The sequence below is a fragment of the Gavia stellata genome, chromosome Z (genome assembly GCF_030936135.1).
Source record: "Gavia stellata isolate bGavSte3 chromosome Z, bGavSte3.hap2, whole genome shotgun sequence".
Lineage (NCBI taxonomy): Eukaryota > Metazoa > Chordata > Aves > Gaviiformes > Gaviidae > Gavia > Gavia stellata.
Window position 1 is genome coordinate 72,739,066 of NC_082637.1, and position 141,379 is coordinate 72,880,444.

At 45.7% G+C, this 141,379-nt stretch overlaps 4 protein-coding genes across 10 annotated transcripts; 2 read left to right on the top strand and 2 right to left on the bottom strand.

The window, feature by feature from the left end:
• Positions 1–2,760: 2,760 nt before the first annotated feature.
• Positions 2,761–31,290, top strand: TMOD1 (tropomodulin 1). 4 transcript variants are annotated; one of them, XM_059834157.1, is made up of 11 exons: positions 4,198–4,319; positions 4,425–4,452; positions 13,998–14,161; positions 16,136–16,292; positions 19,756–19,875; positions 23,187–23,276; positions 23,769–23,899; positions 26,202–26,309; positions 28,185–28,328; positions 29,075–29,219; positions 30,846–31,290. In XM_059834157.1, the coding sequence occupies exons 3-11, from the start codon at positions 14,042–14,044 to the stop codon at positions 30,908–30,910; spliced, it is 1,080 nt and encodes a 359-aa protein (XP_059690140.1). In that variant the 5' UTR covers positions 4,198–4,319; positions 4,425–4,452; positions 13,998–14,041; the 3' UTR covers positions 30,911–31,290. The 4 variants fall into 4 exon arrangements, with proteins under 4 accessions (XP_059690142.1, XP_059690139.1, XP_059690140.1 ...); XM_059834159.1 differs by lacking the exons at positions 4,198–4,319; positions 4,425–4,452 and adding an exon at positions 2,761–2,791; XM_059834156.1 differs by lacking the exons at positions 4,198–4,319; positions 4,425–4,452 and adding an exon at positions 2,960–3,003.
• Positions 31,291–32,414: 1,124 nt separating this feature from the next.
• Positions 32,415–46,743, bottom strand: TSTD2 (thiosulfate sulfurtransferase like domain containing 2). Its single transcript, XM_059834155.1, has 9 exons — positions 46,639–46,743; positions 46,103–46,425; positions 44,917–45,025; positions 43,001–43,126; positions 40,974–41,079; positions 39,100–39,218; positions 38,287–38,445; positions 37,197–37,335; positions 32,415–35,855 (listed from the first exon to the last, which is right to left on the bottom strand). Exons 1-9 carry the CDS (start codon positions 46,741–46,743, stop codon positions 35,596–35,598), a joined length of 1,446 nt encoding a protein of 481 aa, XP_059690138.1. The 3' UTR covers positions 32,415–35,595.
• Positions 46,744–46,997: 254 nt separating this feature from the next.
• On the top strand, positions 46,998–76,600 carry NCBP1 (nuclear cap binding protein subunit 1). Of its 4 annotated transcripts, none has more exons than XM_059833475.1 (23): positions 46,998–47,078; positions 47,263–47,351; positions 48,138–48,238; positions 49,476–49,632; positions 51,606–51,713; positions 52,233–52,354; positions 52,844–52,913; positions 54,498–54,713; positions 55,742–55,839; positions 57,219–57,282; positions 60,223–60,333; positions 61,620–61,684; positions 62,416–62,478; positions 63,768–63,842; positions 64,938–65,041; positions 65,886–66,008; positions 67,227–67,329; positions 68,672–68,765; positions 71,296–71,399; positions 72,070–72,184; positions 74,683–74,826; positions 75,238–75,351; positions 76,250–76,600. In XM_059833475.1, the coding sequence occupies exons 1-23, from the start codon at positions 47,039–47,041 to the stop codon at positions 76,361–76,363; spliced, it is 2,394 nt and encodes a 797-aa protein (XP_059689458.1). In that variant the 5' UTR covers positions 46,998–47,038; the 3' UTR covers positions 76,364–76,600. The 4 variants fall into 4 exon arrangements, with proteins under 4 accessions (XP_059689458.1, XP_059689460.1, XP_059689461.1 ...); XM_059833477.1 differs by having other exon boundaries at positions 46,998–47,072; XM_059833478.1 differs by having other exon boundaries at positions 46,998–47,072; positions 47,266–47,351.
• Positions 76,601–79,930: 3,330 nt separating this feature from the next.
• On the bottom strand, positions 79,931–87,153 carry XPA (XPA, DNA damage recognition and repair factor). Its single transcript, XM_059833609.1, has 7 exons — positions 86,982–87,153; positions 86,856–86,858; positions 86,501–86,614; positions 84,327–84,432; positions 82,567–82,732; positions 81,764–81,881; positions 79,931–80,301 (listed from the first exon to the last, which is right to left on the bottom strand). The coding sequence occupies exons 1-7, from the start codon at positions 87,151–87,153 to the stop codon at positions 80,153–80,155; spliced, it is 828 nt and encodes a 275-aa protein (XP_059689592.1). The 3' UTR covers positions 79,931–80,152.
• Positions 87,154–141,379: the final 54,226 nt, after the last annotated feature.

Genomic DNA, 141,379 nt, shown 5'->3' on the forward strand with positions numbered 1-141,379 from the left:
TGCTTCCATGGCATGCGTCTGAATCGAGCAGGTGGTGGAGTTACTGTTTCATGTGGTCTTTCCATTCTGACAGCTACTAGAAAGGCCTTCACGGGACTCCTACATGCAGTTCCAGGCATTGTCCTACAAGAAAGATGTGGATGAATTACAGAGAATCCAGACGAAAGCAAGGACAATGAAAGTCTAGAAAACCTGGCTTAAATAGAAGGATTTGTAGTTAGTGTGGATAGGAGAAGTCTGAGGAGGGGAACACTTTAAAAAGTTTTCACTGATAAAGAATCTGGTTTTATGTGTAGGGAAAATAGGACACGTAAGGTCTTGAATTGCAGAAAGGAAGGTTTCGGTTAGGTGTTAGGCAATCTCTCTAAGGACAGGGGAAAGCTTGGAAATTCAGTGGAACTCCAGTTTCATTATAAATGCCAAAACCAGGTGGGATGTCTCTGCAGAAGCCCAGCTGATCCTCCCTTGGAATGTGGAGATGGAGTGTGTAATTCTTGGGGCTCCATGCAAGATAACTTTCCAGCCAGAGAAAGGGAATGCAGCATTGTTAGACATGTTTTGTGAATCATTGTGAATTTTGTAAACTGGAAAATGAGCATTCATTACATTGGGGAAAACAGATGACACTGTAATAATTAAAAAAACAAAGCAGATCTCTTGTTTTCCCAAGGCTGTGAACAGTAAGCACTTTCAAACCACCTCTTTTCTGTTTATTCCATCTCAGCTGTATTTTGTTAAGTTTACAAAGTTTAAGTTTACCTGTTTTCATCTCCCAGTGTGTTCACCCCAGGTCATTTTGAGCAACTGTTTCGTCAGCGAAATGGGAGAACCATCTTTGCCATCCCAAAATGAGTTCCTATCTGCAAGGTTTCCACTCCTGAACTACTCTTTCCCCATTCGGGGAGACTTTTGTTGCAAAGCTCTTTTGTCTCTGTGTTCCCACCACACTCATCTTTTGTTCTCACAGTTGCTGCGCATCAGGCAAACCTTTGACAGCCTAGATTCTCATGTGCTGATTGAGTTGAACAAGAAAAGTGAAGAAGAATCATGCAATGAAAAAGCCCTTCACTTTAAACATTCATAATGCCTGAAAGCTTCCTTTTGTGTTCTTTTGTTCATTGCTGGTATTTTCCGACTGGAAGCCTTGAACAGAATCATCCTGCTCTGTGAGGTTAGAACTTGTCTAGGGCAAGAGGAGCTTGTGACCTGAGCGGACATGCTTCAAGTGTGCCGAGCCATTACCTTGAGAGCTGTTTTGAAGAGGGGCTTAGGTGTAGTTGGACTTAGCAATAATTAGTGTCTTGTGAACAGTGCTGCAAGGTGCGTTACTTGCGGCATTCATTACTGCAGCGTGTCACGGTAGACAGCTAAAAAAGCAGCATGACTGATACTTACACTGAAGACAAATGTGCTGAGAACGTCTTGCCTGATGGAGACAGGCTGAGTGCATTTTAAGGGGACTATAGCACTCACCTTGGATGAGCTTCTGGTGCCCACAAACCTAGATCTGACAGCAGCCAGATGGGATAAAAATTAAGCAGCTCGTGCATATCTCAGAGTGCAAAGCCATCGTGGGCTTGTAGGGAACCTTGGTGGTGCCGGTGGATCCCTTCCTGAGCTGCTCACAGCCTGCTCACCCTGGAGAAAGTTGGTTAGCAGGTAACATAGACACTGGCGTCTAGGTTTGTCTGATCTGGTACCCATAAGGCTTCATCAGCCTGAAGAAATTCAGGCATTTGGGCCAGTCAGTGGGTGAACTGGGTGATTCTAAGTGCCCTTTTCACTCCTGCCAGCAGCTGGGATGATGCCAGTGACTTGGGCTATAATCCTGCTTACATCTACGAGGCATGCACTGAATCCAGTGCTTGGCAGGATCCCCATTTGTATCCTTTGTTTGGCCTAGCCATGAGCAGTATTTCCAGGGCTAACTGCAGATCTTTCTCCAGATGCCATAGGACACAGAACCTCAGTGCCAGCCAGGCCAGCTGTATGACAAGTTGTGAAAAAAAAGCCAGGTACCATCTTATGGAGACTGGGGGCATTTTCAGACAAAGGGCATTGCTAGGCCTGGTAAGTGTGGGGCCGGAGAAGTGTTCAGATGGACCGCCTTCCTCTGAAACACCTGGGGCCCTCTCCAGTCTTGGCTTGTGGCTGCTGGTGGAGACCTGACAGCAGAGATAAGGAGAAGCTTGGGCTGATACTTTGTGGGAGATTTGTTAAAAAAGATTATAGGACACATCCATGGGGCTTTACAGTGACTCGAAAGTGAGACAGGGGAAAGGAGGTTTGGCAGCAACGTTACTAAAACTGTTGACACCACGACGTTGGAAGGCAGCTCGCTGGGCTGATGGCAGACTTGGAGCTGCTCTAGGGGTGGCTGTCACTGATGTACAGGGCGGCCCAGACTTGGTCCGGCTGAGCCTTCCGACCCTTCCGCACCCCCCCATCCCAGGGCTGCACACTCCTCCCGAGGAAGGCGTTGTTCCATCCGCAGCCTCAGGGTGCTTTGCAGTGGCCTGGGTCCCCGCGGTCCGAGGCGTGCACGTCTCGCAGAGCTCTCCAGAAGGCGGTTTGCCGAGGCGCCTGGCTCGGCGCTCTGAAGGACGTTGCCACGGGACAAAGGCAGTCTCCAGCGTGCCTAAATCGTTAAAAGCAGGAAAGACCCTTTGGAAGGAGATGCTGCCCTTGCCGCTCCGCGGCTGCCGCCCGTGCAGCCCTGCTCTCCCGCGCAGCGCCCACCGTCACCTGCGGACGGGCGGTGCAAGTTTGCCCTCCCGGGTGCGGGCGGAGGGTAAGGACGGACCAAACGCGGGACCCGGGGCGGGGGCCGAGCCGGGCACAGCTGTTCCTGGCCGGGAGGGGCAACGGGGCCGGCCTCCGCTGAGTGACGGCCGGGCCGGGGCCGGAGCCGGGGCCGGACCCCCGCCCCCCGCAGCGGCGGAGCCGGCGCGGGCAGGACGCGCCGCCCGGGCTCGGCACGGCTCGGCTCGGCTCACGGGTGCGGTAAGCGGGCGGCGGGCCGGGCCGGCCCTTATCTGGGTAGAATATTTGACCGGCGCCGGCTCGACATAAACAGCGGCCGCCTCCGCGCTGCGTGCGCCCGGCAGCGCGCAGCGGCGCCTGCCTGCCGGGAGGCCGTGCCCGGAGGGTCGGAGCGCTGCGCCGGCATACGCGGAGCTGCCGGCGGGCGCTGCGGCGGGCGGTGTCCCCGGGCTCCGGCGCGGCGGTGTCCCCCGACAGGCGGCCGTGAAGCCCGCGGGGGAGGCGCTGGGCTGGCAGCCGGCGGCGTCCGCGCGTGTCCGCGGCAGAACGCGGCGGGCGCGGGCGCTGCCCGGTCCGGCGGGGACCGCGGGGCAGCGCCGGGAGGTGCGGGCGGGGGGCGGAGGGCCCTGCGCCGCGCTGAGCGCGTTGGGACGGGCGCCGGTAGTTCTTTTTTACTGCTGCGGCGGTTGTAATCCTGGGAGCTCTGCTAGGAAATGGTTCTCCAGGGGATGGATCGAAAGAAAGCTGCGCTGCTTTTGCACGGGGACAGTAGAAATTAGCGGGGGGAAAGATTCCTTGAGTCCTTGTGGTGTATTTTCCACGGCCATCCTTTGTCCGGCTTGAGTCGGGCACTGCCGTGCTTGAAAGGCACTGTCTGTCTCAAAGATAACTTTCCGTCACTCAGCTGGACACAGCTTCTGCCCCCACTCACCTGACATCCTGATGTGCTCATCTATCTGCTGCTGCTTTTGAAATGGTCCTGGATGGTTTGTGGGGCAGAACCCATTGCCCACTGCCCCCCTTCTGGACCATCTGCCCTACCCCTAAGCAGAGGCCCTCTCTCCAGTGGCTTTATATCTTTCCTTGGGTGTTGGGCCTTGAGCCAGAAAGGTACTCAGCCACATGGCTGAGGTTATTTTTAAGTGTGTGTAAAATCCTTTCCTCATGTGTGACCCACCAGCTCATGCAGGACTGAAGGATGTATTCTTCATTTCTCACCAAAGAGACAAGATTTGGGCTGAGAGGGGGACCTTCTTTCAGACTGGCTGATAGAGCAAATACTGGACAAGCTTTTCAGCATGCAAGCCCTACGTCAGGTTATGGTAGTGAGCCCCTAATCTTTTGTCTTCTTGGAAGGAGGAGCTGGGCTGCAACATCAAAGCCAAGCGCTGTCTTGCTGGCCCCACGGTGCCCAGAGCCGAATGCCTTTTGCAGTGGTGTAGAAGAGTCTGCGCTGTTGTCTCTTGAGAGCCTCTGTACCGGTTGCCCTGATGTGCATGCATTTGGGTATTCCAACAAGCACACTGCATCGTATGCTCGCTGCCGCTCATTTCAAGGTCTCTCTTTTCCTCCTGTCAGGGCTCTTCCCTCCCCCACCCCTTTCAGCATTGCTTTGGTTTCCAGCCTGACTCATCTTACTCTTTTCTCCACACATTTCTCAGCTGTGATGGTCTGCTGGCTTTTCTCCAGGTAATATGCTTTTTGCATAATAATCGGGAATATGTTGCTGCCTCCCCTCCTGCTTGATGTATTTGGGAAAGTCAAATAGATGTGGAGACACAAGCTAGCCTGGTCTGTCTCATTACTGATTTCCTTTGCCCATGTGTTACTTCCATTCACCCAAGGGACAGTTTGATTTGTCTTTTCAAGAGATCCTGGAGTGATCCTTTTGTAAGAAGCGTCTGTCCCCTGTTGCTAGATGTGTAACTCCATCCCCCAGAGCGATGTGCTACTGAATGTAATGTTTGCAGATGAATTGTTTTACTTTTCTGTTTGCTGCTTCACTGTTTTCCAGGCATGTGGAGTTTTTGTGAAAGTCCAGCGCAGCACAAGGCGAGGAGGCTTTCTGATTTTTTCCTCTGTAGTTGACAGCCATTTGCAAATCATGAGCTAGGAAGACTCTGTCTTCACTTCTCTGTTCCAGGCAGGGACTTGTAGTCAAAACATGTTTACTTTGTAAAATTACCAGACTCTTGGAAGAAACAGGAGATAAAAATTGCGTTCCATGGCTCCGTATTGCTAAATGGCCACACGGTTTTTGTCACAGGACCCCAGCACTGCCGGTGGCTCAGCAGTTCTCTAGTCTTCCCCAGCTCACAGCGTATCTCTCCTCAGTCTGGGAGGTTGTGGCTTCATATAGCCTATGTCTAGAAACCCCCAAAGATGGAGACCCTACCTCCCTGGTGCCCTGTCCCAGAGCTGCATCACCCTCCTGGGAGGGTGTTCTTCCTACTCATTCATGGTGAAAGAGATAAACACGTATCAGAGGCTATCCTGGGTCAGACCGAAGTCTGTCCAACTCAGGGTACTCTGGCTGGCGGCAACCAGTAGCAGATGCCCTGGGAGAAGCATGGAAACAAGGCGGCAACGACGCTTCCCCAGAGCTCTTCCCCATTCCAGCACTGTGTGGTTTAGTAGCTCTCCCAGCTAGAGGTGGTATCTTTGTTCCTTCAGGCCTTGGAATATTGTGTGAGGGTCCCACCTCTGTTAAATGTCTCATTCAGATTTGGTGCACGGTGTACACCACATGCTCATTGTGGCCGGAACAGTACTCATTTTGCTCCTGTGTTCATTAAGCATTAACCTATCTAGGGCTTATTAGCACCACCTTGAAGGCACATTTCACTTTCTCTTCCTCTGCTTCAACTGCACTAGCAGTGGGGTGGGATCAGGAATATGCAGGTGTGTTACTAACAGCTTGCTGTGCTTTGCTCTGGGTAGTCTGGCAGGGCCTCTGTTTTACAGGGCATCACCATCACCTGTTGAAGGGTCTGAGGCACTGCTCAGTGCAAGACAGGAGCCTTTCTGCTCCTGTGTTCACATGGCATCCATCAGGTTCAGCTGCTCCCTGCAACGAGAGTGTGTCAGAGAAGCAGGAGTCTATCTGAGGACTAACATAAGTTCAGGCAAGAAACCCAGGATCCCTTTTCAGTGGAGATTGTGCTAGCTGTGAAGTTTCCAAGTGGAAGGGTTCAAGTTACAGACCAGGAACTGAGTGCACGGTGTCACTAATGACTCAAGTGTGCCCATGCACTTTTCATAGGGATTAGTAATTAAGCAATTACGTACATGCCAGGTGCATGAGAGAACCTCACCCCAAATAGGAGGACGCATAACTCTGTTTACAAGTGTGTGTCTTAAAAATATGCAAAGGGGAGATACAGCTGGGATGGTTTGTATTTGGGCTTTGGCAGAGTTTGACCCTGTTACGTGTTGCCTGGTCACCAAACATCCAGGCTATTTGATGGCCCTGGTAGCAAAGGCCTCTTGGTAAGAGCCAGTATTGAGTTCTATGGCTTGCAGGCTGCTAGAGTGTTGAGGAAAGGAGGGCCAGGAGGTACAGGCAGTTTCTGAGTATCGGGTTAGGATCTGGGTGAGCTGTGCCTCCTGGCACACAAGGAGAGAGGAAGGTCCAGGAGAGTGAAACCAGCATAAGACTTCCCTCAGCACCAGTGGGTGAAAAGAGAGGTCGCTTTGGCCAAGCACAGGGAGCTTCTCCTAGTGTGTGCAAGACCTCAGACAACAACCCATTTGCTGTGGAGCTGTCAGGTGCAAGGATGGGAATGTCAGCTCCGGCATGAGGATGCCCATGGCAATGAAGCATCATCATCAGTAAGTGTTGTCTACGGTGTATTGAACTTCATTGCTGTAGGCTTCTGGGTGGTGACGGTAACTTCAGATAGTATTACATGTTTTGCAAGGCTGGCATGTCATTTAGAGAGGCAGAAGTCACGGTGTGCTTTGATAAATCCAAAATGCCTTCTTCCAGATACTTCTTTTAAAATATTTTACTAAGGTTAACATGAATTTCAGTGTGTCTTAGGTTAACAGCTGCTGGTTGTGAGGTTTTTATCAAACCAGAGGGAATTCAGATCTTCCTTGGAGAAGACTGAGTTTCCTGAAGGGACAGCAGATTCCCCGTTGGATTTCATTAGTCATGAGCCTCTTGCAGGGAGCCTGAGAGAGGCTCAGTCTTTTTAGTTGATGGCTGGCTTGCCCTGGAGTGGTGAGGGTGTCTGCAGAGCTCCGCTTTCTTCATCTGACATGACAGAGCTTCTCACTTCTCTGGAGCATTCCCTCTCTTTTCTCTGTCCACTCGTCCCATCCAGGGCATGAATGTGCTGGCACTGCCCAGCTCTGCTGTGGAAGGGCTAAGGGTTGAAGATGCGCCTGATGGGCACTGCTTGCTGAGCAGGGGCTGGGGACTTCGATTACCTTCTATGCTCTGTTTTATTGAGAATCATTCAGGATGATGCTTGGCTACTCTGCAAGCTGCACGAGGGCTTCTCAGTGTGAGAAAGCTGCAAAACAAGATACTCTGATGGTCTCCCGGAGGCTGAGTGACCCTCTCTCATGCTGCAGAAACAAGGGACTTAGCCAAGGTGACCTTCAGCCACATCTGAGCTCGTGGTGGTTTGAACAGCTTGTTTCAGGGCAAGGCAGCTAAACCCCCTTGTCTTGAACCAGAATGAGAATTCAAACTTGAATCACAGCAGTGAGGACTTTGCTTCGGCTGGATAAATTAAGTGAGTGCAGAAAACAAGTTTTTGTGAAATGTAGGGGATCAGCTTGGAGCCCAGTTCCCATCCTGTGTAACCTCCTGGCATTCGCAGGAGGAACCTGGACAGTTGGGCAGACTTGTGCATTCTTCTGAGACCAAGTCACAGGAAGTTTAGATGGGAAGGGACCTCTGGAAGTTCCCAGGCCAGTGTACTCCTCTGAGCAGGCCTAGCCCCAGAGCTAGATCAGCTTGCCCAGTGCCTTGTCCAGTTGAGCACCAAATATCCAAGGATAGAGATCCCACACCTCTCTGGTCCCTGTCCAAAGGCTGCACCACTCTTGTGGCACAAGTTTTCCCCTGACGTCCAGCTGGAATTTCTCTTGCCACAACTTGTTCCCATTGGCCCTTGTCTTTCCCCTGTGCACCTCTGAGGAAAGCCTGGTTCTGTCTTCTCTAAAAATCCTTTCCCTTTAGGCAGTGGATGACTGACTGCAATCAGATCCTGCTGCAGCCTTCCGCTCGCCAGGCTGAAGAAATCCAGTTCCCTCTGCTACTCATTGCATCTGCTGTGTCCCAGCCTCTTGTCCATCCTGATGGCCCTGCGCTGGAGTCTCTTCAGCTTGTCAAGACTTGTCTTGTACTGGGGGACATCAAACTGGATGCAGCATCCAGCTGCAGTCTCAGTGGTGCTAAGCAGAGAGGAATACCTGCCTCTGCGGACCTCCTGGCTAGATGCTTTTTAGTGCAGCTTTGACTGCAAGTCCAGTGCACAGTCTGTAGGAAGTTTCTTGTAGCTTTAGCAGGATGTTTCGACATCTTGCCCATTCAAGGTGGTGATGCAGAGCCCAAGCAGACCAACAGTGCTTGACACTGTAGCCTGGGTCTGTATTTATGGCTTGTTAAAAAGGTGCTTTCCTCTCTGGCTGAGAAAATGAGATCAGCCTAAAAAAGAATCTGCAAAAAACGTGCAGGAGATCATTCCCTTACAAGGATTGGCTTTAGATATTTATCTACCTTTCATTTCTCCAAGCCAAAGACTTGACATTTAGCGAGAACAAAGCAAGTTCACTTGAAATGGGGCAAACATCTCGCTGCCTGTACCGCAGCTATGGGGCACGTGGTCACCTGCAAGGTCACTGCTGGGCTCTGGTTGTGTCTGCCAGAGAAGGGGCAGCTGGCTCCAGGTGTGACATTTGTACCTGTGCGCTGGGAGGAGAGCATTCCTGTTCCAGCACACCTGCATTTGGCTCTCTTGTGAGCAGGGTAACTAGCGACAGGAGGCACCCAGCGGTTAAGGCTTTGGATGTGTGCTGACACTGAGACCGGATCCAGCTCCTCCTGTGCTCTGCTCTGCTTTGCTACTGTGTTTTGCAAAATTTGCATAGACTCATGTTTTTAGATGTGGTCTCAGAAGGAGCTGATGAGCACCTTGACCTCTGTTGTTACTGGATCTGGGCCTAATTTGTTGGTCCCTTCTTGACACTCCTGGAAACTGGTGATGTTGGGGTGCTCAGTGACTCGAACAGCAGGGCGGCTGTGGAGTCAGGCTCTTGCACACCAGCACCCAGGTATGCTGGGATGCAAGCCCAGGGTTCGCAAGCTGTCCCATGAGCTGCAGGACCAGCAGAGTCTCACTTTTGGGTGGATAGATGTCCTTCATCCCTACCTCCCCACTGTGTCTGCCCCAGCTCTACCACGTGTAACGGCTCCCCCTTCTCCAAGGGCTTCTGGTACACCCCCTTCCTCTAGACCTCCCTGCAAATGCCCCAGATCTCTCCTTCGTTCGCTGACTGTCAGACAAAGGAGACGCCTAGGCTTGCTCCACCTTACACCTGGGCTGACGGACCCTTTGCACGCATGTGCAGCTTGACAAGAAATTAGGGTTTGAGCCTGTGTGAGATTTCATTAGAGTTAGCTAATGGCTTTAAGGTTTATCAGAGGACTGAGAAGCCACACAGGCAGACAAGCCAGTCTTCATTTAGGAAACCAACTGGAGCTGATTTGCTCCTCTCATCTGCACAGCATGTGTCTTGGATTTACACCTGGCTGATTCACTGAGGTCTAAGTGTATGCACAGAAAGTACTTAACTTCTCTTGAGTTTATAGGAAATGGTCACTTGAGGTGTGTAAAGTTTCTCAAAAAAAGCCCTGGCATTTATCTTTAAAGTTACACTAAAAGCCAAAGAAAAGAAAAAAGAAATTGTAGCAACTACAGAGAGGTTGGTTGACATTGGTTTATTATTTTTATACTATAAAAATAATAGCTCTGAACTTTGACTCAGGTTTATACTTAAGCTATGAAAAAAGCTCATAAATCAAAACCCTGCATAAGTCAAATAGGAACTGTTCTTGAGCCAGGATATCCCTCAGGAGGTTAACTCTTGCCCCTGGTGCTGCTTAAAAACAGTTTTCATCCTGAATAGCCTTCTGCCTTCAAACTTGGCAGTTTTTCCAAGAATCATCGATATCTATGCTGGTGACGCTTGTTGGCCGCCTCCTTATCTCAGAAACCAAACCCTCGGTCTGCTTTCTTATTTCAAAGCACTGAAAAAGTTTCCCAGTAGATTTGAGGGTTGTTTGGGGGGGATGTTAATTTCTTCAATTGTGGCTCTTGTCAGCCTCTGCCTTTTGCTGGCGATTCGGTGTGGCTGGTGACTCAGGACGCACCAAACCCTCCCGCGTGCTGCAGTCCCTGCGGCCGTGATAGCCTCACGCTGCAGCCTGCCGCGAAACGCTGATGTCGGGGTCGGGTTGGACTGGTAACAGAATTTACCACCGAAAAGCCTCTTCCCTGAGGTTAGCTGCTCTTGCTCCCTGTGCATGCGAGAAAAGGGCTTTCCGTAATTTCCTGCTGTTAGCATGCTAGCGCACGTGGGAGGTTGTGCAGTTAGAGGCTGATGATCGTGTGCGAGACCGCTGTCACACCGCGTTACACAGCACCCAGGGGAAATCAGTCTTTATGTTTTCTCTATGACGTTTTTGTGTTTTCTTGGAGTTTGTCTTGCTCGCTGCTGTTTCTGTTGCTTTACCCAGTTCTGCTTTCTCATTTATTCTTTTTCCTGGGGTTGTCAGAGCACTGAGGAATGATCCTGCAGATCTTCTGACCTGGTGGTACCTGTGCTGCTCCGCAGCCTCCCTGAGCAGCGTGTTGCAGCCTGAGCTCATAATGTCTTGGTAGTCAATATGAATTTCAATTTTTTGAGGACTTAAAGTTGTAGTAGTGTCAGTCCTGTGCAGCATCTGTGTATTACATATATATTTTGTTGTAATGCTTCCTTTGTTGACTGAATGAAAAGTATATTGGTAGGTTTAATGAAAAGTAGCACAAAATCAAAGCTGCAACCTTAGGAAGGTGTTGAGAATAGATCTGATGGAGCAGATTTGTGGTGAATTAGGGTTAACTCTTTCCTTAATGTCCAGAAGTATGTGGATTTAAAATTTGAATACAATATTGCAGTTGTGTTGGAGGATCTTGTTATTTTTTTGGAGTGCAGGTGTAGTGGGTTAACCCATGGTTAACCTGTGTTAAACCATGCTCGAACCCTAGCACGGGTCAGGGAGAGCTGTTTGTGGAGTTGGGTGTTTCAGCACATTGTATAAATGAAAACAATTATGCTTCGGCAGAATTTAACCCGCTTTCTTATTTTTGGCAGCACAAAGCCCTCTTGCCATTTACAGCGGACAGGCTATTTGCCTTTCTCCCAGCACTCGTTAGCAAGATAGGGTAGAAGAGGCCTGGGATGTGGAGATAAGGGAGAGCCAGTGAGCGTACTGGTCCTGGAAGCTGTGCTGGAGGATGCAATGCTAAGCCCGCACAGCTCGTTCGGCGGGCCGGGGAGCAGTATGAAATATCCTTCCACCACAGGCATGGTTAACGCTCCCGACGCGCTCTTCACAGGAGCTGTGTGAGTCGTTGGCACCATCCACCTGCACCGGTGAGGCTGTGAGGGCACTGTCCCCTCCGGGCAGCTCTGCTTGGGGTATGAAGAAAACGAAATTCTCCCTGCAGGGATTTCAGCTGTGTTTCATCAGGCTCTGCACCTGCGCTCAACCCTCAAGGCCTTTGCTATATGCAGCCCTGGCTTCATATCTCTGCAAGATGCTTTGAAACCTTGCTTTGGAGCGCTTTCCAGAAGCGTTGCCTGTGCGTGCTGACATCCGACGTCTGTCCTGCCTTTCGCCTCTCGGTGCTGACAGTCTCCGTCCTTCTGGCGGGAGGTGACAAGGTCAGCGCTGCGGAGGCTGCGCTCCGGTCCCGGCCAAGCCACCATTTGCAGGCTACCCCCAATTGCTAGGAAGGCGCTGTGGCTGCCTCTGTGAGTGGTCATCCCCACGTAGCCAAGATGGAGATTGCCATGTGCATTGCAGGTGTGGGTATTTTAAGCCCTTACAGGGAATTTAGCACCCTGGGGTGGGTTATCCTCCGCCTTCCTGCCTGCTCTTAGCTCCACCTCCTTCCACAGCAGAGTGGTCAAAACTAAGAAGTGAGTATGAAATACGGACTAGTAATAGTTCATGCACTTCAATCTAAGGTCACAGCGGCACAGCACATCTCCAGGTCCGGGTCCAGGCTGCTTTTCTAGGATCTTCCTCATCAGAGTAATAATAATTGCTGTAATGACAAGCAGTTGTTCATGAGTAGCTGTGACAAAGGCTCTGCTTTTCTCTACGCCAAACAGAAGGGCAGCCTTGCTGGGGCTGAGCTGCTGGACGTGGCTCCTAACCTGACTGGTGCGCAGTTGCGTGGCTGCTGCACATCAATCTCGTGGCTCGAGGTGCCTTGCTCTGACTGCCGCAGGAGATCGGTAAAGCATGGGAGTGCTGGGGTCCCCACTGCCGTGCTTATCCCAACCCACCGAGCCCCATAGCCCATGCTTCCTCCTTCACCCTCCCGTGGCCCTCCACCCTGGTGCCCACCGGTTGACTGTCGCTGCACGGAGCAAACCAGGCCAAGGAAAAGCTGTTTTTCAGCCTCTCAGCTCCTGGCTGTGGGAGCCTGGGGAGGCTGTTCCTCCCATCGAGGAGGCACTGTCTTCTGGCGCTCCACCTACTAAGTGGCGAGTGGCAGGAATGCAAGTGATGCAGGAATTGCCATCACACCAGTGGGAAACCGAACGTCTGACCAGATGACGGCTCTAAATTTAAGGGCTTGCTGTCGAGCCATGTGTGTGTTAATGTGCCCTTCTGTGACCAAGCTAAAGATAATTTTCCTATCTGGAAAGCAGCTGCGTTTGTAAGTTGTATAAAGAGACTTCCCTGCTAATGAAGAGCGATCATAAGAGCATGATCTGCCCTGAGAGGATGAGCAAAGCTGGAGAGATGTGACTCGGCGTGGCATTCTGACGCTCCGCAGGAGCTGAAAAGAGGCCATTTATAGAAACTCAAAAGATGTTTGTCTCCTTGAAAAATGCACAGGCCTTGCTGTTATCTTCATGTAAATGCCACTTGAGAGAAGAGGAAAACTTTTTAAACTGTAGGAAAAGTCACTTTAACTTATCTAGAGTTCAATATTCTCTGCAAAAATTGAGCCAAAAAAATGTAAATGTACAGATAATGCTATGGAACAGAAGGAAACTTTCAGCAAAAAAGCCAAGTTGGATACACTCTTGTGTGTTGTAGTGAGTGTATTTTTAACCCACCTGCATATTTGAAACAAGTTGACCTTCGCAGAAGGTCTACTACAGTCTTTTAGAGCTGGCAGAGGTCCAGTTACGTGTGCGTGATTGTGTGTGGCATTTTATATCAGGACCAGGGGACAAACCCCTGGGTCAGCAGGGATTATCCGGATAGGTCATTAGTACATTACTCCCACTTCTCTTCCTGAAGGGTTGGTTTAGATGTGCAGTAACACTCAGGTCAGCTGCTTAGCTTGCAGCAGTGCACACACGTGTTGTCTCAGGGAAGGTGGGTCACTAAACAGCACGTTTAACTGGCAGCCTGCTGAACACGAGTGGATAATACTTCCCGATCTGCTTGTGGCTTTAAAACACGGGAAGGAGTGCCACGCACTGTAGCCTCGTGGAGGTTTGCAGGGCTCAGAGGTACTCCGTGACGCTACAAAAGCATTTTCCCACCTGGTGCCAATGTTATCTGGAGTGCCACGTGGAGGGAGGTGTTACTGGGGGCTTGTAAGGGCGTGAGAGCTGCAGACTTACGATTTGTGGTTTATTGTCCTTCAAGGAAATAAATGCCTAGGACACTTCGTTAACATCTAGCATTGCTTGGAGAAAGACATCTCTAGCAAGGGTCCTGTACAAAGTACTTCCTCAGTGCTGCCCTGTAAGTCTGTCATGGGGCAATGTGCTACTGAAGCCGTGCCGCTCTCATGAACATGGACTGTTACTTGTGTGTAGGATATGGATGGGGGGTCCCTGAGCAATCGGACCTGGCTTTGAAGTCAGCCATGCTTTAAGTATAAATCTGCAACTCTCTGGTATTCACCATTCCCCGACCAGCTGGGCTGCAGTGTCGTGTTTCATGTATTCAGTGTTAACGCTTCTTGTTTTCATTTCAGGTCCTGTTTCGGCATAAAAGTGAGATTCACAAGACTGGTCTAAGATGTCTTACAGAAAGGAGCTAGAAAAATACCGAGACCTAGATGAAGACAAGATCCTTGGAGCTCTGTCAGAGGAGGAGCTCAGGAAGTTAGAGAATGAACTGGAAGAGCTGGATCCTGATGTAAGTAAATTTTACACAAGATTTGCTAGGTGGTAAATCTCAGTAGTTGTGGGGGAATGGGCTGTATTATTAATCTGTATTTAAGTGGGATCCTTTGCAGAGCCTGTACTCAGTGCAAGGATGGAAGAGACTGTCCGCAGATGAGCAGAAGCAGTTTTGCCATCGCAAGCACGGGCTACATGTGGGACTTTGTTTCTGTGAAATTCCCTTGCCCCAGCCCTGGCGTGCATGCTCCGGTGTGACCAGCACTGTGATTTGCAGCACCGATGTGAGCCAGTGCTGGTGGAGGGCAGTGAACCTGCGGAAACTGGATCTCTGCTTCTGATCAGGCCACCTTGGAGGGAATGTTTTGGGTTTTGTGGATTGTTTGGCGTTTTTTCATAGCAAACTTGAAATGGTCTGTATTTTCCTCCATTTAGGCAGAAATCCAAACCCCAGAGTTCTGCAAAATGGGACAATTGCTTTTTGGCAACTTCCCAACATCAGCAGGAACTGCACATATGCAAACACTGGGCCTGCTGGTGCCAAGCAATGAAAGCTTTTTGGAGGCAACGTTGTCCTGTGGCCCTAGCAGGGGATGTGCAGAGCCAACTGGCAGGCCTCTGGGTTACAGCAACATTAGGTGATGAGGCTGGGCACTGCCAAGCGAGAAATTGTTCCTGCAACATGCAGTTAGTGTTTGTGGGGGAAATGATGGGCAGTGCGGGTTGCATCATCAGTATTTTTAATTGCAACACAGGAAAACAATTAAGAGGTGGCAGGCTAGCTCCTGGGATTAAGCGTATGGGCTGATGGGCTCGTTACAGCTGCCTCAAAAAGACACAGAGTCAGGCAGCGTTCTGTGAAAGATGCAGAAAGGTAAAATAATCATGAACATCTGTCAATACAGGTGTAGCCTGAGTACAGGAGTTAAAGCATGAAGATTGCATGGTTACCTCTCACGGCATGAAGCCTGAGGAAGCAGCCTGTTTCGTATGCCTCCCTACTTATGCATTAGCACAGTTTTCCTTTGTTGCCCTCCAAGGTTGCCCAAGTCTAATTGCTTCCTATTAGTCACTTTCCTTCCCAGGCTTTTCACTGATACAGATTTAAATTATAATGAATTACTTTTATTAGGCGGGCATGGAAAAATCAGCGTGTTGTTCAAAATCACCTTGGATGTCTTAAAAAGTAAACGTTGACTTCTATCCGGCAAAGCTTTAAAGAACATGCTTAGTGTCAAGTCTGGGAATAGTCTTACTGCGTTAAGGCTGTTCTATATTTAAATATAAGCAGGTGCTTACGTGCCGTATGTGTCAGGCACAAAGCAACTTCCCATGGTGGCTAATGTGACTGAATAACAAGGAGGCAGTTTGAAAAAGGGCTGAGGTTCACAGGGGTTTTGTTCTACAACGGAGTGACTTTCTTTGTGAGACCCTGCCTGTGGTTTTGCGATGGATCATTAAAGGCAGAAGGGACCACCACAGCTCTCTGGTCTGCTCTGTGAAAGGCCATGGGATTTCCCTGAACTGATTCTTGTTGGGACATGTGGGGCATGCGGCCACTTGGACGGACACATCTAGAGAGGAGAAGGTCGGTTGAGTTTAGCAGCTTGGTTCTGGCACTGCGACTGTTGCAGAGTCAGCAGAAATGGTGAGGGTGTGGGAAGAGGCTAGGAGGAGCAGGAGGTGATGGCTGAGAGCCCTCAGAGAAAGGTCTGGAGTTGCTGTTGTAGAGAAACATCCACTTGGCAGCATGGAGATCTTGTCGTGGAGCCAGCATTTGAAATTGGAGGGGGGAAGGAGCATCATGTGTCTTAGATGATGTGGGAATCAGTGGGGTTGTATGGAGATAACCTTTGACACAAGGAGAAGCGAATTGTACAGCAATGTGGAAGAAAGACAGTGCAATGAGGAAAGTGGAGAGGGGAGAACATTTGGTGGATGGGGATTGTGGCCTGCAGAGATAACCCATGTTTCTCCCCTCCGTGCCTAGAACGCGTTGCTGCCGGCAGGGCTCAGGCAGCGGGATCAGACGCAAAAGCCACCAACCGGCCCGTTCAAAAGGGAGGAACTCATGGCCCACCTAGAAAAGCAGGCGAAGGACATTAAAGACAGAGAAGACTTGGTTCCTTTCACGGGTGAAAAGAGAGGTATGGTCATCCTTTGCACCACACTGAGTGTGTCATGATGAAGGCACAGTGGGTGCACAGCGGAAGAGTTGTGTCTGACCCGTGTTGCTAAGCACAACTTCATTTTGACACCGTTGGGGTGCTGGGTCTGCTCTCTCTGCTCTCTAGCCCCAGTCCAGGCTCACTAATAAACTGTGGTGTGCACAAGAGGTCCATGTGCTTGCTGATTTGGGTACCACCTGATATGTTGTTAAATCATGGACAGAGGCTGTACCACTGTGCAGCCTCTTTCTGTCCCCGTTCCACTGCAGCTGGATCGAGCTCTGGGGAAGATATCATCTGCCGTCCTCTCTTCTTCCTCCTCTGCTGTTTCCTCGTGTGAGCTCTGCAGACTGCGCTCTGTCTTCCACCATTGCGTTTCATGCCCCATCCCTACACTCTGAACTTAATCTTGATACAGAGAAACTCCACAGCTCCCCTCAGCTGTGATGATCCTGACAGTTCCCGTCTAGTCTTCATCACCCCTTGACAACCCCAGCCTCATTTCCCAGTCTCTTGCAGCTTGCATGTTTCTGTCTTCCTGCACCATACCCTGTGGCAGCTGCTGCACCCCTGCTCTGCATGGCCCTGGGGCCTGTAAGCAAGGGGTTTGCTCTGCCTCTTCCGTTTCCTGTCCTTCTGGCATCTTTTCCTGTTCTCCTGGGACATGGCCCATTATCCAAAGGACTTTCCTGCTCCCATTAGCACTCTGAATATCATCTGACATGGGACGTGGTCCAGTCAGTCCTTGGCTGTGGGTTCCAGGAGCTTCTCAGCAGCTTTTTTCTGCTGTTGTGTCTCCTTCAGTACCATGGTCCCTGTGCAGCAGAAGATCTGGTTGTATGCTGTTTGCACTACTGGTTGCCTTGCATCAAAAAAGAAGTGCATGAAAATGTGAGCATGTGAGCATGTTTCCCAGTTGAGGTCCTTCTCAAAGCTGCCTTCTTACTGATCCACCTGCCTCTCTGAGAAAAAGCTTGTGTTAAAACTGTCCATTTAATAAAATTGAGGTGGTATTTTTAGCAAAAAAAATTAGTTCTCCTTGAAAGAAGTAAACTGAGTGCTATCAGGAAGAGCGATTTAGCAACTTCAAGTGTACCCCAGCCCAGCATTGGCTACCCACCTGACTAGCCCAGCAGGTAGTAGCAGGGCTCCACAGGATATGGAGGTATTTCAGTCTTCTGAGTCTTCTGCTTCTGGTCTGAGCTAATCATATTTAAATCTGCTGTGATCTCAAACACATTAAACTTATTTTCACTTGTAACACGCTGTTGAGTGAAGACATGACTTACATTGACTGTGAGCCAGAGAAAGTAAATTACATATTCACAGTTGTGGCAGAGCTGGAAATAAATCACCACGTTTGCAGCTCGGAGGGTGATTTACTAGTTTGCCATAGGAGGTGTTCTCCCTGGCAGTGCTGCTGGACAGGGTAAGAGTTAGTGTGTGCATGCATACTGTATTATGATAGATAATGCTGTGTTTAGGTGCACCTTTTAATTTAAAGTTCAAACTTGTAATAAAGCGTGACTGAGATATGAAACTTTCTAAAATTAAAACCCAGAAGTTTTGATGACACTGAGATGTCAAAAGGAATTACTATGTGACAGCAGAATTAAGTTTGCCCTGCTTTTCCTATTTCCTGCTGAACTGACCAGATGGCATGTAAAGTTTCCCGAGCCATGTGTCCGGTGGGATAACGGTTCCGGGTCTCCACACCAAGCCAGAGCTGAGGGGGCCAGCCCTCCCCAGACATGTTGCTGCAGAGTACCCAGAAGGTGCCTGGCCATGCAGGCACACATGACGCTCTGCCTATTTTTGTGGGAGCAGCTGTGTCCCAGGAGGCAGATTCCTGCCCTCTTCGTCAGGGTGGCAGCGCACAGGCAGGAGATGGGCCATTTTGCAAAAGGCTGTTTATAGCAGCCTCCATTTCGTACCGGGGGAGCCCGAAGTGCAGTTGCTTCTTCCTTGAGGCTAAATTTAGCCCCTTCTGCTTCTGCACATCCCTGAGCAGCAGGATCTTTGTTTCTCCCCTTTGGTGGTGCTGACTCTGGTTTCAAAGGGGGGACAAAAATAGTCCTGGCTGGCATGCCAGGCTGAGAGCTTTGCAGTCGTTATCTCTCTGCAGTGATCCTGGACCATTTCAGGGGAGGGTACTGCTCTGAAACACTCTGGGATCCCTCCTCCTCCTCCTCTTTCTCCTGTCCCGCAGCAACACTGGGTTTACCCAAGAGACTGCTCCCTGCCGTGGTGTGTTAAAACACCGCAAGCCTCTCTCTTTTCTTTGGTGACAGAGGCGGCTGCAGATAGGTGCCCTGTTGTGAAATCTCAGACCTGCCCTCTTCAGCCCCTGCAAAGAGATCTGCCTGCCCGTTGGCAGTGTGAGCAGTCAGGAGCTGGGAGCAGCCATGCAGTGCCATGGACTCTGTCCCCTGCCCCACGCCTCCCTGGGACACAGGCAGCTCCAGCAGAGAAAGGGTCGTGACTTGCCTGGTGATCATCCTGGGCAATGGGATGGGTGAGTGCCAGGGAGCCCATGGCATTCAGAGCTGGGCTGGAGCCGCATCGCTCGCTGCACAGCCCCTTGTCCACATGGGCAGCCCCTGTTAGGAAAAGGCCACAAGCAAGCAGCTGAGATGGCAGCTTTGTGTTACTGGCTGTGACTGTTGCTTTGCACCTCTGACTTACAGGGAAAAGGCCTGTTCCTTGGCCTCCTGTTGCTGTCCCAGGAGATAGAGCATGGAGGTCTCCATCTGGCATGCCTTCTGTGTCTCTCCCCCCTGCCCTACTCTCCTCTGCAGCAACGTTGAGCCAGACCAGCTGCTCCAAGCCTGTTCCTCCTTGCATCCCGTGTGCTCGCTGGACGACTGACTGCTATCCCTGCCTGCTGCCAGACCCTCTCCACCACCTCCTTTCCACCCTCTTTTGACTAATGTGCCATCTGCCCTGCCACTGTGCATTTGGAGTTAGCAGCAGGAGGTGTCTCAGTAGCAGGACCGATCCTGCACAGTGCTGGATCTGGGCCACTAGCCTCTCTTGGTCCACGTGGGTGCTGGCAAATCTCCATCCCTTTTATGCAGCCTTCAAAGAAGTGAAGTCCTGCATGGTCAGGCTGTGTGTGGCTTTCTGCGTGCTGTGCATTGAACAGCCATCATCCTGTACAAATGTACTATTGGGCTTTTGTAGATGCAGCCCTCTGCACCGGTGAAAGAGATCAGCTCCACAGTTGGAGGTGTCTGGCAGATGCTTCCTGGCTCACATCGCAGCAGGACTCAGACAGAGCTAATGGGAAGGGATTCGGTCTCCTCTGATTTTCCTCTATGTCCTTGTGCCCCTTCCATCCTTTCCACTGTGCAAATCTCACCCTACAGAAATGCATCTGTATGGTCAGTTGTGAAACAGGTGCTATAGCTATACTGAGAGTGACCTCACTTTGCATTTATAGGAAAAGCTTGGATCCCGAAGCAGAAACCAATGGATCCTGTTTTGGAAAGTGTGACTCTGGAGCCGGAACTGGAGGAAGCCCTTGCTAATGCCTCTGATGCAGAGCTCTGTGACATTGCTGGTAAAATATTTTCACGTGAATTGGGGGTTCAAGTTGTTCAGCTACTAGTTCCTTTTTGTTTGTTCATTTGTGGGAAATGAACTATTGAGCTTTTTGCTGTTTATCTGAACACTGCCAGTTTTGGCAGGATTTATTTCTTTGTTAAAAAGGAAGTGTGTATTTAAAGTTGCTCTCAGCCTGTGTGATTTAATCAGGAGCATGGACCAAAGCTGAGGACGGAGAAGAAAGATTTGTCAAGGGAACAGAGTAGGCAGTTTGATCTCTTCTCCTGTGTCTGCCACTGAACCTTGCAAATTGCAGCCTGTCACCTTCAGGAGCACAGCTTTCTTCAAGCCAAACCTCTAGGAAACAATCAAACAGACCCAGTGAGAATGTGGATTTCTTGTGCAACATATTAAAGGAAGCTGTCAGGTTAGAGCAGTCTTTCAATGGATGCTCAGGGCTGCTGTTTGTTAAAGAGCTTTTCCAACACATTTTAAAGCCACGGATTTCTTGCAATTTGTGCGGTCAGTCAGTTTTGTGAGTGTTAGCTGAGGGGTGGGGGAATCCAGCATTAAAAGGCTGGTATACTTCACGACAACTGAGAAGCAGGTTAGAATGCATAATGAGCTGGAGAAGGGGACAGAGCGACTGCAGGTGCTGTTCGAGCCCTGACAGCGTGCTCTTCACCAGGCTGAACAAGCCCTGTGCAAACTGAGAAGGACAGGCGTGGTCCCCACCTGGGGGGTTTACACCTCCATGCTAGGTAAGTTCAAGCAGTGTTGTATTGCTGCTTTTCAGGCAGTGTTGTCTGAGTGGAGGCAATCCCCTGCAAGCCTCATTGCTCTGCCACTTTAGAGATGACAATATCAGTATCTTGCTGAAGCCAGTAGTGTGGGCTTAGCTTTGTGACTGGGATAGGATATGCCTTGGCCAAAGGAGCATATGAACACCCCCTTGGTGCTTTACCAAGCTCACATGTCCCCTGCTGGTCTAGCAGTTGATGAATATTTCAGTGCTACTGGCTTCTTCTTCCAGTTACGTCTCCTTCAGACTTCCATACTCCCTAGCAGTATCCTCCTTGCCAGAAGTCTGTAACATAGCCTGTAGAATAACCACTCCAACTAGCCATCTTCGACATAATAACAACATGTTCTGGCTTAGAAAAGTGTTTCTGCGTTAAGACTTCCAAAATATGTACCCTGGCCAAGCATTGCATCTCTGGGTTTTGCTTTTTTACTGTGCTCCTAGAGTCCTAAAAAGCCCTATCTTATAAAAACTGCCTTTCTAAGATCCAGACGTGTGCAGCAATTATTTTAACAGAGAAATGCTCTTCGGGGCAGCTTGTTCTGCACTTGTTGGGAGAATACACTTGGAAGTGGCAGCAGGAGAACTGATGTGATACAAGCTGTGCTGAAATCTCAATATTGACAGTGACAGGGTTGCTTTTCCAAGTTTGCTAAGGCTGTGAAACAGCTCCTGTTAGTTGCCAGCCCTACAGCCCCCGTTGTTGTTGGATCCCTTCCTTGGCAAGGTCAGTAGGATAGCTTTTGTGGGTGGCTCCCAACAAGTCCTGGAAGGGCTCCTGTGCCTTTGGTCAGCTGGGGGAGGCAGAAATGGGATGCCTTCAATCTGCTTGAGTTCCTTTGGATAATACACAGTAAGCACCAGGTTTACAAACAGCGGGCCCCTCTTGTCTACCAGCACAAACTCTAGCCCCCAAAAACTCTGCATGGTCCTAACAGCAGATCCTTCCCTCTGTCTGCAGTCCAGATATTCAAAGTCCTGGCCGGTGGAAAGATTTCATTGTCAGAGTAAGCTGTGTAGGGGGTGTATGTGTGTCCCCAAAATGCTGAGCCTGCAAATTACTTTTCCCAGCTGTGTTGCACTCCTGAAAGTTTCAGCGGTGAGTACGTGGCAGAGAAAAGGGCCAGCTAAAACACAAACAAGCAAACTCAAAGTGCCCAACCTCACTCAGACTTTCAGATGGAGAGTGCTTGGCTCTGTGCCCAATGGGGGATGTGCTGGGGGGCGTTGTGGGGAAGTGGACGGTGGTGTTTGTTGACACCGTGCAAGCCAAACCTGGAGTCACAGTGAGTTGTCACCATAACAGATGCCATTCATCTGATGGGCCTCAGGGGCAGCCTTCTCCTGCAATTCCCAGCCCTTCTTGGCCAAAGCACCGAGCAAATGGTGACAGACTGGTGCCAACCAAGCATAAGAGGAGCAGGTCATGGGAAAGCAAAGTGCCTTTGTGGTGACAAGCTTGAACTTTAGGGAGAGATTTGTCCTTTATTTTAACCACTGTGCCCATCCGGAGGTCAAGATTTGTTCAAATGTGTCTGTTTATAACAAGTATTCATGTGTCTGCATATTTCTTTAGAAAGTCTTACAGTTATTTTAATAAAAAGGTGATTAAAAAACCATTTTATTTTCAAACATTAACTTTCTGTGAGTAGCAGGGTTATTTTTATAAACAGAATCTTTGCCCCAATGTTTCTAAGCCATTGGCTTCCCTCTGCTCATTTGCAGCTGGCAAGAATGTTAGAAGATCCCCCTGGGCACATTTCAATGTGCATTTGCATATTGGTTTTGCAGTCATGAGCTTGAGATATACAAATGAGCAGAAGTTTGGCTTTTGGGCTCTTACAGTCTTTGAATTTTGTTCATACCGTCACTTTCTGCATTTCGACCAAGCCAGCAGAGCTTTAGCTTCTCACAGTGCTAACTTCCAAGCGTTCAAACATCAATTCAAAGCACACCACCACCACCCTGGCTTGTTGTTGAGTGAAAACATGATGTGCGTTGCCACAAAGGATGGTGGTCACCTTGTATGTTGCTGCCTGAGGGGTCGGTTTGGTTCCACGTAGGGCTCAGCTCATCTCAAAAACTGGACTGTCGCAGTGTGTGGCACATGTCCAGGTCAGCAAGGGTGATGAGGATGTGCAGGCTCCTACTGGACTAGACCCCTTAGATTAAATCCTACCAATAGCAATTTTTTTTGTGTTTTATTGTCTTCTCCTCACTATTTTTGCATGATGCTGAATCAAGTCGGGAAGCCTTGGCTGTTTGTTTGTTGTCCACAAGGTGATGTTCCTCTTCTCCTATGAATCATGCTACATTGGAATAAACAAGGGAGCACATTTGAACCCTGTTGTGTATTTATGACAGCCGGGGGGCTTGGTCCCACCTTTGTATGTTGTTCTGTGCTTACACAGGGAAAGGTAATGCGCTACGGACCCCCATCCCAGGCAGCACTGCATGTATGCATCTTTTCCTGGCTTTGGAGCCTGCAATAACTCAAGTCGTGTTCTCCTTTTGTGTTTCTGTAGCCATCCTTGGCATGCACACCTTGATGAGTAACCAGCAGTACTACGAGGCACTGGGGAGCAGCACCATCGTGAACAAAGAAGGGCTCAACAGTAAGTGATTTAGAGCGTTAGCAGGCTGCAGTGTTTAGCTTTGAAGCTGCTAGCAGAGGCAAAGTGGGAATTATTTTTAGGCTGAAGGTTGGAGCTGTGAATGTCAGAGCAGCCTGTGATTGGTGGGGCTGCCTCTGGTGCATCCTTGCCCTCTGCCAGCCAGGGAGGTCTCATGTGCTGCCCTGGCACTGTCCGGGAGTGAGTGCAGCCCAGGGAACAGCTCCATGCAGGCAGCGTGCTCTCCATCACCCAGTTTTAGATCCTGAGAGCACATAGCAGCAGGCACTGGCTGTTCTGTGCTGGTTGGCCCCACTGCCAGGCGGTGTTTCTGGATGCACATGAGCACAGATGGAATTGCTGAGTGCTTGTTGGGTCTTTCATCTTGTGTCTGTTTGTCAGGTCATGCTTCCCTCTACCAACACTGCTTCTGAAAGAGGACATGCTGCTGCTCAAGGTGCTTTCGGTTTCACATGTCTTGCTTTTCACTTGCAGGTGTGATTAAGCCCACACAGTACAAACCAGTTCCTGATGAGGAGCCAAACTCAACAGATGTGGAGGAAACTCTGAAACGAATACAAAGCAATGATCCTGACCTTGAGGAAGTCAACCTTAACAATATTATGGTATTTGCTCCTTTCTACTCTCCTCTCACAGTAACAGGACCAAACATTTGATACACAGAAGGCAGCGACCATAGAATCATTTAGGTTGGAAAAAACCTTTAAGATCAAGTCCAACCATTAACCTAACAGTGCAATCTCCTTTCACGTAGTTGTAGAGACCAGTAAGGTCTCCCCTCAGCCTCCTCTTCTCCAGACTGAACAACCCCGGTTCCCTCAGCCACTCCTCATCAGACTTGTGCTCCAGACCCCTCACCAGCTTCATCGCCCTTCTCTGGACACGCTCCAGCACCTCAATGGCCTTCTTGGAGTGAGGGGCCCAAAACTGAACACAGGATTCGAGGTGCAGTACAGGGGCACGATCACCTCCCTGCTCCTGCTGGCCACACCATTTCTGATACAGGCCAGGATGCCGTTGGCTTTCTTGGCCACCTGGGCACACTGCTGGCTCATCTTCAGCCGGCTGTCGACCAACACCCCCAGGTCCTTTTCTGCAGGGCAGCTTTCCAGCCACTCGTCCCCAAGCCTGTACCGTTGCCTGGGGTTGTTGTGACCCAAGTGCAGGACCCGGCACTTGGCCTTGTTGAACCTCATACAATTGGCCTCAGACCATTGATCCAGCCTGTCCAGATCCCTCTGCAGAGCCTTCCGACCCTCCAGCAGATCAACACTCCCACCCAACTTGGTGTCATCTGCAAACTTGCTGAGGGTGCACTTGATCTCCTAGTCCAGATCATCGATAAAGATATTAAACAAAACTGGCCCAAATACTGAGCCCTGTTTTGCTGCACAGAGCAATTCCATAACAGTGCATGTAGCCAGACAAGAAACACCAGTGTTTCCCATCTCCATTTTGGGCAATAGGAGTTGTTACCTGCTGTGGGACAATGGTGTGGGGTTGGTAGCAGGAGGACTTCTGTAGATGCCTGGCAGAGTGGAGCTGTGATGAGGGTAGTTTGGGAGACCTGTCTCCAGCCTGTCTAGTTAAAGGCATTCCAGATTGCTTTGATGGTTTAGTCAGGCACATTTGGTGGAGGGGCTGTTTATGTAAGATAAAATGGTGGGAGGAAAAAGGTTTTATAATCCTAACACTTGCCATGAAAATATGAAAAAACCTCCCTTCTTGCAGGTAGCCCTGTCCATCTCGCACCCATCCCTTCTGTGGGACTCCTTTACTTCTTGCAGAAAGAAAATCAGGACACAGTACCACTTCTTATGTTGCCTCTGGACACATACACATACTAAAAAATACAGTTTCCATCTGTCAGTGTCCTCCCTGACTCCATGGCCCCCATCCCATGGGGTCTGTTGAATGATATGTTCAGATAGCAAGAACGTGGTTAACTGCACATTAAAAACACTTGTGACATGCCACCTGTACCTTTCTATAACAAAAAGATTTTTACTTACATGTATTTGATTCTGGCTAGTGACTCTGAACACGCCTTGAGGACACCAGGATGAGGATCTGGCAGGCAGGCACTTTTTTTTTGTGTTGGACTCATGACTTTAGGACACGTTTTGGAGAACTAGGGAGTGGCAGTGGAGATGGTAAGCTGCTGGGCTCTGTGTTATGGCTCTGCAGATGGCTTTGACTGTAGATAATTCCATGTGGTGGGATCCAAATGGTGTGGCAAGAACTCCAAGCTGAAGATACCACTTAAAATTTTAGACAGGTGAAAATTTGTGCATCTGAAAAGGGTATCTAAAGTGCTTGATAAGTGAAAAAAATTTTTGTAGGAACTCAGAATAAACAGCATGGATTTATTTTCTAGGCTGAGACCTAGCATGGCAAATGTTAGCCTGAAAGATGTGTAAAGCAGTCAGAGGTGTCTGTGGTTTGTACTACAAGAAGATTGTTTCAGATCTTTCTGGATGAAGCCCTGTAGGTGGAAATTTTCCTGAACATGAATTGAATGTTGCTTAGTGCTGTCATTTGTATTAAAAAGTGCAGGAGCAGTGCTTTGTAGGCTCATGGATCCTAGTTGCATACATCCCCACAACGCCTGCGTTCCTAAGTAGCTGAGTTTCTGGGCAATTAACCAGCAGAGACACTGTAGCTTCAAATTAAGGCAGTGAGCTATCAGCAGAATGGGAAATAGGATGAAGACATTGCTGTGCTCCTTAGGCCATGCTGAGTACAGCAAGAGAACTTTTAAAAACATTTATGGACCCCTTCCTAAATTACTTCAGTGCATTTGGTGGTTTGACCTTGATAAGAAATTTAAAGTATCATTTAAATATGTCGCATATTCTTTGATGCGGATGATGGCCTAACACAGGTTTTCTGCATTTCTTTTCACAGAATATTCCCATACCAACTCTAAAAGCTTTTGCGGAAGCGCTGAAAAATAACACCTACGTGAAGAAGTTCAGTATAGTTGGGACACGGAGCAACGATCCTGTTGCTTTCGTAAGTACTGTTGACTCATCATGATAAAATTGTGACGAGCTGTTCTTGGGCAAGGTATTTTCAGAGTTACTGACTGAGTGCTTTTGCACCTTACGGTGTGTTTGGCACGTTCTGCACCTCTGGCATTTGGTGCAGGTGCCTCAGTTTCAGAAGTGCTAGTGAAAGCCAGTGACAGACAAGCTTTGGTTCCTTCGTTTCCTTTTTCAGCTGTGGAGGTGGGTGTTGGGTGTTGGCCTCTTCTCCCAAGTGACGAGTGACGGGACAAGAGGAAATGGCCTCAAGTTGAGCCAGGGGAGGTTCAGGCTGGATATTAGGAAAAATTTCTTTACTGAGAGAGTGGTGAGACACTGGAATAAGCTGCCCAGGGAGGTAGTGGAGTCACTCTCCCTGGAGGTGTTCAAGGAACGTGTGGACGAGGCATTGTGGGACATGGTTTAATGGGCATGGTGGTGTTAGTTGGTTGACGGTTGGACTTGATGATCTTACAGGTCTTTTCCAACCTTAGTGATTCTGTCATTCTGTGATTCTGTGAGATTTCAGGACATGATCCTTTAATCCCATTCGGTCTCATGTTCATCCTCAAGAATCTCACAGAAGAGGAGCAGGAGACAAGAACTGACTTCCTAGTGGAATTTTGCAAAAGCAGTTTGTCTCTCTCAATCCTACATCAGGGCCACCCCATTTGTTTCTGTTGGTACAAAGCCGTATGCTGCTGTGTGCACACCCGTCCTTCCCCTCACACACGTCTGCTCCAGCTCTTTCATATAGTCCTTTATGCAGAAGCAGGACTCTGCATTTCTTATGTGTGGCCTCTATGGGTGATAGAGGATCTTCCTGGCTGCTGCGAGTGGTCTTAAGTATCATTGGGGATGCAGAGAGGTGCTGAGCTGTTCTGCCTGGCTCTCATGCTACCTTCCAGGCTTCATGCTTGCACATTCCTCCAGCACTACTGCAACCAATTTTTGCTCTTCTTCACCCAGGCCACCCCTACCTACCTCCACACACACATGTGCACACCAGTTTCCTGTTAGAAAAAACCTTCTTTTTGGAGGGTGAGTACAGCCCTCACATTATTTCAGGCACTCGGGTCTGGGGAATAAGCCTCTGCAGGCAGCACTGGCGCTGTTTGAGGGCCCGTGGGGCACTGCACAGAGCTGGGGCAGCTGTGAAGCCAAGTGCTGTGTGAGTGGGTGCAGCTCAGCCCTGCTGCTTGGGCATCACCTTCTGGTCCTTCTCTTCCATGATATAGATGGGTCCTCCCATACAGCTTATGAAATGAGACCATCAGATCAGGTTGGGGGGGTTGGGAGTGTGCCAGCCCACTTCTGGTCTTACTCGCTGAGGGAAGTAAAAGTGATTAATATGGCTGTGATGCCACTTGGTAAGATGTCTTGGACGTGCAGAATCCCTTGTTGTTCAAGACAGATGCTCCTCTCTCTGCCTGCTGTGCTGAGAAGCATCTCAGCCCCACACAGAAGGAGCACTGCAGGCGGGGAGTCGGTCAGGCAGGAGGCAGGGCCGACGCTGGCCAGCATCCCTGCCATCACCATGCTGGCTTTAGAAGAGAGAGAGATGAAGCTGTCACAGGGCAGCTGCAGGTGTGGACTGTTGCCTTTTGGGGTGGCCCTAAGGGTTTGTCCATAAGAGGTTTTGCTGTGGCCTCCAGCATGCTCACATTCAAGAATCCCCCTGCAAGAGGGGGGAACCTGCTTCACCCTGCACAGAGCTCTCCCATCTGGTGGCAGTGAATCCACTTGGCACACCGGGTCCTCCTGGTGTCCTCCGGAGGCAAGGGGAGTTGAAGCCCTGCCGCTCCAGGGTGCTCTGCCCCTGCCTGTCTGACTGCCAGCTCTTCCCACCCACCTCTGCCCGCAGGCACTGGCAGAAATGCTGAAGGTCAATAACACGCTGAAGAGCCTGAATGTGGAATCAAACTTCATTTCTGGGTCAGGGATCCTGGCTGTTGTCGAAGCGCTCCAGGGCAACACATCACTCGTAGAGCTGCGCATCGACAACCAGGTAAAGTTTGCAGGAGCTCTCATCAAGTGAACGTGTCCTAGTTGAGGGAAATTGAGTAGCTGGTCAAAGTGGAGGGTGGCAGCCCGCCGCCACTGCCATATTGCTTTAGAGAGGTTTCAGACCCTTGTTTCTGCTGCAGTTCCTGGAGAGTATCTGCTACTACCTACAGTAATTAACAAAGGCTGTGGCAGTGCAAGCAGCTTTCCATGTTCCTGGCGCTGCCCTGGAGAGCGGTGATGCACCTGTCCACTATCATGCCTTGCTCCGAGCTCTTGCAGAAACTTAAATAATAATGTCTAGTTAGCAAAACTGAAAATTTTGCTACAATGCAAGGGAAAGAGAAGGAGAGCTCCAGAGTGTGCAGTGGTACAGATGCCATGACAAGTTTAGCTCCCCCAGAAACCCAGGGGGTAGTAGTGAGGCAGCTGAGCTATGGGGAGCTCAGGAACAGGTGACTGGGAGTTCAAAATCATAGTTTCTCCAGATATCTCTTACCTGCAAATCTGTCCAAGAAGTAAAGTCTTTGGGCAAGAGGACTTGTGGGAATGTCTGCGGGAGGAGCTGGAGCCACTCGGTTGTACCCGGAACAGGCCACCAGTTTGTTTCACTAGCTCCAAGTCAGAAATGCCAAATGGACCAAGAGGTCCAAAGAAAGAGGGAAGGGGTGGAGATGGCAGATCTAAGTGCTCGCTCTGAATCACAGTCTGACCTGACCAGATTTCTTCTCTGTTTTCTGTTTTCAAAAGAGCCAGCCCTTGGGCAACAAAGTAGAAATGGAAATTGCGAACATGTTGGAAAAAAACACTTGCCTGCTGAAGTTTGGGTACCATTTCACTCAGCAAGGTCCCCGGCTCCGCGCCTCCAATGCCATGATGAATAACAATGACCTAGGTGAGTCCAGCTGGCTCACGGGAAGGTCCCTCCCTCTGCCTGTGGGCAATTCCTAGTGGTAGAAGGGCAGAACTGCTCACTTGAAGTCTCCAGTGGATGTGCTTGAATTAGAAACCACCTCTCGAAGGGCCTGATGATGCCTTGCCCCTCCAGGAGGAAAGCAGCCTTCACTGACTGGTTCACTAAGGCAGCTGCTGTCAGCCAGGCAATGGGTTGTGCTCCAAACCTGGAGACACTAGGCAGCTAAAACTCCCAGAAGAGGCAGCATTTTTGGCAGCAAGAGTGTGTCTTGTTGGGAAGCAGCGAGAGCTGCTAACGTGCTTCGGTACGGCGCATGATACAGCATATGGCACGTGGGTTGTCACCTGCCAGCACTTCTGATTCCTGCCAACTGCTTGTCTTCCTCCAGCTTCGTTCTCAGTTTAACATGGAGATGAAAAGTAGTAGAGTTGAACTTTGAAGGCAGTGGGACTTGGCCCATTGCCTTCAGCAAAACAAATTGGAAGTGTTTCTAGGGAGAGGTGAGGAGCCACATGGCTTTGAGTTATCTCTATACTCTCAATGAAGTAGTCAGATGTGCTTGTGAAGCAAAATGTGGGCAAGTCTGCAAACTGCCATTTCAGCCGATGCATGTGGCAGAGGCTTTCTATTGCTTGGCTGCAAGCTGCTGTAGAGCACTGGAAATCAGTCCAGCAGAGCAGTACTGCCTTCCATGTAACTGTTGTGCATTTTGCCTCTTTGACCATTAAGATCTGCATTTTTTGTCTGATTTGGTTCTTGTTTGCAGCTCATATTCATCGGTCTGATGGTCTCTGGCAATAGCGCCTCAGCTCTACACCTGGACGATGTATAAGTATAGAAAAACTTTATTTTCCTCCCTGTCAGCAACAGCTCTCTGTTTGTGTTCCACTTCAGTGCTCTTGCCTACCATCACCTGATGCTACCAGAACTTGGTTTTGGTCCTATAGCTTCTGTTCTCTAAGATGCTGTGTATGAACCAGCTATGAAGGCTTTTACGTTCATCCTCATGAGCTAACTTCTGCATCCTCTTTATACCTTTTTTCCTTTTTTCCTCACAATTTCTTTAAAAGTCGTAAGTGTAGCTGTCAGAGCTGTAAATCAACTTTAAGAGTAGATAGGAAAATGCTTTGACCACGTTAACCATGATCAGAGGGCTGGAGGCTTAAGGCATAAGATAAGAAATGAGAGAAAATTTATTTATTTTAATTTGAAAGAGCAATTGAGAAAAACTAGCAAAGGAAAACCTGAGGCATCTGTCTCCTGCTGTCTTTACACCAGTCAGCATCAGATGATGCTTTCGTCAAACTCAGATTAGAAAGACAAACTGTGTGAAGTATGATTGACTGTAGAAAAAGGGAGGTATGGCTGAAAGTAGCTTCTAGCCTTAAAAATTCATAGGGAGAGAAACCGCATCCTACCTTCCTTGATTTTAAACTGCGTAAGGCTGTGCCTGCTGCTTAAAGCAGGAATTCATAAGCTGATGCTATCCTATTCCTTTCCTGGCAGAAAGTATGTCTCTCAGCTCCTTTCCACAGCGGGTAAGCCAAGCTTGCCATCCACATCTTCCCATTGCCATGACTGACTCCTCTTCCTCTTCTTTTGCAGTGAGGAAGAGAAGACTTGCAGAGTTGAACGGGCCTATTTTTCCCAAGTGCAGAACTGGAGTGTAGTTCCTGGCTACGGAGGTCATTCCCGGTGATCTGTGCTACACTGTGGAAATCTAAAGGCAAAAAGTGCCTTGACAGAGTACTTGTGCCTCAATTCTGTTTTATGCACTGTTTAAGTTAACTAGTGGCTGTAGTTGAAGATTGTATCCAGTAGGACTGTCAATGTTTTCTGTAGAGTTGGAAACTATTCAAGCCAGTAACAACCTGCCAATTTTATGCAATCTCAGTTTAGAGTACATCCCAGTGTAAAAGTGACTCTTAATTAACCTGGGACCTAATTTTTCTATAAACTTCCTGCACAGTGTTTCATACAGTTAGGATGTGGTATGCATGAGTGAAAGATACAACTGTTCCACACAAATTATAGAAGTATTAAAAAAATACTTTATTTTTTTTTCCAAATTGATCTCAAGTAACTATAGAGGAGCAACTAGCTTAACAAGCACTTCTACTACTTGGAAACATGGCTAATTTCAAGAATTATGAATTACAGTTTTTTACTGACATTTGCTGAGTCATTTAGTTGGAGATGCTGTTTCAAATGCATCCCTGTGTTTCCTAGAAAAAATTGATCTCCACCCCCTGATTAAATGGAACTTAAGGCCACAGTTATAAAATAGAGTCTTAAAAATTTAGCAGTTTAGGATGGGTTAATATCCTTCTATCTTATGCATGTCTGAAGAGAACAGACACCTTTAGAAATGTGATGCAAATCCTAACCCCACAGACATGGCCAAACTAATCAGCAAACCAGAGCCCTCTCTTCTAAACCCCACTCCCTTCAGTTTCCTAATGTTAAAAGCGTGTGTCCAGATATTCACTGGAAACAAGTCAAATTCTTTCTCTTCACTATTTTGTCTAGATAACCATGTCTTCATTACATTTTGTTCTGCTAGGGATTGTTTCTTTTACTGCCATCCCTAATGTCTGCATAAATGCAACAATAAATGTTGCACCCTAGAAAAGCTGTTAAGTGAAATAGCCAAACTCCAAACTTAATGCTGCAGAGTCTGACAGCTTTTTGTCGGACTCCCACCCATCATCTAGCCTGGGAGGAATTCCCCACAGGCTTGCGTAGCTCCGAGACATGTAATGGATTGGACCCAGCACTACCCTGTCCAAAACTCCCGCTATTAACGTGGGTGGGATCCTGCTCAGTAGGAAGAGTCTCCTGGCAGAAGCATTGCCATACTGAAGACTTATTCTTGGTCTGATGACATGTCCTAGAAAATGCTCTCACTTGCTAGAAATCTGTCTGTACACATCTGTTAAAAGTGAAGTTTTGCAGCCTTTTACACATATTCCAGCAAAAGTCCCACAGATTTCTTCAGAGCTTGTGTGCAAATACCACCCACGACTTCGCTCTGACCAATGAAGCAGTTTTCAGCAATGTGGGAAACATAGTTGTTGCTCTTCAAATCTTAATAAATGCGCCAGTGGTGTCAAATAAAATGCTTCACTATAGCTTCTTCCCCCTGCCCTGCAAGTTCCGTATCAGAAAATGAAAAGAATACAGATGAGAAATACTTGAAAATGTATTTAAAAAAAAAAAAAGGAAAGAAACTGACAGCCTCTTTCTTCCACATGCACTGCAAAAACTTCAAAACAGTCAACTAAATTGTCAAACCAGAGCCACAGTTTCAGTTGAGCCATCCACTCAGATTTGCATGGTACAGGCTCCTCTTCCCTTGCCTTCAGAAGAACATAACTGAATCCTATCCTGGGAAATCATGATGGCGCTAAGAAACCCACACATGCAAGAAGATGCGTCTGCAGAGCAGGGAGCACTACCATGGATACTACAACAGCATTTTTTCCTGAATGAAAAAATATAGCCCTTAAGAAAGAAAAAAAAGCAAGAACATTGTCCTGTGTTTCACTGTAGTGACATCCAAATTAACCATGCAGTCCAAATGTACATTAAGCTGGCAGGATCACTCCAGGTTCCTCAGCTGATCCTTACAGAGCTGCTTTTCTGAAAGATGCATGTGAGAGCTGAGAGCTGTGCAGCAGACAGGCTGTGCTGAGAGGCATCAGGCTTTGTGGTGAAAGGCATTGAGCTGTGCAGCGATGGAACTAAAAAATGGCGGTATTTAGGAGCAAATGGATCACTGCATGTCCTAGCAGCTCTCTAGGAAAAGGGGAAAAAGCCATCTGCTGACTGCAGCATCTGGCAGTCTCAGCCAATCCTGCATAACTCTCACCTCTCCTGGAGCTAAAGTGTATTCTCTCAGGCATTACCACTGAAGTGCCTGGATCCCAGCACACAGCATTTCACCTGGGAAGTCCTTATTTGTATTACCTGACAAAACTACTCCAGAAGCCAGGATACAGAAGCTGCTCACGGGCTAACTTGCAAGAGGGAGGCTGTCTCTTGCCCCCCTCCCTCTCTGCAGCAGAGGAAACCTGGCTTTATGGGCCTCCATCTGTACATCTCAAACCCTTCGCCTCCCTTGCCTTAGTGCAGCAAGGACCAGAAGAGGCCCGATGGCTTCCCTCTGCCTTTGAGGTAGAGTCTCCAGCTGCTAGGGGCTCTCAGAATTGTACCTTGTAGCCAGGTCTACCATGTGGCAGACAGCTTGCTAGGTTTCAGCATTTACCTCTGCAGAATTAAGCACTTCCAACATACAGGTGAAGTGTATTTGTGCAGTACTTTAAAAATTATGATGGAAGCACTAAAGGTTTTTTATCATCATAGGAGTTTCAGAAGTTTACATACAAAATATAGTTGTTGCCATTCTGTACTGATAAGTGATATAGAAACAGCCTTCCAAATAGACCACAGCATTCCAGACTTGCTGATAGACTGAATTATAAAACTGTGTTCTTTTTAGCCTAATACATGAAGAAAAGAGAGAGCATAATATGCAAGTTGGGGCACTCCCATCAGTGCTCTAGACCAGGCCTGCAAGTAGAGCTTGCATTTCTTTCCACAAGTATTCCAGTCCTCAAAAACACAGAGGTTAACTGGCCAGCAAAGCTTGGGAGGCAAGATGCCAGGGGACCATGGATACTGCTTAGACTTCTGCTGAAGGTGTCTACTGATGGGAATTTTCCAGGTTTTTTCTCCAGTATGGATTGTGTACAGATTTATTATTAAATACCATCCTAGAAAGGTTCCCAAAGGAAACATTCATAAGTTTCAAAGTTTTGCTTCATGAAAGGAACAGTCATAAAGACAGTTGCTGAGCCATTGATTTCACAGTAGCAATACTGGAAGTAAGAAGAAATGCTTTCCATGTCTTTAACGGAACCAGTGCCCATATTGTTAAGTTGCTAGTCAAGCCAACAACGAGGCCTTGCTGAATTCATAGCACTGGGGGAGAAAGTTACAAGCTATATGAAAATAACATTGCCCTAACTGTCATTAAGCAACTGCAGAAACCTGAGTAAACTGTTTTCTTGCTTTTAAAAGTAGTTGCCAGTAAAAAACCCCAACAAACCAGTAAAAGATTTTGATTTCCTAATGACTAACTATTCAGTACCAAGAATGACAGTAAGTTTCAAAGACATTTTTCAGTCAAAACACATCTACACTATTAATAAAACCTTTCTGTACATTCTACAGCATCAGGCACACAAAGCAGCAGACAGAGAAGTATTTTGAGCTCATATGCTGTGGATGCCTTTGAATTCAAAGACAATTTCTCTGCTAATAAGAGCTGGAAATTGCATAAACATCTCACAGCTTTTGAAAAACTCAACCCATGTTTACAAAGCACAAATGCTCCCAAATCTTAAATTACTTAACTCAGATGAAGGATCTTGCAATCTCCTTATAGCTGTTGATGACATTTATGCACGTCAGCATCACTTCCAGTGCCATAATGCTGGTATTTTGATAGTCTCTGTGCTCCCCTCTCTGTGTGTCTCAGTTTCAACATGCTTCAAGCTGTCAGTTTTTCCTAGTGCAAGCAGAGGTGAGCCCTGGATATTTCATGAACTGAGAAGTTGAGGGAAACAACAGTTCCCGGGGAGACAGCGCATTGGAATGAGGATTACTTTTGCTGTTCATCCTACGGGTCACACACAACAAGTATGGCTGGGCAGACAGTATCTGTGGGCCTTCGCTCCAGTTGTTACAAGAGGGGTCTTTATGCTGCCTTCTGCCAGTTTTACAGAGGAGTCAAGCCAGTGACTTCAGGTAACTACCCCTTGCTTCTCACTGGTATAAAGCAAGAGATGCAGGCAGATGGCATGTTTGTGGGAAATATTTTCAGCTCTAATCCAGTCACGTACCCATGCCCAACTGATACATCTGCTGTTTTCACACCCTGGCACTAGCTATTGAAGGAAATGCATGATCATGAGGAGGCTGGACAGATCCATCTCCATGCAGGAGGAAAACAATGGAATGTTCCTATGTCCCTTCAGTCTCTTTTGAATTGTGAGCAGCTGTGTCCCACTGCACATACTCTGCTCCAAAATCCCCATGGTAGAGGCCATGCTACAAGACTGTACCCAGGGAGAGAAATCCTGTAGTGCTGGTGATGGGTTGGGCACTCTGGTAACTTACGGTCAAGTAATGGATGGTTTTCAGGGCATACTCTAGGCTTAAAGGCAGCATATGAACAAGACTTCCCAAGCCAACACATTCTCATGATTTCCAAACCTAATTAATAACAGATAGGGATCTGGTTATAGAAGCCCTTCGCATTAGCACATGTCAGATTAGCTAATGAAACAGCTTAATCTTTCCCTGCATCCAGTGTCTTTTGCGAGACATGTTCAATAGGTACCCTTGGCCGTCTCCTTGTACATTCACATTCCTCCTTAAGTGTCTGTCCTGAAGCCCTTGAATTCACCTTGAGCTCCTTCTCTTGACAAACAGGACAGCAAGCTGTAAGACCTTTGTTGCGACAACTTGGACATGTCAGGACAAGCTGCCGGCAGTGCTGGCTGGAACAAAGTTTATACTGATCCCACAGTGTTGCACAGTATCTGCATGCTGGAGGGAGGAGGAAAAGAAAAAGTTAACACCCACTTGCCCCATTTGTCCCCCTTGCAGAGGGTTCTTGGTGGCACCAGGGCACTGCAGTCTCTCATTTATGTGGCTATCTATTGTCTTTCATCTTTTTAATTCCTGCTTTAGCTTGATGTTCTAGTTCATTTTTAAACTTCTGATTTTAATGTAAAAAAAAAACACCTTAGGACAGCTGCCTCTCAGGTCAAGGAAAAAGTGCTCACTAGTGCTTCCTCTAGTTCTGATCAGACAGATTTAAAGATTCTTGCTGCCAGGAGAAGAAAGATATGCCGGTAGTAATTAAGCCAGTACACAGGAATGTTGCCAGCTGGAGAGTGGCATGCCATGGGACTTCCTTCCACCTAAAAGCAATGGCTTGTGCAGATGGGGTGTCATTTGCAGTACTAGTAGAGTCCTTCCACAACATCAGACAGGTTTTAACCCTTTAACTGAAAGCTACAGCCCAGTTTAGCTGTACCATCAAGAAGGTGCCTACCCCAACACTTTCCCTTGAAACTTCTGTAGGGATGGCTGTGATGTATCCAGAGTGTGTTCTGTTTCTGCACCAAGCCAGGCACCTTCAAGATGTATACGGTAATTGCAGAGGAATGGGAGGTTATGCTCAAAAAGTCACCCACTCAGAGAAAAACCAGCACTGCTTCCTAAAAAAGGCTAGAGCCAAATTCCATCTATTTGTACCTGGCAACTGAGAAGAAGAAAACAATTTGCAGTACTTCACTTGCAGTATCTGAAGAGCGACCCCAGCCAGAAGACCAGGCAATGTTCTTAACAACTTCAGCTAGAGGTCACTGAAATTCTACAGGCTACAGAAACTTTCAAAGCATGAAAATAACAAAGCACTGTAGAGTTTAGTCCCACTGCTCTCCCAGTGCGTGGCAGTCTGTGCTGACGTTCTGTGAGATTACTGGAGCAGAGAACAGTTGACAGCAGAACTATTTAACGCTCTTGTCACTTGGCCAACTACAGTCTGATCAGCACTGTGGGCAAAAAGTGGGTAACAACAGCAGTAGTGCTTCATGTACGTCTCGATAGCTGTGGATGGTTCATAACAGGAACTGTTCTGTAGTGGATGCTTCTTTTTACTGCTCCAGTTTTGGGGAACTCTGTTTAGTGACCCCCTTTTCTCTCATTTCTGTTTTGTGTGTTAAAGCCATAGAGTTGATAAGCAAGTGATGGCACTAAAAGATCAAAGTGAGTACAAGGAAGAACTACACAGACCAGTTTGGCTGCCCCTATCCTGCACACCTCTGTGGAAACGATTGCAATAGCTTCCCAGCCTTCTGCACTTACATTATCTATTCCTACCTGAGATGATATCTTCATTGGAACAAATGGAGTAACGCTCATCAAACACAAACAGCTTCCCCCTGTAGAATCCATCTGGAAACTCTTCCAGGTACTTGTGAATTCCACCTCTTAGCTGGTAAACCTCTCTGCATACTGCCTGTTTAAAGCATATTAGCAGAAAAGCTGAAGGAGACAGCAGCAGTGGTGGGATGCCAGAGTTCCCAGAGCAAATGTTGTAAACACAAGGGGTCAACGAAAAGCAGCAGCTTCTCAGTGACCATCAGATGGCACCACATGCACCCACAACTCTAGGCAGTGCCACCAGGGATTACTGGGCAGCTCCACAATGCTGGCTTGTTGACATGAACCCAACTGTGCATTTAAAGTTACAGTCAAAAAAAGGCTGGCAACCTCCTCAGCTGAGGGAGGTCTGCTGCATCACAGATCAAACGCTTTTGAACCTCTTTGTGAATCACTGCTTATTCTGTTTTTATATAGCAAACTGTTAGCAGGAGCGGAATTTCTCAGGGTTCATACTGGTGCAGCAGAGAAAAAAAATAAAGGTTTAAATCTCTGGAGAACATATGTGTGCTGTTCCCTTGCTCCTTGAGGGAAGGATCCAGGAAAAGAGTGGGATGGAAAGCACAATTACAACAATGCAGTGTGCTGGACTTAATTCCACAACACTGGCAAAGCTATGACTGGCTGATTTTCACCACTCTGAGATGCTCAAGCTGTGCAGTAATGACCACAGAGCATAACCTAGACAGAGCTTGTGGAAACACTGCAGAATCCTCTCAAGCCCTCCTAAAACACCGCTACAATGGGCAGGGCAGACTTACAAATACCTCTTCTCAGCAAATGGGTCATATAATTATTTTCACAGAGCAATCACGGCTGTGACACTAGTCCATGCAGATCATCCTGAGCTGCATTAAACTACCCACAGCCTTGACTGACAGCATGAGGCAAGTATGCATCAAAGACATTCATCTCCCCAACTGCTCATTGAGCAGTCTGTGCTCAAGAAGAATCTACCCGCAAAAGACAGCTGCCCTTAAAGCAGTCTCAACTCCCCTCAGAATGCGCCCTCAGAATGACATCTCACCTTGCTCCGTAGATAAGCAGAGCCTCTTTCACAACGAATCCCTCCTGTGCAGTACATCAGGACACGCTTGTCTTTAAAAAGTTCCAGGTTTTCATCCACGTAGCTGGGAAAATAGCTGAACTTCCTGATATCTGGAGCCAGACAGCCCTGAAAATGTCCCTGCAATAACAACAGATGGCCACGAGACTGGTTACAAGCAGTCTTACACAGTAAGGTCTGTGCCTCAAACTAGAGGAAGTAACAAACCTTTGAGCCAGAACACTCTGCTCACTGCAGCTGCTTTAGGCAGTTCCTCAGCTGCATTTATGCATCAAAATACCTGTTAAAATACGTAAGAGGATACCAGACACAGCACGTCTCCTCATCCAAACACAGAAGAGGGAGCTAAGCAGAACAGAACCATTAGAGAGAGGATGAGCCGCAACAGTGCAGGAGGGCTGGTGGGTGTGACAGCAGGATGCCTCTATTCTTTTTGACATATGGAACAAGGCAAAAATGCTGGAAAACATCCTTACAAATTATGCTACTTTAATTCAAACTATATGGTATTCACTGCTAATGTTGTATGGACCACTTTGGGTTCTTCCTGCCCCAAGCTGTATAAGCACTTAGCCGGGCAGGCTACATGCTAAGTCGATGAGCAAGTCCTCTGCTGCTTTTGACTAATATTCCATACTAAACTGAACTCTGTACATATTAAAGTCAATCTGGAATATGGAATCTCTTCTTCCAGTCAGGTTACACCTTCACAATGTGAAATGCTTCCCCCCAGCACCTGTAACACACTGCAAGAAGCAGGCAAACAGCACTTACAATTTTACTTTCATAGAAGTTCCTACAGTCCAGCAAGATGGTATCGCTTTGTCCTTTACTGGCCTTAGACAAATACTGTTCTACTTCTCTATGAAATTCCTGAGGGGATAAATGGATTCCTTTAACAACAACAAAAAAAAAAAAAGGGAAAAAAAAAAAAGAAAGAAAAGAAAAAAAAGAAAAAAAGAGAAAGAAGTGAGAAGCAGAACTACAAAATAATGTTACGTATGATCTCATTGATCCAGATTCTCCTCAGACTTCCAACCAAAAATTTTCTGTGATGCTTCACAGACTTTTCATCCCAACTCAACTAGCCAAGTTTATCCATGTTTGGCTTCTTATTGGCAAATGAAAGAAAACACAAAAACTGTTCCACATGACAGAAGACACAGCAGACAGGCGCCTGTCTGTATGATCTTTGTTATGTCCCCCTGGCAATTCTTACAGTTGTAAAAGAAACAGTGAAAAATGTTTCCCTCCTATTTGCTCAGCTTTCATTACATTTGGCGGTACAGAAGCATACAGACATGCTATTTTTTCAATTAAACTCTTCTCTGTTGATAAAAATGTAAAATTTCCAGAAGCATGTATTACTTTCAGTACAACTTCAATTTACATAAAGTTTCTCATCTTTCAGGTTGCTCAGGACTTAGGACACCCAACTGACTGAAAAACAAAAAAACCTCCCCCACCAAAATCCCATAACTTATTAAAAAATAACCCTACAAGCCACCCGCCTGAGTAATGGGAACCATCTCCATAAAACTCTGTAAAATAGGAGGAAAAAGAAAAAAAAAAGAAAAAAGGAAAGAAATACCCAAACATACATCCCACAAACTGCCAAAAAATGGGGGAAAAAAAAAAAAATCCTCTGCCAAAACTACTGAAAAACACAGGGATGGGGAAAACCACAAAAAGATGCTGTAGAAATTTACCACCAACAAAAACTCTTGGTGGAAAAAAAAGGCCTAAAACTGCTCTGTTAATTGCTATTTGCAGTGCTCCTGCTTACCACCTACGTAAGTGTCCTCATAGCAGATGCATAGTCAGTAACATCTTATCGGGCATAATCCATACTAAGCAGCTATGGGTAGCAGAAAACAAATGCAGCCTGTGTTAGGGGAGTGGCATGAATTTGATTCAGAACCTGGCTCTGCTTTAGTGTAAAAGGCAGGAGCATGGCTGTTAACTGCAACACAAGTAAAGCCAGGTCAGCAGTCCCTAAAACAGGAACATGTATCTACTCAACTGTAAGCTTCAGTGGGATTCTAGCATTTTCTGAAAAAAAGCTCTCAGCATCCACAGCACCAGCATTCACTGGATCCACAAGAGGATTCCATGGAAAGCTCTTCCTATACAGCTTGGTTCTTACTGCAAGCTAACCACAACGAGAGAGCATTGGAGCTCTTTATACGGTATCATTTCTGAGCAGTCTCAAGCACCTACAGAATATTTAAAACAAGTATGAATATATTCATGAATTGAAGTGTCTTTCCTAACCATTATACATAGTTTCACTTTACATCTGCCTTTAGCAGGTGTCTGATGACTTACTTGCTGACTAAAGCACAAGGTATGTCCCTACCCCAAAACAACGTAACTGCTTGATGTCATTTGAACTATTACTGTTTCCCACAAAACAGAAAGTTAATTTTAAACTTTTTTGAGGCAGCTAAACACTTAGCAAACCAAAACCTGGGCCAGCAAATTCCCTGCACCAGTGACTTTTGACTACCAGTAAGAGATAAATTTCCGTATCTACTTCTCCTGTGTCCTGGCCACTGTGCAGAAGGAAATGTTTTGATGAATGTACTTTATTCTTCACTTATCTCTCACTTGGGTGAAAGGCTTTATTTTTCATGAAATCAACTTACCAGTTTCTTTATAAGACACAATCTCTGGATCAATGCCCATAGGTACAATTTCTTTGAATACTCCAACTCGAAGATCTGGGAAACAGTGAGCTCCTCCTGCACTGCTCTAGGAAATTAAACACAAAAACCAATCCACCAAAATTTGCCAGGTGTCAAGATTAAAATTATCCACTCACTTTAAGTTCTACATCTCACTAGAATATGAAAGTGTCTCAGTGGCTGAGGGAAAGAAATGTCTCTCCCACCAAGATCCACACTCTAAATCCCAAGGTTCAGGCAGTGGACCCCTACTGCGACCCGGCAGACAGGTGCTTTAGGCCCAATGACTACTCCGCAGGCGAGACAGGCACCATTTGGCACAAGGTGCAGAGTTACTGAGGAGTGGGAAGGAGAACGGATCTTAGTCAGAAACAATGTCACTAGCACCTATCATGACAAAGTCAATGCCCCTACTGACTGAGCATGCTGACCCCGACAGGAATATTAAATAATCTCCTCCAGTAATGGATCATGTTGACACATCTGGGCCCTTCAGCCCCTCTGACCCCCAACACAAGCACAGCTAGGCCTTCAGTCATGACACGTGCAGTGAGAACTGCAGTGGTTCATGGGCGTGGAACAGCCAGACTCAAGATGTTAACAGTGGAGTCTGACACCCCCTGCCCCCCAAACTCAAGCACAGGATTTCCCCTTTGGAGGTCTCAGCAAGCCCTTTTTGGTAGGTACCGTCAACCCAGGCAACAGGAAGCAAGAATTTCTGCAGGGCTGAGCCTCAAACATGGCTTAGGCACTATCAAGCATGTAAACACTCAAATAAAAGTGCAGTACTGTGCAGCACCGTCCCAGCTATCACTGAAATCCGTCTGCAGCAACTACAGTGGCCACTGAGTATCTTCATAGCCCCAAGCACAATTTTCACTCCTCTATGCCCATGTCTGCGTGGCACAGGGACCTGAAACCCCCACTTACGTGGGTATACGTGGGTATATTCCTGCATAGAGGAACTGTGAGACTAAAAACACCATTATGTACTAATGCATGAATGTTGATGCCCAGAGAGATCATGCAGGGTTGGAGGTTTTGCTAAGGTCAAGGTAAAATTCCATCCCTGTTCTGGTTTTGCATCTACACATCACTGTAACTAACAGGTCACATTTACTCTTGAAATTCAGCCAAGCACAACAGACAGTTAAAAAGCTAAGACTGAACCAGCATTGCAGCTCTACATGGGATTTGAGTTTCACAAGTTTCAGGAACTCCTTTGATCTAGTTATCTGTGGAAAACAAAATAGTACTCCTTGCAAAGAAAACTGTGAAAAAGAAAAATTATAATAAAAGCAGCAGCTTTCCTTCCTCACAGAGAAAGCAGTACTGACAGTGCTGGGGCAGCAAAAGCCTACCAGAATGCCATACAGTGCCAGCCACAGCTGCCATCACCACATGAAGACAGCAATCAGCACATACGCTCAGGCTCAAGCAGAAGTTACCACCTCACTCTCCCTTCAGTCAGGCACTAACTGGAGTAGGGAGAAACCTCTTGACTCTGCCTGGGTATTTTCTCCAATTCATGGAACTGGCAGTGCACCTATATGGACACCAAAGCCTGCATGAACCTAAACCAGTAGGCTTCTAGACGAGGATCTCAAATCAGGGTGAAGAGGAGACTGCGGGAATACTTTGCTTGGGTAAGTGTACGTTGTGATGCCTTGGTTTTGTCAGTCAAGTTGGAGTAAACGCTTGTTGAAGAATGGTGGGGCTGAACCACACTCCCTCATTCACCTGTATGGCAGCCTTTGCAGCTGCACTCATAGCTGCCAAAGCTTGTAGCAGCTGCTATCACTGCTCATGATAACTGCTACTGCTGGTGAGAACCAGCAGAGATATCTAAACAAAGTAAGGTTAGGAACCTTTGGCTTAAATCAGTGCTGGCAGAGCAGAATTAATAGTACCAAGAAGCAATGTGCTTATTTCTCAAAAATTAGATGTCCTGCATTAACAATGTCTACGTAGAAATTATTTTTTCATACCTTGAAATCCTCTTGACACAAAACGTCTTTGAACAGAGGCTGGGAAAGCATCACTTCAATGTAGAGATTGGTAGCTACTTTGCTTCCACCAACTGTCCCATTAATCCCTTCTGAAGCAACTCGTACCTAGAAGGCAAGAGATGAAGCTGGGGCTAAGGCTTAGTAACAGCAAAACCAGATCACACTGAAATTAGCAAAATATGACTGGGTGACAAAAGGCAGACACAGAAGTATGTTCAGAAAAGAGACTACTGAGGAAGGAAGGAAAAGATGGCTATACTGAATTTGAACATAAAAAAGACAGTATATAAAATAGGAAAAAAACCCCAGTAATCACTTTTGAGCCATTTCAGAAGAATAACATCAAGACATTCAGAAAAGTTTGTGCAATAAACAGAGAAATGCTAACTGGTTAACAGGCAAATCCTGCAGTCAGCATTAAAATTCCCACTGGAAGTCTGCCTCAGGAAGAACAATGGGATTGTGCCCAATGACTCACACAGCTAAAAGGAACATGTGAATATGCATAGTATTGCATGGAATATTAAACCTCAGCCTGAGTCATTTTATCTCCAACACTGACAAATGAACAAAAACTCTGAAGTGCTGCGGGGCGGGGGGGGGGGGGCGGGTGAAGATTGAATCAGAGGCAAGGAAAAAAACAAGTGGTTGAGAAGGCAAATGCTGTAGCTATCTTGGAGATGAAAAAAAAAAAAAAGGAGAAAAATACCAACCACCAGACAAGATAACTGAGCAAAAGACGCAGTGAATACATCAGGACATTTCACCCCCAGACCTGTGCTGATGTACAGCAGGGAAGATGCCTACCATTGGCAGAGAAAAATAAGTTACTTAGGAAGACAAGTCAAAGATAAAAGTAGTCGCTTGCTCTGAGCTGCCCTCTTGAAAAATCCTTCTCTCCACAGATAGCCTAGGAACATCAACTTCATGAGGCTAAATTCACCTTTGACCACAGCCTCAAGAGGCCAGCTAGATGAGCCAACTCACCTCCTTGGTCTAGGCTGCCAGGAATGAAAAGAACAAAGACCCTGTGCAGGAATGAGCACTGCTATCCTATGGTGTGGTCTAAGGTGTCATTTGCTCTCTTGGTCTAGGCTGCCAGGAATGAAAAGAACAAAGACCCTGTGCAGGAATGAGCACTGCTATCCTATGGAGTGGTCTAAGGTGTCATTTGCTCTCATCTCATTCCTGAGAGTATGTATTACAGCTTGGTGTAGTGATTCTGACTGGAAGACCATTGCGCATTAAGGAGTTAGTGATACACGTAACAGTTAACTGGAGCAAGCCCAGACCCATGCTGCACAGTGTTGCACCTCCAGCTTGGCCTTCAGGCTGTGTTGTGCTGCATATATCCTTTAGCCACAGGATAAACCCAGCCTGGTAATCCTAACAGAGATGCCTGCGTGCAGCTCCCTGTTGATACCAGTGATTATGCCATCCGCATGTCCTTGCCTTTATCTAAAAATGCATCAAGAAGTTCTCATGTGAATATCCTTTCTGTTTGACAGTAGGATTGATGAAAAGACTTGTTTTCCTGTAAGAAAAAAAATCTGTAACAGTTCAAATGATGGAAATGGAGTAACCCTTGTAAGGACAGGGTCTGTACAGTGTGCTGTGCATGGATCAGAGACTCGCTCAATACTGCGTAGCTCAGGGTTCCCAGCATCAAAAGGGATATAAAATTATCCGTATTATTTTCTTTTTCTTTGTAGCATTAGTTCTTAAATAGCATTTTAAATGATACTTTACAGAGTCTGAGTGCCTTTCTTAATGGGATCATAACAGACTAGCACCTTCTGGTGCAAAACACTTGGTTCTCCACATGCCCCATCGACCTGTACTAAGCAAAGAAAATGGTTTGTTGTTAAGAATACAACCACTGCTTAAAACCTTACCTTGCCAGTGAGATGCAGATGCTGGCACAGAGCCTTTTGCCAAGCACAGAGTTTCTCTGGATCCTTCACCTCACAGTAACAGTAATACAGAAGTACCTCCCCCACCTTGCTGTCCATAGCATGGCAAAGATGAACAAACAGGAAAAAGATGTTAGGTTTGAAAGCACAAAAATATACTATTAGCAGTAACCGTTCAAAAAGCAGACAATTTTCTTCTGGCAGATGCGGGGAGAAAAGCAAACCAAAACAAACCAACAAGCTTTGGAGGGATTAGCACTGCTGGGTTTGCTTTATTTCAAAGAGAAAGAATATGAACTAAAAAAAGCTCCTGCAGTCCTCATTCTTGAGACTGGATACAAAATGAACTCATCTGTGATGCATGGGACATATCTGCCAGTGGCTTACTGTGTGCTCTACTCAAGTTTCTCTCAACACATAGGACACAAGAACTGCTGTTTACTGTGCACATAAATGTCCCATTAAATGCTTAATTTGACGAACTTGCACTTGAAAATTCAAGTGCTTTGAGCTATCTAAATTTAAAAAGCCAAAATTTTCAGTGAGATTGTGTGTGCCCGCATTCTGAGCAGCACAAGCTGAACTCTCTCACAGTCAGAAACATTTTACTGAACCTACTTATTCATAACTAACGAGCCCTTAAGGTACTTGAACGAGCAGAGAAAAGAGACCTGCGCAGACCATACCCTGCTGTTCTGCTCTTTTCTGTTACAGTCCTTCCCTACTTATAGATCTAACCTGTCGAGCAACACCTGTACAGGTCTGCTTTAACAATGCGGGATGATACAGCTCTAATAGTTCAATCCTTCCAAGTTCCCACCTTTACCATCAAAAAAATGCAGCATATCTATTTCTTTATCAGCACAGTGGTAATTTGCATGTTTTGTACAGGCATGACCAGTTGTGAAAGGAATTCAAATAAACCCAAGTGACTCCTGGAGGCTGCCCACATCTGTTGATCTAAAGAAGCATCTCAGGAAGGTATCCGAAGCATCTGAAGATCTAAAGGAATATCAGGGAAGGCTCTTTCTATGTCTTAAAGTGTTACTTAACTGAATTTCATAAAAATAAAAAGTAGTAGTGGCAGAAGATCACGTAAAGCGTAAGCAGACCAACACACCACTCCCGGCCAGTACCGCTCCTCCAAACTGCTGAGGGACTTTCTTACCTTGTCAGATCATCATAGCTAACATGGCTTGTGTCTGGGAGCATACAGGAGATCTCAGGACTGCTACGAGAGCGCCCATTCGGCCCGCCTGCGTTGCCCGCGGGAGCCGGGCCGCTCGACGGGCTGGCTTCACCAGCTGCCTGCTTTGCAGTCAGACCTGCCTGCTGCCCGATCTCCGCGGAGTGCTGCAGAGCCACATGCCTGTGAATGCCGGAGAGCTCTTCGAACGCCTGCCGGCAGCACCGCCACCGCACGCCCTCTCCGCCGGCGGGACACCGGGCTGCGGCCGGCACCTCCTTGGCTTTGACGAACTGGGAAAAGGCCTGAAACACACCACAAGCGCCACCCGTTACCAGCGCTCTCGCTGCTGCCCGGGACCCCCCACCACCCCCCGGGCCGGGAGACCGACCCCGAGGTCCGCCGCGGGCCCGCAGCATGCCCACCCGGGGAAACGCCGACCCCCTCCCCTCGGCCCGATGCTTCCGCCGGCGGCGCCAGCCGCGGGCCGCAGACCCGGGCGCCCGGTGCGGCCCCACCTTCCTCCGGGCGAAGGCGTGCTCCTTCCTAGCGGCGACCGCCTCAGCCGCCACGCTGCCCCGCGGCGACCCCGGGCCGGGCGGCGGCGCCTCGCCCGGCACCATCTCCGCCTCCGGCGGCCGGGCGGGGCGGGGCCCCGTCGCCCGGGAAACGCCCGGTTTCCGCTTCGCGCCCGTGCCCCCCCCCCAGCCCGGCCCCACTGCCCCGGAAGTCCTCCGGGCCCGCGTGCGCACCATAGACCGGCGAGCAGAGGAGCGCCGCGCGCCCTTTGTCCCGGAAGCAGAGGTGTGGCAGGCCGGAAGCGGGCGGTGAAAGGACCGCGCTCCCTTCTGGCCCGCGCGAGGCGTCCCGGCTCGGCGCGGCCGCCTTTCCCCGTCGCTCCCCTCCTCGCCCCTTGCCATGTCGCGGCGGCGGCACAGCGATGACAGCGATGGTGAGCGCCGCGGCAGCCCTCCCGCCGGCCGCGCCCGCACCGCGCCCCCCCCCCCCCCGCGCCCCCCGGGGTGGCGGAGGTGGTGCGGGCCGGGCCGGGCCGTCCCACCGCGGGAGGGAGGTTTGGGCGGGATGGAGGGCGGTCGGGGCGGGGGCTGTGCGGCGGTAACGGTGTGCTCGGTGTGTTGGAGCAGGGCAGCCCCACAAGAGACGGAGGACGTCTGAGCCGTCGGAGATCGAGGAGAGGCTCGAGTCGCTCATCTGCAGGGTGGGAGAGAAGGTAGGCGGGCCACCTCCCGGCCGGGGCCGGGGCCGGGGCCCGGGCGGCACCTCGGGAACGTTAAAGTAGGCATTTCCCCACCCCCCCATTCTGTGCATTGTGTGTTAGCAGGTAGTCCATAGGAACCGCCCAAAAAGAAAACACTTTTTGTTTTTCCTAATGAGATAGCTGGAAAGTTGTTATTTTTTGCAAAACCACGTGCTGAAACGGTCAAATGCTTAAATAGTAGTGTTGTGTTTTCCAAGCAATGATAAACAGACAGCGAATATTACCACTTTGCTTCTGCGGGTATTGTTGCTGGTTCCAGTCTGACAAGGATGTGGAGGAGTTAACTTGGTCTGCCTGTGGCACAAGTCCTGATGGGATTTGAGGCCAATAGAAAGGGGGGTAAAAGAATAAGGACAAAAATTATGGTGCACTGACATTATATAAACTAAAAACAAGTCGTGGAGATGTTTTGTTTCGTGCCACATCGTTAATGTACTGCTCAATCACCTTATCAAGGTGTCCCTGAGGCAGTGTTAGATCTTGCAACCCAGGGGAGCACTGGATTTCCTTGTGAGGGAGGTGGGTGATCAGATGCAGCTCTTCTGAGGAGTAGCTGCTCCTTCTTTCAGGCAAGTGAAAGCGGTTCTTTACTGCTAACGGAACTAAATCATTGCTCTGAAAAAGGAGGTGACATAAAAGGATGTTGTCACCCAACTTCCTCGTCTTCCACGTGAGAGTCAGAGGCTTGTTCATATTGCCTGGTTAATGATAAATCTTTTTTTTTTTTATTTATTTTAGAGTAATTCCTCTTTGGAGAGCAACTTGGAGGGCCTAGCTGGTGTTTTGGAAGCTGATCTACCAAATTACAAAAGCAAGATACTAAGAATACTATGTACTGTGTATGTATGCAGGAGGTCTGGGAACCTGGGAGGTGCTTTCTTTTCTATGCATAAGTTTAAGTGTTTAAGGTAGTTTAAATGCCAAGAATGGCTTTAGTTTTGTTTTAACATAGACTTTGTTTTACTACAAACAAAAGAAGTAGAGAAATAAGGTTATTATGTGCTAGGTATAATTCAAGGAAAATACCTCTTTACATTGCTTTGACTTGAAAAATGTACAAAGGCTTAAAGCCGATAGAAGAAACCGCAGAGCTGCTCTTTGGTAGCAGTGAGAACACAGTGATGCCGGGCAATATCCTGTTTGCCAATGAAATGCGTAAGAGCACCGAAGCTATGGGCTGCTAACGCTTACTTAGTTTTTATTACCTGTGCTGTTTTCTCATTGCCTGTTCCTCTTCTCTGGCAATGAGATGCTCATGTCTTTGTAAGCCTGTTTGCTGGAGGAGGGGAGCTGGAACACAAAGAGCTGAAAGCCCGCTCTTCGGTGGCTGACAGCTCCCCTTCCTCTCCCTAGCGAAGTGCAGGAGCAGGGGTGCTCTCTGTCAGGGTCACTGAGTGGTGTCTGAGGGAGGGGTTGTGCAGGGTCTGTGGTAGCTGGTAAGAGAAGTATGAAGGAGGTGTGTGTTGAAGAGGGAGAGTGTTCCAGCTCTAGCCTATGCTGTGGTTTTGCAGATATTTTAATTCTATTCTGTAGCGATGTTTGTTAATATAAGACAAATACTAAAAAATTTTTTTTCCTATAGCAGTAAGACACTTCTGATAGTGTAGGGTTAGCTTACATGCACACAAAAATGGTTGAGGAAAATTAATTCTTTATAGTAGGTCCTGGTCTTCCGTATGCAGTGCTTAAAATGAGTTACTTTGACTTGAGAAACTTGGAATCAAAATTAATAGCATAAAATGTGTACGCCTCTTGTGTAATCTTGCTGATGTTGTATAATAAAATGATTTCTAAATTACGAACTTAAAACAACTTCTTACATCGTGGCATAAATTCTGTTACTTATATTATTTGGCCAACCCTCTGGAATACTCAGCGCTTAGATATAAATAAAAAGCAAAAAAAGATTGTAAAATATTAGCTCTGGGATAGAACTGTAAGATCACGCTGGGACTTTTGTCTTACTTCTTCATGAGCAAGTTTAACTTACAATAAGCAGATTCTAAGATGCTATGCAGTTGCCAGTTGGCACATGACGAATAAACAACTAACACCATGTTTCTTTTTCTGTGTCAGTGCACGTCTGTTACCAGAAAAGCTTACTGTTTACACGACACTAGTTGGGTTGCTGAATGCCAGGAACTACAATTTTGGTGGGGAATTTGTAGAAGCCATGATTCGTCAGCTTAAAGAATGTCTGAAAGTCAATATGTATAATGAAGCTGTGCATTTAGTAAGTGTTTTTTTGTTTGTTTGTTTTACATTTTTCCTTATCCTTTTTCTCTCCTCCTTCTTTCATCTTTTTGTTTCAGAAGAGCTGGGCTTTTCAGTGTGTATTAGTCTCTTCTGGCATCAACGTGCAGTGCCCTGTTAGATATACCAAGAGGAAATGTGTTATGTGAGAAGTATTTCCTTCCTCAGGGGAGAGAAATCGTATTACAGTTGCAAAATTTACTTCCAACTGTATATTTTCCTGATGACAAATTAATTTGCAGTAAACGGAGTGCTTCCTCCCTGCCTGTTCTACAGTCAAATGTAAAAGATAGATTAAAGTTTTGCACTTTTATTGTGTTCAGAAGTGTATGATCTTCTTGTGGCTCCCATGGAAAAAAAAAAAACCTGAAAAGAAAATGAACAGTCTGGTTCTTAAAAGCTATATTGGATGGCTGTTATCAGGCCTGTGTTTTCATTCTGCTAATGAGGGATGAAGATCAAGCAGGCAGTTTTAAGTGCTGTCTGTCTTTGAAACAGTTTGCTCAGCTCTTGCTGCTTATAATAGAGTTTGTCTGCAAAAAGGTATTAGGACTTCAGCAGTGTCTGATTGAGAAGCCCAGTGCCAAGCTCCCCAGTTTCTTTTGAAGCCCACTGGTGAAAAGTAAGGTTCTAGTATTTCAGTGTCTTTTGTCAAGAGACTGCTGTTCAACTGTGGGACACTTTTGCTAATAAAATCCTCATTATAACTCTGAATGTGCTGCCCCTTGGCTTCAGCTTCACCTTCTCTGGTCACGCTCATGTACAAATGCCTTGTGAGAGTAACAGCTATGGGAGTGGCAGTGGAAATCTTTCCTCAGCTTTGTCAAAGACTTTTCGAAGTCTGTTCAGAGCAATGAATATCTGGAAAGTAAGAGTTTGGTACTTTTCCCTATTGCACTTGCTCTTTGACTACTGAACTGTCTGCTTAGCCCAACTTGCTTTCCCAAGATTTCTTCCCAGTGATCTGCCTTCAGATCAAAATACCTGTGTTGGTTTTTGGACTACATTTTGTGAATGTGCCCTTAAGAAAAATGAGCCTTTAAGAAAAAATATGCGAGATTTTAATTGCTAGAATTTCAGCCCATGTTGTCTGTAAAGATTGTGGTGATACTGGGAGTGCTTGGGTCCTACTAGGGCCTTGTTTAAGTCTGAAGGCAGGATGCAAATCAAGAGATAGGGAAGAGAAAAAAAAAGGGGGTGGGGAGGGCACTGCTCTGCCCCAGATGTTTTCTACTTAAACTCCCACTTCTGACAGTCTGGATTTCTTACTAGAGTGCAGCCAATTCAAGTATATATTCCTGCCGTGGAGCTTTTTTTTCTTCCTGGGCAAATAAGGCCATTTGATTCCCAGCAAGCAATGAGTCTGTCACATTCTGAAACCTGAAAATGCCAGCAGTTTTTACATAGGCTCGTTCTGTGAAACTGTCTGTATTTATGAATAAATAATTACACAAATTAATCATGTATGGTGGCATACAGATTCAGCAAGCACTGCTGTTTCCTGATGCGTATCTGGACTCATGAAGCAATGGATCAGTCCATCTTCAGCTTTTTAAAAGGTTTTTTCCTTCCACTTCTGTAATTTTAGTGATCTGGTACCATTTAGAGTAGATAAAGCACAAGGGGTTTTTTTCTGTAGTATCAGTTTGCATGTCATTGCATGCTGGCGTTTCCCACCCTTCCTTAATTGGAAATTTTATCCTTGCAATGCTATTTCAGTGAAACAGACTACAGACATTATAATGAATGATATATTAGGCAGCACTTATGGTACTTGTTTTCCAGGGTTGAAAGGTGGGTCTGTACAGTGTGCAGTATTTCTGCCTTTGTAGTACTGAATGAATATTGTACTTTCATTGATGGTTTGTTTTAGTCATTTAAGTAATGTTTATTTGTTCTTGTGCAGTCAGTTTAAAAAGTACTCGTTTAAAACAATTTTTCGGTCTTTTTTAGGTTCGTTTTCTGTCTGATCTTGTGAATTGTCACGTAATAGCTGCACCTTCGATGGTAGCTATGTTTGAGAACTTTGTGAGTGTGACACAGGAGGAAGATGTACCCCAAGTAAGCAAAAGATCTGCAGGCTCCTATAGTGCTGTTTTCACAATTTTTCTGTACAGTTGCTTCTTTACTTATGCTTAGAACAGGGAAATTTTAGAGATAACAAACTAAATGGACTGTCCTGTGCAATTTCCTTAGTGTAAGTAAAAGGAGCCTGTTGAATTAGAAAATACATGCATGCAGTAAGAAAGTATGGTCCTTTATAGCTGAAGTTAATTAATTTTACTTTACTTTGGCAAGTGCATAGTGCCTGACTTATTCTGCTGTATCGATAATCTGCAGGACTGTGAAATGATGCCATTTTTTAAGTCTGCTTGTCATGGTTCAAGTTAAAAATGATACATTTCAAGCAAGAATTTTTTTTTTCATGGCTTGCCAATCCAGTCTTTAGCTGCTAGTCTTTACATCCCCCCAAAATAGTAGTTTTGCTAATGTTTTAATTTAAATTAAAACAGGATGTGTGTACAAAATCTTTTGGAGCTTGCTTGTATACTTAGATTCCAGTATATTTCTTTCCTGTAGGTACGATGTGACTGGTATATGTTTGCATTTCTGTCATCTTTACCTTGGGTTGGAAAGGAGTTATATGAGAAAAAGGATGCTGAAATGGATCGTCTCTTGTCTCAGACAGAAAGCTATTTGAAGTAAGTAGTAACCCATTAAAAATACTCTTTTTGGTATTCAAGTATGGATAAATAGCTTTGATTATTGCTCACTTAAAAGTATTCTAAAGTCTTAGATCTGAACCGTTCTATAGGGAAGAAAAACCCTGAAAAAGAATAGGTGGAGAGATTTCTGAATCTGAAAAGTTTTATTGTCTTGACCTTCAACATATCCTAGGACTAGACTTGTTCTGCTCATGCTGGAGCAGCTGCAGTTGTAAGTGTGCTATGAATACTGATAGGTTGTTGCTTTAGTGCTCTGCAGCGTGACTGCTTTCTGTCTAGGTGCTTCAAGTTAATGTTGTTGTCAAGATAGATAATAGAGATATTTTAAGTAATCACAAACCTGGTTTTTATATACTGTAGACTTTATCAGCTGAAGAGATCAAATAGTATTACACTCGCTATAAGAAAAAACTGCTGCCCTAAATTAGTCTTCTAAAGGTCAGGTTTTCTTTCCTGTGTAAACAGACGCCGCCAGAAGATTCATGTACCTATGCTGCAAGTTTGGACTGCTGATAAACCACATCCACAAGAAGAGGTGAGTGGTCTTTGCATTCCATTCTTTCAGAAAGTTTGAAAAACAATTTTTTACTAAGGTGTTTTTTTATCATGAAGTTAAAAGGCACCTCCAAAACTATTAATGCTTTGAATTGTCTCCTGTTTGTCATTAATTCTAACAAGTTCTGCATGAGGAATTATCTTCTAAGTCTTGGGACTAAATGTTAAGTTGTATGGCATGAGTAGGAGAGTGTTTTGTTGTTCACTGACAGGCCCCTGAGGAAATGTTATGAAGTGAGGAATGGTTGTAAATTGTAGTATTTGCTTTGGAATTGCAGATGCAGGGCTTCATGTTAAAAGGACCTTTGTGAGAAGCAGAATATAATTCCTTACTTATCCCTTAATGTTTTCGCTCTGCAAGAAAGAAACCTTTGTAGTGGCTTTGCTTTCTCAGCTCTAGGAAGTGCTGAACAAATATGTAGAAACCGTGTGCAGCAGTTGCCACGCCATCTTTCACAATTAAGCCAAAAATACTGGAGGGGAAAGGTGGCATCTGGCTAGATTGGGGATGAATTTGCCTTTTCTGATATTCTTGGGTTTTTTTCTTTCCCCTAAGTTTGAGGACAAAGTTAGTTGGAAAGTGAGATCTAAATTGTTCTTCTGGGAAGTTTTGGAACATGGCTCTCTTACATTTTGTTCATTGTTCTGATTAGATCACAGTCTTAACAATTGTCTTGTTAATCATAATTTGGAGAGATAGGCTGTCTGCTTATGATTGATTTATCAACGTGAATATTCTGCGTGCCCAATATCTGAATTTCCTTATTTAGTTCAATAGAGGAGACATTAGCAGAATATGTTTGAGACCATGTGTTACCCAGAGTACTCTAAACAAGACTGTTCACTTCAGGTGCTAGTTGTTACTAGTTTTGTTCCCATTTCATAGTGTGATAATTTTGGTAAATGCAAAAAACTTCTATATAAAGACATTTCTTGCACCTGTTATAACTTGAAACTTGCATTCAGTAAGGCCGCAGGCCTCCAGAGTTCTTGGACTGCTTTTAGTAAGAGAGTAATTAAACAAAGCAAGACTATTGCCAGTTGCACAGGTGTCTGTGCCATCTCTGGGAGAATGCTCACAGTTGTGTTGAAAACCACAGCAAGGGTATTTAATATTTGATAGTATTGTATTTGTCTTGAATATGGATTAGCTGATAGTTTTGATTGCTCTGGGAACAGCATGGCAGTCCTAGAGAATGTCTTACCAGTTTTAATGTTGATATTATATATGTTTGAATACCACGAATGAGCAGTGGCTGAAGTACTGCTCACTGCTGTAGTTTCACTGGCAGATTTAAAGGATGGCCATCATGCTCGGACTCCTGGGCTGCCTGTGGGTGTTTAAAAACCTGCCAGCAGTTAAATTTTACTGACACAATGTTGTGTGGAATTAGGAGCAGCTCTGGTGTTTTAAATTATTTCTTGCTTTACTGAAACAGCAGTTTAAGAAACTGCTTGTTTTTTTCTGAATGGAATATGGAATTTACATCTCTGATAGTTCAGGGAGCTGCCAGCTTTATTACGAGATTCAGTGCATCTGATGTTTCTTACCTTTTTCTTTCAGTATTTAGACTGCCTTTGGTCTCAGATTCAGAAGTTGAAAAAAGACCGTTGGCAGGAACGACACATTCTGAGACCCTACTTGGCTTTTGACAGCATTCTTTGTGAAGCACTGCAACACAATCTGCCTCCGTTCACTCCTCCACCTCACACTGAAGATTCGGTGTATCCGATGCCAAGGGTTATTTTTAGGATGTTTGACTACACAGATGACCCTGAGGTATGTGATTGCTGGGGGGGGATGGTGAGCGGATTTCACAGTTAGGTTCCTGAGGCAATATTGGTCAAAATGTGATGTCCCCTCACCCAGGATAGTGAGTGGTTTGAAGACCAGCACCAGTTCTGCTTTGGTATTTCTGCAGAAATGAACTAGGTGACCAAGTTACCGTACAAAGCAAATCTGTGAAGGGCAGAATTTAGGAAGTGAGATGTTGTGATGCTTTCATTTAGAATGACAATGTTGATTGAATTCTCTAATGTTTCTAGTAAAACTACATTCACAGAGTTAGACTTTCCTTCCATAAAGTTGGTGACTTGAGTCTTTTTCCAGGATAGGTATTTGTTGTAATGTATAAAGACTGTTGTTTACTCATCTGTTAAAATTTGTTGATGCATATTGTGGAACAGAGGAGTGCTTAACTGGAGTGGGTGAAAGATCCATCTGTCTCAACAGTCTGCCTCCAGCATTGGTCAACAGCAGATATATAGACAAAAGTGTATAGGAATAGGAAAATAATATATACTGCTTTCTCCGAGTGCTTTTATACCTCCCTTTGGTTTAAGTTTGCCTTTTACCTTCATTTATTGGTTCCTGGTTTTTGCAATGAACAAGACCGTGACTGTGTATTCTTTCCACTCTGTTCTGGCCATTCCTGGCTTTATTTCTTTATCGTATTCCAGCTCAACTGTGACTTTTTTTCCAGGCTGCATGTTGGTAGCCTGCCTGATGGCTTCATAGAGCAAAGGAAGAAGTGGATGCTCCATGAACTTAGAATCATGTTCTCTAATTTTGTTCCCATTTCTTTTTGTAATGAGTCCTAGTATTCATTTTATTTTAAACACCAGTCTGACGTTTGTGTGGAACCATGTCACACCAGTTTCTCAGTCCTGAAGGATACAGGGTAGCTGAGACCTCACTGTGTTTATGTGGAAGTTGGACTATTTTTCCACCTGTAAAAGTATGTAGGGTAGCTTGCTACCTGTAGCATTAGCAGTGATCTTTCATGAGTCTTAATTCTTTCTTACCAGGGCCCTGTCATGCCTGGCAGCCACTCTGTTGAACGATTTGTAATAGAAGAGAACCTGCACTGCATCATCAAATCCCACTGGAAAGAGAGAAAGACTTGGTAGGAAGAGCCTAGCACTACTGGGCCCTGGCGCTTTTTAGATGCTACCATGGCTTCGGTGCCATCAGGGATATGCAGAGTCCTGCACTGGTTAGGCAAGAGCTCAAGATTAAACATTTCCTAGAGCATTTGATGAAACTTGATTTACTACATTTAACTATATTACAGGTTGCCTGGAATACTGTGGGTCTGTAATATCCAGATAATAGAAAGTCTGTATGATGCAGGGGTACAGTGGCTCCTTGGGAAGGGAATCGCTTGATAATACAGGATGTGCTGCAAAAAATACGCAGGCACACCTTATTCTTCATGGGAGCACTGTGGAGAGTGTGGTTGTGTTACGCTTCCTAGAATTTTGAAGCAGCTGATTTGTTGGGGCACAGTGAGCCTTGAGCTAGTTCATCTGCAGCTGACTGCACACTGGTGTTTATGAACACACTTCTGCTTCCTGCTCCTCCTTGTTGCATTCTTCTCTTGGGATTACATGGCAAAGACAATTGAGCTTGCTCTGGAGAGTCATTGCAGGGCCAGCAGACTTCATCAGTTTGAGTTGAGCTGTGCCAGCAAGCAGTCAGGGTGGTTTTCTTAATTTCTGCCTGGGCAATATCTGATGTGGGTCACTGATAACCGAGATGTTTGCCACAGGTAATTGGCTTTGTCATGCTTCCAAATGAAAACCAGCGAACTTTGTATAGTATGCAAAAAACAGGCAGAAACAATGTTTTTGGTAACGGCATGTCAAAGTTTTTTGGTTGTAGCTGTTTGACTCAGCACAAACTAGTAATTCAGGGTTGTTGCAGTTAGTGGGATAGGTTTTGTTAATTCTCAGAGGAAAGTAAAAGACTAGAGGGAGATACAAGATCTGCCAGAGAGGTAGAAATAAAATCAAGGAAGTAGCAGTTGTTTGCTTTGTAAAAATGATAGGTAATAATGAGTTGATTAATAGATGAAGCATTTAAAGCCTGAGAGTTTCTTCTAAAAACTATTAGTTTAATTGTGCTTTCAAGTCATTCTGAATATCTGTTGTTCAGAGGGTTTTTTTCCTTTTCATATATGCATGCCAGAATTGCAGATCACCATGACTATTTATGCAGAACTATTTTGTGTAGCAGTATAGTGTTCAAGTGATGTAACTACTTAGAGATAAAATACATCATTACAAACCATAGTTTAGGCAATGCTGGTGTGTTCTTGTGCTGTTTCTGTTTTAAGTGTGCCGTGGATTTATGGACAGACTTTGGAAGGATTATTGATTTGTTTGTGCTGCTTCTGTGTGAACTCTTGCCCAGAATTAAGAATTTTCTGTAGCTTTGTTACTTGATCTTTACATCACATTTGCTGCATTATGTTCTGAACTAGATGTATCTATGGTTTTGCAGTGCTGCACAGCTGTTGAGTTATCCAGGAAATAACAAGATCCCCTTGAACTACCACATAGTAGAGGTATGGATTTTATAGATAACCTCTTTCATAGCTCCATTATTTCACTAGTAACATGTCCCAGTTAGTTCCATGATAGGTCCATTAAATTGCAGTTTAATTTGGGAGTCAACCAGAACCTTCTTGAATTCAACCAATGGCTTTTAAGTGAGTGGGTTATATACAGTTGAGTGTTAGTTTTATGCTTTTTGTTGTCATTTTAACCTGATGCATGGGAGCTTTGGTCAACTACCAAAATTTTGTAGTGCACTAGTAATCCAGGCTGTGGCATATCTCAAACTTTTGAAGTTTTTAATTGAATTAAAGTACAAGAGGAAATAGATACAAATTGAAATACAAGAAACTCCATTTAAACATAAGATAAATCTTTTTTTACTGCGAAGGTGATTAAACGCTGGAAGAGTTTGCCCAGAGAAGTTGTGGAGTTTCTATCCTTGGAGAATTAACAGGACACAGGCCTGAGCAACCTGCTCTAGGTGACCCTACCTTATGCAGACGGCTTTTGACTAGCTGATATCCAGCCAGACTCAGCTGTTCTGCATGATTTTATGTATGGATCTTCTAAATGATTTTGTTCTACTGGCCCTGAAACAAACTTGCAGTGAAATAGTGGTGTGTTTCCTCCGGGGCATCCTCCATGTTAGAGAATTTTAAATAACCATAATGTGTATCAGAAAAGCAGCATAGGTTTTTCTTTTGCTGCCTCCTTTCAAGCTACATTATTTTTAATCAGCTAGTTCTTTTTGTACTCTGAATTCAGAACAGAGGAATCTTAAAATTAACAATAATTTTCTACCTTAACATAAAAGTATCTTCAGTGGTCTTATCTTCAGGTGCTGTATATGGCTGTGTGCTTTATGCTCAGCTGTGCATTAATGCCAACAAATAGTTACTGCAATTCCTGATGAAGTAAGTTACCTAAAGGCCCTGGAAATTCTTTGATTTGGAAACTTGTAGGATGTGAAAATAGCAAAGGTTTGTGTAGATGAAATTACTGGAAAAGTGCAAGATTGATGTACGAATTTGTTTACTATTGCTGTAATAACTTCCTTTTTCTTGCAATTTTGAGTTATTTTAGAATATTAACTTCATTACTTGTCTATGACTGCTTACTTTTAATGAAACTCCAGAGTTTTTAAGGCTTAACATACTTTTTTTCAGGCTTCTGTTTAGTCTGCTTACTACTGTTCCCTTGTAAGGTCTTTCTTAACAGTCGACTTAGTGATACATTGCTTTCAACAACAGTTTAACAGTTTAATCTGTGAACTTGCATTAACTTTTGCATTAAGTCACAGAACTGTAGAAATAACATGGTCTAACAAATAAAGAAAAGTGTTATTTGAGGTTCAGAACATAACAGTTGGGCAGAAGTAAATGCAGCCTGACAGTGGTTGTCAGTACCTTCACAAGTATGCCTACTTTTGAGATCCCTGAGGCTTCATGTTGTAGTTTGTCAGGTCGAGCACAGAATGCTCCATGCTACCTGGAATCTGTGTGAAACACTGAAATGTGGCACCTTTCTCTCAGTAGCTTCTTACGGACGCGTACGTGGATATTTCTGGTAGCTGTGAACAGAGAATGTCTGGGCAGGGCAGTGTCATTGGGTTGTTGGTCTGCTGTGCCTTGTTGTGCTCCTACAGCTTTTGGTACAGCTTACACCTAACAGGGTTCGGACATTCAGATCATCAGCGTCCTGATCTTTCTTGTGGCCATATTATTTTCACCAAGTATGGTATGCCAGTTTGAAACACTTAATCTGAACATCTGATAATGAACAGATGATCAATATCACAAATAGAGTTTTATGCAGTATCTCAAACAGAAAATGACTGATCATCCAGTTGTTATTTCCTATCTTGAGAAAAGGAGCAGTTTTCTATCTAACAGGGTCCCCGTGCCTTTTTGCCATATGTGTCTTAAGAACGTCCAAATTATACTGTCATGGAAAGGTTCTCCAGCTCCTTGTAGTTTCTTCATGCTTTCAAGTCCTTCCTTAGAATAACAAGTTCTAGTAAATGTTTTCATGTGCCATTTGTGGAGTCTATACACAGACATTGATTTCTCACACTGGGAAGAATATTATCTAAAGCTTACTCATTTAAGCTTCAATTCTTCCATGTTTATTCAGAAGTTTAAAGTTAAAGAGGAAATTGACGACCATAATGAATCAAAGTTTCCTGCTTCCTTTGATATAATTTAAATCTAGTTGAGAATGGTGTGCAAAATAAACAGAGACTCAGAGATGAATGTTGTACAATGATGGTCTTTCCGGAGCCCTTAAAGATTGACATGCTGTTATTATAGGCAAACTTAAAAATAAACCCATGAATGCTGACTGCAGGATTGTTTTCAGTTTTCTTAGAGGGATCCTCTGCCAAGGGGTACTGAGCATATTATTTTTGTTTTATTAAGTGGTGGTTGTAATTTTCAGTTGCAAGTTGTGGTTTTATTTATGTAAGTTTTTGTATAGGAGAAAAGAGGACACGATAGAAAAGATATAAATGTAATTTTAATGCAAATAGTCTTTCCTACTAAATGCTTAGGCTTCATTTAATATGTTTAATATTTATATTTATTATTTAACCGCATCAGATGATTTCTGCTTTTCTCAGATCATGTGGTAGCACTGCAGTAGGTCCTATTACAACTATGCCTGTTTCTACAGTTATGTGGTGTATCTGTCAGACATAATAGATGTATAATGCTGGTGTTTTATTAGTATGAAATGATAAGGGCAGTTAGAGTGGACTGTTTTAGTACAGTGTAGCGTTACCGCTACCTTTATAAGTTCTTCTCTCTTTTTCCCAGAACATGCACTTGATAGAATAATATGAGCATTTTTGGGTATGTAATTGTTTAAGATTGGTGGCCACTATTTTGAAGCTGAGGGTTGTGCAGGCCACGTCGGACTGTGGTCTGATTCTGTGCCTTCCTCTCCTACAGGTAATATTTGCAGAATTGTTTCAACTTCCATCTCCACCACACATTGAAGTCATGTACACAACGCTCCTGATTGAACTGTGCAAACTTCAGCCTGGCTCTTTACCACAAGTTGTATCCTTTCTGTGCTGCTGGAGGGCATTTATAAAATGCAGTCTTTATTTCATTTGTTCTGTAGATGATGGATAACAATAAATACTGACAGTATTAATATTTTACAGCAGCTGCATGAAACTTTGCCTGTAACACTCATGAAAGCATAGCACAGCCCACTTAGCGCAGGTCTAGATTTGCCAAGTTGGCAAGGCTCTTCAGCTTTCTGGACAATGTTCTGGTACTTCCCCTGACCTCAAGAAGGGCTGTCTTAGTGAGGGGATAAAATACAATACTCCTGTTTGTCACTGCAGCCTGTTTACGTCTGGATTATGAGTGGCATGGTCACAGACACATTAAAGGCTGAGAAGAAAAGGAAGTGACAGACTTGATCTTTTGTTCTAACAAACTGTGTGAGTACTCCTACTCTTCTTTTACTAGGAAGTGTAGCAGATGATTTAAAGGACCTTGCCTGAGTTCCTGCTCAGTGCTCCCACTAGAAGCAATCAGAAGGTCAATAATCATCTGTCAGCTCAGACAGGGTGGCTAAATGCTGAGGAAAGAGGCATGACTTCCAGATAATTCTGGCTATTACATTGCCCCTACTTTGCTGTCATTTTAGACCATGTTAGATCATCGTTTTAGATCAAGCTGCAGACTCTGAGAATGGAGGATGGTTAACAGAATGGAGGAGGTTAACAGATGTCTGTATACTCGTAATTTCATGCCCAGATTTTCATCCTACTTCATGATACCACTCACTGTTTGCAAATCACATAATCTCAATGATGAGACCTAAGTCTATTTCTAGAATTGGGTGGATGTCCATGCAGAAAGTTTTTAATGTTAATAGGGACATCGTAAGTAGGATAAAGCCCTTGTTGGGTAAAGTCAGTGTAGACATACTTTCTCAAGCGTTTGTTGGTGATCAAAGATTGTTTGTGGATAAGTATCGACAGCAGCCCGTGAAGCTAGGCTGATGAGATTACAGAAGTGCTCCATAAGGATGTTGGTGTCTGTTTGTTTCAGTGCAGTTTTGTTTGTTGCATGATGCGAATTCTGGCTTTCTGTGGAAGAAGCCGACAGTTTCGTTGCAATAATGGAAGAAAAACAGACTGGGATTGGAGGGTAGAACTCACTATGTGCTTAATTTTTTCCACTGTGGATTTACTACGATTTACCTGATTTTGGAGTAGACCCAGGGAGCTTTCAGTACAAAAAGCTGATGACATTCTGTTCAAAAACTGAAAGGAATAGCATCTGACTTACCTAGTGCTTTTCTGTTAACCTTAATGAGAAACTTTCAGCTTGCACAAGCCACAGAAATGCTCTACATGCGTTTAGATACAATGAATACAACATGTGTGGACAGGTAAACGTGTTTTCGAGACAATCGAAAATATTCCTCAGTATCCAATGTACAGGAAAAATAAAGAGGCTATGGAAAGAGTGGTCAGAAATCCTTGTTAGAACTTCTTGGTGCTATTCAGAATGTCTTCTGGGCTCTGGCTTTGAGCAGTCTAAAGAGAAAGTGGAGGACTGACTGCTTGCCTCTCCTTCCCAGAAACACTCCCCCAGAGGTCACAACTCTAGCTGTCTGTACAGGACGGTTAAAGATTGGTGGCAACTTTTCTGTGTTCAAAGTTGCTCACAGTTGTGTAGTACTCCATTATCTAGTACTATGCCTGTTCCGTAGTGGTCTGGGAGGGGAGTTGGAAGTGGAGTTAATGGCATATGTGCCACCCAGAGGAGGAGAGTGGTGGTTATTTTGCCCTTTGAGTGAAGTCTGCATTGTGTAGGAGAGCTGTTAATTACTAACCAAAAATGTGAAAGTTGCATATTCACAGTAAGCTTACATTTAATTGTTAGTTAAATAGGTCATCTCTTTGTATGAAGCAGTAACATAACAGGCTATTTGTCCATAAAAGCTTCTTTCTGACTCTCCGAACTCAGTCTTTTGTATCTGTCAATATAAATGCCTCTTTAATGCTTTAGAGTTTAGGCTTGCCTTTGAAAAGTAGAATGCATTTGTAAGAAAATCTCAACTGAAAGTTTTCTTGCACTTCTGGCATTTAATGGAGCTTTCTTTTTCTTTTAATGAAGATTTATTAACTGGTTTTCTCACCACTTGAGCAACTTCCAGTTCCGTTGGAGCTGGGAAGATTGGTAAGTTTCTCTCCTTTTGATTCGAACATGATACTGCAAAAACCTTAAAATTTCAAACTTATCCAGGAAGTATCACAGCATAGTGGCCCTGTTAATTGCTTTCCTCCAGCTCTTTGGAGATCTTCTTAATCTGTTCACCACTACTCAGGGGTAGATTATTTTGATAATCTCTTTGGTCGCTGTATTGCCCCTGGTGAACTTTGTGATAAATCTCAAGCCAATGTAAGCGTTCCCTAAACAAGGGAAGTAGAAATGTGATTTCTTTAATTTGTCCTGCACCCTCAGTCAGTTGCGAGCAAATTTTCCAAAATGATTCACCAGTTTACTTTTAATGATTTGCCCTGACTTGGATTATCCTGTATTAATTCTGTAATGTCACTCTCTGTCTTACCCTAAACCTTTCATTATAACCTTTATCCATGAGACCTTGTGATCTGTCTCCCTTCTGCCCCAAATCCTAGCGCCCGAAGTTCCATCAGAGCTGGCCCTGCCATCCATTCTTACCATGCCAAAAAACCTCACATCTCTAGCAGGAGCTCCCTGGACTCCATCAATGTCTAACCACAGGTTCCCCTGAGTTTTCCATTCCAGGCACCCATGTAGCGAGAGAGATCTCTTTGGGGTTAAGTCCTCCCTACAGTAACTTCCACAGGTTGCTACCATACATGCTTTCCATAGCTGGTCTGCCCAAGTGCCCTTGTGGAGAGGGGTGCAGTCCTTCTTGTGATACATTTCTGTGGCTTTACTTAAGTTTCCTGTGTTGTCCTCCTGTGGAGTTAAGTGCCTGCTGGCTATCCTAGTATACATTAATGTTTACTGCCTAGGCAGCAGTCTTCAAAGAGCTGATTTTTCTTTGCCTGGCTGTTCCTTGATAGCAATACTTCTGTGGGTTTCTCTCACAAGCTGCCATTTTTTACTGAGCTCACAAGTGACTGTATTTGAGACTTGTCTTTATCTAAAATGCGTTTGTGAGGGAGGAACAGGCTGTGAAATCACACAAGGCTCCATTTTCCTAAGGGAAGGCCACCTAACCGTAAGCACAAATTATTTTTAATCTGGTGGGTGAAGGGAAGCTACTTAAAAATATATCGCACAGAGATGAGATTCCAAGAATGCTAATAGCCAGTAAGGAAATGGCGATAAACTTACCTCATTCTCTTAAGATTACCTACACTGTAAAACTAAGTGTCAAAGCACTCCAGTTTGTTTTGTACCTGTTTGACCAAGCCAAAAAGAGACTAAAGCACAAATTCTTTTGCTAAAAGCTATCGCATTCTGTTGTTTGATAGGTCAGATTGTCTTACTCAGGACCTTGAAAAGCCCAAACCCAAATTTGTGAGAGAGGTTTTGGAAAAGTGCATGCGGTAAGTAAGATCTTTTGATAGTTGCATTCGAGGCAAAGTTTGTTCTTTGCTTCTGGACACTGTCAGATTCCTTTTAACTTGACTCTTGTCTTAGGCACATCTGTTCTTACAATTCGGTTTCAGGTAAGAGATGAGTCTGTGGTTTGTATGATTTTAATCTGGTTTACCTGTTGTAGAACACTTAGGACACTATTCTAGAGTGAGGGAGAAACAGGTGGAGCAGATGGTAGTGAGCTATCTATCCCAGGTATGCACACCTGTAGTTACAAAAAGATGTGCTTCCCCATAGGCAGGGAAAGAAAAAGACTTTAGGCAATATTTCTGGAAAGGATTCAGCATTCACAGAAATGGAGGGAACTGTTCACTAGTTATACTAAAAACTGAGAATCCAATCTTAATTATTCTAGGTGGCTCTGATGTTTATTGACCTTAAAACAAACAAACAAACAACCTTCCAAACAAACAAACAAACAAACCCCCCAAACCCAACAACAAGACTATACAGTCCGGGCTGAACTTACAATTGTTGAGATAGAGGGATATAGGAGAGAATGTTCAAAAAGCCTATCTTATTCAGCATCCCACATGAAAACAGTCATCTGTTTTGGGGTGAATTCAGTATAGGAATTGTGAAAGTATTGTGCTGCAAAACAAATGCAGTTTTTCTGTGGCACTCTTCCATCTCACTGAAAACTCTGGTAGCAAAATTAAGTCTTTGTGGGAGTGAAATAAGCTGGAAAGTAAAACGAAGACATCCGGTTTAATATTTTTTTATGCTTTGAATACCAATGTCTTACTAGTTTTCTGCAGCGCATCTTAGGCTTTTGCATAAAACATCCTACCAGGCAGCCTATAAATCTTTTCACAAGCTAAATTAATTGTATGAGGATGAAACTCTAGCATCAAAGAGTTCAAATAGAAAGTGTCTACTAGTAAGTTTGGTTTACTTAGCTCTACCATTCTGTTGTATAAACATATTGATTATTGTTCTGTGAAAGTCAAATAGAGGAAAACCGTTATAAAGCAGTCACTTTAGAATTAGCCCTGGTGTTATTTCCACTTTAATTCTACTGCTGTAAAACTTGTTATTTCCAGACTCTCCTACCATCAGCGAATAATAGACATTGTTCCTGCAAGTTTTTCTGTCCTCAGTCCTGCTAATCCAGTGTGCATTTACAAATACGGAGATGAAAGTAATAGTAAGTATGAAAGTTACTGAGGGGTCAAGTTGAAGAAAAGAGTGTTTCACAGCAAGGGAGCACACTAGATTGACTGTAATATCAGTTGTCTTCATAAAGAAGAATACAGCTGAAATAAATACGCATGATTTTCATATGCGTGAATACGCATCACGTGAGCAATTAATGTCTATTAAACCTGGATCTCTGTAATATAATCATCTTTGTTACTTTATGAAGAAAAGAAAATCCAGATGCATGAAGTTACTCTTGCTGAGGTGGTTGTGGTGTTGTGCAGCATTGTTTGCCAGAAGTCTAAAATTGTAAAATTCATCTATTTCCCCTGTTTGGGCACAATACTATGCAAAAGTCAGCATATGAAGTCATAATGTGGGTTTACTTTTTTAACTTCATGAAACAGTAGAAGATTTTACCAGTAAACTTAGCTTAATGAAGCATATAGAGGCAGCAGATGATGTGAAGATTGAGGTAGAGAGATACCTTGTTATTCCTTTTATTACTCAGTATAAAGACAATCCCAAGCATGAAAGTGTCATCATCAAATATACAGTGAGGAAAAACAAGGAAGTGTTGTATTTTTACGAAATTGGTGGAAGCTGAAGTAGAGCTTAGGAGAGTGATTACCTGACCTCAGCTCTAAAGGTTCTCGTGTTAGGTTTTGAATTTAATATGAAGACCAGGAAACGTGTTGAGCAGTTCTATGGAATAGTGATGTGGACAATGATGCTGGAAACAGCTACTTTTAGATGTAGCTGGGAAGTGTACTTGTTTCTCTGAGAGGCAAACTGATGTTAAAATACTCACTTGCCTTATACATATTTTTGACCTCTTTGCTTTTGTTTAGGGTCTCTTCCTGGATATACTGTGGCACTCTGTTTAACAATCGCAATTAAAAATAAGGCCAGTAATGATGAAATCTTCAGCATTTTAAAAGATGTGCCTAATCCAAACCAGGATGATGATGATGGTAAGATATATGCTGTTAGGCTTTGGCAGGCTATAATTTCTTCTGTGTGTAGACTGATCTGCCGTCCTTTGGAGCTATGGGTGTGGTGGTTAACAGAACTGTATCCTTTCCTTTCTAATAGTTGGTTTCAATTTATCAGTAAATGGAATTAATACACCATTGTTAGGGTTTGTTGTAAACATCTTGCATGCAGAGGCAGCCCTGTTTTTTTTAACAGAGGTAACCTGGTGCGTGAGATGTGTTTTCTTGTGACAGAGGTAGCATGAAATAATTTAACATTTCCTTTGTCTTCAGCAGCAGAGTGCAGTTCATGCTGTTATCCTCACCCTCGAGATTCAGTGCTTGTGCCCTGTCTGAGAGCTTCCCTCCCTCGGTGCAGTCCCACAACAGATAAGATAGCCAGCATGCTGGCTGCAGTCTTCCGTGGATACAAACTCACAATGGGACTCCACTCATGTTCTTTTTAGCTTTGCAGCCACGGACAGCGTTGATTCCTAAAGTCTGTGTCTTTTAGGGGGTGAGCAGTGTGAGACAGAGAATTAAGAAGTGATCTTTACAATGGGGACAATGTCAATATTTCTGTAATATTTGCAAGTGTTCTATTATGTAAGTGGAGGGCAGCAATGATCCATTTTTTGCCCTGGGATCCACTGTCATGTTTCCTGATTTGCTTTAGGCATCACACACTAATGAGTGCTCTCTCCCTCCTGCTTGTCTTCAGCTGCAGGTAGCTGCAGCTACAGTAGGGGACTTGGCACCATTCACCCCTAGTACCCATATTTGCTGTGCACTCTTGCTGGACCCTTCTCCCATGTCATAAATAGCCAATGGCTGTACCCTAATCATCTTTACCTTCCACTCTCCTTTATGGTCTGCCAGGCCTTCGGTTTGATGCATAACTCTGCAGTTGCCTTTGCTGTCTTTCTCTGCTGCTGCCCTTCAGTGCTGTTACATGTTGGTAGGGCGGCTCTGTCTCTTGATAGCTTCCTCACTGACCTGGAATTCTTTCTGCATGTTTTCCCCATGGCAAAATGGGAACCTGAAGATCTGCACATTTTGGAAAGTCTTTACTAGCTTCCTGCTCAGCCTTGCAAAACCCTGTTGATGAAACTCTTTTTTGTGACATGAGTTAAAACCATAAGTTATCTCTACAGTTTTATGAGTAGCTTACATGCTCTACTTGAAGTACTTACAGTTTCAACGTCAAATAACTTGCAGATGAAGGATTTACCTTCAACCCTCTGAAAATAGAAGTCTTTGTTCAGACTCTGCTCCATCTAGCTGCAAAGTCTTTCAGCCACTCCTTCAGTGCCCTGGCCAAGTAAGTGTAATATGTACATTATTTTGAGGCTTGCAGAATTGTTTAATTCTGACAGTGAAATGCATGATAAAAGAACTGGGCTGCAAGCTTCAGCAATGTTTTAGGTGCTTCACAATGCAATATGATAAGGAGAACTAATTACACTACTTACTGAAGAAATGGTAGGGTAAATGCTAGGTTATATATGTGAATGGAATTAAAAGAAATTTGTGCGTTACAGCCATGTGATGTAAATCAAACAAGTGAGACAAGTTTGGAACATTACTCCATTTTAGAATTACTCATTTGCTGATTATGGAGCGGTACAAGGGTTTCTCCTTACATTTGAATGACTGGGTATTTCCCACCACAATATCTTGTACTATGATTGTGACTCTAGAAGAGTTACATCTGTATAAAAAAATGAAAAAAACAAAAAGAAAACCTGAGTCTTCAAGGCAGTCTGCTGTAAAATTCTTTTACGTAACAAAGCACAGTAAAACCAATTCTAAAATAGTTCAGAGTGCATCCCTTAAAGATATGCTTTAACTTCTGAAGAATTTACTGCACCTTTTTTAGCAAAATGAGATAAAATAACTAATTTTTAATCCTGTGTGCTTTGGAGTTGCTCTTAAGTGGTTTTGGTATGTTCAAGGTAGTCACTTGCATCTTAATGAATTATTTTTCTATCTGTCCTCAAACATATATAAAGCTGTTACAAAAACATGCACCTGGGAGCTTTATAGAGGCAGTGTTGTTAAGAAGCTGTAGGTAGTAACCTGCAATCAGTAGTACAAGAGGCAGGGTGATATGAATACTTAGAGCCATGGTATTTTCACTGCTGCACACCACAGTGGCAGCCATGAGCTCAAAAAGAGCCTCTTAGGCTTTATAGTTATATTACAATAAGCTGAGTTGTGAATGCTGTGTAGCAGTCAGTGTAACTCTGCTAAAATAGAGGCTTTTAGCAGCATTTCCTTCAAAAAGACGCAGATTGGGTAAGTGTCTAAAGTTATGGAAACACATATCAAGAGGAAGGTTTAAGGCAGCAAATTTTGTTCCAGCTGTGTATAGATAAGCACAGGAAGCATGAAAGTGCCTCCTGCTTTTAAGAATATGAGAAGTGTAGCCCAGCTTCAGGGAATAGGTTCACCACTAAGTTTTAAGTTGCTTTTAGGAGCTGTCATGTCTTTGTAGCCTATTTTAGCTCGGGATTGTTATATTTTCCAGGGAATAGTTGTTCAAGAATTGCTGCAGATAGTCACAAAATTTTCTTTTGGCCAATCTAAGCCACTTGCCTTGTATCTGCTGCTCTTTTGACCTGATCCCAACCCCTCCACTGACAACTTACATCTATTAAAAGGTTTCATGAAGTCTTCAAAACGCTTGCTGAAAGTGATGAGGGGAAACTCCATGTTCTGAGGGTTGTATATGAGGTTTGGAAGAATCATCCACAGGTAAGAGGTTGCAATGTCAAGTATCTGTGTGAGTTTGAACTCATGGAGGCCATCTTTAATAAAAAACAGTACAGTTTGCTTTATATCCTTTTAAAAATAACTTGTCTGTTGTTGTCTTATTTGAAGGAAAGTTCAGATTGTATTTACTGTTGTTACTAGTGCCTAAAATGAAGGCTGGACATGAAATACATACCATCAGTGAGGCCACTTTCTTCCTCAGAGTTCATTGTGTGTGGGGGTAAAGGCTGTCATTCTGACTCAGTTTCATAGTATGCTGTTTGTCGTACAACAGAATGACTTTTGTTAAAATCATGTTTCTGTTCAAAATTGGAAAACAGTGTAGATGTGTAAATTGAAATAAGATGTGGATGTCATATCGAAAGCAGGCCACATTCTTAGAAATGTGGAAACCCGGGGGTTTTTAGGGCTTTTTTTTTTTTCAGTTGCTAGTGAAAGCCATACAGTTATTCCACAAAGCTCATGTTGGAGTCACTGTTGTGTGTGGGCAGAGTGAGTAGAGCTGTAGTCAGTGGCTGTGCAGAACAGATCAGTCTGACAGTGCCTGATTATGTTCATTCTTGAGCCAGAGGAAATAACACCCTAAAAGACCTATGAAAAATGCCTCAGTTGTTTAAGCTGTTCAGTTTCTTCACAGCAGTTGTTTTCTCCCTCAGCTGTCATTCTTACATGAATAAAAATCAATAAGGAACTCAAGCTGAATTTGCCTGCATTAATTATTTCATGTATTCCTTACTGGTGTGTTTGTGTTGCACTTTATTGTGCTTGAAAGTGGACTGTACCTCACAGTTGCATAGGCTAGACTTTCAGCCGCAATGCCACTGAGAAGAAGGGGTAATCCTTGCATCTGCTACTGGACCTCTGGTCCATTCCCTAGGGAAAAAACTGAGCACCTAGAAGATACGTAATGCGAGATGTCACCTCTCATCTAAGTACAGTAAAAACATCCAAAAAGCAGGATTCTTTTAATACATTAAAATTCCTACCCAAATTACTGACCTTGAAAATGTGACGATTACAGTCTGACCTACTTTTTACTACCATTTAAATGGATCAGAAGAAATTACATTACTGTGATCTAGTATCTGTATCCTCTTCCTCTTTGTTCCTTTATATTGCAGCATGACCAAACTGAGATGGAGATTTCAAATTCAGACTAAACAGTCATGTTAGATTTTTATGTGAATAAATCAAGATTGCTTTAAAAAATATCAAGTGCAAAACTTATGAAGGTCTGCTGTTCTACTTGATCATGGAACTTGAATTTTCCTCTCTTGCATTTATTACAGTTCAGTCTTTTGCTTCTGGTCAAGTACTTTCTTTTCTGAGTCCACAATCTCTCTGGTACACAGAAGAAAAGGTATCTGGACAGCAGGACACTTGTACAGAGTCTGTTTTTGTGCTGCTCACCCTAGTCCCATGTCTGATTTGGTTAAGGCTATGAGCAGTATTTGCAAGGCATATAGTGCTAATGAGTGATCTATGCTGCAGATAGTGACTTAGCAATGAGTCAGTAGTCCCTGGACCTATAAGTAAGGTTGCGGTGGTGACTTCATAAAGAGAAACTTTAACATTGAGGTGAAATATTTTCCCAAAATCCTAGGTCTGTGTTTCTTGGAAGATCAGGCTAAGTAATCAGAAATTCTTCCTGGCAATACAGAAAGACAAATGGAGCATAGGATGCTATCCTGGGACTTGAAAGTTGAGTGCTGAGTCTTCTGTATGATTCATTCAGTTATTTTAATTTTCCTTCCTTAAAAGGAGCGTTGTTACACTTCCTTATTTGACAATGGGTGGTTGTAAGGATAAATACAGTGCAGGCTGTGGTTCTTAGATACTGTGGCATTCAAGCACATGAGTAACTAAGATAAGCCTTTTTCCTCAACAGCTTGCAACTGCTTTAGTCAGTAAATCCTCTCTGCAGTTGCCTGCTAGATTGCTTGCAACGCCCCCCCCCCGAATTATGGCAGTGCCTGTAGCAAATAAGTGCTTCCATTGAAAACACAGCGCTGGCTCTGTCCTGAAATGCATGGGTCTTGTAGAGAAGAGCTTACTGTCACATTTGAAGACTGTTGCAGTTCAAGGAGAATAGGGTAACAGTAGCTCCTTCTTTATGGTGGTCTGACAGGTATATATGCTCTGGTTTGAGTACTTTGATGTCAAATACTAGGAATTGTGTCTCTAATGCCTCTCTTCCAACTATGATGCTTATATGTTTTGTATGGAAGTATGTATATTTATGAAGAGTGATACATCACTTTCACAAGAAGTTGAAAAGGTTGTTAAACAAAATCAGAATGCATTATGTAATTGATATAGATCCCCTACTTTGAGCAGTTTTAGGCTAGACTATCCATCTTCCTGAAGTATTTGAAATTGCCCAGTAATACCATTAACATAGAGTTTTATCAAACCATCTCTGGTTTTGTCTGAGGCTGGAATACCTTACACAGATAGTGTGTGCAAGCCCTTTTCTTATTTGAATTACTATCATGTCTTTCACAAAATACAGATGATTGCTGTGCTTGTGGACAAGATGATTCGGACACAAATTGTTGACTGTGCTGCAGTAGCAAACTGGATCTTCTCTTCAGAGCTTGCACATGATTTTACTAGGTAACAAGAATTTGTCTGGGGTTGTTGTGTGTTTTTGAATTACTATTTTAAGTGGCCAGTACATAGTTTAATCTATGAAAACTGAGTGGTGGAAGAAAAAGGCACAATTAAACTTTTGTTCCTTCTACAAAATATGTACTTCAGCATTTTTCTTTCTGAGTTGGGGTATGAATGTTTACATGACAGTGCAAGCATGTTGCTAGCATGTCATTTTGCAAGTAGTCTCTAAGCCTGCCAAAGCAGAACAACACTGGAACTATTTCTAGACAAAGTCTGTTGCTGTGTTACATAGCTGCTAGCTTAGTGTGGTCCTGGTCTATGGTTGAGGTATGTAACTTGTACCACCATTGACACATGGCTTATTGAGAACAGGAGAAATGTTCGGTCTGCGAAGTCAATTTGATGTTGGTAGTCTTGCAGGATGTGTATGAAATACCATGCTGGTTTGGAAGTGTGCTGCAAAAAATAGGAAGGAAATTATTGTTAAGCTTTCTTACATTACAGGTATGCTTTCCTATATGCCAAGCGTTTGCTCACTCTAGTAGATGTCTTAGATGATACTATTTTTTTTTTAATTCTCCCAGATACATTTTTCTGTAAGAAACTGCCTTTAGTTTTCTGTCTTGGAGTAGTGTGTGATGTAGTGTTTTAAGCTTTGTGTCTTTCCTAGGTTTTATATCTGGGAGATTTTACATTCTACAATTCGTAAGATGAATAAGCATGTTCTGAAGATTCACAAAGAACTGGAGGAGACTAAGGCTAGATTGGCCAGGCAGCACAAAAGAGTGAGTAATTTGTTTGTAATTTTTAATTATTTTAAGCTAGGTTATACAAACCTGCATGCTGTCAGACTGATGCACAGTTGGTTTTGGGGAAGGACTGAATAAATATGTTTATGAGGAAGCATGTCTGCAGATGTGGTCATCTGTAGCACTAAGACATCAAAAACTGGATGCATATTCTCAGTCCACCTTTCTGATGGTAGCTATAACCTAAGAATTCAGTAAAATCTTTAAGGGAATTCATATGTGTTTGTTCTGTTCAAGCTCTCTCTCACAAGATTCTCTTCCAATATGAGCATACCTTCCACTTGCCTTCTAATCTGAATTCCAGTTACCTTATTAGATAGCAATAAGAACAGTTATGAATTATTTACAGTAAGTTCTGTTAAAGAGTACTCTTGTGGCTTCCATGCAGAAGTGCACGGAAACAGCTATTTGCTATTGAAAAGTTGGCTGTTACTGTTCTTCTGATGGATGCTGCTGGATTCTGACACTGGCATCTGTCACTTCCTTCTTCCAGCTTATTTTTCTGAATACCTTTGCATGATCTGGGTTACTGTAGACAACAAACTGATGGGCAAGCAGCCACTGTTGTGTTCTGTTGTCCCAAGTGGGACAGTAAGACGGGGTGAGAGAGTGTCTTCTGTGGCAGCTGCAAAAGACAAGGCCCAAGGAAGCTTGGCTGAATGCAATACGTAGTTGCGATAAAATGAAGTCAGTTTATAAACATTGAGAGTTGCAGAGAGCAAGAGAATTTCCGTCTTTGTATGTAGCCTGTGAGTATGATTACCTACATAAAACCCTTAGCTAGCTCCAGAACTTTGGATTAAGTTAATATCAGAATTTGGCAATTGGCACAGAGGCTGCTGATGGTTTTTGAAGAAACCTGCACAAGTTAGTAATTTTTCCAGAAGTTTCTTGCTAATACCTCATGGTTTGCCAGTGTCAGTTCATCCCAGCCCCTTCATCTTGTTTTCTTCACTCCCAGCAACAGCCATTCTAGTTGCTTGCATTCTCAATCTACATTGATAAGCAGTTAATAAAGGCCCATGATTACTGAAGACTTAGATCCAGTCATTGATCTTACTGTAAGGCAAAGAGCTTTTCTGGCGTCTCTAAACAAATATACCAGTGTTTTCATTTCTGTACTTGTCTCTTACTGCAGCTCTTTAGTACTGAGTACTTTGAGTATTGTGCCAGGAAGAAACATTTGTATGCAACAGTGAGTAGTTCTGCAAACTGTTGCTCTGCTGCACGACCATTCCTTTTAGAGGAAGTAAGCCGTCAAGTTTTCTTGTCCCCAGCATGAAGTGGTTTGCCTTACTATGGAATGAGTCCAAGGCTTCCATGCTTTCTCTTAGGTCCAATTGGTCCTTTAGTGTCTTGAGTTCAGGAAACCTGTAGATGGGGAAAAAAGCAAGTTCCTATAGAGAGAATAAATAAAATTAAATTCTCACTTGCTCTGGTAAGTAATTTTTATTTTTATGCTGATTCAGAGCTGTAACTGTCTTCTGATGGTGAGTTTCATTTGCAGTAGGTGAGTTAACACATCGCCCTTTATTTGTCACAAGTTGCATATGCTCCTTTTGTAAATATTTGAAGTTTTGAGCTGCTAATTTATGGGTATTTTTGCACAGAAACAATCCTATGAGACTGAAACAATATCTGTATTTGAATGTACCATAATCCATCAGGTTCTGCCTTTCCTCCTATATCCCTTGTAGTCTTGGGTAAGACTTCGTTACCTGAGCTCCCAAGTCTGGTACTTACAGGTATTTTGTGATTTTGATTTTTTTGTTTGTTTGTTTGTTTTTGTTTTTTAGTTGTTGTTGGGTTTTTTGTTGCCATTTTGTTTTGGTTTGGTTTTGAGGCCATGTTCCTAGTTAGTAGTTTGGTTTCCATGCTGACCCTTTCTAGTCTGAGAGCATCCCTTTTGATCATGAATGTAGGGAGTCCCCACTTTTAACACCACGGACTACAGTATCTAGTCTTCCTTTTGTGCTAAGCAGCTGATTCGTCTCCGTTGTTGCACAAAAGTACTTTATTTTTTGGAGCCGTGAGATTTCAGAACTGTTCATTGAATTAATTACCTGTCCTGCTGCAGCGGACACAATTTAAAAAATCTACACTGTATTTTTTTTTAAAAAGCTGTTCATTATCTGGTAATTATAAAGTCAGCAAGGATATTACCTTCTATTGTGTTTCCACTAAATAAAAGACTAGTAAATCTTTAAGCTTGCTCTGGTTTCTCTGAAACCTTGGATTTTTAAAATTTTTTTTCAGGGCTTTCCCATATTAGCATTTTTCCTTCCAAAGCTCTTTTCTGAGTTGTATTCAAAGTAAATGCCCTTCAAAATACAATACTTGCCAAGCTACAGAGTGGCTTCAGTTGCTGCTCTTCATTTGTTCTGCAGACCTTTTCACGTGTGGAACCGGAGGGCATTAACAGTATCCACAGGTAGCCAGGTTGCTAGTTAGTCTTGTGGTGTTGTCCCTTACAGCGAGACAGTGATGATGATGATGATGACGACGACCGAAGCAGTGATCGGGAAGATGGGCCGCTAGAAGAGCAGATAGAGCGCTTACAGGAGAAAGTAGAGTCAGCCCAGAGCGAGCAAAAGAATCTCTTCCTTGTTATATTCCAGGTAATGATGGGCAAAGTCTCATCTCACTTTCAGGTTTTCAAATTACTGGATTTACAAGCTTTCATTGTTGCTTGTGTCTCAGGCATCTTCTTGGAATAAGAATATGGGAAAGGGTTGATGGGTTTGCTATGGGTTAGTCAATCTAGATCATCCCCTTGCAAAGACTGCTTCTGAGCAGGATCTGTTCAGTTTCGAGTGCTTAGGAACAAAGGATTTCTCCTGGCATACAGTTTCCTGAACAACCAGAAGGCAACTGGATTTTATTTGCTTACTAAATTCAGTGTTTGCCAAACAAAATAATTATTCTTACATTGCCGTTCAAAGCTTCTGTCCCGCAGACCCTCTCACCTGAGGTTAGGATCCTGCTTTCATTTGATGAGACTGAATAAACATTTTTTTCCTTCCCTGCAGCGTTTCATTATGTTGTTAACTGAGCACTTAGTGCGCTGTGAAACTGGTGGAATTGATGTATTTACACCTTGGTACAAGAGCTGTATAGAGAGGTTGCAGCAGATCTTCCTGCAGGTGAGTTTCGTTTCTCGGTTTGAAAGGCTGTGGGCAGGGACATGCTGGATAGACAAGCTTTGTGGCTGGAGAACTGAGCACTCCATGGGAGTAGCAGTAGGTGGCAGCAGCATGTCTTCTCTGAAGGCTGCTGTGGGGCTAGGTCGTAGCTCTGGTTCTGGCCACAGACTGATGGAGTGACCGGTCCTTGGGTAATTTGCACACTGTGAGCATACTGCAAAAAGATAACAAGATGTGATTATGAATTTTGCTGAGCTCCTCTTAACTGTGTGCTTATAGTCAGGGCAAAGTTGTGAGTGAACAAGAATACTGAATAGATGTCTTTTAAATAAGTGGATTAAAATATTGCAGAATTCATTTTAATAAGATGCGTAAGTATCTATTAAAAATAGTTTTCGAATTCTTGGCTCTGTATCAAATCAGGTAACAAGTACAAGTGGCTGGATGAAAGTGATAGTAATAGAAAATTATACCAGTGCGAGCAGAAAATACATTGAAGAATGGGAGTGGTGGGATAACTCTTCCCTGGGCTGAACTCTTCCCTGGTAGTAGATACGACTTCAGAGGAAAGCAAATAGCATGATTCTCCTAGGATACCTCTGCAGTTGCATGGTATCCCGCACACAATTCGGAGTCCGGGAATGAAGAACTACAGGGAGCGCAGTGCTTCTCAAGACAGGATTTCAGCACATGCTTTCTTCTTGCAATCAGTAGTGGCTCTGCATTATGCTTTTCTTGTCGGTGGCTACTGTGTTGTGGAAATGAGATGTGCTCAACAATTTGCATGAAAACATTTGACCTGTGATTCTTACATGTCTTGACTTCTCTGCCTATTCTTATACAAAGATAAATGAAAACAATAAAGCTTTGTGTTCTGTTTTTGTTTTTTATCTGCCAGCATCACCAGATAATCCAGCAGTACATGGTGACCCTAGAGAACCTCCTGTTTACAGCTGAACTGGACCACCACATACTGGCTGTGTTTCAGCAGTTCTGTGCTCTGCAGGCCTGAGGATTATTCATGGGCAGAGTCTTGTCTGCAGGACTTTAATTTTTTCTTTTTTCATGGGAAAACTTGACATGGGGATGGAAGAAATTTTTGACTAAAACTGGCTTTCGTGTGCTCCTATATAAAACAATGCAGTACTCTAAACAACAGCAAACTGTGTAAGCATCATAAGCCTTATAAGATATGACTGATAGGGGATAGACATGAAGTAAAGTATGAATTCTTTTCCTTGTCTTTTAATTTGGTTTGACTCTTGACTTCATTATATTATTTTTATTTCTCCCCTGTTGTTTATATAAAAATAAAAATCAGGAAAAAAACAAACAAAAAACCCCCAGACCTCTTACCTCTGCCTGGCCCTTAAATCAAAGGAACTGCAGAAATGAGAAGCAGTTCATAGTGTTTTGTGAGTATGAAAGGGAATGCACCTTCTCAGTGAGTGGTGTGGTAAGCTCTCTAATGTGGCACAGGAAAAGTGTCTTAAGTTTGGACATGTGAAACCCTTGAGTTAAGCTTTCAAAGTAGTATAGAGCATATGGGTTTGTTCATTACCAAGCCAGCTAGATTTTCACAGTTCGAAAGGACATGATTGTGATACAATTGAAGTATGTTTTTTTTAAAATGTATTGTCTAGTGTCTTATTACAGTAGCTATAAACAATCGGTAGAGGAACTTCATGGACAACTTCTGAGAAATGCAATCCTTTTTGCAGCGTGATTGAAGAATGATGAACTGCTCCTGGCAGCAGTCTTCACTGGTAAATAGAGACAGTAAGCAAGAGTTGGAGTGGAACAAACTTTGGACTTCCGTACTGCAAGCCTTACCTGGGTGTTGGGAGCCCCTGGCCCAGATGCCAGGGGACAGGGCAGGGCAGGGCAGTGTTCAGCCTGTTCCTTTGTTTCAGCCTGTGAATAGTTGGGCTGCTGAGCTTGCGCTGGGCTGGACCTGCAGGCCTGCAGTGATGCCAGGAATCCTTCTGGTAGCAGTGGTGGATGAACCAACTGCCCTCACCTCATCTGGCTTAGTAACAGCTGCTTTGCGGTGGCTGCATCTGCTACCCTTCCCTTGCTTTAAAATGTCACAACAGCACATGGCTCCCATGTCTTCAGGAAGCATTTTAATGCTAAATTAAGCGATATCTCACAGGAGACTCAACCTGAAAATAGGGTAGCCTTAGTTTTGAGTTATGCAAATAACATTACGTACATAAACACCAAGCCAGAGTGGTCTGTGTTACGGTAAGCAGTGATGAACGGCAAAGGCACTGCCTCAGGTGCTCGGGTCTGTCGCTGTGCAGTGTATTTCCAAGCTGTTTATGGTCTTTTCATTTTGCAGATGAATGTTTAAAGAATTTCATACCCAGTGTTATTCAGTTTAAGCTTAGAAAGTGATGAGCTTTGAGTAATTTTGTTCCTGTACAAATTATTTTTTCTATTATTATACCTAGTAATGCATTTCATCCATACATTAACCAATTGACCTCCTGATCAAGAGAGGAGGGTAAAAAAATGGAACTTTCTACTTTGAGTGTTGACATAAGTTTGTGTGTGGCCTGTAGCAATCCAATATATCCTCATAGACTGAGATCTGTTACTTCTGCTTTCCCTGCTTACCTTTCTGATTTGACTGATCCCTTCCATTCTTTCAGGGTATACTGTTAATTGTGAATTTGCTTTATGCAAGGGTTTTGTCAGTTATGCATAGACTTCTGCTTCAGATCTTTCTCTGTCACTGTTCTTGAGTAATCAAATAGGTTTGGGGTTTTTTTAAAGAAATATTTAATACTGTAGAGGTTTTAATGGGGGTTTAATAGTTTTTTCACTGGCTTGGATCAGTATCAGAGTTCTGATACTAAGTAATCGTGGGGATCTGACTATAAATGTGACTTCTGTAAAACTGGTAACGCAGTTAGAACTTGCAAACCTGTAACTTCCTCTGAGCCTTGACACGTAGGGGTGCTGGGGATCTGGTTGCAAATGCCTGAGCATAATCCTATGATTTAAAACCAAATAGCAATGTCTTTCAAAATTGATTTGACTTCCATGGTGAGTCTGGGCTTCAATTAAATTTCTTGAGTCTGTTGGAAACCTTCCCCTCTTTGTAGGTGGCGTATGCCTGACTTGACTGGGAAACTGGTTGGATCTGTAGGAAAGAGGAGAAGGAGATGCTTGCATAGTGATGCCAGCAGCTGACTGGAAAAACATGGAACTGCTGAAGCATGAGGTGGCGGATAGTGTAAAGATGCTGTAGAAATGTGATGTGGTTGGAAAAAATGCACAATTAAAGACAAAAATAAATGAAGGTGAAGCAGGTTACCACTGGGAGTGTTTGTCCTACCGCTTTTGGGGACCACTGGAGCAAAGCAGTCATGGCAGGGTTGTGCTGGTGTTAAATGCAGTCAGGTTTGGAGCAGCTTCGTTTCCCCAGCACTGTTGCTGGTACCCTGACTAACACACAAGCCTGCACCTCAGTGCGCTATGGGCTGGTCTAACACTCTTTCCCCACGTGCGCAGCCAAGTGAGGCAAGCATGTGTGCTGCTGGGTGTCAGGATGCTGCTGATGTGGAAATTTTGGTGCTTGCCAGAGGGGTGGCTGTTGCAGCCTGCCTGCAGGTAAGTGATGTGGCAGCCAGTGCACACCACCCAGCTGCCCTGCAGAGGAGTTTTGGGACCAAAGACACCACTGGGTCATGGAACCATGACCTGGAGGACTACCTCCAAAAGCTCTGCTAGGACCTGCCTCCTGCCCTCCAGCCAACCCCACATGCCATTTTCCTAAGCCTGGCAGGGCCCTGTGTCCTCTGTGCTTCGGGGGGAAGGCCAGTCACTGAGGGCTGCAGACCACAAGAGAGCGTTGGAGAAGTGACAGCCTATTAGTGGAACCATCCACCCTCCCAGACACCGTAACATTTCAGTTTTGCACAGCCACAGTGCCCAGGCTCCCTTAAGAAGTCTCCAGCGACTTCACTGAGGTCTGCCCTATTTACCATGGCAAACAAATGCAGAGCATTCCACAGCAGCTGCAAGAACCAAAGATTGGAAATTTGCACATGAAAGTAAATCCACCCTCTACTGAAAGCAAGCATCGTTTGGGTGCACTTAAGAGAGATCTCCCTTGGAATGCTACTTCCCTCCCCTCCCCCCAAGGATATGCATTTGTCAGAAATTTGTAAATGAAAAGGGTAAAGTTGTAAGAGTGACCTTGGTCTCTGGTCCAAAACTTGGGAAAAAAAGCAGTTAAGAGGATACACTTGAGGATTCTCCCCTGTGAAATGTGGCAGAGATGTGTCTGAAGTTCACCAGGAGCATGCAGCTTTCCTTTTGAGAGAGAATTCTCCTTTAATGGAGTTGAGTCTCCAAATCCAAGCACAAGGAGAACCCACCTCATGACACAGTCTCCAACCACCCATAGAAGAGTATTCGCTAGCTGCCCTCTGCCTATCCATGACCAGTAACTGGAACCCAGGCAACAGCTGGGACAAAATAGAGAGCCTTCCTCCTCTAAGGGCAGCAGACAAGTAGAGGGAAGTTCACCTTAATTTCATCATCATAAGAACAACTTATCTTTTGGTCTACAAGGTACCAATTTATTGAACTGTTAAAAATGTGTTGTATTCTACCCTAAGATCTAGCTTAAAAGCCAAAGCTTATTGTTCTGTACAGAGCTTCTTACAACTGAGCAACATCATTCTTCATAGAATTTGGCAACATCTTGTTCATAATTAGCATTTATTTGACTTTAATACAAAATACCATTAAAAAGATAATTAAATTAAAAAAACCCAGATTAACGCTACATCTTCTCATAAGTTAATTCATGGCCACATACAGTACAGATCTTTTTATATGTATCTTCGTCAATGTTTTCTTCTGGTCCATACTCATGTTCATGGATACTAGCTTCTTTCTTCCACAAACTACTCCTCACGGCACGGCGGAGTTCTGATGAGAAATACAAGAAAATTGAAGATTTATTAAAATCTTTTAATAGTGGTTAATAAAACTCAAGCTAACCACCCTTCTGAGGACTACAGATGACAATCTGCTTGTTGCCCGTCTTCCAGAAATTTTGGGTGTGAATCTGCTATTGCAAGAACAAGCTTTGACTTGCCTTGCAATCTTCACCTTGTTTGCATATTTTAAAGGAAAAGAACTACACTGACACAAGCTCTCACAGGAGGTGGTTTTCCATCCGGACTAAGTACCTGTTGCCCACCACCTTTTTACACAAAGACATTCAAAGGTATGTAAAAGGGGTAGGTGGAATGCAGAGGAAAAGTTTTTATAAAAACCTCATTGTTTTATGTGACCAAGAAAGAGTGCTTTTCATTCAGGTCACAGTAAGCCTCCCAAATGACTTGGCATTCTCTATGCCCAATAACATGAGGTGCCTCTGCAGCAGCTGCAGTGAAACCAACAGGTTTTCAAGAGAGCACAGGCTGGCAGTACAGACCAAGATATCATCTGGATGCTGCAAGTGAGTGGCAAGCATACTGAACAGCAAAACATAGTCATGTTTTGAGCCAAGCCATCCAGGCGGCAAACTTCGTCACGTTAAGGCCTGTACTTGCACTGAACTCTGGCATCTTGGCTACAGCCTGCTGCCAGTCCTTCTGTGCGTAGAACACCCATGGTCAAGACAGGGGTTACTTGTTTAGTCTCACATTCCGCCTCCTCCAGACAATACCAGCACAGGCAGCTTGAGCTTTCTGCCTCTCTGAATACCGCCCCAAAGTGAAGCATGGATGCTATGGGCAGTGCACACATCATAGTAAGCCACAGTTCTTGCAAAGAAACAAACATGCAGTCTGTCTTAAAATTACTACCATGTCTGTGCTGAAAGTATTTTCCAGAGGTTCTGCCTGTTGGCAGAATACTCTCCTAAATACTCATTTATCAGGACGAAACAAGCCTAATGAGCAGTAAAAACAGCAGCCGGGAGTACTGTGAACAGTGGAAAATGACATTTTCTACCTTCATTTGCAGTTACTCCACCTGAAGGCATATGTACAACAGAATTACAACCCACTGCAACAAAAATCCATGTTCTCCATGAGTCAGGTAAAGTAACAGGAACAATCTACGGCACATTCTGGGTCATACCAAAAAATTTAAAAACACCATCATGAACTGTCATAATTGATTTCTGTCACTTGCACCATGTCCATAGGACAGCAGGGTAATTCAGGTTGGAAGGGACCTCAGATCTCCGGTCCAACCCTTGGCCCAAAATAGTCAGCTATGAGGTCAGCCCAGGCTGCTTCGGGCTTACCCACACAGCTCTTGAAAACCTCCACTTCGCCACACTGAAGATTTTCTAAATACTTTAATCAGATGCAGAAACAAATAAAAACAGAACTGTACTTTACTTCAGGTACTGCAGTATGTCAGTTTAACCCTTTACCTTTAACTTTCTTATCAAACTTCTTCTGTTTCATCTTTTCTCTGCTGTCACGGCGGAGTTCCTTTGCTTCTTGCAATGATTCTTCACTACCCCAGACTTCAAGAGAACGCTTGATTACCTACAGGACGGACATAAATGTGTTTTTTTCCCCTGAAATGATAAACTATTCTAACTCACAAATTTAATTTTTTCCCTACACATACACAAGTGAGCCCAATCTTGCCTCTCCCTCCAATCTGTCTCTCTGCTCTTGACCTGCAAACATGGCTTTCCTTCCACAGTAAGAGGCAACATTGATTTTTACTATCAGCTAGATGTAACTTACTCAGGAAAGTCAAACCCAGCTCTAATTTTGTGCATATTCCACTAAAGTAGCAGCATTCCTATAAAAGTAGCAAACAAGAAATGACAACACCCCTGGAAAATCTAGTTGCCTTTCCTGCTGCCTCTGAGGGCAGAGCTGCAAACACAAGACCACAGCTACAAAGGGCCACACACAGCAGCAACTGCCCCACACATTTCAGAGTAGCGCTGAAAGGCCATGCACTTCATGACCTGAAGCTGTGCAAACCACCGAGGTTGTGGTCCAAGAACATTTTTAAAATGCTCCCAAACACAGACATTTTCATGAGTTTGGACCACAGCTCTTTATTTTAACTATACAGAAAATTTACACAAGCTACGCATAATATACTTAGCTTTGACAAAATCATTCATAAATCAGAACTGAAGTCACACCATTTTGGCTACCAAAGTTGTACAAAGGTAAAAAGAGGTCTGAAATACACGAACAGTTTCTGTACCTGTAGTTTTAAATAAAGTTTCATGTCACCCCATCGTGAATTATGAGGGTTTTTCTTCACAATGAATCTGAGCACTGGTTCCCTCTTGTCTAAGTCACAGTCTTTGAGAAGATACTCTTCTTTTGCTTCTGTCCTTGTTATAAGCTTATGCTTATCTTCAGCATCTCTGCAACATGTAAAATAATGATGAGAAAGCTACACCTGAAAACCACGTTAATAACATCTTAAAAGTCCCCATCACATCTAACATTCCTGAAATACAGGCAGCCCTCATCTTCCCTGTTTTTATGTATGCAAATAACTTTGGCTTCCAACAATCTGGCTAAACTCCAAGATAGGTTTATTGAAATTAAGCTTAAAAATTCTCCTGTTTGAGCAATCATAGGCTGAGAAGCCTGTTCTTCTAGAAAGGCTTTTCTTCCATTTTTGTATAAGAGGGAGTAACTGAAACTTAAAAAGGAGTATGAGTAATTTTAGCTATTCACCCAACCCAGATGCAATTCAAGAGGACAAAAGTACAAGCCTGACACATGGTCAAGAAAGAAAGAATGTGTAATGTGAGACAGGTCAGATCACCTGAGAATATACACGCTCCATATGCTTCTAGATCAGAGAAACAGATTAGCAACAGACAGAGCACTTGTTTCTAAATGTAAGACAGTAGGCAGAGGAACTGTAAAATAAAGACCTTAGAAGATTCTTTTACCAGACAGATAACAAAAAGATGTGTAACCCTAGCAGCATTTACGAGTTAATGAAAAAAATGAGGTTTGCGCAATCCTGACTGAAGTGTAACTTGAATTGCTTGAGCCGGAACAATCTGCCAGGCAGTGCTAGCAACGGTCATCAAGGAAGTACTGCTGTAAATGCAGCTTTACTAGAATTCAAAGTTCACACTAAGAGCTAATGCACCAAGGAATCTTTAAATGTTCAGCTGTACTTAGCCCGAAGGAAAACCACCCCTAAGGCTCTGAGACGTCTCCTTAACATCCTTTTTCCACCCCCTTCAAGAGACAGCACTTTGCCTCTTATGACTGTGAACTGCCTATACCACGTGCACACACCCCCCCCACCGCTCCCTGTAGTAAGTGCAGCAGCTCTCAGAACAAACTCCTGTGAGCTTCCCCACCCCCCCATTCACCCATTCATCCTTGCACTTTGGCTGGCTGGCTGCTTCAGAGTTGGTTTCATTGCCCTGGTTATCTTGATGGCTTTTGGAGCATTTTCTGTGTTCTAGATAAGAGAGCGTAGAGACTGCCTTCCGCTCAAGGTCACACTCCTGCTTACCCCGCAGGTCAACCGGTAACCTCTCGCGGGGGTTCTGCCCGTTGGCTGCCATGCTCCCAGCTCACCCATGCTGACCAAAGTACTAACTTCACTAGGACACCGAACACTCTCCTCCTCCCCACTCTACTTCAGAAAGCAGGTATTCCGTGTTCCATCAGTTTTTGAGTAGCTCTAGTCTGCAACCACTAACTGCTCTCAAGACATCATGTTTCCATAATGCTATGTAAAAAGCTGATGTCCCCCCTTATCCTAAGCCAGGCTCACAAGACAATGCTGCTGTTCTTCACTTCCATAGTGGAAAATAGAGAGATCATCACTCAACTTCCATTTACTTTCTCAGTAAGTATTAAGTTACTGAAAAACGTGTCTTTGCTGACAGCCTTTTAATTAAACAGAATGATTGTAATTAACTAAATTATAGCCAGCAATCTTTACATAAAATAAAGCTTCCCTCTCCTGATTATTTGCAATACCTGCAATTATCACATGTTGCCCAATCAAAGTGCTGCATAAGGTAGGAATCCATGAATTCTTTGCCACAGTCTCCACAGATGAGATAGTCAAATTCTAGTACAGGTGCTAATGGAAAGAAATTTTTTTTTTTTTTAAGGAACTACCACGTTAAAAACAAGCATGTGGAATTGGTATGACAAGCAGTTTTACTAAAATTTACATTATAGTTCTTGTAGTATTCGTTACAGACTAGTTTCACTCCTCTATGAAGTTTTCCAGAAAGATACAGTACAGATTCAAACCCATTATCATGCAATCCCATCTCTGCTGGTGTATTTCTGTTCTTGCTGGAAGGTTCACTCTATTAAGTATTAGATTTCAACATTCAAATGCACACATTTGTTTCTACTTAGCCATTGTTAAAAAAAAATTCTCTGCATTTCCCCCATGAAGTGCTTCATATCCCCTCCTACAGCTTTCTCCGTTCTGGCCCTCCATAATACGTCCTGATTTAGAGAGGACATGCAGGCAGGAACAGGAGTAAGCAGAGAAGGGGATGCAGTTCGAAGAGGGTGGCTAGAGCAGGAAGCAATACAGGAGCTGCACTGGCATCATAGTCCTCTCAGCTCTGCTCCAGTTTTTTTCCTAGCTCAGCCACACCTGCCTCTCCCTAAACGAGCTCAACGGAGGCCTGGGGCAGTTGGCAAGGCTCTTGTCCATTCCAGCCGGCAGAAATGGAGGTGGATGGCCAGAGAGCTGCTAGGAGTGGAATGGGGATGGAGCTCCACTACAATCCTCTCCCCAAGCCCTCTCAGCACTGCTCCAAGCCCAGACTCATCCCAGTGCCAGCCATCGCTTCTGGCCGCATCCTCGCTGGGTAGATCACCTCTAGCGTCATCGCCATCTGCTTTATGTTCCATGGGACACCAAGAAACACTGATTCGGGTAACTGCAGCTAGCATGAAGGTCCTTTAACAGTAACATTGTAATTCTAGCAAAAGATTAACATTTTTATACAGTTTCACAAGCTGAAAGTGAGGTAATGCCGCAGAATGTTCTTAATACCTGAAACAGAAGATTAATGCTTGGCATGCAGCACCATACATTTTTAATTGCATTTGTATTTATAGCAGATTCAATCTAGCAAAGGAGACATTTTATGCCAACTCAGTCTTACTAGCGACAGTCGGATGCTCAGTACTTCACATAGGCATGCTCTTACATCACATTTCATCATTTAAGGCAGTACTCCCGAACATAAAGGCATTTTATTAAGACAACGACATTATGAATTACACAGCAAAAATACCCCCCGTGCAAAGGCATCGCAGATCTACTTAATTTATTGTTAAACATTAGCCCCTCAAAAGAAGTAGAGCTGCTAGTTGTTTACACTCTTAATGAAATCTGGTGATTTCTAACAAAGAGATACACTGCACCAACAGCCCTGCAGCTGAATCAGAGCAGAACAAAGCAAGACAAAGGCAATCCCAGAGAAGAAAGTGAATCTATTTCGGGATCCTTACTTCTCCATTTGCTTTTTGGAGGGAGAATATCACAAGACAATATGTCGAAATCCTCCACCAAACGATCAGCAACTTGGCGTCAGCACGTTTTATAACGATAAAAGCTGGCACTGCTGCAGTGCTCCGATCTTAGCATAAACGGTATCAACCTCAAAATTCCCAGAACCAACGAAGCCGCGCACATTTACACTTATTTTGGTCTTAAAATTCAAATTCCGTAAAGAAATAGTGAAAATAACGTTTATCGGGGAAAGGAAAAAACTGCTATACCCAAGGGCACTGCCTGTGTCCCACTTCCGCGGCTTAAAATTCTTCATTTTTAATTACCGCGTATTTGCTAGCCGCTTTAATGCTGAAAGAATCGGACGCGCCAGAAATCGAGCACATCCAGAAAGACGCGTGAGGAGGAAGAAGGAAGGGGAAAAAAAAAAAAAGGGGGGGGGTGGGGGGTGGGGGTGGGGATGGATGGAGGAAGAAAGGGAAAAAAAAAAAAGCCCGGGAAAAAAAAAAAAAGGCGCCCAACCCGCCCTGCTCGCTCAGCCCGAAGCCGGCTCACTGTCGCCCCCGCGCCTTCCTGCCCTCCCCCGCCAGCTCCACGCACACGGCACCGCCTCCTCCCGGCGCCCCAGCCACCTCTTTCCTGCACGACTCCCTCGAGGTTTTTTTACCGGGGGGATGCACGACCTTCTCGGCGGCGCCGGGCTCTTCCTCCTCCTCCTCCTCCAGGAAGAAGCCCCCTCCTGTGTCGACGACCTTGGGGGGGGCCCGCGCCCGCACGCCGCCTGCAGAAGACAAACGAGACGCCGCGTTAGCGCCGCGGCGGGAGCCGCCGCCGGCAGGGGGCGCGCGCGCGCTCCCCCGCGGCGCGAGGCGGGGGGCCGCGGCGCGCGCGCGCGCGAGGGCCCCCCCTCCCCCCACGTGGGGGAGGGGGGGCCCTCGCGCGCCGCGGCGGCGGCTCCCCCCCTCCCCCCCCCCCCCGCCACCCCTTCCCGCTCCCCCACCCCGCCACCCCGCCACCCCCACCGCCTCGCGCCCAACGGCGGCGCGGCGTCCCCCCCGCCTCCACTCCCCTCCCGTTCCCCCCGAAAAGAAAAAGGGGCGCGGGGAGCCGCCCGGCGAAGCCGGGGCCGTCCGCCGCCGCCATCCGACCTGCGGCAGGGTAGGGCCGGGCCGCCAGCCGCGCCTGCCGCAGTGCCAGCGCCCGCTGCCGGTTCCGCTCGATCTTCGCCAGCGCCGCCGCCGAGAGGGGCGGCCGCTCGCTCGCTGCGCCCGAAGCCTCCTCCGCCGGAGCCGGGGCCGGGGCCGGGGCCGCGCCCGCCATGGCGGCGGCGGAGCCGCGGAGCCCCGCGAATCCCCCCCGCTCCGGCAGCGGCGACTCGCCCTTCCCCTCGCCGAGCCGCCGCCGCACTGCGCCTGCGCAGAGAAGGAGGCGGGGGAGGGGGCGAAAGGGGCGAGGCCCCCCGCGCAGGCGCGCAGCCGCCGCCTCGCCTCCCCGCACCGCCACGGCGGGCTCCGCCCCGCCGCCGCGCGGGGGGTGCCGGGAAGCGGGGGGGGGGGGGAGGGGAGGGGGCGCGCGGGGCCTGGCGGGGCGGGGGCTGCGGCCTGCGTGGCGCCCGGCCACGGGGGGGCGGGGGGCGCCGCCCGGCCCGAGGGGGCACGGCCGGGGGTGGGGGGGGGGCCCGGCCGCGGCGGGGAGGGGGGCCGGGGATTTCAGTCCGGCGGGGCGGGGTGGGGGAGGGGAGCCGATGACCCTGCGATTTCCGCGCTGGGCCGCGTGTGCCGTTTCGAGCGCTTTCTGCACCATCCTGCGCCGCAGGCTTGAGCAGCCCCGTGCAAAAAAAAAAAAAAAGAAAAAAAAAAAAACCCGCCACCCCGTACGGCAGGAATTCCTTAGCAGCGTCACCCAGCACGTACCCCCTTTGTCCGCGAAAGGCAGCCCGGGCCGCCTTTCCGTACCCGCCTGCAGGCAGGCGGCGGCCCCGCCGCGCGGATGTGGCGACGCCCGCCGGCCGGGGAGCCCCGAGCGCGCGCCGGGCCCCGCTCCGTCGGGGCGCCCGGGCCTCCGCTCCTCCCGGCCAGGGCACGGTGCGGCTGCCCCGGGGGAGGTCGGCCCGCGCCTCCCCCAGCCGGGGCGCCGTCTGCCGCACCCCGCCGCGGCGGGCCCGCCGGAACAGCTGCGACCACGTTTTCCTTCCCGAAAGCGGGAGGTCGGCCGTGCCGCCGCTGCGCCGCCGCCATGGCTGCCCACGGCCCTGGGTGATCCCGGCCCGGCTCGGCGAGGGGTCTGAGGGCCGTCCTACCGAAATCCCCCTCGCTGCCTTCAGGGGTTGCGCGTGACCCGCGGGCAAGAGCGAGGGGAGACTAAACGGAGCCTGTAGCCTTCCTTATTGATGAGATACACGCAAATGGCTTTGTCATGCAAATGTGGCTGTAAGCCACTTTCATATAAAGCCAGCTTAACAGCGAACAGCCAGGGATCCTCGCTCGTCCGTTAGGCAGGGCCTGCCCTGTCCTTGAAGCAAGGGAAATGAAGACATCGGCACAGATGTTTGCTCCCCGCCTCCATACCGAATCGGTGCGACCTGACAGCGCAGAGAGAAGCCCTCCCTCCCCCCGAGGCCCCTCTCTCCCATGGAACTCAATCAACTGCCTGCCAGCCCTTCCTTCCCTGCCGCCCTCCGAATGTATCCCTCCTGCCTCTCCCGTCCAGCCCTAACTACCCACCGTAATTACCTCCATAGGCTCTCTTTCTGCCGTGTCGAAGAACATCTTAGTTCTTTTTGGCACGTCGTCCGCACTCGGTATTAACTTTCAACGACAGCCAGCAGAGTGTGCTGTAAACACTGCGAAAAGAACATCCTGCTTCTGGGAATTTATATATATATATTTATATTTATATACACACGTATTTTTAAACGCAGATGAAGGCATTTTAAGTGGTTCAGATATTTCCGTGAGTGGTACGTTAGTTCCTCCCATCAACTAAAATACTTCTCTTGTCACAGATCACAGAACCTCTTCCTGAAGAATTAATAACCAAGTCCTACTAAACTGCCCACTTTCAGCAAGATCGCTTTTTCCGTGTTTGTACAAAGCTGGAAAAGTGCCGCAATGGACATGTCCAAATACCTTTCGCAGTCAAAGAGAAGGGTCTGTAACACAAGCTATTTAATAGATTAAAATATAAATTGTAATCCTGGCCTACAGGAAGCAGCTTAAGCAATGGTGCAGCATGAGCACGTATTTTTCCAACCTCATTGCGCTCTCCTTTGGAACTTACTGCTGGTGGGCTTACAAAGAGATTAATAAATACATTACAAGTAAGTAAAATAAAAGTAGTTTGAAGCAAAGTGTTTACTAGGTGATTTGGAAATTGAATTGTTTGCTTGAAAAGCAAACACACGTGTGTTTGGATTCCTTATTTTATTTTGTTGTCACTCTTTTCTCCCTGGTTCTGTAGGAGTAGAAATTCAGGGCAGAGCGAACTTCTGAGTTGTGTTTGGGGGTTAAACAAATAGTATCATTCACAAACCAAAACGGCGTTGAAGTGAAGTTAAGTTTGGGACCCTGTGTAAGGGTTTTAAGGGCAGAAGGACGTTGTTATTATGCAACCAAACTGGAATTAGGATTAAAAGGAAACCAGAAGATGTAAACAAAAGCAAATTCAGAGACAGGGCACTCAAACAGAATTGGCTGTGGGCTGCAACTATCCATGCAATGCAGCTAGTGCTTTATTAAGTAAAACTGTTTTAGAAATATATACAAGAGTTTGTTTTTTTTCTTTTTCTCAGGGTCAGTCTGACTGGGCAATCACACTAGAATGTTCTCTCCAGCTCTGCTTCCAACCAGAGTGAATCAAATACAGTGCTCCTAATTTTCACGGCCATGAGAAAGTACTAAAACTAGTAGTTTTGTGTTAGCAAGGGCTTACAAACTATTTCATATGCACTCCTCTGATCATGCTATGATACTCATGTTTAATATTAAACACACATGGCTTAATGGGTGCACATGAGTTAATAATCATAATGGTATCTGTTTTACGTAGTTCTTCAGGTGCTGTATGCCAAGTAATACTTGGTATTACTTGGCTGCTGGTAGCCATGTATTAAAAAGTAGCTGTCATTAATTGGCAAGTGTAGGCATGCATTATTATTTCATAGCCACAGAGAACAGCACCAGTGAGTAGCTGAGTGCAGGGAGGCAGCTAAACAGTGCTTGTCAGCTCATCAGTCCCTTGGAGAAAAGGGTGAGCAACGAGATGAGAATGTTTGCTGACTATACAAAACTTTTGTAAGTTAGCCAGCATGAGGGTCATCTGTAAAGAATTGTGGGTGACTAGGCAGTAAAAAAATAGATTCAATACAGGGTAGATAAATGCAAGACAATGTATGTGCGGAAACCTAGTCCTGCCTTCACATAAACAATAGTGATACCGGAATTGGTTGCTGCCACTCAGGAGTGAGACTTTGAGTACCTGTGGCCTGCATAAACACCAGCTTGGCATTTGGGAAAGCAAGGCACGTTTTAAGGAAAGGGACAGAGAACAAAACAGGGAACATATTTATGCCACTCCACAAAACTGGGGTGAGCTCGCACCATGAGCACTGTGCCTGGTTGTGTTTCCTGCTTCTTAGAAAGGAAATACTAGAACTGGAAAAGGATAGCAAGGATGCTCAGCTGTCTGGCTTCACGTCCCTTGAACGGAACAATTGAGTAGGCTTGGAGTTTTTCACTCAAAAAAAATTACTTAGGCAGGGTACGCCTGAGGCCTGTCACATCCTAAGTAACTTAGATGGGGTGGACAGCAGTTGGCTTTTTGAGTACAAACCACCAGATTTGTGGTAGTGGGAGCCGGGCTCTAAACAAACGAGGAGATGGTTCTTTGCGCAGCAACATGGGGGTGGATGTGTGCAGTGCCTTTCTGAATGGCACGCTGGGTACAGGGTGTTTCTCTGGGGTACGGGGGAGATTGGCCAAGTATTTGGAAGAGGGCTGTGTTGAGAGTAAGTGAACAAACACCCCCTCAGGCTCAGGAAATCCCCAGAGCTGAAAGCAGTTGGAGGCTGTGGGAGTGTTGCAGAGGAGGTATCGTATATTTGCCTTGTTTTTCCTCTTCCCTTGATGTTCACCTGCAGTAGAAACAGGATGTTGGACGGAACGGCCATCCATTCTTCATCTGAGGCAGTACACCTCTTGCTCCATATTTGCGGAGAATGACACTATAACTGATACTTAAACACCTGGAGCCACATAATAGCAAGTAAGCCTGTGTGATGGGGTTTTTCAAACCAGATTCAGTGTTCATCTAATGTTCATCCTAGTGGAGTTACTTACAGAGCAGCTGCTGTGCTGTGTATTTCCATTTTGCCTCATGATATACTTATTTCTCTGTGTCCACAAAGTCTTAATAGTAATCTGCATACAGTTGCATTGCAGTTGCATACCTACAACCAAATCAAGTTTTTGCCCTCAGTGAAAATATTCATTCCATGAGAAACAGATCTAACAAAGTCTTACTTTTCTATGGGTTTGTCTTTTGAAGGGAGTGGCTGTGGAGAAAATTCTCTTTTACCATTCTCTCCCCTCTCCCTCTCCCTCTCCCTCTCCCTCTCCCTCTCCCTCTCCCTCTCCCTCTCCCTCTCCCTCTCCCTCTCCCTCTCCTTCTCCCTCTGTTTGATGGTTCAGGTGGTAGCATCAATTTTAGCTACATTTGAATTCTGTAGCCAGCAACTGACTAGCCAATACACACACGCTGTTGGTTGCTACCTCTTAGCATGACTAAGGCATTGGATTTTGTCCAGTGATTTCAAATGCTTTTATGGGAGAGAACAGTTCAATTGCATCCTTAGGGATGTAAGGCAAAAAATACCATGCTCTTTGCGATTGTATTTCCATCAGGTTTTCAGTTTGATACACCCATTTCTTACATTACCTTAAATAAATAAATGGAGGAGTATTGCTGGCTTCTTGGTGAAAAAGAAGCATGTGACCTATGAAAAACGAAGGGAACTTGTTAAAACTGGAGAGTGCACCTGCTTGGATTTGTATGTTCTCTTTCTGAAATCACCTATGCCATAGCTCATGGATCGGAGATATGCAGTGAATCATCCTGTTGGACAGAATGGGACATGCAGCATAAATTAAGTTTGTCATCTCTCTGTGAGATTTTCTCATTTGCTCACTACCTGTAGGAGGGGATTTTCATAGTAATGTGACCTGTCTTCATGCTCCATTTATCATCTCCCAATTGATGTATATAATCTTGGTTGAACAGATAGATAATGGAGGAAACACGTAAAGTGTTGAATGCTTGAGCAACAGATATGAAAAGAGCAGGTAGGCAAGAACTGAAGTGCAAATGTTTAGAGACAAAAATTGGCATTCTTCCCTGACAGGAGATCTTAATGCAAGTTTGTTATTATTTTCTCGTTACAGGAGATGACAGAATGTGAAATTACAATGTAAATCTCTTTTATTTGATAGCATTGTACATGACTTTTCTGTTTTATTACTTTTACTGAATAGGACTTTAACATGTTTGCTTTTAATATCAATAGAAAACACTGGTCAAGGCATGATGAAAAAATGCTGCTTTTTACAGAGATTGCCACAAAGCTGACTGCACACTTTTGTTATTGATTGGCAACCCAGAAAGAGAAATCCTCTTTCACTATTTTACCAGGGAAATCATCTTTCTCCTCCACGCACATTAAGAATGAGAAACTGTGGCAAAACAACAAACATGTTCTGTAACTGTGGCATAGCAGCTTTTGTCGATTTGGTATTTTCAATACAAAGAATAAAAATATTGTAGGAAAGTAGGAAATTATGTATTTTTTTCTGAAACTAAGGTACTGGGGTGTTTTTCTTGCCCTACCAATGGCTGGTAGATGAGATGCTATGGAAAAGACCTTGTCTCAACTGACATGAAGTCGAACTCTTCAGGTTTCAGGGTTTTTTTTCCAAATGTACAAGGCTTGTCATGTGTAGCAATATTCGCATATCACATAAAAGGGATGTGTGTACTGGAAGAGTTTCTCCCCCTCTCTCAATATTCCTGTCTGGCCAGTTATTTAATCCATGTAAGAATCTTTCCCATAGCAACTTAGGAACATTAAGAAACTTTGCCTAATGCTTTAGTTGCTTTTTCTTTCTATTAAGAGCATCTCAGGCATTTCTGAGTCAGAAAATCAGTACATCATCTATTATGCTAATCTCCAAGACATGAGATCTAGCTGTATTGATGGTGAAAGGCTGAACATTCTGGAGAAGAGTGTAAAATTCTGGTCTCCCTGAAGTATTTAAGGAGATTGAGAATGTAAGTATCTAAAAAGAAATTCTTCAAATTTCTGCTCTATATCATTCAATGTATTATACCTTTTTTTAAAGCCATACCATAAAGAGATTCTTTGTACAATTGCTTGCAAGTCAGCCTGACTTGTTCCTGTGTGCAGAGTAGCTGGAACAGAAACTGTAGAACAGCTGACAAAGTCTGCTGTAGCAAGAAAATCACATCCCAGTTACCAGGATTTAAGCAAGATGTGTCTCATCCAGTACTTGCAAATCTCTGTAAAACATTGTGGTGCTGTTGTCCATAGGTTTGATCAGATCTCTCTCCAGAATTTGGTTTCCTAACGTTAACCACAGACATGTGATGAGAAGTTCATCTCACAGTGCTGGCCACATGCACCTCCAGGCCGCTGTCCTGCTCTTCAGGACAGATGCCGCCAGGAGCCATGGCCAGTTCAATGTGTTGAAGCATGGGAGGAGAAGGAGGATGTGCAATTGATCTTGGTGACTGCACCATGCATTTTAGGTTCACACCAATGTACCCGTGAGAGAAGCATGGAGCCAACATATGGCTTGAGCCTCCTAAGAATGCAGGACCAGTGGGAGGTGCCTCTGAGGGACTATGCCATCCACAGCATTTGAATCTTGAACATGATCTGAATGTATGCTCTCCGCATGACCAGGAAAGAGTTTCTGATCAGGGTCTTCACTTGCTATCTGGATTCCTTCAGTTAGTTGATTTTGTTATCTTAGTTTTGGGATTTTTCCATTAGGGGAAAACTTGGCTGTGCTTGGCCTGAAAGAGTAGCAGTGACCATCGCAATTTAACATGCAACATTAATTGATTTCTCACTTGGAACTGGGAAAAATGGGTTCCAAAGGTTTTAATACTCCTGATTTAATTGAAATTGCTCATGAGGGAAGAAAAATTTAAAGAGTTCCTGATGCCCCTAACTCCTTTCTTACAGGTTTGAGATATATAATACATTCCTGTGTTACTTCCCTTCCATCCAAATGTTTCTGGTTAATCTGTTCAAATCAAACTCTTGCAAAGCAGCAGCAAGGTAAATCCAGATCCTCCCATTTATTTCTGAGATTGGTTTGCTGTCTTTCAGAATTGGTTTTCTTTGTGGCATGCTGAGCTTTGCCATTTGCTGGAACCCTTTTTCTGAAGAGCTTGGTATGTCCACTTATTGTCTAGAGCTTGGGAAGTAATTTGTGAAGAAAAATAGAAAATAAAATATTTTTTTTCTCTTCCTGACCCAATTCAGTATCTAGTTACTGATCTAGTGACAGGGCGCTTTTGTTGCAGGAGACAGCACTTCCATGGTTTTCACTCAGCCAGAGTTTTAATTACAGTAGAGGTCAAAGGCTCACTGTTTTCAGCATCCTTTTTGAATTTGTAGGCAATGAAATGGTTGACCGTTGAGTGAAAGCATCCTCACCTCTGTGTAGCATCTGGCTGTTTACTGGTTGGAGACCTGACGCACGCAGCCACCAGCCATTGCAGCCTGTGCACCACTGGTGCAGTCCCATGCTGGGAGGGATGTGTTACTTTTTTGTGAGTCTGGATGTGCTCTGTCTCTCTAGGGTGTGTCAGCATGGTTAGTGTTAAACTCAACTGGCTTGGATTTTGATCTGTCAAAATTTGGATCTTCCTCAAGTCACATTTTTTCACTTCTTGTTTTTCCAGTTTTGGGATTTTTTGTGGGTTTGTTTTTTTTTTTTTCCCTTGAGATTTGCAGGAAGTTCTGAATGTTGCACATTTTCCTAGGTTATGTTTGTGGTATTTTTATGAGTTTCAACTCTTTTTTTTGTTTGGTTTTTTTTGGGCTTTTCTGAGAAAGCAAGAAGAACAGAGTTGGTGAAGTCCCGGCAACATTCCATGGATTCATGAACTTTTACCTTGGTGTCTACCAAAGCTTGAAAGTGCCTGTACAAATGACCTCAAACATTCATGGACTTGGGCTGTTTATCTGCACTAGCCACCCCATCTCTTCTCTGAGCAATGTAATTTCTCATAGTACATTCAAAAGCACTGGAATCCTTTATCCCAATTTCTGTGTTTTTTGAGTCTGTCCCTCCTGTTGTCCATAGGAGTGGTCATCTGGAACATTTTAGTGCAGTGACATACAACCTCAGTTTCTGCCCTAATACCCTGGTAATTTAAATACTTTCCTTTTTTTCTTTCATCATTTCATTAATTCACTTGTCACTGTGAAACTTGCTTTCTTGACTCTTCTTACCTTTCCCAAAGTGATTGCTCAGAATTACACACTGCAGCAAACTTCTATACAACATAAAATCATCTTAACTTAGGCAGAATCCTGGTTGCAAAGTTCCTTACACAGGGCATCATTTCTCTTGACTCATATGTTTACGTGGCAAATCCCAGAGGACCCACTGGGTAAGTAGTATGCTTTTGTGGTAGCAGATAACAAGAACTTTACTTACAGACTTAATTACACAATGTAATGATTAAATGAAGACCAGTGTGATACTAATACAATATGGCAAATTCTTGTGCTGTGGTACATGTCTAGAAGGTTTGTTTGAAAATGAAATGCAGACAAAGCGTGTTTGCTGGCTACTTGGCATTCAAGCTATTCTTCCGGATCTTTTGCTTCTGGAAAGACTCAATCCATCTGTCCTTTACCTTTGACAGTTTCTGATGCTGTAACTTCTGCTTAGTCTGACTAAAGCTAACTTGACTGAAGCTGTCGTAAGTTACTCATACATTCCAACCTAGTACTTATGTTCTGATTCTGTTTTGATGTTTAATGATTATCAGATACTCATTGCTGTATAATCTTATAGTAAATTCTATACTTAGGTGTCTTTAAAAACTTATGATTAAATGGGAAGTCTACATGTTCCATGATTGCTTCAGAGAACTGCAATGGCTTTGTAAAGATCAGTAAATCATGACTGCTTTTTACAATAGCTGCATTGCTTTCTTCTCAAAAGATCATCTTTATGCAGCTGTACATTAATTCCATTCTTTGTTATAGTTTCTACTAAGGTCTCTGGTATGGAGACCAAACTTACTGCTCTGTCATTTCTTTGTATCCTTCCTGAGGGTTTCCTTGACAATTTTGAAAACTGCAAATAAAAGAATGATTTTGCCCTAAGCTGTAGAAAGTGTTAAAATATTTTTATTAAATGCATAGCATTTTTGATGATTAAACAAGATAAAACCTTGCAGTTGTGTCTGTTGGACTGATATAGCATGAATAACATGCAGTGTATTCACGTGCTTATTTTAATAAACTTTCTGGGTACCCTGTTTGCATGAGAAAGGAGATACACTAGCGGCTTGCTTACTTCAAAAGGTTTAATTAATATCGGTGGTAATGACCACTAGAGGGTGCTCTTATTACTGTTCCATGAATGCCGTTGGACTTCCATCCTCAGAGCTAGTGGGACAACTAATTTTAACACTATAAAACTTTAAGTGAATTCGTAATAAGTGGAATCTTGCTAAGTTATTTGAAATAAGCCATAATGCTTGCTTGTATAATCCCCACCCAAATATGCTTTCCTCTAACTTGACACTAAGCTGGACAATATCGTCAGTTACGCAGCTTCATTTTCGTGCATTGTGGTTTTTTACATCATCACAGCTGTAAGAATAGCAAGAATTTTCGTTTACGTTAGCTACAAGTCACACACCTACAAAGTACGTATTAAAATGTTTCATGTTTGATACAAGAGTCAATAGCTCTTTTCCAAAAAGAAGAATAATTTCAGTATTTGGTACTGCAAATACTGTGGTCAAGTTTTTACACTGAATAACCTTCTGCAAAAGGACTTGATTTGCTTTCTATCTTGTTAGTGATTTATTCAGTGGAGCTGGACAAGTAACTTACTGCTCTTTTCAAAGACATTTTATTTTCCATTTCCATTTTTATTTTTGCTGAGTTTTATGCCTCTGTTTCCCTGTGTGTAAAATGAGAGTATATCCATCTTGGTTTTAAAATGCCACTTACATTCCTAACACAGAGTGAATGCAAGTTAGAGCAGCATTTCCCACTTGACTGCCAATTAGTGAAGTACGTGTGTTAAACATGATTCTGTACACAGGTAAGCCACTTGGCTGACCTGGTTTCAAATGTGATGATCAGACTGCTGTATTTGCACACACATCACTTATCTTTTGTGCCAGTTTGTGCTGACACCATAACAACTTCCAAGTGGACCACCCACCCTGCAGCGCAGGAATGCTTTTTACACAATTGACAGACCTTTGGGTTGTTTCCTTTTTACTTTTTTTTTTAAATCCTTTTCTTCTGAATCTGTCCTTTATAGAACAATAGATATAAATAATGGTAGCAATGTTCAGTTTTCTGTGTGTTCGTGCTGCTGACAAAAGAGCATCGAGACTAGAGGAGGGAATTTTGCCTCTGTAGAAGCTGAAGTTGATGAGATTTACTCCCGCTGTAAGTCACACTGTGCAGTTTTGAATGAATCAGCCAGCTTCTGGCTGATTCTTCTCTCTCTTTCTCCGAAACTGAAAGGAGGCAGCCCTGAGAGGCACAGCAACTGAGGCGAAAGCAGCTGTACTGCTGAATTAACCCAAACCACAGCTGTGTCACTCTGGAGTCAAAAGTCCAGGGGCTTGTCTGCACGCCAGGACTGCCACCCAGCATGGCCGTGCAGCGAAGGCTCTGTCCCATCCTTACAAGGGGGCCTCCAGCAGCACTGGGGTGCCTCTGCCAGGAACGGCCATGTCTGTGCTAGGGCTAGCAACGTGGAGTTGCTCTGCCATGTTAGAGATGCCCCTGCTGACCTAACACTACTCCAAAATGTCCATTTACTGAAATCGGCACTTTTTGTCCTTTTCAGCTCTAGTTTGTTGAAGCATATTTCCTAGACTTTCTTACTAATGATTAAAAATATAGGTCTTTAAGGCAAACACCTAAGAAAAGTGCATCCTTTCTGTGCACTCCCCAGGGCAAACAGTGCTGCACTCCTCTGTATTTAATGTGACTTTCAGTCAGCATAAAAGTCGTGTGTAAGTCAGGGACACATGTTACAGTGTCCTCAAGCCCCTGGTGGTATCTCTTCAGTGAGCTCTCTATTGGGAGAGTCTAGAACCACCAGTGAAGACAGCTGTCAGCAAGATGGGACAAGATCACATAAAGGATTAGGAGCACAGTTCCAGTAAAAATCTCTGGACACCTATCAGAAGCGAGGAACCAATTACTTAAACAGAGCCTGCTCCAGGTGTCCTCCTGCTAGCTCACAGGATCTTGAAGCACTTGGAATCCTTACATTAAAATTGCCTTCTATAGAAAGTGTGTCCCTGGAGGATTGTCAGGCATCATTTGTCTCTCTTCATACACTAGTTCCATTGATTAGCAGTGTGTAGTCCAGCTACAGAGGAAAAGAGGAGAACCACTCAGGGTGAGCTAAATAAGTGTAGCCTTTCTTAAATTTTGGATATCTCAGTATCTGGGGAGTCGCTCTAGAGGCAGGATTCCTGAGCAAGTCCCCTTTTTCCCATGGAGAACTTTTGTCCGGGCCAAAAACCAGCATCTGGGCTGTTTTTCCAGTATTTGTGAGTGTCTGGTAGTGTATTCAAAGAGTAGCGCGTATAACGCAGCGATAAATATCTCCAAATGCACGGCCAATATCCAGGCATCCTGAATGGCAACAACGACACGTGTGCAGACCTATTTTTTCTGTGTATAACCAGTGAATCCAAAACAACTCGAAAGCTTCAAAACCTTGGTCCATGATTTCTGTGGTCAACCTCCTTCTCCTCAACCAGTCCTGGGTGTTCTGGGCACAGCTGTAAAATCATCCTCTGTGTGTGCTCAGTAAATCCAGTGTGCATACATAGTGCTCACTATGGAACTGCTGTGCAACACGTATATGTTTAAATGGCATCTGGTAGAAATATGGGAGCCTTATACAAAAATGTTAGTGATTATTATGTCATTACCCCAACCGAGAGTCTGATTCGGGATGAAAAATCCGATGTCAAATTTCTGCTTGAGGCATTTTGGCTCCAGCCGCAACGTGTAAAGAATCTTTCACAGGATAACAGCATTTGGCCACCATTGTAAGACTGTGGTCTACAAATTGCTGGGTCAGTTTCTATTACTTCTGGGCCCTCCAGCTGCACAGAAAGAGCAAGTGATTTGAGTTCCTTGGTTGCAAAAGGGACAAGGCAAATGTACCTTAGAGTTTGCCTGCTTGAGTAGTTAGATCTGGCCCATCTCAGTGTGTTCAGTGCTAAACAATTGTGAATTTGCTAAGTAAACACCCGAGATCCCAGAAACTGGAGAAATAAGTGAGCTAAAAAAGAGGGACATGCTTTGACTTGCTTTCATGCTTATCTTTTCAGTCAGTAAACAAGCACATGGATAGCATCTCCACATTCTGTAAAGCTCTGTCAGATGTGTGTTCCTTCCTGCTTCCTAAGGTTTGCTGTTAGTGACAGAAGATGCTATTCAGGCCTTGTCAGTGTTGCAATCATTTACGCTTCCTTTCTCTTCCACCAGGAAGAGCAAATTACAGACAGAAGGGAGAGAGAGAGAGAAAGAGAGAAATAACATTGTTGTTACTACTGAGAGGGTAGAGGGGATTTTCAGGAAGGAATTCAGCTAACGCTGCAGATCTGAGCTCTCGTGTGCATACCACACCTCTTTTGTTAGCTCCAACAAGTGTCTCTCTGAGTGATGATTTTGCTCACCTCTTGCAACCATCCAAAAATTTAGGCTTCTCACCTAAGCTGGTCCTTTAAACTGTCTGTGACATTAACTGAGGTCCATGGGAGACTGCTACAGATGATTTGGACTTTGTGTCTTAGGAAGGGCTGAATCACAGGAGCTACCTGTTTCTCTCCTTTAGAGGTAAAGTGAATCACTTTCCAGTGTCCACCTGGTCCCATGTGGGACAACAGGCATAGTGTCATTGCATGTTCCCACCTTTTCTATCTGGGCAACAGTTCCTCAGGGCAATGGAGCTGGTGCTGTAGAGCCTATCATACCTGGCTCAACGGGGCACTGAGCTCGGGCAGAGCTGGTAGGTGATACTTTTATTTAAAGAGTAATTAGAAAAAAAGAGATTGCTTCTGTTTTCTTTAAAACCTTCAAGTATTCCCCAGAGGGCACCATGTGAAGGCTGCTACATGCAGGATCTTAAGGATGACTCTTTATGGCTTCCTACGCTTACCATGGACAAGGCGACACCTGTGAGATTTGTGGGAATTGCTATTACAGGTAATCTTTCAATGAGATAGTCAGAAAAGTGGCTGAAGGTGCTTCAGTCTGTGTGCCAGATACAGCTCCTCCCTCATGCGAATCCTTTCCAGTACTGCAGGGCAGGCAGCAGTGCAGAGGTACTGTGTGAGTCAGAGGGATGACGGCTGAGCACTGAACCACCCAAGTAGTCTGTGGGTTGGTGTCTCAGTCACGCATGGAGGATGTTGTTCCTCTGTCAAAAACACGTATGTATTTGATGAAACATGGATGATCCGTCCTGGCTTGCAAGGCTGGTCACACTGGATGGGATATGGTTCCCAGAATCTGGCAAAGATTTATGTCAGAAGGCATCTCTGGAAGTTCCCAATCCAACCCTGTGTGTCCAGCGGGGCTCACCACAACGCTAGGTCAGGTAGCTCAGGCCCTCATCCAGTTGAGTGTTTGATGTCTTTAGGGATAGAGATCCCACCGCCTCTCTGGTGCCTGTCCCAGGGCTGCACCGCTCTCATGGGGAAGAGATTTCTCCTCACATCCAACCCCTCTTGCAAGTTGTGCCCCGGGGCCTTCTGCCCTGTCACTGGGCACCTCTGAGAAGAGTCTGGCTCTGTCGTCTCTGTAATGCCCTTCAGGCAGTGGAAGACTGTAACTAGGATCCCCCTCAGCCGTCTCCTTTCCACACGAAGCAAACTTTCCTTTGTACAAGTCATTAACTATGTTTTGCAGAATGGCTTCAGCTGAGAATATCTCTTTAACACAGTCAAGAATACATTAATCTCCAGTCAGGGGCTGGCAACAGGCAGTGTGAAGGCAGGGCACATTTTCTTTAGATGGCAAGAGGCAACGTGCTGATTGGAAGTCACTGTTTTTAATGGTGATAGGAATGATTTAATGATGCGTGGGGATGAGGCGAGGCAGCAGGGAGGCGGAATTCCCTGTGAATGGTTTGCCACGGTTGGCTGCCCTGGGAGAGGGTCTCATGCTCCTTACTCATTTTGGCCCTGTTTGCTGGGTCAGGGTATGTTCCTCCTGACTACGGCAGTATTTGCTTTGGTGGCTTTTCTCTTCTCCTGTTTCTTGTCCATCCACTTCTGTGAGTTTGTCTTGTGTGGTTTTGAGCCAGGCAAAACTGCTGGGGCTAAAGTAACTAACAGTAATGGGTCACACAGCTGCATTGTGTATGGTAAGAGGAAATACCTCCTCTGGCTGAATGTGCAGCTGCCATCTGCTAGTTTCATTTGTTGCCTCATTGTTCTTGTACTGAGAGACACATGACACTATTGACCTCCTTGCCTCTCACCACTGATGGGATCTACTTTCACTCTAGTCATCTCTTTTCTAGACCAATGTGTCTTGATATAGTTGGCTGATGAAGAAACTCTTCCTTACTTCTCATCATCCTCCCAGTATCTTTTTGTCCTTTTCCTGTTCGTCCATCTCCTTTCTGAGCCAGGGAGATAAAGGTTAAATATTACTCCAGTGGCATTGTAAAAGGCATGTGAGAGAGGAGACTTAAAATGAGGTGTTTTAATATATTTAGCAAGGAGGAGAGAATTGGCCAGTTGCTGGTTGTTTATCTAATGTTTTCTCTGGATGTCTGAAGGCTTCTCAGTGATGTAGGCAAAAAATATGACCTGGACAAGATCTTACCAGCATCACTGTCACCTTCTCCTTTCTCCAGGCCCTGGTCCTCTAGGCATCTTCAGTAAAGGTCCCAGTGGTGTTGTAACCATTTCCATGTTGCCTAATTTGCTGCCTGCCAAGATGCATTTGAAAACAGAGACAGTCCCTTCCCCTGCCCCAAGGATGAGAACTGTATTCTTAAGAGAGCACTTCTGAAGAAAACTTGCTCCTTTTATTTCATTCCCCTCTTTTCTTTCCTGTCCAGAATGGTCAAAAGGCACTGTTTCAAGGTGGCATCTGAAAACTCACTCCCACTCACCTGCCACTGGGAGGTTAACGCAGGTTGTACCATGACTGCCCCATAGACAAAATCTGGAGATGTTTTCCATATTTGTTGCTGGGGCCAATTTCAGAGTCCAGACCAATCCTGTGTATGGAAATGGCTTTGTAAGATCCAGGTGTTGAGACGAGACAGGGTATGTCAGTGATGGCCTCTAAGGCAGAGGCACCCACAAGAGTACCTCTACAGTGGGACTAGGAAGACTGGAAAGTAGAAGAAACCCTTCAGAGATTATGTGACCCATGAGGTGAGACTGCTGGAGAAACATCTGGCAGGAGAAGAGTTCCTGCAGTGACTTGCAGTGGACCCTGGAGGCCCCACAGCAGGTAACACAGGAGTCATTCCCCCTGCAAGCAGTTTCGTGTGTGACAGTCACAGCAGAATCCTCAAGCTCTGAAAGCAATTCAGGTCAAGCTGATACCACAGTTATTGAAGAAGCTGAACCCAACAGTTTTGCTATTAGAAAATGGCTTCTCAAACATGCCTGAAAGAAATGGAGCTACTTTATTTTCTGAGTTGCCTTCTGCAGAGGAAATAGCTATGGAAAGGGGGCGTGTGTGTTTTTGGGGAGAGGAGCATTAAAGCTCAGCTCAGGCTGAAAAGCACTCAGGATGTAGATGAGGGAAGGCTGACAGGTTTTTCTATCTGCTTTCAGCATTTATTAAATATTTGTAAATACATGGGTCTGGATTTAGCCTAGGAGTCAGCCCTTGTTTTTGCTGGCATAGCCCAGATCTCAGAAGCTTATTGTGCAGGGGTTGTGGCAGCCCAGTGACGGAGCAAGAGCTGCTCTTTATGCAGATGTGGCTGTCCTAAAGTAAGCAACAGGCACTCAGGGGGGCAGCAGAAGAACAGTAGTCTGTAATTTTCTTCTAGGAATGATATGCTAGTGAGATGCCCTGTGCTTTTTACGGAATTATCCTCTCTTGCTGTTGGAATATTTTCTCCTTCAAAGTAATAAAATACAGCTGAAAAGCAAAAATGCTGCTTTAAGAATAGCCCAGAGAGCAGCGAAGAGTGGATTTTTGCAAACCATTTTTTCAAACCATTGCCTCTGGTTTCCTTGCCCATGAGCCATCCCCATGGTTCAAGGCACAACAGTTATGGTGATGCTTTAGATATGAATACAACAATGGGCAGCTCTGTAATGCCACGATACATGCATCACCTGTGATAAGAGAAAATATGACATGTACGCTGCTTTGGCCTTAAATCCTCTGGCAGCTGCCCTTTCCCATTACCCAGTTCTGCTTCATGACCCAAATCTTCACCTAAATACCATCTCTATGCTTTCCTTTAACTTCCACTAACCCTGCAGAGGATCTTGTACATATGAGAGCTTCTTCCTCTGGCTGCATACCCAAGAAAGGGTTTTAACAAATGTAGAAGGACAGAGCTCTCGTGCTCCCCTGTTATTCCTTGCAGCAAACGCATGCCCACTGGGGGAATCAGGTTGTTTTCTTGTTCAAGGAGTCATTGGAGATGAACCTGCTTTCAAAGTCCTGGCAAGATAAAGCTGCTTCTCCTGACAGCAATTGAAACACATGCCATGAGAGGAAACACTGAGGTAGGTGCCATCCAGACTCACAGGGGTGGAGGAGAGCTGGCTGGTGCAGGAAGGTATCATTCATACAACCTCCGCATCTGCGTGGATAGCTATCTGACCATGTGTTGTAGCAGCTCTGCCAGCTTTTTTCAGTCCGTGGAAATTGCTGGGGTGGAGGCAGGGAGAAGAAGCCTCCCTCTACAGGGTATGGATGTTTTACACTGTGGCGTACAGTGCTGCTGAGGAGGATGGACAGAAAGATGCACCGGCTGTGTCAAGACAGGAACACCAAGATATGTCTGCACAGGTCAGTGAAACAAGACCTGGAATTCTGTTCAGTGTTCCTCACTGTCTTTGCTGCTTCTTTGGCTCAGACACTCCCAAACAATGCCCATGGCCTGGGAGTGCTCCCCATCTGCAGCTTGGATGTGGCCATCTGGTGTGGTGGAAGGGAAAGGGGATGTTACCACACAGACATGGATAGAGCTGCACTGGTTGGCCTCCAAGATGTGGAATGGTCCTGGGTCCTTTGGGAAATTCCTGTAACCATCCTCACCTGCATCCCTTCAAAGTCAGGCCAAGTTCAAGCACACCTAAGGTCCTAATTGCAAAGATGTCCCACCAGATTACCTGCACTCCTGGACCTTGCGCAACATTTTTCCTTCACCCTTCATTCCACTGACTGAAGCCAGCCCCGACTGCCTGAGCAGCAACACTGGCAAAGCAGATGGTATGAGTGCATATACATATTTAGGTGACATGTCACTTGGAGGGGTGCCTTGCAGTCAGCATTGCACAGGAGCTAAGATGTGTTCCTGCCAGGGCTGTGGGGAACAGACCCACACCAATGTGCAATAACACAGAAACAGCATGGCCCACTGTGGTGCATCCTCTGGGGGTATCCCCTGGAGCTGGCTGAGTGCCTCTCTCCCTGCTACTTTCCAACCTGCTGTGCATCACAGCGGGTACAGCTGCCTAATGGAAAGGAGCCTGGAGACTCCATGCCCTTTGTGCAGGTAAGGATGGCTTTGGTGCCTTCTGTAGACGTGAGCGGCCACACAAATGGTCCAGCTCCCAGACAGATTTAGCTCTTCTGCGGTGTGCCCCAGCTTTCGGGAATATGCAGGAAACTTAAGGCTAAGTTAACGATAGGGAGAACAGGCTTGTCTGTATTGCCAGTCCTGCTGGGGGGTCCCACAACCCTTTACACAGCAGGAATGGCACTGTGCAGCACTGGCCCAGGGCAGGTGCTGTCTGGCTGCTCAGGCAGGCAGACATGCTCTTCAGCTGTGCCCAGCAAAGAGAATAGAGCTGGAAACCAAAGAGAGAAGGAGCTTGGGCCAACAAGGGAGAAGAAGGGCCAAGGAGCATATTTATCTCTTTTATAGTCTGCTCTTCGCTCCTGGTGAGGAAAACATTCATGAGAGTCCTTCTGCGGCGCTGGTGCAGCGGGTCTTTGTCACAGCGTCCATGAAGGAGAAGCAGACAGTTCTCAACCTGTCTGCTGCTGTGGGCATGGTTTGTACTTGCTTCATTTCTGCCTGTCTCATTGCTTCACGGTTCATTTGGCTGAACTCTTCATACAAAAGAACGTGTTAGACGAGCTCTGTGCTGGGAACGTTGCGGGAAGGCACTAGCTGTCCTGGGAAGGGATGGGCAAAGGGACTCTGCTTTCAGCATCCGTACTGACTGCCTACCGAGCAATTCTGCTTGTTTGCTTTGTCAAGCCATCTAGAATAATAATAGTTTCAAGTCAAAGAAACACACCTGTGAAACCAAATCTTTCTGGCCAGTGGCTGTGCCCCCGAGCCTCCCGCAGCACATCCCACCGGCTTGTTCCAACTCTTTGCTTTGTGTTGAACAAGGAAGAGTGAGGCTAGCACGTGCCTGATGTTTTAGTTGAAAAAACTTCAGCTACAAATGAGTGGAAGAGGTATTTCCCTTCCAGACCTTCATTTTCGGTCCCCTTTCAGCAGTGCTGTGAAGTGGGTTAACAAGCTTAACAAGCTGAAGGATGCGTTGCCGCTTTGTTTTTTTGGAAAACGGCATAGAGGGGTGCCTCTGCCACAGCAGGGCATGGAAATGCATGAGCGGGGTTGAGGGAAGGGAAAGGGAAAGGCCTGGGTGAAGGCACAGACCACAAAGACTAAGAGAGATACCGTCTCCCCAGCACCAGCTCCCCTTTCCCAGACACCGTCGCTCCCCGGGCAGCCCAAAGCCGCTCTGCAGCCCGGGTTCATTAGTGGCCGCCTCGCAGTGAGGGGGCTGGAGAGGGGGCTGGGAGGGGTGGCATTGCCCCACGCCCTGCGGTTCACCTGCACTCTGCCCCACCACCGAGCATCTGGGACGGGGGGCTCCGGGGTGAGAGGCAGCACGAGGGTCCGTGTCCCTGTCCCGGCTGAGCCTGCTGCCAGGGTGGCTCAGGACAGGCTCTGGGTCTGGTGGCAGGCTGAGGTGCAGAGGGCCACTACAGAAAGTAGGGACTGGAGCTAAGGAAAGAATAGAGGAGGGCAAACAACTTAGGTTATTTAGTGCTGTTAGTGGAAAGAGTGAGCTGAGGTCTTTTAAACTTGTATTACATGTCCAGAGTTGCTCTTTAAGTTCTGGCTCTGAAAGCCTCATGGCAAACAGTGATGTTGGCTAAGTGAGAGGTAGTTCACGAGGGACACTCAGACCCCAGCTGAGTTCACAAATGTGTAAAACAAGCCCGGTTTCAATTAGTCCAAAGGCTATGAAGCTCAGAAATGCTGAAAGCCTCCCTACATCCCCAAATCAAACAACTGTAAAATCCACACCCAAGGGTCATAAAAATAATGGACAAATATAGATTAGAAGAGGAACATGTGGAGGCCCCTGGTCCAACCCCCTGCTCAAAGGAGGGCTCACCAAAGCTAGGCCAGGTTGCTCAGGTCCTTGTCCTATCAAGTCTGGAATATCTCCCAGGGCAGAGGTCCCACCAGCTGTTATCAGGGCCTTGTCTGCACCACTGATGGGAAGGAATTTTTTTCTTTGAATCCAACCAGAATTTCTCCTGTTGCAACCCATGTCTCTCACCATTTCCTCATGCATCTCAGAGAAAAGTCTACCTCTGTCTTTTGTCTTGCTCAAGTAGGCAATGGCTGACTGCAAATAGATCCCACTGCAGCCTTGTCTTCAGGCTGAACAAGCCCATTTCCCCCCACTTCTTCCCATAATGTCCTGCACTGCTGTCCCCGGGACATCTCTGTGATCCTGCGTTTGAGTTTATCAACATCCTGTGTTCAGTTTATTACATCTCTGTGATCCTGTGATCCTGTGTTCTGTTTTCCAACATCACTCCTGCCTTGGGAGACCCAAAACTTGTCTCAAAATTCCAGATGTGCTGAGCAGAGGGTCACAGTCGCTCTCTGCAAGGTTTGGGTATGATTCGTGCTGGCCCGTTTTCAAGATGTGTGCTCACGTCCTCTTTTGTTGCTGGGTCTAGAAGCTGAGCAGAAAGGAAAGTGAAGGCATATCTTCACAGTGTATGCCTTCTGCTGCTGGAAACTGTCTGTATGACTTGGGGACAGTGGACTATGCTCATGTACAGTAGCACGAGACTGGATCAGAGCTCTCGTTATTTGCTGTATTTATTTTGAGAGTCCTATACAAACCTCTAGCTGCACAGGGCTATACCGTTTGCCCAATTAATGTATTTCATCCTACAGACTCATTCATGAACTAATACTGTTTTTAGGAATCTTCTGTGGAAGTACAATATGCCTGACATACTTCCACTGTCCCCGTGTTTGGAAACATTCCTTAAAGACTGTGTATTATTTGATATTTACATTGTTCCACTCTGTGTTCTTGCAATTTCTAACTGGTATTTATTTACAGAAGAGAGTGCAAGAAGTACTTTTGACAAGCACATGTAGTGACTGGTTTCAGAAAGATGGGGCAGGGCTCGCCTTACAGACATTTTTAGAGTTAATTAAGAAGGGTTGTGGGGAAGAAATAGCTGCACCTACATTTTTCTGTTTCCCACTCGTTTTAGCTGCTGTAGTGTGGGATACACTTTTTTGTGCATGTAGTCAAGTTTGACCAACTCTTTATAGGCACAATGGTAGAGCACACAGGGGTCTGCTCCCAGCTTTCACTTGGGCTGGTCTTCCTTGGAGGAATACAACTTGAGGCTGCGGAGCACCCCGAGCAGTTGTGTAGTCAACACTCTGTTAAAGCAACAGATGCCGTACCAGCATCAGGGATTTTGTCTACAGCACAGGTTTTACACGGACATGGCTGCCTCTTCAACCTATGTCTAGGAAGACAGTCTTTCTGCTTCACTATGTTGTGACAAACGGGTTGTTGGAAGAGATTAAAACAGCCTTGGTACAGGGGTCTTGCCTTCTCATACAGCTTTCTGTTCATTTGCTTCTGTTTCTGCAGCAGTACAAGGCAAGGAAGAGACAAGGTTCCAGAAGATTCAGCTGTCTCTGAGAAGTGAGATGTTGTTACTATGAGCAGAAACAAAAAAACCCAAAAAGGATCAAGTCTCTTGTACAGCCTTCCTGCTCCCCTGCATCTACCAGAAAGATTTTTTTTTTTTAAATGAAGAAAATTATTTCTTTTCTAACAGAAATAGCTAAGAGATTTGACTCATCATTTGCGATCTTCCAAAACCAGAAGCTGCTCCTGTAAGCTGCCAGCTGACTAAATTCTGTACACTGCAAAGCAAGTTTGCATTTCGCCAGAGGTGATTGGAAGTGATCTTGCTGAGCTCTCCAGTATTAAAGTTGATGTATATTTCCTTGCATCCAAGGTTTTTTCCAGGATTGCACAAAGCAGGAGGAGTTTAGGAGCAGCTTTATTTCACCTTTTGGAAATTAATGACTTCTGGGATATTTTCAAGCTTTTCGGTAGTCAGAATAGCAGATTACTCATCTGTTCTCATTAAACAGATTTCAGGAATGGCTGAAATCCCAGGATCTGATGTATAAAGAATACATAACAAGTTGATTCTTTTGCTTCCTTGTGCTTTGACAGTGCCTTGTATCTCTAAATGGCTTTAAAATGCCAGGAACAGATCGGATACCCAGAAGACAGTCATGTCAAGCTATGGTTGTGTGTTTGGGGGAGTTCATTTCTATATAGGCAGGCTTCAGAAATAAGCAGCAATGGCATCTAGGATGAACTCCAGATCTATGCATCTTCCCAGCAGAGTGGCCACTTGTACATAATGTAATTGCTTGTAGTTAAATTGGATGCGTGTGTCTTCACTTTGTAATGTGATACATACACAGCCAAATCTGATTGTGCCCAGTATTGCCTTCTATGAAGTATTACCAAATTGTAAGGCAAGGTGTTGTCTTATAATAGCAAATTTTTAATGAATAATGAAAGTTAAATTCCTTTTTCCGCAAACGTTTGGGTTCAAGTGTCACATATTTTCCCTACCACCATTACTGCTATTCGAATTGAAAGCTGAGATCCTCATATAATCCTATGTCTATGGAAGCAGGGTTTTTTAGAAAAGTATGAGGCAATGTAAGACTGAGAAATCCAACAGAGCTTGTGGCAGCACACCCCTCATGTGCTGCCTGCTACAATGCTGCAGCACTTTTTGGTGGTTAGGTGCTAAAATGAACTAAGCCCCACTGAGAGTCACTTAACCCATGAGAGGTGCACCAGCGCACAAGGATATGTGAGAAGACATCATTTGCAAGTGATCCTGCCTGCAGTCAGGCTCAGGCCATAACCATCAAGGCCATCCCTGTCCTTTTCCAGGTGCACAAATCCCCTTGGGGCGGGAATGGAAATGCACTGCTGGTGACCCAGTGCTTGAAGTTCTCAGCTGTTCAGCAGGAAAGGGGCTGACCTGCAACTCCAATCTCTTACTGAGAAAAGCAAAGGTGAAAGGGAGAGGGGAGTCATGAACTGTTCTTTGACACTCCTCGCTCTGAGTTTTGCGTTTTGGATTCTGCACGTTAAGGAAAACCTTGCTGCTGTTTGGATTGGACTTCCCAGATTACTGTCAAAAACCCGTAAGTCTTTATCCCAAAGATGATGTTTGCTACAGGGTCAAGAAATTTTTTTTCTCATGCCTTTCTGCTATAGTGGTCTGGTGGTAATACTCTAATGATATTATTAGATGGACCTCAGAAAAGCCTTGTGGGCTCTTCAGGACCTGAAGATCACTTCTTAATCCAGGAACATGCCTCTGTCGCTTGGGGTATGACACTTGTGTCTAGCAACATTGCAGGCATGTTCTAAGAAAATATTCACCGCAGTTTTTGTATTAAATTTTGCCTGGAGACAGAGAGGAAGGTACTGCTTCAGGCCAGATATTAGGAAGAATTTCTTTACTGAGAGAGTGGTGAAACACTGGAACAGGCTGCCCAGGGAGGTGGTGGAGTCACCTTCACTGGAGGTGTTCAAGGAACGTGTGGACATGGCATTGTGGGACATGGTTTAATGGGCATGGTGGTGTTGGTTGGTGGTTGGACTTGATGATCTTACAGTTCTTTTCCAACCGTAGTGATTCTGTGATTCTGTGATTCTGTGATTCTGTGCTTGGCTCATGCCTATAACTACTCAATAATCACTAGGTCTTTGTGACTTTTTTGTCTCAGCTTAATTTCATTGTTGTGAAAGTGCTCACATCTACATGCCTGAGGAGATACATAGGCAGGCAAAAGCTAAATTCCACCTGTTTGGTTACAACCATTTAGCTCCTGGAGTTGCTCACCTGGCTCTTTTGCATTGTGGTTGCAAAATTCAGGAAGGACTGAATCCCCTGGTGCTTGAGATCCTCAGTGTGTGTGCACCCAAAACAGTGTTTCCAGAAGTGCTGAGCCTCAGAGCTATTGCTTGTTTTAAGGAATGGTCCATGACACACCAAAATAAAATATTTCTCTGGCAGAAAAACCATGGAGGAGTAAAACCTCTGGGCTCACAAACCATATTAGCATACTGTCCTGAAGACTGCTCAAGGGAAAACACCATTTCAGCTCGAACTTTGGAGTTTACATGAAGAATGGGCTTAGTTACTCCAAGGTGTTTTTTTTTTAAATACATATCTAACTTAAACATCTGTTATTTTATGCATCTCTAACTTAACAGGACAGGTTATAGGTTACACCAGAAAGGTACTAACATTTTTTCCATCAGTGTTAATCCTGTTACAGAGTAAGATGGGCTACCCACTGTTCTGGACTCACCAGGAGTGCAGAGCAAATTGTAAGTGCCTGCCTAAGTAATCCTCTCTGTGCTGATAATTTGATTGATATGTTCTGGGCTGTTTTGTTTATGAGACATATATAGTATCACAAATACAAAAGACTGTCAGAGGGAGTGGTAAAATTGCCCTGGAATTACAGTCCTTCAAAATTCTAATAGTTAATGTGACTGCTCATTGCTTCGGAAATGGTTTGGGCGTGATAAAGCTTTATGTGCACATTTTAAGTGCATATAAAAGATAGAATCTGCATGAGGGGAAAAGGGTGCAGCTCCCTCGTTTTTGGCTTAGGGTGTCCAGGACATGATAGGGCACGTTCTGCTATTCTCTGTTCTGATAGTTGTGAACTTGAAACCCAAGCCTTCAAAATGCAGGGAGGGGGAGAGGAATGCTTCCAAAGATAAGCAAAAGAAGTATTTCCACTACAACAATTAAACCTGTTGAATGTGGTATGGTTAATGTACCCCCAAAAGTTATCCCAGCCCAAGTGCAGAATCTGGCTGGGATCTGGACTCCTCTATGTTCTCTGGTTGCTTTTGCGTGAATCGCTTCCCTGATAGCAGCTCACCCTCAGAGGGTCACTAAGGCCAGCAAGCTCTGCTTTTATATCATCTGCTTTTGAATGCCTGAGATGGGATTCCTTGCTTCTAGTCACCAGGCACACGGAAGAGCCCACATCTCAGCTGAAACCAGCTGGAGCTGCAGCCCACCAGTCTGCAAGGGGCCGATAATTGGAAGACTTGTCATGTCTCTTCTTGGCCGGAGGAACTGATGGGATCTCTGTTTGGGGGAGCTTGTTAGCATGGGGAGTTACTGTGAAGCAACCCTAGACTGCCACCGCCTCTCTCCCCTTACCATTTCACTTCTCTCTCTCCATGGCGTGGTCCATCTCCTGTCTGCCGCAGTGCCACGCTCCACCACAGCTGCCAAACACAGGCAGGGCAGTTCAGGGCTCTTCCCTGCACGGGGATGAGCTTGGGGCCTGGAAGAGAGAAACAAGTTGAAGCTTAATCTGGCTGCAGTACAAGGGATGTTGGATGGTTCCTGGAAGATGGGGATAAAACATACCTGCTTTGTAGCCAGGGGGTGTCTGCATTTGCAGCTGCAGCTCTCTCCAGGTGAAGGAGCTGGGTTCCTTGCTGTTCCTGGAGGGCTGAGTAGCAGCGAGTCCAGTGGGACTTTCTCCTTCCTACTCTCCAGCAGACCGCAGCCACAGCTTTCAGATGCTGACACTGCTTTTCATCAGCAGTGCAGTTATCACCTGGAGATTCAACATCACAGCCGCTCCGCATGAGCTCCACCTTAAATCAGCCTGAAAGTTGAAGTTAGGGCAGGATATGGCAGCTCCTTGCTAAGCTGGGTATTTTTCTGCATGCACATGACACCATAGCGTGCTTCTGGTTTCAGGGTGGAGTTCAAAATGTGGCTTCTGACCAGTAAAGCCTTTGTACCCTGCTGTCTCAGATCTACTAAATAAGTATTCAACAGAGAGGTCTTTTGGTTTAGTAGGGTTAAGCTGCTCAAGGTCTGTGTCCTGCAGCCGACCCTTAACTTTACACCTCTCACACCTCTGGGATCTGAACCAGCAGAGCTCAAAATCTGTGACCCCGAAAACATGATACAAAATTTTTGTACACCTGAGATGTGGGGTTGGCTGGGGTGGAAAGCAAGTCAGGGAGGCCCATCCTTATGGCAGGTACAATGTTCCTGCCTCTTCCTTTTCACTACAATGTTTTGCACTGTGATAGCATATACACTTAATTGATTTGGTAGTAAAAAGGACTCAATTTAAAATATCTGTCTGAGCACGTCAGAAGGGCACCTTTTTTCTTCTGTCCTGTACATGACAGTAGGTAAATGATCCAAACAAATCCAGGTCCTGGCATTCCAGGCAGCGGAAGAAGCAGAGATCCAAAGTTGGTTCCACACTAAAATTACTTTTTTTTGAAGAGCAATTGCAGGAAAGCTCCCAGCAGCTGTCGCTATCCAATGGATTTGAAATCTATTGTACACATGCAGAGACTGAGCCAACTGATTCATTTCATCAGTCTGTGAACACTTTTTCAAAATTAAAATGTGCTGCTTTTCTCAGCTGTGAGAATGGTACAACAATACTGTATCTACGGTGACATAACTCAGAAAGTTCCCACAGGCAAGAGCTTGTATTTGTTGTTTAGTTTGCAGTGGAGTCATTCTAGGTACGATTAAATGTGTTTGTCTTTTAAAATAGGTGAAATCCACAGCCTTTAGCTACTACAGGGATACCTAGCTATGCATGTAGCTCACACAGTGCTAAGAGCTATTTAAGAAAATAAAGGTGACAGAAGTGAGAAACTGATAGAAAAAGCCCAGTTGAAGGACCCCTTCAGGAGGAAGGTGGTGCCGGGTCTTCTCAGGATCTTCTGTGAAGGATTCTCTGAAACGCTGATTGAGAGGGTCCCCTGCCCAGTAAGCACCGGTATGAACTTGATGATGACCTACAGAAGAACCAGGTACAGAGGTACTCTCTTCTCTTAACCTTTATTGTGTGATAAGAACAATTCTGGAACATTTCCTGTAAAGTAAAATCAAAATTTTCATACATCTCTCTTGGAAAAGGCATTTCTTGGTTCAGATCTAGTAACTTACAGCATTCACTAGTTATATGAGCTACTCATGGATTTGTCAGTATAATGCTTTTCCCTAAGAAAACAGCAAAGCACCTAAACCTAAGTTTTTAGAGAAACATGCAGAGAGAGAATGTCTAAATTTCCCACCTAATACTCCATCATGGCAAAACGAACTTTGAAATGCATGGAGGTGTGGGGTCATCCTGAGAAAGGTAAGTCAGTTTTTGTCCTGAAACTCTGCGGTGGGCAGTGAACTGCAAGTGCCCTGGGAGTTTGAGCATGTTAGTTTCCATACCAGATCTTCAGCTAACACCAAGCCAAGAGCAACCGTGCATTTGTCTGCGTGTGTGTGAGTTCCACACCTGTAGTAATCTGAAAGGAAGCATCATCTGCTCCCTACTGTAGCAGCCAGATGCTGCAGGCTATGCGGTGCCCTAGGGATTAGCGTCCTGCTATTCATTTGGGCCTTTTTGGAGTGACAGGTAGAGTCGTGCTTTGGCTGCAGAGCTTTGGCAGGCATACTCTAGGTATTACTCACCATACAGCTTTGTCAGGACGTCAGATTAAAGCATGCCCAACCTACGGATAAAACCAGGTTTTTTTGCTGCGTGTAACTCATTCCAGTAGCTCACTTTTTGTCCCAAGATAATAAAAGCATCAATGCTCCTTTTTTCTAATTAGTGAAACTATGTTTACAAGGCACTGTCAGTCCATTTCCTTCGTGCTATCTGTTTTATTGTCTAGTCAACAATACATGAACTTTCTAACTCTAGGGGTTTACAAAAGATGGATTTCCCTGCTAGTTTTCACATATGACAAAACCTTTTTGATGGTGCCAGTATAAAATTACAAGTGGGTGTTCTTTGTTAAAATAACAGGGTATTCAGAACAGCAGGCACAGCACCGACATTCTGATTCCCAGTTTGGGCCAACACCAAAGCATCAAACTGATAAAAAAGAAAAGTTTCTGTCTGCAAACGGTGGTGTTTTAGGAAGGGAAATCTTTTTTGCAAGAGTTATTTTTGAGTTTTCGAGCATTACTTTTGCGGCTAAACCGATGAAATTGTGGATTTCACAGGTGAACTGCAAAGTGGGTGGAAAACTAGATGGACCATCAGGTTCAAGGATAGTGGTCCCTCACTCGAAGTGTAGCTGGCAGACAGTTACAAGTGCCATTTCTCAGGGGTCAATACCAGGCCAATATTTTTTAACATCTTTATCAACAACCTAGAAGAGGGGATGTAGGGCATTGGGGATGGTACCACACTGGGGGGGCAGCTGGCGGGGAGCGCAGACCTTCAGAGGAGCCGCAGCAGGCTGCAGAAATGGGCTGCCAGGAACCTCCCAGAGCACAGCCTGGGCAAACACTGTGTTGTGTCCCTGGCTGGGAGGAGCCCAGCAGTGGTGCAGGATGAGACACACAGTCTGGAGAGCAGCTCTGTGGTCCTGGTGGACAGCAAAGGACACAGGCATCAGCTACGGGCCCTGTGGCCTTGGTGGCTGACCAGGACCTGAGTGGTCCTTGCGAGCCAGTGGAGAGAAGGGCTTCTCCACCGCCACATGGCACTCATCGGGCAGCATCCAGAATTAAGTCCAATTTTGGGACATCCAGTCCAAGAGAAGTTTTGAGAAAATAGAGACAAAACTTCCCCACAAGCATAGTGCAGCCCTGGGACAGGGTCCAGAGAGGTGGTGGGATCTCCATCCTTGGAGATAACCTGATCTAGCTTTGTGGTGAGGCTTGCTTGGAGAGGTGCTTGGACTAGGGGCATCCAGAGATGCCTTCCAGCGGAAATTTTTCTGAGCTCCTTTAGTTACATTTCACAGGACTCTTGTAGCAGGACTAAAATTGAGATGGAGAATTTGTTTTGACTGAATGCAGCTTCTTATGCCATGTCCAGGAGGCCTGTGCTGAGATTAGGTGGTGACTTACCAACAGGAGACCCACACACTCTGACGACAGGAGGATGGCCACAAGGTCTCGGGACACACTTGTGCCTTTCCTCTTTCTGATACCTCAAGAAACCCAAACCAAGGAGAAACAATGCTGAAGTAAGTAGAGTTCTGAGGCAAAACTATCACCCCGTAGTAAGCCCTGATCCCAGAGAGTACACAAGACCTGCCCAAAAACCAGCTTACCATCACCAATGAAGAAGGGCCCAGGAGGCTCGATGAGAACTTGATACCTGGCATCCCTCATCCACTGTGTCACCCCAAGTGATCCTGGCCAGACCGTTTGGGTATACACCTCTCCATGCCTGTGAGCACACAGGTGTGAGGGGGTAGGGGAAGTCTGTGAATGAGTAAGAGCGAGTGAAACCATCTATCCTTAAAATTAAAGTGTCTTTCCTGCTCCATAAGAGCTGAGGCAGATCAAACAGTTGCAGAGGTCCTGAGAAGACCCAATCCCAAGAAATCACAAAGCACCGAGTCTTTGGTAAAGGTGGTGTAGGGATTCCTGTGGGTGCCTCCACACATTTTGATAATGCAGAGATCAACAGGACGCCAAGGATGTAAAACTTCATTTCTAGCACTTCTCTAACCTGACAGAAGTGAAACAAAACTGAAACACACATTGCAAATAGACCTGAAGACTAAGAAATGGCAATCTGGGTTTGGCAAAGGACCTTTCTTCCTACCAGGAACACATGGATAATAGCCTGCCTATTTGAATCGTAATCCTACATAGCTACTTAATGTTAGAGAAAATGCTATATTAGAGCAAAATCTGAGAAGGAATGGATGGAAAGCATGTGTGTCCATCTGCCAGATACTGTTGCAGGCTGAATAATCCCATTGGGCTGTTGACTTACGTTTAGCTCTTCAATTATAAGCAAGTCCTACACTTGGTACTCATGTGAGTAAGCCCCAGGGTCACATAAATAATCCTCAGGATTACTCAGAAATTAATTTTTAAGACATGATTAACACATGACTGGGAGCTGCAGGCTTTGTGCACAGAATCAAACATTCAGGTTGGGAGGCACATTTGGAGATCTTCACTCCAACCCCCTTCTCCAAGCTCAACTGACTTCAAAGTGAGGTCAGGTTGGTCAGGGCCTTGTCCAGCTAAGTTTTGAACATGTCCAACAGTGGGGATCAGACCACCTCTCTTGGCCCTGTTCCAGGGCTGCACCGCTCTCATGGGAAGGAGTTTTTCTCCTGATGTGCAACCAGAATTTCCCATGCTGCAATGTGCCCCATTTTCCCTTACGACAAGGGGCAAAAGATGTTTTAGGACAAGACATCCCTGTGCACTTCTGACAAGAGGTTGGTAACCTCCTGTGAGGCAGTGGACATCTGCAATTATGTCTTCCCTGAGATGTCTCTTCTCCAGGCTGACGAAGCCTAGTTCCCTCCTCAGCACATCAGGCGCTCCAGCCCCACTGACCATCTCCATGGCCTCACACTGATCTCTCTCCAGTCTCCCAGCAAGTGGTGTTTGCCTCCACCCCTGACATATACACAGGAACTGCTACTGCCCTGAGAAGACAAATGATATTTTAATGCTCACATGGGTGTACCACTCTGTCAGTAGTGACTAGAGTTGTTCCCCACGATGATGCTGTAACACGTGTCCTCTCCCACGTGAGACTGAAGGGGGGAACAGCATGAGCCTGCACGGGAAAGAGGTGCTGTTTGCCATGCAAGGTGTTAAGCAGTGGGAGCGTGGGCAGTGCGGGACCTTGTGGTCAGCCGGTGACGGCCCTCTGGACTCTGGCTAAGTTAGAGGATGCTTAGAGGCAGGACTTCTTCCCGGGACTTGGGCATCAGCTTTGGCTGAGAGCCCGGGCTCTTTCCATGTCAGTACTGAACAAGTGTGTAAATAAAGCATGCTACATTTCTGTTACGCATGTCCTGCTCTCTCTTTTTTTAGTTTGGCTTTTTCTCTTTTTTCTTTACTTTCTTTTTCCTGACAAAATGGTCTTGCATATCTTTCTTTAATGAACATTGAGTACTGGGGTCATGATGCTCTGGCTCCAAGTACTGCTCAGCCACATAGAAACCTGTATGGCTCAGGCAAATGCCTATTTGCTTGCAGTATCGCCGTGTATCCATGGCTTTCCAGTATAGGTGCAAGCTCCAGACAATACTATTGAGCAATGCTGCAAAATCTGTTGGCCAGATCTCTCCCAAGGGCTACTCCAGCCATGCCAACAGCACAGTCATCATATCAGGTATGAATCCGCATTACCATTTAAGCAAAAGTATGCAGGGGCTCTCTCTGTGGTGCTGTGACATACATTAATACCACTTAGTATCTGAGGGTTGAAATATACTGACTTGCTAAGACAGTATAGGTATTGGTATCAGTCTTTGAAATTTCACTGAAGCTGTTGCCTATTGATGAAGGTCTTTATGCTCATCACAGCGCATTCACTGCTCACAGGTTCACTAGTTGGGGTATGGATTGTTTTAACCTAACACACTGATTTCGGCTCTCTCAATATTACACCTCTCAATATTACAGTTTAAATAAGCTCAACACACTGCAGCTGCATGCTCCACCCAGCACACTGTAAAGTTATTTACTCCTGCTGAATGCTGTATCTTTCAGCCTATTTGTTATGCTCAGGGGATCGTGACAAGAGCTCTGTAGAACACCATGGGGTCTTGCTCCTTCCCGTGAAGCTCTGACAGGACCAGTTCAGGCTGCAGGTGAAATGGTTTGCACTTCACAGCCACCTTTGCAACTTCCAGCTTAACCCGATGGCCTCTCAGAGAGATGCAGCTGAAGTTTGGGGGCCTTAAATACCTGCTTCCACAGACAGGGCAGCCCGCAGTCTGACCTTGGTTTAAAAGTCGTTTTTTGCAGATGTCAGCTGTGCTTCACGTAAAAGGACAAGCCTGAAGCAGGGTGTAAGAGTAAGGTGAAGTACATGTGAAAAAAAATACACCAGCATTTCTGATATCTATGTGAGGTGCTGAGGAGGATGTGTGTGTTGCTGGTTAACCTGGAGTCTACAGTAATCCCACAGAAATCCATGTCAGAAACCTGGGGCTAGCATGGCTGAACCCCCTGGAATGCTCCAGCATTCGTTTCTCAGCTGTACTTGTTTAGGCAAATCAGACAAAAAGTACCTGATGTAGTCTGAAGAGGGAAGCTGGAGTCCAAGGTAAACATGTATGGGCAGCATTTCTGAGTAGCTCGACTTTCAAGTTTCCTGAGAGCAGTCATGCCCACGGAGTTGGTAATGAGAAGGAATTTGTTTGCTGAAGGATCTCTGGGGCTCTGTGCTTCTTTTCCAGGTAGGGGCTCTCAGACAATTGATGAATGAAGCGTTTTCTGTCTGGGACAGTAAATATTTAACTGGAAAGTTTAGGAAGACCTGTGCTTCTAGGTTTTCAAGACCTCCTCAAAGAAAGCATCTTTCCTGCAGTCACAAAACAAAAAGCACAGAAAGGAGGACAGAGGCTAGGAAACACAGGGAAATCAGAAAAGCTGTGTCCCTCTGTAATGCGCTGTAGTCCTGCATCGCCTTCCCTGCAGCATATGCAAGAAACCAGCTGCAGCTGCCCCTTTCAGATGTCTGCAACACGCTGCACAGCATTTCTGTCTTCCTATTGAGTTTATTCAAGCACCTCTGAAATCCCATTCATCACATTAGATGTAATCACTGAATGTTCAGTGCTTGTCTTTCCTTGGACAATCAAACAAAACAAAAGGTGACCTGCCTAGAAATCCCAAAGTGATGAGAAAGGGTAGGTTTTTACACAAAAATGTCTTTCTCAGATTTTTCCACAAAAATGTCTTTCTCAGATTTTTCCACTCTTGTGTCTGGCGGCTTTTGGACTTGAGAGTGGCACCATCAAGTACTTGGAACTTTAACGCATGCAACCTTTAGTGGCTGGTAGCCAAGCTGCCAAGACGCATTGGGATGGTTTGTTATAGCACCTCAGCATGGAGACCAATGGGCTTTGGAGACCTGATCCAGGTGATGGCAGGGGTTCCAATGATTTCAGCAGGAACTGGAGCTGCTCTCAAGCATCAAAACCAGCTAAAACCTCCCATTCACTAACTAGGTTATATTTTGTGGTTTGTCCTGGAAAAGTAGTTCCAGACAAACAGTCTTAACAGTTATTCTGTGACTGACTTTACTGGCTCAGAAAGACCTGTGTCTCTCATTGCCTTCTAAGATGTCACAGATGTGAGTTGTGCACGCCTGAGGCCACAGCACATTTTGTAGTCAAGCACAGTGGAAAAGAGAGGTCCCTGAGGTCTTCACGCTCCACCGCTGCAACCGACTCAAGGGCCTTCTCCTCTCTGGCATGATGCACACGATGTCACCAGTGAAATGCCTGCCTAACAGAGCTATGACAAAGAGGCTTGAATCCACACTTAACCACTCAATGGCTCACCCAAGTGGAGACTGGAAAGAGGATCCGCAGGGGACAAAGTGTTCTTAGGGATGTAACGCAGTCTGCTGCCCTGAGAGCAGTGCATCTCTTCAGAGCTAAACACTGGCAAGAGGAGTGCAGGAAGGACAGAAATAAAGGAGCAGAGAAAAGATCTAACAGGGAGATTAAATGGGCTTTCTCTTGGGATTAGCATTTCTCTGGAGCACGTCTCTGCCAGTCTTGATGGCGGGGTGTTGGATGGGTCTCTGGGCTGCTTCTGTAGGGTAATTCACTTTCTTGTTGAAGGTGGCCAGATGTGGTCCTTTTGGCCTACCAAATCTTGGGCAGCCCGTGATGGGAGAGATATTTAGGAGAAAGCTATACAAGGAAGTGGTGGCAAAAAAAAGAAAATACTTTGATGTAATAGACGGTATGCACAACTTAGTAAACAGTAAGGGTTGGAAGAAAAGGGCGCTGGGCTTGTTCAGCCTGGAGAAAAGAAGGTCGAGGGGGTACCTAGCTGCTGTCATCCACTACCTCATTGGGTTACAGAGGAGAGAGACAGACAGACAGACAGACAAACAGACTCTTCTCACAGGTCTGCAGGGAAAGGACAAAAAACAATGTACAGAGGTCGCAATAGGGAAAATCCTGGTTGGACACATGGAAAAAAATTCCTTCCACAAGAGTGGTGCAGGTCTGGGACAGGGCCCAGAGAGATGGTGAGATCTCTGTCCTTGGAGATTCTCCAGACTGTCAGGACAAGACCCTGGGCAACCTGACTTAGCTTTAGTGAGCCCTGCTTTGAGCAGGGGGTTGGGCTGAAGACCATCAGATGTAAACCTTTCTGTGTTTTGTCAAGAAGCTCCACAGCGATCCTTCTGACACCTGTCTCAATCCCATGAGCTTCAACAGCAATACATTGCACGGGTAACTATATGAGGATAGAGCCTGGGCTATGGGGAGATGAAGGAACATAGGTGTGCACATGCCTCATACTGAGAAGAAATGTGCCCAACACTGTGTTTTGAAGGAAAAAACCCTCCTTCGCTGTCCTTCCCAGCTACTGGCCCCCCGGAGGCTGTTACACAGCCCTCAGAAAGCAAAGCTAAACCTTTCACCAGATGTGCCTGATGGCCATGTGTAAAAAAATTGCGTCATGAATGCTAGTGGTGTTTGATTTCTGCAGAGCGAAGCCTGTCATGTCACAGATCTTTGGAGGAATGGCCATATCATGGCCAAAATAGCCTTTGCATAAGACTTCAGCTGCTGGTGATTTCCCCACACTCTGCAGCAGGTGGCAAAAGGCATGAAGGACACAGGGAAAACAAGGACAAACGGGAGCTCTGCAAAGCGGGAAAGGCAGTGATGAAGTTGCTAAGCACGGATTGGCTAGAAGTGTCCATAGACTTGGGAAGGAGCTTACAGTGGGATGCTGCACTAAGGGCTGCATGGGGATGATAAGGCAAAATGAAAATCAGGCAGCCCGGTCAGGTTTTGCCTCTACTGCAGAGACCACAGATAGAAGTTGCTGTCCAAGCTAACTGGCTGAATGGAAAACCTTGTGGTAGGCATGTGCTTGTGTTCCTCCACTATTTGAAAAGGCCTTGAGCTCACAGACTGCTTCAGAGCAGAGGCGAGCCCCTCCTGGGCTTATGTGGTGTGAGAGGAGCTGGCGGAAGGACCAGGCTTGCCCTACCTCCTGAAGAGGAAACTGTATGAAGTCCTCTTTCCCAGAAGGACCTATGGGGACCAGATGTGGAAGGGATGAGGCTTTAGCAGCAGACAGGCCAGCAGTGCCATCACTGCACACCTCTGGAAGGATGGAGGCAAGCAGACGAGCGGAGGTGAGAGATGTCCAAGCATGGCTGGGATGGCATAGGTAAGCTCTGGAAGTTTATGGAGATGGTCTGGCGGTAAACAGGGCTGTCACCAGCAGTGTATTTCTCAATACGTCTGTCTTTTGTGCCTGTGAGTCACCAGCAAGCTGGAGGAATGGCTCATGCAAGAATCCCACCGTGCAGAAGTCTGTGCAAGCAGTCCTCGTGCGCTGCGGAGCGCAGCTCCATCAGGATGTCACCTGGCAGTACCTGGTTGCGGCTATCTCTGCCCACCGGGAAGCAGCTCTCCGTGGGTGTGTAAGCCTACATTCGAGCTTCAGGTTTTTCAGTGGAAGATGTCTTATTTTTTTCTTGTCTTTCAACTGTAAACAGTTTTTAATAGATCCTGCACAAAATTTCTCAACTATTTTTCAAAAAAAAAACCAAAACACCCAAGCCTCCAAAGTTTCCCACCTTTTAACAAAGGATTTACCATTTTTGAGATGAACTCTCCCCTCTCACCGAAGTGATGGGTTTCTTCCCTTCTGCCTTTCCTAGAGCCTTTCCTAGACCTATCTGAATGTCTGTTCCTCCCCTTTTCCTAGGGTGAGAAGCCAGGCAAAGCTGCAGGACATTAAGCTGAATGAAACACGTTCTGATCTCAGCCCCATGAGAGAGAAACTGGAAATAGTTTGGGGATCATTTTGTGGTTTCCTGGGGGTGGCAGACAAAGGAGATACAACAGCACTGGAGATGGAGAATGGGACATCTGGAGACCTCGCCAGGGAGACTCAGCACATGCTGTCTTGCAGCAGAGCCTGTCCTGGTAGATGCCTCCCAGGCATCCAGTGACTTGCCCAAGCGAACTAGTGCCCCCAGCCCTTGTGTGTGGAGCACCCAGCAGCCAGCATCTCTGTGCTTGCTCTTGACACTGCAGCGACACCAACAAAGGTCAGATTTTGGGACTGTTGATATATGCTGGCTTCAGTCTCCACTCAGAGGCTTAGGGAAATTAAACTCAGAAGTCCTTATGGCACCATGTCCCAGAAGAGACAAAGGAAGTAGACAATAGAGAGAGAGGACACAATGGTAACAAGTCCTCTCCTTAAGTTTATTAAACTTAAGGAGCCAAATTCTCCTTGCCTGCTTCCCCGGACTCCTCGGGGCAGGATGCTGTCGCATCCCAGGTTGCTGCTCTGGCTGGTCATCACAGGTTTGCTGCCAATTTCTCTTCTCCAGCTCTCTCAGCACAGTGGCACACGCAGCAATCCGTGCTGCTACAAAGTGTGCATTGAACACATTGTTTCAATTCATTTTTTAAATTTAGGGTTTTTGCACCCAAGGCAAAGGTTAGGGTGGTGACCCACCTAGAAGTACTTCAGTACATCTAGCTGGCTTTCACTTGTATATGTTACCACAAGCACAAGCTCCCTTTTGCTTCCCAAGGTTTCTCCCCTCATAACAGAAATGCCCCAGAAACGACAATGACAAGCTAAATACACTGCATGTGTTTGAGGTCTGCCCACCAGCTCCTTTCTCTTCTCTCCAGCATACGTCATCTGAGCTTTTGGGCCTCTCTCCTTTTAAAGCCCAGAGAGCCTTTGCCAACAGTCCTTATGTAAATGGAAAATTTATTCACACACACCCATGCATGTGCAGTCATCCCTTCTGCTTGCTCACAGACTCTTGCTCTCTTGAAAAGGCTGTCAGGCATCTCAGTTTTTCCAGTCAAGGCCTCTCTTTCCAGTTGCAAACTTTACTGGACAATTTTTGAGGACTTGTATACCTCTCTGTTAAATCCAGGTCTAGCAAGGCCCAGGTGGAGCTTGGCACAAGTCTTGTGATCTTCTCATAAGTGCTGTAAGTCCACTGATTTTAGGAACTGCCTCCCAAACTATATCCCATTGCTGTGCACCCACACAGCACCCTTAGGGTGGTAGCATGGGGACTATATCCATGCACTATGACCCGATCTCCTTTTAAACTGGACTGTGTCTTAGCATGAAAGAAACTGGAAGCTATAATTAAGCCTCAGTTCCCCATTTTCCATCTTGCCACCCTGTCATATCACCTGACGTCTTTGTCAGAGTGGGCTAATTCTGCGAAGAAAATTGTATTTGTTATCTCTTATATCATGATGCGTGACATTTTACTCACGTAGACTGAGCCAAGCAAGTGCTACCTGAGGTTATTCCCATAGCATACTCCTCAGAGGGGTATAGGTTCCCCATCCTTTGAAAAGAAACTGCAGAAACTGCAGATTTCACACTGCAGTGAAGGTGTCCAGCAGATCACGTGTGAAGACCTACAACAACCACCCCAGTGACTTATGAGCCACCCCAAAAATGCTGAAACAACTCGATTGAATAAGAGCTCCTGGGTTGGAGGAAGTAGTGCTAAGCTTCCTCCCCTTTCTGCCTGTCTGCCATCTGAAATCTGCAGCAGCCATGCAGGAAACCAGGGAAATGTGACTCATGCTAATTTACACCCATGAGTGATCCTGGATTCTCACCAGTCCTGTCCAAACTCCAGCTAAAGGCACCGTGTAAACAGGAGGATGGTAATTATAGCAGTCAAATGGCTTTGCCAGCATCTTCCACTTAATCTCATTTTAGGTGCCTAATTAGTATCCCTTGAAGATCTGTGATGTACTTGTCACATGGATTAAAATGCAAGCAACTGATAAAAAATAACTCTGTGGAAAGTCCTATTTCTGACTATTCCTGACACAGATCCAGCAGGCATCTGTTCTCAGCACATCGCTCCAAAGTAAAGGAGCTGAAGGTTTAGGAGAAGATGCTGTTTCTGGTGAAGTTTACAGCTGATAGAGGCACAAGTGGAGTGGTACCTATGCAAACACACAGTGTTGTGCCACACCTTCCACACATGGAGAATGCACAACTGTCAGCAATTTTCAGAGAGTGGGGACTCACTGAAATGCGTAAGAACTCAGTGAAGCCACCTGAGCAGCCCACAGGGCAGGAATGGCTGGGAGAGTTAATGGGTGACAGGTAGCTATGGGAGCGGGTGGTCCTCTCTGTGCAGCTCTAATTAAGAGAGGATCATGGTTTGGCTCTTCAGTACAGCTAGACCAGCCCACTTGTAACAACATTAAAATGGTCATGGGATTGTAATCAGAAACTGCATCGCTTCACACCTTAAAGAAAATAGCAATCAAAAGCTTTTTGGGGAACAATTTCTACAAGACCCTGCCTGAGTGCCCATCACCCCGCTTCTCCTGATCTCCGTCTTTCTCATGAAGAGAAGGCTTGTTCACAGCATGCAAATGCCCAGAGAGGGCAAGTATCTGACCATGCATGGCAGTGGGCAAGCCACAGCATTCATTCCACTTCACCTGGACCAGAGGGAAATCTCCCTCTTTCTTCCTTTTAGAGGGCTTTCACTAATTTAAAAAAAAAAAACAAACGTTCAAGGTGTTTCAAACTGAAAGCTCCTCATGAAACAAGAAAGCAAAGGAGTTCATTTGGAAAATGTCAAAATGCGTTGTTTCCGCTTTCAAGAACTTTTACTCCCCTCTTTTCAATTAAAGCTCTTTGTCAGTTTGGATCAAATTCAAGAAATAATTTAGTTTGCCACCAAAGCACACCTTTGGTGTGCATCTGGGGACTCCAGCTGCGGTGCTGACCCTGCTTATCTGCCATCACAGTGTTCCTGTGTGCACCCATATGGACAGGCTTTGACTGCAGTACAGTACTACCTTTACCAAACCCATCTGCTTCAGCTAGAGCACATCTTTTGAAAAGAGGCAGTCTGAATCTTAAGGCTGCATAATGAAATTACTGATGAACTAGTAACCAAGTCATCCATGGCCTGATTCCTTGCTGACAGACTTCTGTCTCAAAAATGTAAGAAATCCCTAAGTAAACAGTGCAGAGCTGTCATCAGATTTGGAGATGTGTAGCTTTGAAAGTTAGAAGGAATTCTTTTGCTTGTGTGCAAAGGCTGTAACAAGTCACTTAAGCCTCCAGTGCCAGAGCCCAACCTGGATAGCATCTACCAGCAAAGCAAAGGTCCCACCAGCAGTGGCATTGGTGTTTAACATGGTAGCTTCCCTCCAAATTTGCCAGGCTGCTTCACTAGATCCCCGACCTGATCTCCCAAGACAGGAACGTGAAGACACCAGACGCACCCACCTGCCCAGCTGTCCCTGGGCAGGAACAGCACATGGGCCTGGCCAGGTCCCAGGGCTGTCTCTGACACCCTGTTCTCTGCGGTGGCTGGTGTCCAGGGCTTGGGCTTGCCCTGGGCACATGAAGTTAAAAATCCCTGTCTCCTGGTCCTTTGTGCAGTCTGTTGAGCTGAGAGCATGGATCCCACCAGCTGGGCCTCCACTACATGTGTCCTTTCCCCTGTGGTCTGGAACCTGGAGAGATGCTCCACGCCAGAGAAGGCTGTTTAAGAGCAGTACCAGGCTTGTCACTAGATTTTCTCCATCCCTAGAAAAAACTGGTATTCCTTTAACGGCAGAATTACAGTCATATTATAAATAGCAACTTTGGCCTTACTGGTCTGTTTTCGTAACGCTCTCAGTGTTCGCCTTCTCAAGAGATAGCTGATCGCCAGCACAGACAGCAAGTATTTCATATTTATTCCAGTCAAACAAATGGGTTTTGCCTGGAACCTGTATGGATGCCGGTGTGTGTCCTCAGAGAGGGCCTTTTACCTGCAACTGGTTTTCTTCAGGCAGTCGCAGCAGTGGCTGACATGTGGCTGATGGTGGTTGCAGCAGGAGAGGGGAACAACATCTGTGAGCCCGGAGGAGAGATCAACCCACTAAGGACAGGAGCCGTGTCAGGGGTGAACCTGGCACCATAGAGGAGGAGTCAATTGTTGGACTGTATGAAGAAAACCTGCCATGCCTGCTTCCACCGATAGGAAAGCATCATCTGCCATCAGGAAAATACCGTATTTTCAGTCAAAAGAACACAAATATGCAGACGGACCATTCACACAGCTGCTTGCTGTTCCTGTTAAGATTTTTTGTCACCAAATCACAGGAAGATTTACATGGGAAGTAACCACCAGAGGCCTCTGGTCCAACCTTCTGCTCACCTCATAGCTTGAACGGGTTGCTCAGAGCCTTGCCCCTGAAGAGTCTGTTGGTACCCCTCAGTGGCAGCAGTGAAAGCCTGTTAACTAAACCTCTCTGTGCCTCGGCCCCGAGATTGCCTGTCCGATTGCAGCAGTGCAGGATGCTTGGGCATCACTTCAGTTGGGACTCCGGTTTGCCCGGTGCCATCCAGCACTCCAGTTAGCCCAGTCCTGCTGCCAGCGCGCGTGAAAAGCCTGCAGCCGGAGGCTCTAGGGCTCCTCAACGCTCAAAGGGGCTTCCAAAACTGCATTCACGGTCTGCCTCTGGGTGGGAAGGAGAAGCCCTGGGTGGTGTCCATGCTGATCTTCAAGCACTGCACTCATCGGTGAGCCCTCCCACGGCTGCTTCTCAGGACACCCTGTTTCTGATGAGTGTTGCTGGAATTACGTGCCTACAAAAACAAGATAAGTGGAAAGGACATGACAGTCAGTAGCTTTTTGAATGAAAATGGGGGAAAGGAACAGCCCTGTTTCCATGCTGAGGCCTTGTTTCGCTTCAGTTTGGTGTGTTCAGCTCCTGTATAGAGATGCTGACAATACTGATGACACTTGTGATTAATTATTAATACAACACTTAGGAGGCTGAGCTGTGAGCTGAGACATCTCTGTCCAGGGTACAAACACAGAAGAGAAAGGTGGAACAAGCACAGGGCACAAGGAGCTGGAGAAAGGGAGACAGCAGCAAGACAGCATTACTCACCTGGTAAGTCTAAGTTATTGTCTGTGGGTTTTCACAGGTACTTCAGAGAGGAAAGCTTTGAAGAGAAATCAGAAGGAGAATGATAGCCTGTGAATAAAGCATTGAGAAAGGAGAATGATATTTGGCCAGTGGAACAGATGGAGATGTGGAAAGTGTTTGTTTCTCTTTGTCAATTATATCTCCTAACAGTGAACCCTATTTCAGCTTGATGCAGTCAGACATTTTAAAGTCCATATAGGAAAACTGCATCCGCAGCTGTAGACACGTCTGCAGGAAGATCCTGCAGGGTTGGCTGTGTTGCTTTTAAGGCTTAAGACTTTAATTTTATACTTTGTGAAAATCACAAAGTTGACTGAAGCCAAAATTCACAGATGGGAGGGAAAATGACAGCAGTCTGTTCTTGAGGGAGGATTATTCTGTCACGCAGGACACAATAGAGACCTCTTCTTTTACTACTTTAACAAGTTTTCATGCTGGCATTCCTGCTTCAGAAAGGCACTGTCATGGGAAACGGATTCTGCCCGGAGACCAGACATTGTTCAGGATATCCCTTCTACCTCTGCGTGCTATTCAGCATTAACACAGCTGTAAGCAAAACCCTGAGACTATTGAAATTTCTTTCTTCATCTTCCCCTTTCTCTTGACAAATGTGTGACAAGGATGCAATTGTTTGAAAGCCCAGTGACGGAGAAAACAGAGAGCAAAGCCTTCAGACGTGCCTCAGTGATTTAGAAACCTACCCCCAAGACTTGTGAAAGAGGTCACAGGAGGTCTTCCATAGGGTTCAGCTTCCCAGCAGGTCTCTAGACACCAAAGTAAAGGCACTTAAATGCCTCTAACAGCTGACCCTTTTGAGGATGTTTTCACCTAGGATTATCCTGGCTCTGGGGCTGAAGAATAGCCCTGAGCCAACTAATGGATCACAGGCTCTTCTCTTTGAGTATCTGCAGTTTGTGTTGGGTAGCCGCCCATCCAGCCAGCAGGAAGTTGTTTCTTCATTAAAATGACTCAAGCTTTTGAAAGATGAAGATAAGGGTTCTTCTGATGAATCACTGCAGGGCTGCATTTGGGGAATACTGTCTCTTGTTACCCAGAAGTTACTCAGCAGCGTGCCAGTAATGAAGCATGAACACAGCGAGGACACTCAGGTATTGATCTGTGAATACATTCCCCTGTCAGAGTCCAGCCCCAAAACCAGGCTTTTTTTTCCTGCAGCTGCTAGGTCACCTTGTGCTTGAGGTGTGTGCTGGAACCTTTGGCCCTTCTTGGTGTAAGCAGACGTGCATGGACCCAGCCACTGCTGGGCAAGGGGAGCACTGGGAGCCGGTCTGCAGTGGAAACCCACATCCTGCCACACGAACACCATGCCCCCCTCTCCTGAGGGCACCTTTGCTCTGCCTCCTAAATGCAGAGAAGGCTCCCTCCCAAGCCCAGCACGTGGTGAGCTGAGCTCCCCATGCTGACCCCTTCTCTGACTGAGGGAGACCCTGAGGGGTCACACCTCCGCTCTCTGCAGAGCAATTCCTGCTCCTCCAGGCTACATGCTGCCCCGTGAGTGGGAGGGCATGGGGAGGAGGTGTCTGAGTCCCTTCCGCTGAGGCTAAGCTATTTAAAGATCAATGGGCCAGAAAGAGGGACCAAAGGTCAGCATCCCTTGTGCTCCTGCTCAGAGGAGTGTTTACACATTTTATGCATCGGCTGTTTCATGTAACAGCACTCCAGAAGTCCTTGGAGGAGGACAGGCACAATGGACCCCTTCTGGCAGGGGCAACTGTGACTGCCAGGTGACCCTCTCAGAGTCCTGTGCTATTTTGGCTGGAGACTGGGGCTCCTCCAGCCCCAGAACTGCATGTAGCACAGCCCATGGTGGGGTGGCCTGGCTCTTGCTCCTCTGCAGAAGATGATGCCAGCTGATCCAGGAGAGACACTCCGATACCCCTCCAGCCTGTTAAGGCACTTAGCACCTGCCACCAGTGCCAACATGGTCACTGAGTGCCCAGAGCAGTCCTAGCTGCTGTCTCCCACCTCTGCCCAATGCCAAGAGCTGAACATGTTGCTGGGCTCATCCTTGCACATAGGGGTGCGTATTTCGTGGTGCTGCTGCTAATCGTGTCACCCCCCTGTGCCCTGGGTCCATTCAGACTCCAGGGGCCATGGGACCTGCCAGCCATCCTACCTACAGCCCACCCATACAGCCAGCAGCTCTGGGAGCCCGAGTGTCTTCCCGTCCTCATCCCTGCAGGCTCAGGGCAGGAGGCCTGGGGGCTGCCGGCACCATGCACCCCTGGTGAACTTGCTCTGAGCACTGGGAGCAGAATGTCTTTCCCAGTGCAGCTCCAGTTCTGCAAGCAGTGGTAAATTGCTCTCCACCTGCCCAAGAGCTGCCCTGCACAGTAGTATAGATATAGACCAGGAGCTTCAGGTGCCTCCATCGCTGGGCCAAGAGAGGTGTTTGGGCAGCAGATTTAGATCCCAAGTCCTTTCGTAAATCTGTGCACCAAACCTCCTACTTTGACTCAGAATAAAACCAGAAAGAAATGTCTGTCTTTCTGCTGCCTCTCTCCCGAAGTGACCCCTCCTGAAAGCCCTCTAGGCTTCCAAAACAAACAAACAAATGAAAAAAAATCAAAGAAATGGAGTATGATGAAAACCAAAAAAATAGAGAAGAACCTCAGGCATCATTTAGGAAAGGCACAGTGTCTTGCTCTGGCACTGTGCCATCCATGCTCAATGCCTAGAAGGCTGGGAAAGGTTCTGAGAGAAAAGTCCGCTGCACGGGAACATTTTAAGGGCCTGAGTGCTAGTGAGTCAGTGCTGAGGTTTGGATTCAGATGTTTCCTACCTAGTACCTGCCAAATGTGCCAGACTTTGCTGAGGAAGGACATGGAATACCATTATCCCTGGTTCACGGAGAGGAAACTGGAGCTGAACAGATGGAATATGTGCCCAGAGTAACGCCAGGACTCGACTAAGGGTCTGGGATGAAAATGCACGGGTTTCAGGCTCCCTGGGGCATAGGATGCAGGAGATGGAAAACGGTTCATCCCAATCCCAATTGCTGTTCTGTTGGTTCATGGGAGAGGGAAGGTAAGGTGAAGAAGGGAAGGTGACACCATGCTTTTGATGCAGAACCTTCACATAATGGTGAAGGAACGAGAGCAGAGCAAAAGAGCAACGCTCCACCCCTGGAAGATCTGGCTGAGGTCAGTTCACATCCCTGGGAACCATCCTGGTCCCTTGCGTCAGCCTCTCTGTGGCTGTGCCCCCAGCCCTACCAGGCTTTGTTCTGCACATCATTATGAGTCAACCTCTGCTTCTCTTTGGCAGCGCTTGGCAGGCTTGGGGGCCAAAGACTGCAGGGCGCAGTTCAGTTCAGCCACTCCTGTCACTGGCAGGTCCCAGGGCCACCTGTGATGGTTGGTACTCCAAATTCGGGCAATAGCTCTTGTCCTGTGTTACAGGCAAGGGAGAAAAAACACACTCTGTTCCTCCTACCAACCTACAATGGAAATGGCACTCCCTGGGTCTGCTGTGGCTTTTCTGCGGTGCCTTCAGAGCTTCCTTTCTTCTTTTCCTTCTGAACAGCTTCCTTCCTTTTTTCCTTCTGAACAGCTCTGAAGGCTCACCTATCCCCAGGTCTTTGTAGTGAACGAAGAGCTGGAGATGGTCTCAGCCAGATCAAGAGCCAGATGTGCGCTTTCCATCTCACGGGGTCTCCAGATTATGAGCTGGGACTCTGCCTTGGTGTTTAGCTGCCCAGTCAGGCGCTGGGCAGCTGAGACAGATTTCATCTGGCTCCATCAAGCAGGAGGACAAGTAAGTTCTGAGCCTCAGGCTCCCAGCATATTTAATGTTGGACTAGCTCCTATGTCTCTGCTTCACGCAGCGGGACAAGCTATCTGCTGGGTTAGCCCCACACAAAGCTGTCTGCTGCCAGGAATGCGCCTGCTGAACTGCCCTTAAGGGGAGAGGATCCCCGCTCGTCACAGCTGGGTCTGGCAGCCCCTCCAGACAGGGAGCAGGAGCAAACCCCAAAGCAGCTGCTGCCCGAGAAGATATTGCCTGGTAGCTGGGGCAGGCCAAATGCCTTCACCTATCACACATGGCTGCTGCCCCTACAAGGAGGCTGAGCAATAATCTGGCAGGAATTTGATCAGGAGCTAAATCCCAGTTACCAAATACGGGTTGCATCGGGCCAGCGTGTGGGCGCAAACCCTCTTTACGCTCTGTTTGCCCTCGTTCTGGCGCTGACCCCACTGTGAGCTCATCGGAAAACAGCTTTTTGCACAGCAGCCCCATGAGATACGCTTCTCTCCACACCCAGCCACGGCCCCAGAGGCTCATGCAGTGCAGAAACACCCATCACTCGGCAGAGAGGTGAGGCAGCACCATCTGACCGCCATGCAGGCTGTGTGGTGCCTGGGGCTAGGTGAAGGCTTGCGATCAGAAAGCCAGCTGTGGTCAGTCCCATGAGTGAGCACCGTGAAGAGAGGCTGAACTCTGTGATGGAAGAAGTTGGGGACAAGCATCAGATGTTGACCGAGTTTTATTTTGGACTTGCTAACTGGCCTTAAAACAGCAACATGAGTTAACATTGCTTTCCTGGCCACAGTGACGACCCTCTTTGCCCAAGGAGTGTTGTAGGAAAGGTACACACCTCTTGATGCTGGTGGCTGGTGGCTCTTGATGCTGGCGCTGGTGGCTCCGGAGCTAGGTCAGCATCTGCAGTGACAGCTATGCCAAGCAGCTGGACGTAAGAGGGAGGGGAGAAGACCCTCAAGCCCCGGGGTCTTGAAATGAAAACCCATTTCCCCATAACCATGCGTCCAGCTTGCTCTGTGGTGGCGGCGAACCCCGGTGCCGTGGACATCGGCAGAATGTACCAGGAGATGAATCCAAGCTTGGCGGCAGTGCCCTCACACAGGGTCCCGCGCTCTTGGGGATGCTCCTTCCAGCCCAGCCACACGGCATGCAAGGCCACCGCTGCAGTCCAGGTCCCACAGGGTGTGGGCACGCAGAAAGCATCGCCCATGACACAGCTCCGACCCAGGACTGAGGGGTCACAGCGCAGCCAGAGCTGCCATGACGCACCCAGTTTTTCATGGGTTTCAGGTTGCGCTGGGAGGGCATTCCTCGGGCAGCACACTCGCTGCAGGGCTAATCCGCGGGGGAATGCGGCAGCATGCATGGCAGCCAGCATGCACGGCAGCCCCACGCTGCGCCAGCCTGGCCAGAGGCGCAGCTGCAGCCCACACCAGCCTGGCCTGGCCTGAGCCCCATGAGGGACCTGAGGAGGTCCCCACCAAGGTCTCAGTAGTCTTACAGCTCTAGCAAGCCTTGTCCTGTTTCCTGCTGCCAGAGAATCCTTTGCAGCTCAAATCTGCCCACAGCAAAGTCTGAAGAGTGGGGAGATACCAAGTGGCTCTGCAGAAGCCTGCCGCAGGGACTCCAGCACTTCACTGCCTGCCAAGTGCAAGCACCAAGAGATCTACCAGGTCTCAGCTCATCCATAAAGGTCAACTGGTTTTCCCCCCTCCTGGCCTGCAGAACAGGACCTGCATCTACTGAAAGGCTACAGCACTTCTGCTAGTCTTCTGGCCATTTCAGAAAAAACTTCCTTTAAAACTTCTTAGTGTTTTATGCCTCATAGCATATGACCTTTTTTAAGTGATCACCCCATCTGAGCACAACTTTTCTGCAAGTGCCACATCTCTGTTAATAAACAGGTGTGGGAAAGGCTGGGATGGAAAAGCGTCCTCTTCTCTGTGAGTCCATGATGCTTTTGCTTTTTGCTGTTACCCACCAACATCTTTACCTTGCAAGGTGAAATGTTTTAAATAATAATAGAAAAATGACCTTCTCTAATCCACACTCTGGAGGGGAACTCTCTTGAGCGACTACTCTGCAACCTGTTGGATATGTCTACAAGGATTTCAGGTGAAGTAAGCAAGCTAAAGTAGTTAAAAAACTTGCCAAAAGATGCAGAGAAAAATTATTTCTATGTCTACTATAGCTTCAAGAAACCCAACCTCCCTTTCCCCAGCCCAGATATTTAGGCTGGGCTTGTGCTTTCACCCCAACTACCATGTTGTCCTTCCTAGACAAATCTGGTTGCAAATAACCTTAAACCTTTGTCAAAACTCCAGTGCTGCTCTGTTTGGACTTGGCCAGTGTAACCCCTGCTAAAAAATGCAGAAAGTATTTCAAAGTCAAACTTTAAAGGGACAGCCATTGTTTTATTTGTGTTTAATTAAAAATAATAATAATAATAATTGTTTTCCAGTCCCATGGTAATTAGCAATCCAATCTACAGCTCCCATGGGAAAGAGCCTCTGTTTCTGAAACAAGTGTGCTCGAATATTGACTTGTTCTAGACATTGCCAAGGTTTTGAGTATAGCAGTTTCTTGGGAGGGGGTTTCCAACTTTGACTCTGTAGCAGTTAAACTGTCATGCTCCAAACCACAGAGTTTTACTATGGCCTCCATTTCCCTTTGTTTTACCTGAACTTCTCATCCCGCTCTGCAAATCCTATGCCAGAATGAGTCATTCTTGCAGGATTAGCTCTTATTTTTCAACTCCTCTGTCAGTGTTGCCCAGACTAGTTCTGAGGAGAAAAAATTGACACTCCCCATTCAATAAAGCTCTGTAACAAGTGACTGAAAGAAATTACCTCCAGTGCTCAGCTATTTACACTGAACCAGCAAGGACCACCCCGTCTTACAGGGGTAACTGAGCCCTCTGCACAGCACAGTGCCACTGACAACAGTGGGCTGGCAGCCCCAGCAAAGGGGATGAGCCAGTGGCCCCCCTCGCTGCTCTAGTCCATGCAGGGATGTTGGCTTGCTCCTCACCCTGGAAGGGGGGCTCCGAGGATGACCGGTGAGGACCCCCAAGAACGATCAGGGACACCATGCGCTGCCTGTGGGGTGCACCACCCCGCTTTTGCTGTCTGAGCATCAGGGGGATGGTTTGAGCCCATCTCTGGTCCTCCTGCCTGCGGGGTAGAGGTACCTTCTGGAGGCCCCCTCTCTCTGCTGACTGCCAAGGTCAGTCCCGCACCTCTTGCATTTAGTGCGTGGCTCAGGCCAGAGAGTCTTCTGCTCTAGGACCTACCTGCTGGAAGCAGATCTTTGCCTGCCCTACAGACCTTTTCTTACGTTCACATCTAAATAAGCACTTGTTACAGGAAAAAAGACTTTTTTTATGTATTTTCACATTTCATTTTCCACCTTTGCCTTGTTCTTTGTTTTCTGAAGTAATAAAGACACTCTCACATAGCAAAATTGCATTGTCTCACAGCAGAATAAAGAGGAGGGAAACCCGAAGGCCTCAAAAAAATGCCACTCTCCTTCCCTTTTCCTGTCCAAAACATGATTCTGGAAGTGACTGTTTAAATAACTTCTGGAAGATCTGTTTTCTGATAATGGTCCAGCATGGCGGCAAATCTGTGATTTGCATACAAAGACCCAAAATGCATAAGCAAAACTATCAGAGCCAGATGGCAGAAATAAGATCTGAGCACCTGGCATTTTGAGAAGTCATTTTGCTTGTGTCCATGGGTCATTTTCCTATATTGCTGACAGGATTTGAGCTGACTTGACAGAAACTCCTGGAAATCGTGTTTCTCCCACGGTAACAGAACTGCAGAAATGATGAGGTTTCTGGATGCCTTTTGCTCAAAGCAGGGTTATGCCCCGAGTAAGATCACCTTGCTCAGGGCAACGACCAGCCAAGTTTTAAAAAGCCCAAAGGACAGAGATCCCACCATCCCTTTGGGAAACCTGTCCCACGGCAGATTTCACAGGTGAAATAGGGACTGGTCACAGAACAATTAAGACCAGACTGTCCAAAATGAAGAGAGACTTCTGAAGCTTTTTGCTGTCCCTGGAAACACACACAGTACAATGTATATTTTTAATAGCAGCATGAAACTTAAAAACACTTATTTTTATCCAGATTAACGTGACCTACATGCTTTTGGAAACATGTATGGCCTCAGGTAAGTGCTGGGGAGATGCTTATCTAGTGTAAATCCCCACAGGTCTGTTAACTTCATCAGGACTCCAGCTATTCACAGCCTTTGCAGTCTTCTTAAAGAAAAGTTTTGAATTTGAGAAAACTTGTCTCCTCATCTGGGGCTAGACATTTTGCTACGGGCTCAAGCAAAACTGCAGCAAATTTCTGTAGGTACTTGTAAATAAGGCATTACTTGGTAATTATCATGGTGATTGCTAAAGGGTCAGAGAGTGGCAATGAGAACAAAAAGGCAGAGGGAAAAGAACAGAAGCTTTTTGTGAAAGTATTCAGATTGATGGTTGGACTTGATGATCTTACAGGTCTTTTCCAACCGTAGTGATTCTGTGATTCTGTGATTTTGTCTGTCAGTGCCAATAAGCTCAAACTACCTCTACCCTTCATTTTGTTTTTAAATAAAGGCTATTTACTCATGGAATTACAGCAGTTGGTAGTGCTGGATCTTCCCAATCTCACATCAGTGTCTACCCGACATCTGAATTTACTGATGACAGTGGTACTCACAATTCACCCTATAGCCAGGTACAATTTACCATTCAGGGGTGCTTTATGCATTGCACAGGCACACGCACGCACACACGAGTGCACACACACATGCCATTTTAAGCACAATTTTCCTTGCCTCGGTCAGGGCTTGATGCACACTCCCCATCCTGGGCATCCAGCTGGCTGTGCCCAAGGCCAGGAAAGAGCCCAGTGAGGCTCCTCAGCTTTAACTGGGAGCTACTTTCAAGTTGGGGCTTTTGCTTCTGGCCCCATGGCCATGCTGCAGCTGTGCCTGTGCCCCTCCTTGCAACCCCCAACGCGGACCTTGACCCACTGTCTTGGCTTCCCAGCTCTGCCTCCAACCTGCCTCGTCACTGACTTCCCCAGAAAACCCTGAAGCATCAGAAACCTGCCACACAAAAGGCCTGGCTGCCTGGACCTACCTATTGAAATACCTTATTTTTGTTAATCAAGTAGAGTTATGCAAATCGTGCTGAAAGCTGCAGTTTCCAGGGAAGGAAGGGCAACATCTGGTTCGTTCAATAATGCTCAGTAATACAGTTTCATCACACATTTTCCTTGGTTTAAAGAAAAAAATAAGAATGAAAAGAACCCAACAGAGCAGCTTACAGTACTAGAAGTTTTTTGTGCTCTGTGCAGACCAGTCCTAGAAAGCTGTGACATCAATTTTCATGTTTATTTGCTTGTACCAAAGTGATGCTGAAAGTCTTTGATTCCAGGCCAAGACCTGGAGGAGAAGATGCTTTGGTGGGCACAGCTTTTTTTGTCCATCCCTTCAAGATATTCTCCACAAAACAAACCTCCCAACCAGTCTTCCAGCAAAGGCTCTTCATCTTCTTCCAGCTCCAGCCCCAACCCTTCCTCTCCACATTCCCTGCTTTTCCATAATGCTTCTCCTCCTTCTCTTTACCCTGCTTCACATGTTCCCAGTGTCCCTCAGCTGCTCCCATCTACTTGCCTTTTCTTTCCTTTGCTTCTCTCCTTGGCTGACCTACTCTCTACAACCATGGGGAAAGTCCTCTTCAAGGACTACAGTGCAGAACACATCATGGGACAGGAAATTGGTTACTAAATTATAGGACAACTCCACCGCAATTTGTTAAAGACTTTTAAATACCCATATTTTGGTGGAGCAACATGAAGAACGTTACCAACAAAGAACACCACCAAGAAATTTCTCCCACTTCTGTTGGGAAATTAATCTCCTAACACTATGCTTTGGCCAAAATGACCTGTCCCCTCTCCATCCCATGCTGAAGTGCTGGTTAGGAAAAGCCAATGTCCAAGCCAACGTGGTTCTGTCTGCAACAAAGGAAAAAGAAAACAAACAACATTTCTTTCCAAGGAACTTATTGAAGTAAAGCACAATATTTGCAAAGATATTTTGTTCACAGTAAGGCAATTAATTAACTTGAATAATTATTCTTAAACAAAATTCCCAGCTTCCAAAACAAGCAATAAACAATTCTCTCTAAACTGCTGCACCCTATCGTTTTCTCTCAAGCATCAGATTTCACCACTAGCTGCAGAGAGGGATGAAGTAGTTCTCCGGCAAGCAAAATTTGGCTTCAGATGACAAGCCACCCTTCCCTTCCACAAGCCTCAGCGTCTTGCCGGCCCCAGGGGCCCCTCACAGGAGCTCCTGTCAGACAGCAGCCATGCCAGTTGTGAGCTGGCAGAGCAGACAGGTCCCAGCAGGGCACCTGGGAAACATAAGATTAGGAGATGTTCATCCTGCAAGATCTGAGCCACCACTACGTCCTACATGCTTGGCCTTCGCCTGCCCTACCAAAGTTAGTGGCATAAGCAACAGTAATGACGGTGGCCCCACGTGTGGAAGAAATTCTTCCATCTGGCTGGCTTCCCTACCCTCTGCCTTCTGCAACAGCCTTACTGCTGCTATCACGCCGGGACACAAATAGAGGAAACCATACCCAAAACTGACACCATGCCGTGCGCAAGCTGCCTGCAGTGACCATGGGAGGCTGCGAGTGGCAGGGAAGACTTGGAGGGGAAAGGTGAACCTTGCTACAGGGAGTGTTAATGCCAAAGACCTAGGCCACCCGTAGAAGAGATTAAACCTCTCGAAGCTGTTGAATAACTGGCCAAATAGGGCATTTGATAGGCAAAATAGAAAGAACTTATTTCCATGCCAACAGAACCTGATGGCTATTCAAAGATACCCATTTGGAAGATTTTCCTGAGGTGCTGAAAGGCACAGGCTTCAGGGGAGCAAGAGCCATGCAAACCTTGCAACACCTGCAGAAAAGAAAGCATACCAAGTGATTTTTGGCTTACAGTAGAGAGCCTAACTCTGCTTTGCATGTTCCCAGAAAAAGTCAGCTCCTCCTCTTTACAGCATCTGACAGATCTGCTCAACTCCCAGTGATTTCTTGGCAGTGCAAAGGCAAGAACGGGCAGCTTATTCTCTTGCAAACCAGCTCTAAAAACCGCTTCAGCAGGAGGACAAATGAATGTGTCATGGCCCATCCAGCTCAGGCTGGATCCACTCCGCTTCCACCAGGAAGGTGTCTGCTCCTCGTTGCCTATGTCACGTGTAGTGTCTTCTACTGCTGCGGTTTGCAGCTCCATATCTTAGCTAAACGAGTCTCTTATTGCCAGTTTGCACAGTGAGGTTGCGTGTTTAACCTGCTGTTTAGGCAGCACTGACACAGACCTAGGTTTACAAGACAAGCCATGCTCCTCCTCATGAGAGCCAGTACAGAGTGTGCCTTATTCACAGCAAGAGCCACTCCTGGCCCATGTTCAGCCTCGTGCACACTGTTCCCCAGCTCCTCTGCAGGAGGGCGCCAGCTCCGTCAGCCACTTCGCCACGGGGACCAATGCACGGGGTTATCCTGCCCCGGTGCCCCACTGGCACGTTTCCTTTGCTGGGCTTTGTGAGCTTCCTGGTGGTCCAGTGCTCCCATTTCTGGTGGTCCCTCTAGGTTGAGGCTCTGCCTCTTCTCGTGTCAGCCACTTCCTTCTAGTTCAACACTACTGTCACCCTACAGCACCCACCCTGCACATCGCCCCTGCCATGTGCCAATCCCTCTGCACAGAAAACCAGTGCGTTCACACCAAATTCCCCTCAGTGGGGCCAGGGTTCCCAAGGGAGCGGGCAAAGGTGATGCCCTGCTCTGAGAGTGCCTGCCCTGCCCTGCCCTGCCCACGTGCACCTTCACCTGTACAGCACACCCTCTGCAGATCCTGTTCACCCTCCATGAGTTAGGGGAGCTGCTGGGCTGTCAGACAAGCATGCTGGGTGGCCTCTCTTGCTGCCCCCCAGCCCAGCCCAGGTGGAACCATGCTGGATGGAGACAGAGGCTCACCATGCCTCTCATCCCAGTCAAATTTTCTCTCCCACGGCCCTGAGACATGGCCTGTTTTAAAACCACCATGGTTTTTTTTTTTTCTACAGAAGAATGACCACAACAGCTAACTCAAGCCTCCCTCATGAACCTGGCTACATTCACGTGATCCTCTCAGCAAGCAATTCTTTCTCCACTGCAGCCCCAAGTTCCCATAGAAAACTCAACCAGGGTATGAAAAGCAGCATTAATTTTGAAAAACAAGACTATCGAGCCACCAATGCAGAGTGAAACCTCACTCCCACAAGACAAGGCATGTGAACATCTGATGCAAATATGCAATGGACACATCCTACTAGTCTGTTGCTTTCCAGACCCCCTTCTGCCATGTGACTGGACTCCATGTGGCAGCTGCACATCAGTTCTCCCTCAGAGGTCTCACCTTAGTCTCCATGCCACACTCTGGATATAAAGTGTTTCCAAAATCCATGCAATCACCTCTCTGCTTTTGTCTCCCACTAACTCCAGTCAGGTGCAAGATGTCTTAAGCTCAGTGACTTTGGATACTTCTTTGCAGACACATGCTCTGAAAGTGAATGAAGGATGTCCCCATGACCTGCCTTGTTCTAAGAGACTCAAGCCTGTGGTCCCCTCTCAGATCTTAATCATGAGCTACAGGTAGGGCTCCTTTGTCACAGTGTCATGAAGTGTCTGGCTATGATGCTCTCCACACTTCCAGCAGCAAAGTCCTTGCACCAAACACAGAGCCAATAAAAAACCCAAACTTGCCATCCCATCACAGAGGCAGCTGAGCTTGGGGTGCAGGCTGTGCCATGGGGTATGTGATCTCACTTCATTTGTGTTCAGCCAATCTGATCTGAGATTTTGGCTCTGCTGAACCCTTGACTTGGGGCACACTGAATACAGCTCTGCTGTTCCTGGGACACAGAAGCACAACAAAGTGTTTCCTCCCTTCAACAAGGAGAGGAATTCTGACAGTGGAACCAAAACTATGGGTGTACTGCACCTGAAGGGGCTGTCCACACATTTCATGTCCACTTCCCTCTGGTTTGGTTGAGGTGGGAGAAGGCACTTGGGTCACAGGGCTAATGAAGAGCAGGGCTTCCCAGTAGTTTACTTTGAGGGATCTCAATGGTGCAGTTTGTAGTACGGGAGCAACTGAGTGGGGAATGAAGCCTAGAAGGCTGGATTTTTTCCATGGTTGGAAATTGCTCTTCGAGATCCAAGCAGATAGGATTTTGGCTGGGGCAATTCTCTGGCACCTACTGGTACTAACAAACTCCAGTCTTGAGAGGCCAAGGCACAATGCCCTTGTGCAGGGTACAGTCTGCAGTGCCTGGTCTCAAAATCAGTGTGCACTTTGCTCAGTTGAAGGCTGCAGATCTCAGCATAGGCAGGATCTGAGCTGGGAGATTTAGACAGAAAAAATACCAACTCTAAACTTTGTCCCAGGGACCAAAAGCTTTTGTATGGCTAATACTCCTGTAGGTATCCCGCACTTTCTACTGCATTATGAACTCCAAATGTTTAATCAATGCATGGCATTTTCCATTTTACTTACTTTTGTCCCTCCTCCAGTGTAGCTGAATCAAAAAAGAAAACAAAATTTTCACAAACATGAAAAGCACCAACTCTTCTGCTCCAGCAACAGCCACCACTTTGATTTACAGATGGAGGAGATCTGCAGTCTAAGATCCACCTGGGTGAGTCTGAGGTTCATGTTCTCCATAGCTCCCTCCCCACGGGAACTGGTACTCAAAAGAGACACCAGTGCTTAAAATGGGACGTACTGCTGCTCTCTGACTGGAGAGCTGAAAATGTTTTTAAATAAGCTGATGATAATGTCAGATTCAGGATAGTCTCCAGGCCACCAAGCTGAACAACTCCC

Bases quoted from the DNA above. Each gene is read 5' to 3' on its own strand.
- TMOD1 (XM_059834159.1), top strand. From the start codon at position 14,042: ATGTCTTACAGAAAGGAGCTAGAAAAATACCGAGACCTAGATGAAGAC. The intron at 26,310-28,184 runs GTAAGTACTGTT...CTCTGCCCGCAG, and splicing joins GCAACGATCCTGTTGCTTTC to GCACTGGCAGAAATGCTGAA. The intron at 29,220-30,845 runs GTGAGTCCAGCT...CTTCTTTTGCAG, and splicing joins GATGAATAACAATGACCTAG to TGAGGAAGAGAAGACTTGCA.
- NCBP1 (XM_059833475.1), top strand. From the start codon at position 47,039: ATGTCGCGGCGGCGGCACAGCGATGACAGCGATGGTGAGC. The intron at 61,685-62,415 runs GTAAACGTGTTT...CTTTTAATGAAG, and splicing joins AATACAACATGTGTGGACAG to ATTTATTAACTGGTTTTCTC. The intron at 66,009-67,226 runs GTAAGATATATG...AATAACTTGCAG, and splicing joins AAACCAGGATGATGATGATG to ATGAAGGATTTACCTTCAAC.
- TSTD2 (XM_059834155.1), bottom strand. From the start codon at position 46,743: ATGGTGCCGGGCGAGGCGCCGCCGCCCGGCCCGGGGTCGCCGCGGGGC. The intron at 38,446-39,099 runs GTAAGTGCTGTT...TTGTTATTGCAG, and splicing joins ACTTCTATGAAAGTAAAATT to GGACATTTTCAGGGCTGTCT. The intron at 35,856-37,196 runs GTAGGAATAGAT...TCCTCCCTCCAG, and splicing joins CAATGAAGATATCATCTCAG to CATGCAGATACTGTGCAACA.
- XPA (XM_059833609.1), bottom strand. From the start codon at position 87,153: ATGGCGGGCGCGGCCCCGGCCCCGGCCCCGGCTCCGGCGGAGGAGGCT. The intron at 84,433-86,500 runs GTAAAAAAACCT...TCTTTCCATTAG, and splicing joins GAAGGTCGTGCATCCCCCCG to CACCTGTACTAGAATTTGAC. The intron at 81,882-82,566 runs GTACAGAAACTG...TCCGTCCTGTAG, and splicing joins AACTTTATTTAAAACTACAG to GTAATCAAGCGTTCTCTTGA.